A 118,076-nucleotide genomic window follows, 5' to 3' on the forward strand; every position below is an offset into this window, starting at 1 on the left:
CAAAACAGTGTGGCCAGCCAGGACCAGGGCAGCAATTGTCCCCCTGTGCTCAGCACTGGTGGGGCTGCACCTTGAATCCTGTGTCCCGTTTTGGGTGCCTCAGTACAAGAGGGAGCCCAGAGACGGGCAGCGGAGCTGGTGGAGGGGCTGGAGCACAAGTCAGCTTAGGAGGAGCAGTATCTTCTCCCAGATAATGGGACAAGAGGAAACTGCCTCAAGTTGCACCAGGGGAGGTTTAGATTGGACATGAGGAAAAATTCCTTTACTGAAAGGTTAGTCAAGCGCTGGGACAGGCTGCCCAGGGAGGTGGTGGAGTCACCGTCCCTGGAGGGATTTAAAAAACACTTGGATGTGATGCTTAGGGACATGGTTTAGTGACAGACCTGGCAGTCCTGGGGTAATGGTGGGACTTGATCATCTCAAAGGTCTTTTCCAACCTAAATGATTGTGTGACTGTACTTTGGTGGGGTGAGCAAGGCAGGGGGGAAACTCCATATGCTGATTGTGTGAAAGAACCCCCCTGCTAGGTTGTATATGGACCTGAGGCCAGAGGACTCTGTCCAGCTTTGCTTAAAAATGGGCATTTAGTGTATATTCTTGATCTTGGGGTCACCGGTGCATGGAGAGAGCCTCCCGTCCCTTTGGAGAAAGCCAAAGCCGCTGTCTCAGAGTAGCTGAACCATCCGACAGCTGCGGTTAAACGAGGTGACGGCAAGAGCTGGCTTAGCTAAAGCATCTTGTGTTCCCCGCGGGTGACAGCGTGCTCCTGAGTTATAAAAGCTGCTGTCATCCTTGTCCCCCCACTCTGAGCCCCGGGAGGGAAAGTGCTGGATTAGGTGCAGGTTCATTGCGCAGGTGGCTGGCTCGGCTGCTGGGAACCTGCTCTCCTGCCGGCCTTGCTGTCCAAGTCCGTGCTCCCAAAGCCGGGCAGACCCTCCACGCTGCACGCCTTGGTCCCCACGTTGCTCTCTCTGCCCTGGGTTTCTCCCAAGCCGTCTGCCATCCGCACCAGGCAGCCGGCACGTGTTCACTCAGGCGCTTTCCAGGAACTCTGCGGCGGCTGCCGTGGCTGCGAGTGGTGTCGCCTGATGTTTCCCGAGGGGTGGAGGGGAGGAAAAAAAGGTGTTTCGCTATCAGGGTGATGGTGCAGCGCTCACGAGGCACTTGGAGCTGGTTTGCCCAGCGCATCCAGGATCTGGGCCTGGGGGTGGGAGGGGGGAACCTGCCCTTCCAGGCAGCAGAGCCCCAGTTTAGCAGCACAATCTAGACTGGAGTCACTGGGCAGAGAAACCAAGCGGGGCCGAGGCATTTGGCACTTCCAGTGAGCCTTCAGCTGTGATAAGATAAGAGTTTGAGTAACTGTGAGCCTGCCTAGTGGATTGAGATCATTGTTGTTGAAGGATGTTATGGAGACAATCCACTTACAATCTTGGCTGCTGTGCTGGATTTAATTTTTTTCTTTTTTTTTTTTTTTTTCCCCCCTGCTCATCTCCCCATCAGCAAGCTGGGGAATACGTGTGGGAAACAAATCGGCAGACAGACAGTGGCATGTGAAGTGATTCTCCCCGCTGGCACAGATGCGATTGCAAAGCAATCGTACAAGTGGTGATTTTGAAGGCCAAAGATAACTTGCTGCTTGCTTGCCTGCAAGCCCTAAAATGGTTTGGAGGAAGGAGGCGAGAACTTCAGCCTGCTAGTTTGTGAGGGATGTTGGACGCTGCATAGCTGCTTTTTTTTTTTTTTTTTTTTTATATTATTCAAGTGCTTTCTTTGGAGCTCGTGAGTAGTGGGGACAGGCTGGTGCTACAGCATGTGATAGTGTGAACTGAAGCTTTACCGGTGGGCAGGCGCTTGTGTTGGTGTGAAAGGCTGTTGTTTCCCAGATAAGCCAAGCCCCCCTTCAGCTCTGCTTGGGCAGCACGCAGGCTCTCCATCCCCACCAGGTTTTCTGGGCGTCTGCCGGAGGAGAAGGAAGCGACGTCTCCCCTAAACCTCGCCACGCTCAGTTGCAGGAATGAGCAAAGAGCTGGTGTAACGATGTAAAGCAGGACGTGATCCAGCATGGTGGTGGTGCCGGCCTTTGTGAGCACGAAGGAGATGTGCTGCTGGAAGGGCCAGCCTGGAGCGAGTGCGGGAGCTGGGGAGCCGTGGTGGTGTGCCTTGACCCTGGGTCAGCCCCCTGGGGCCGGGGAGCTGGGGCTGGGAGGGGGGCAGGGGCGCAGATCGCAGCCTGGGCATGGGGTGCAGCTGCTGCGGCCATCGATGGTGGCATGGAGAGTGTTTCTTGGCAGCCTGCCCTCTGCGATGTGCCAGCCTGGGGCTCTGCAGGGTGCCTCCGAGCAAGGCTGAGCCTTAATGCCTTGTCTGAAGAAAGCTGCCATCTTTTAGGTGGAAAAAAATAGGAGCAAGTGCTTTGTGTGTCCTGGGTCTAATCCTTTTTGGCACCAAGAGGACTCTTTAAGCATCCCAAGACTGCTGTAGGTGTGAAACTGCCTGGAGTAGCACATGGCATCCCAAAGAAGAAGAGGTGGGAAGCGGGATGGTCCACGGAGCTCAGGGCGCAGAGGGAGACCCCTGGTCCGGTCACCTTGATGTGCACATCTGGGGGGGCAGCTGGGCTGCCCCAGCCAGGCTGTGCCAGAAGGCTTTCCAAGCAGTTGTGTGGGATGTTTTCCTTTGATTCATCAGCTGTAATTTCTCCCGAAGTCTTGGCATGCTTTCCCGGTGGCTTGCCTCCTGCAAGTCATCTGTTCCCATTTGGGACCGGCTGCTCGGGGTGCTGACCTGCAGGCAGCCTGGCCTGGGCTCGCTTCCAGGGGACGCAGCCTTTCCGCCCCTTGCCCCCCACAGCTATCCCGAGAGCTCCCAGCAGCGTGAAATCCTCTCGGCTCCCAGTTCCCTGACCCCGTTGTTTGCCTTGGCTTCTTGGGGTGAGAGGTTGCCCCCAACGATGGTGCTGGGTTCCCGGATCTCTTTACTTTTCTCACAGTTTCTAAGACGACCGGTGCAGCGAGACGCAAATGTCAGACCCTCTTGTATTTGGTGCGCCTGGGGCCGAGCCTGGCTCTGCTCAACCTCTGAGCTGCTGCTGGGTTATACAAACCCCTCGTAGTGCCACTTCTTGGCATGACTGTTCCTAGTTTCCCATCCCCAGTTTAGCACCGGTTCACCCCTACCAGCTCCGAGTACAAACTGGGGCTGGGTTTACGGTGCCTCAATCCCACAGTGTCGGGATGCGCCGCATCAGAAGGCGACGTGGGGTTTGGGACCCGACAACTGGTGTTATTTTGCAGTGAGACGAGTGGAGGACTGTTTGCTCTGGTGCCTCTTGAGTGCGGAGGGGCTTGGGAGCTGCTGGGGGACTGGGCGGTGGGGGGAAATAATGAAGTGGGCTGCTGGCCATGGGTCAACTCTTGGACTCGGACCTCTAACCTGAGGGATGGGACTTTCCAGGCTGATTCAGAGCTGCTTTTCCCCCACAGAACCACATTTAGGCACCTTGCAGGCAAGGCCAGCTGCATCCAGTGCTGCCTACGCTTGTTCCCCTTCCCTGCCTGCTCATTCTTTCTGGCTCCGCTTGGCTCCCTCCCCTCCGGCCTTGGGGCGAGGGGTCTGGGGCTTGCAGCCCTTGGCCCTTCCCTGGAGCTCCTTCCCGGTGATGATGCTTCAGGAGCCCTTGTGCCTTGGCCGAGAGAGACATCTAGTGGGGTCGGAGCTCAGCGACCTGGGATTTTTTATTTCTTGCATTTTTATTTATTTTTAATCCTTGGGAAGGACTGGTTTCTGTAGGAGCAGGAACCGAGGCTGCTGTATCCCTTGCCTGGGGGCACCCTGGCCCTGGGGTGGTGGGCCCATTCCTTGGGTGCTTCTCTCTCTCTCCTGGCACTGCTGGGGCTCTTGGTTCCGCTGACGCTCTCTGGAGGTGGCTCCTCCAACGAGGAGGTGTTTTCTGTCCTAATCTTGCGGGCTGGTCAGCACCTGGGTGCTGAAGGAGACCCCCCCCACCCCCCCCTTCGGAGGGGGGTGTCAGAGAGGAGCATGCCTGCGAAACGCTGGAGCCACAGCACAAGCACCGATCTGATGTGGATGGATCCAGAGCCGCCCCTGCCCCTCTTACATCTCCCAGCTTCCCCCAGGCAGGGCGAATCTTTCACTTAATGCTTTGCCTCTTGCTGAAGTCCTGTTCTTGGCACCCCTCCTCCTCCTCTCCTTGCGATAAGCCAGGAATAGCGGGGGGAGGGTGGCGCGGAGGGGAAAGCTTGCTGGGTTCTTGGGGAGACGCTGGGTCTGCCTCCCCGCCAGGGGCCACAGCCTGCGGGTCTCCGGTCCTACCCGCTGCTTCCCAGAAGGAAGCAGAGGGATCTCGTGGGTCTCTTTCCCTTCCTGGTATGATGGGGTAGGGATGTCACCGCTCCTGTGCCATGGAGCCCGAGCACGGAGGGAGAAACGTGGGATGAGCGAGAGGGCTTGTGCAGAGGGGAGCCCTGAGCAGGAGAGACTCGGGCAGAGCCCTCGCTGCTTTTATTTGTGCCTTGATTGCCGGAATATTTTTATCTGTGCCTGTTCTTGCTGCCTTTTCCCAAGAGCACAAGGAGCTGTGGAGTGAACCGGATTGTGCCTCTAACTTGGATGTAGCCAGTGCCGCTGTGTCCGTGGGAGCCCGAGCGCCTTCCCTGCCACGCGGAGGATGCTGAGGGTGGCTCGGGAAGACGGCCCCGCTTCAACACCGCAACCTCCAAATTACCGGAGCAAAGTAGGGCGCTCTGTTGCTTCATTGCTTCTCCCCGGGGTCCTGCACGAGCCAGCGGGTTTTAGATGCCCTCGGTGTTGGCTTGCTTTAGCTGAGAGAGAGTCGCAGCACCGTGGTGATGCCTGCCAGTCCCTGGGGGATGGTGAGCACAGAAGATGGGCAAGGAGGGAACCGAAGCTCCCCGCTTAGCTGTGCTGCAGGTTTCCCAGGTCCGCAACACTCATGCAGAAGGTCGTGAGGAACCACCCAGCCAGAGCGTTAGAAAACATCCCTGTTTATTAGAGCATCTCCACTCCACATAGTTTTACAAAACAATGTATTTACAGGCAAGGAAGGGGCTAACTATGCTCAAGTGGAGCGTGCTCTGCCAGGGGAAGGAACGGGAAAAAAGAAATAAAATCAGCACATTCACGAGTCACATTGTTGCATTTTTTTCCTCTACAAAAGTAAGGTGGGTCGTAGAGTCTGGTGGCTGGCACAGCTACCCCTGGTGTCGTTGCAGAGGAGCCCCCCAGACCATGTTTGGGGAAGCCCTGCTGCTCGTCGTGGAGCACAAGGGGAAGGGGCACAGTGTGGCACAACTCCTGAGCACAACTCCTGAGCAGCTGGAGCTCAGAAGAAGCGGTGCTGGCTGAACTGCGGCGTAGCATGGCAGTGCCAGGACCTGCGTGCCACTGCCTCCCTCGGGTTGAGTGCCACCAGGGCTGAGACAAACTCTGCTCTTTCAGCCCCCCAGCCCTGGGCTCGGCATGACCAGAAGCTGATGGGGACAGAGGACGGAAGGAGGAGACCAGGGCATGGGACACCACGAGGGGAGGGGGCCCCAAGGGGCTCCCCCCAAACCAGTGCGAGAACTCCCCTTTCCCACCCCCCCATGACTGAAGACCAGAGAAAGGGGTGCGGATGGCAGTTTGGAAGCAAACAAAGGAGATTTTCAGGATACAGACTGCTTCCTTCTGGAACCCGTCCCAATAAAGTTTGCCTCTAAACACATCGAGTGTTTGTTGGTTTTTTTCTTTTTTTTTAAAACGTTTCCTATACATCTTGAATGACTGGTCAGTCAAGTCGGTTGGGGGAGCTGCGCTAGCTGACCCCCCAGGGGCAATCTCTCCTACTCCAACCATGGATTTCTAAGTTGAGATGTGAGAACAGTACTAAGGGCTAAGCCAAACCATCAGCTCTGGCCACTCAGTACCCACACGGAGTCCCAGGCACTTGCAGCGAGGTAGGGGGAGGGTCGGTGTTCACAGTAGAGGCTGTGCGCTGCCGGGAGGACGGGGCAGCACCAAGTGGCTCCAGCCAGCGGCGTCCATGGCCCTAGAGCCCCGTCTGCTTTTTGATCCAGTCTCGCAGGCTGGTGAGCCGGCTGTAGACTCCAGGCTTGTTCCTCTGAGCACAGCCATCGCCCCAGCTCACTATGCCGGCCAGGAACATCCGAGTGCTGGGCTCCACGCTGACCAGTGGGCCCCCAGAGTCTCCCTGCACAAAAACAAACGGTAGCGTAAGCACCAACCCAGTAAACCAGCCTCACCACCCATTCCCTGAAGCAAGTATTTAAGTGTGGCAAGGAGAGCCACAGCACAGAGCTAAACAAGTGGCCTATCTTGCTAACGAAGTAATAAACTCGAGCGTGGCTGCGCTGTTCTCCCGAGAGACTAAGTCACGCGTTGACACAACGTGCTGCCTGTTGTATGTGGATCCTCCTCATTTGCTGCGTATCAAATGTGGAGGCGCCAGAATAAAAAGGGCTGAGCAAAGGGCCTGCCTTCCTAACCAAGGCTCCTCCTCAGCCCCGAACCCGAGTGCCACCGTGCCGCTGGCCTACCTGGCAGGCGTCCACGCCACCCGTCAGGATCCCCACGCACATCATGCGTGGCGTCAGCTGGTCCGTCAGCAGCTCGTTGCACACGGTCTGGTTGATGAGCCGGATTTCTGCTTTCTGCAAGACGGAGGCTCCGCTGCCTGCGAGGAAGGGGAGCAGCGTAAGTAAAAAAAGTGCACAGAATTTTGAGGTGGCGTTTCCCTCCTGTTGGGGCTCTGAATGACCAACTAATTGCCAGCCAATCCGCGTTGCAACAACCCCCTTTTCCAGCAGGACCCATGAGCTTTGTGTGCTCCCAAAGGAGTCCCATTCACTTCCAGTCACGAGACGAGCCAATGTATTTAAACTCTGTCCAGGCAGCCCCCCTTTTCCCTAAAGCCACAAGCAAAAATCCATCAAGGCGACGCCAGCACTCACCTCCTTCCATGGTCGCTCCCCATCCAGTCACCCACAGGTCCTTGCCCACGGGGAAGTTGTGGGTGGCATCGGGCAGGCAGATGGGCTGGACGACGGAGGAGAAGGTGACGGGGGTCTGCAGCTCCACCACGGCGATGTCGTAGTCGTAGGTGTAGTCGTTGAAGTAGGAGTGGGAGATGATGCGCTTGATCTTCCGCGTTTGCACGTTGGCACCGTTGCGGTTGCCCTGGTCGGTCAGGCCCAGGTACGCCGTCCACAGGCTGGGCTCCGAGTACCTGCACGGGGCACACAGCACAGGGCAGGGTGAGGCCCACAGACGCCACCTGAAACTGTTTCCCTGAGAAATGCCTGTACAAATTGTTGGTTTTTTTTCCTTCCCTGACCATACCTGATGCCCTGCAGCTGCAGGAAGCAATGCGCCGCCGACACCAGCCAGCTCTCGGAGATCAGCGAGGCGCCGCAGATGTGGCCCTGGCCCTTGACGTGGAGGCTGACCTGCCACGGCCATTCTCCCACGTCCGAGTTCTGCCCGCCGACGATCCGCGACTTCCTTATGTAGGAGCGGATCCCACAGTCTGGGGTGGGGAGGGAGGAGAGGTGCTTGGTTACTCCTGCTGCCATCCAGCACCTCCCCGTTGCCTCCTACAGTGCAAATGCCCCGTTCCCCAGGCCAGGGAGGGCCAATGCTATCAGCACAGGAACACAGATGCTAAATTTGCTAAAGTATTTACTTGCCCAGCCTGTCATGTGCAGCCAAACCCCCACATTATCTGTGTAAGCCCTCCTGAACAACAGCCGGGCTCAACGATCTTAAAGGTTCTGTCCAACATGAACGATTCGATGATCCTGTGACACTCCGCAAGCTGCTGAAGAACACAGCTTGGCTATTTTCAGACCAAGCTATCACACAGAACCACCCCGGGGCTCTCCCCACCCCACCGCAGTGCTTCTCTAAGTGAGATGCTTAAAGAAAGTGTTTCTGCGCCCAGACACCCAGGTGCCCCCTTCCCCAGGGTACTCACTGCAGTTGTGCTCATCAGAATTGTCTTCGCAGTCCTGCTCCCCGTCGCACTCCGGGTTCTGTTTGCTGAGGCAGTGCCCGTTGTGGCACTTGTACGTGTATTCCGTGCAGGGGACTGTCGCGGGGACCGCTGCGGGTAGGACAGAGGGAGAGGGGTCAGCCCCCATGCTGGGGAGGTTGCACTGTTCATGAGGCCTTTGTCTCTTCTGCCCATCCCCAGGAAATCGCCACCCAGTGAAAAGACGCCGGCGCCGGGATGCCCAGCCCCGAGGGCAGCCGTAGGAGGCTGCCTTTGAGGGGAGGTCCCCCCGCAGCCCACCCTCACCATTGCTGCAGCTGCCCTCGTCGCTCCCATCTTCACAGTCGTCCTTGCCGTCACACTTCTGTGCCTCGGGGATGCACTTCCCGTTGTTGCACTTGAAGCTGTCAGCTGCGCAGCCTGGGGAAGGAGCAGCTCCTGAGAGACGGCCGGGCCCCAATCCCACCGCACCGCCAACCCGTGGCTGTGTCCATCTCCCTTCTCCCCGGAGGAGGAAAGCCTCCGCAGCTACGACACACAAACGCCCGTTCCTGCATCCCTGATCCCCTCCTCTCCAAGCTGCACACCACCACCGCCCATTTATTCAGCCCTTTCTTTCCCCACACCTCTGCTCATCCTCATTTCTCTCCTTCCAGCTCTCGCAGCTCCCACGTGCGCTCGAGGAAGCCGCCCCAGGCGAGGCCCTGCAGCTGGCCGCTGCTCTGGGTTTCTTGCCTGCTTGTTCCCAGCACGGCACTCGCCTCCCTCCGCTCCATGAGCCTCCACCACCCCCTTCGCCTCGCTCAGGCCCTCAGCCCTTGTGGGGCGCGTTACTCACTGCACTGCAGCTCATCGCTGTTGTCGCCGCAGTCGTTCACATTGTCACAGACCCAGAACTTGGGCTTGCACCAGCCGTTCTGGCACCTGAACTGCTGGTCGGTACAGGCTGAAAAGGGAGAGCGAGGAATCAGGGGAGACACCTGGAAAGGCACCTGCGGGGTCACCAGTGATCCCTCCGCCATCGCATCCACCGCAGCGTGACGGGCAAACCTGGGCAGCTCTCCCAGCAGGCATGCAAGCGCGTGGGAGCAAGAAAACGGCTCAGGACAATGCACATGTACGCGTGCAGCACGCTTAGGCTACGGCACAGTATTTCCACTCTTCTGGGGAACAAAACTATCTGGAGATCTGCGATGCCTGGGGCAGTTAAGGCTAAGGCTGAAGTTACAGCAGGACAGCCAGGGGCAACCACTTCAGCAAAGCGATCGCTGCCACTGGTGGGATGCACCTGAGGAACCCGGATCCCGGTGCTGGCAGCCAGGCCTGCAGCACACTCTTCCCCAGAAAGGAGCCCCTACCCTGGGAACGAGATCCCGAACCAGGGGATCCCCTCCTCTCTAATTAACTGCAGACCCCGGACCATACCGTTACCTATGGGCTTGCTCTGCTAATCCAAGAGGAAAACTTGTTGCACAAGGAAACAACTCCTGTGGGTCAGACGGGTTTTCCAAAGCTGCTCACAATACCCGCCCCGTTCCGTAACACAACGCGCCCCTGCACAGCACCCAGCTCAGGCAAACCCACCGCGGTCCGGAGGATGGCATAGGAAAACACATTCCCATCTGGGAGGGACTGGAAAGGGAGGGAGATCCCACTGGGAGAGGGCTAGGCTAGCACGACTCCTACGCTGGGAAAGGATCCCAAACTGGCTCCCACACTGAGCGCCTCTCAGGGCAGCCCGGGGGAACAAGGCAGCGCCGGTGCCAGCGAGCGAGGCGGGCGGCAGGTGACTTGCAAAGCCTCAGCGCCACGGGACATCACCCAGAATGAGCCCAGAGCAAACCCCTCCCCCCCCAGGCACCCCAGGGCGGCGCGGCCCTTCCTGTCAGTCACCAGTCACCAGCCGCAAAGGAACGCAGGAGCCTCACCGCAGGATCTCTCGTCGCTGCCGTCTACGCAGTCCAGCCACCCGTCGCAGCGCATGCTTCTGTCAATGCAGCGGCCCGTGTTGCAGGCGAACTTGCCAGGGCAGGCTGGGAGCGGGGAAAGGGAGAAAACAACGCGTGAGCCTTCCAGCCGTCCCCTCTGCGTCCTTTCCCCAAAGCACACCACGCTCCCTGCGCCTGCTTACAGCACCCAGCATTAACAATGCTTTTCCCTCAGAACAGAGGAGGAATACAAGGAGGTTTGCATGGAAAATAAGGCATGCTCCTATCCCCCCGGGAAAGCACGCTTCCCAGTTTACATGGCAGCTTAAGCACAGAAGAGGGAGAGCCAGATCAGTTCTGCCCCCCAGCCTCAGCGTTTCAACTCACGATCGCTGGAGTCGTAGGACAGGTACTCAGCAGAGAAGCCAGTGTCTGTGTAGGACTGGTCTGAGTGGAACCGGACCTCTATTTTGTTGGTAGTACTGGCCACCACAAACTGGGAACGCTCCCCGCAGTACCTGCAGGGAGAGAGAGCAGAGGCGAATGAAGTGCTGCAGGTCAGCACCGAGCAAACCTTCCTCCACCCCCGAGCCCCCCATCGGCGCAAACGGAAGGTCCCTCGCACGCCCAGAGAGCGAAGGGGCAGGTGGCCAGGTGGCAGCTCTGCTTCCACCCCAACCCGCCGCCCCTCGAGGCCCGCGCGCAGGAGCTGAATGCTGCTGGCAGAAGGTTCAGGCTGGTCGCAAACCCCAAGTTGTGGCCTTGGAAGCGACTGGGAGCGAGATCGTCCAAATCCCTGCCTGACACAGCGACACCTCTGATCTCAGAGCCACCGTGTCTCGGGATTTGCCAGCCCAAGGCTGCAGGGCCCCATCCCACCGCAGGCTGGTGGGAATCCCCTAGGCAGGCACCACCGCAGGAACTAGCCAGAGCCACAGATGCAGGTGCCGGCTTTGAAACCTTCTCCCTTCGAGGAAGGGTCAGCTCCCTTGCCCAAAATATTGTGAAACAAGACGGATCACTTCCCCTACGCAGTACCAAGTTGTCTTTTCAGCCCAGCTTACAGCAGGTTGTGTAATAGCCAACCCTAAATTAAACAGTAGATGCATCACAGAATGCAACGCAATTACCCTAACGATGGAGATTTGCTCGTTCAAGCAAAACCACACCAGATGTTTCTGCCTTTCTGCATGCGAGGCATGCAGTGCCACACTCCACAGCGCTCGGGGTGGGGTGTTCAGCTGCAGCACGCCACAAACCCAGGGTCTAACCCCCACAACCAAGCGTGTGTCTCCCCTCTCACCACAGGGCACTGAGCAGGTCACTCCTGAGCACCCTCCTGCCTCCCCCCCATCCCAAAGAGCACCGGCACACTTGTTCCCGCAGCAAGTTTAAGGAAAGCACCAGGCGCTCTATAGCTACACGCAGCCCCAGCACCCCAAGGGCCAACGCGGCGCATCAGACAGCACCTGACACCTACCTCGTGCCGTTGATCTGCACGTAGTCCTTGGTGCAGGAGCTGACTGGGATCCCGGGCTCCAGCACAAAGAACATGTTGAAACGCACCTTCACGTTCTTTTTAGAAGGAACCTGCAAAAGGAAGCAAGAGTCAGTGCTGTGCAGCTTTCTGGAGAATGGAAAACAGGTCAGGGGAAAGGGTTGTGTCTTGGGGGAGGACAGAAAATTACTGATAAGGGAAAGAAGTTCATTTCCCAGAAGGAAGAGAAACACCTTCCCCAAAAGTCACCACGGCTCTCGCCAGCCCTGGGATCCCAGATCAAACAGGCGCAGAGAGTGGGGCTGAAGCCAGACCTCTGCTGACACTGCCTGTTCTCCCCGGGCAGGAGGGTTCCCCCAGCAGCAGTTTTGCCAGCAAGCGACTGGCCTGGCCCAAAGCCCACGTGCTCTCGTGCTTTCTGCATAATGCTCCAGCTACTGGGGGCTACAGCGAGCCTCACATACAGGGTTGAGGCCCCTCGCAGCCTCTTCTGCCTTCGGCACCAGCTCCTGAAGCCTCCCCACAGTCCCACCAGACTCTAAGCCTCTGGGCAGCATCTGCTGCGAGCGAGCAAGCTTCATGTCCTCACCTCTATGTTCCAGACGCAGTCCGTGACCGGGGGGTAGTGTGCTGGGTAATAGGGAGTCGTGAAGGTGCCGCTCTCTCCTTTCAGAGTCCCACCGCAGACTAGCAGGAAGGTAGGAACAGGTTAGAGATTCAAAGAGATCTGGTTTCCCCAAGCCTTAGCTGGCTATCACCCGAGGCAGGAAAGGAGGCCGAGGCAACGGTCTCTAACAAGGTTAAGTCAATCACTGGAGAGAGCAGCTCTGCTCCAAGGCTTGGAGAGAACCCAGGAGATCAGTTAGGTGCTCGCTGCGTACATCAATCTGCACGTCTAATCCACAGTTCTTCTTCTGGCCTCCTCGGGGGACATCATTACAGCAGCCAAGAGCACTGCGGGCAAGGCAAGCTCCAAGAGCTGAGATGTGACCTCCTTCCATGTATCCCAGCCCTGGAAGCACCCCGGGGAAGCTGCCCGCAGCCACAGCCACAGCTCCCTCTTCAGCTGCCCGCAGCAGGGAGAGGTGGGGGGAACCGGGCCAAGGCCTCTGCTCACCTTTCATCTTCGGGAGCTGGAAGAACTCAGCCTTAAAGCCAGGGAATCTCCCCTCCTTGTTGGTAATCAACGTGACGAGCATGACGTTCTGGGAGGACAGGAAGGTCAGGTTGTAGGAAGGGGCATAATTCCCACAGAGCCTAGGGAGTAAAGGACGAAATCCATTAGGCACAGCGAGCCTCAAGCAGGGTGGATCACCTCTGAGCAGGGGCAGGAGCTCAGTTACCAGCAGGAGCGCTTAGAACCACGCCAGGATTCGGTGCTGCACAGGAACCCAACGGGGACACTCACCTGACCAAAGCGTGGGGCTCCACGGGGCTCAGGGAGTTGTACACCTTAATGTAGTCACTGTCATCCGTGCACGGCTCCAGCTCCAGCGTCTTGAAGGTCAGGCTGATGACAGCGTTGGCGTCCGCCCTCAGCGTCCAGTAGCATAGCGCGTTGTTGGGGTACGGGCTGTTGGGGAAGCCCGGCGTGGTGAAAGTGGTGATCTCCCCTTCCTTGGCGTGGAGGGAAAACATGCAGCTCTCTGCCCGGGAGAGCAGCCAAGAGTTAACAAGGCAAAGCAGGAGGTTCTGCCCTGCCTCTCCCCGAGATGCTGAGCGCGGCACTGGTCAGCACTGGTCACGCAGCACTGGTCAGCACTGGTCACGGCTCCCCTGGCCGCAGGCTGTCCCTTGCGCATCAGCATCCCTCTGCAAAGTGACACACCGGGAAAGGGCAGCCAGAGCCAAGTGCCACTGCTGGACAACAGCAAGGGCTGTGCCGCAGCCTGGCCGAGCTCAAACCAGCCCCGAGCAGCACGCCGTGCTCTGCCTGCATGCACAGCACCCCTGCTCAGCCCCTGCCCCATCCCGCGGGGGAAACCACCACCGCAAAGGGGCCGTTACGAGAGTGAAGAACTGTACTTACTGTCCCGAGCGGAGTAAGCTATGCTGGGGTCGGCAGCTGCAGGAGAAAACAGAGGTGGTGTCACATCCTTTGGGTTGTGGAAAGTCCCTGGGCACAAAGCTGAAGTTGTCCCCAGGACCCACACTGATCTGGCCTTGCTCGTGGGCTCTGTCCCTGCGAGCCAGGGGGAGGCTGCTCCTGCCTGGGCTCTGGGGAGCTGAGCGATCAAGCTTCTCCTCTTCAGGAGGGAGGATTCATCCCTGTCCCTCTCCAGAAGGGCTCAGAGGGAAACACAGAGCGTTCCAGCGAGGGGCAGTGGGTCTGTGCAGCATCCCCTGGGCATGCTCAGCCCATCAAAGCAGTGCTGTGAAAGCCGGGTCCTTACACTCACCCTTCAGCGGTCCCCGCTGCCCCAGGCACCCCGGGGAGGGCTGCAAGCAGCAGCTTACCCCTCCAGCGACACGCGCCCCAGTGCCACACGGAGACCCAGGGACAGCAGAACCAGCACTCACGGAAAGCAACGACCGACTCCACCTTCAGCATGGGGTTGCGCAGGCGGGGGTTCCACCTCTGGATCAGGCTCTGTGTGTCTGCCATCGCCCTGTCCAGACTCTCCGCCCGGTACTTGGGGACGAGGAACTCTGACCAGTAGTAGGCAATGATGCTGCCTTCGCTGCAGGGGAGGGGCAGTTATGGGGTGAGAGCAAGGACAGACAGGAGGGATCAAGTAGCAGTAGAAGAAGGAGCCAGGCTACTTGATGAGCCGGTTTTGGAGGATGGCCACAGGGAAGGGGGTGTCCCAATGACAAGTTAAGCAAACTGTGCCCAGCAAAGGCCCCTGCCAGCCTGGGGACTCCCTTTCAAAGGTGCCAGGCACCACCCACTGCAGTTCACAGGGCTCTGATGCACCATACCAAGACATCTCCCTCAGCACACAGTGATGAGGGCTGGCAGAAAACAATGTGCATTTTCAGGTCGCTTTTCACTGCCCACCCCTCAGCAGTGTCACTCAGGGTGACTACTGAGGTGCCTCCATCCCCAGCAGCCCAGGTATGAGTGTATACGGCTGCACGACACCTCAGCATCACCCTCCTCCATTCCCAGACAGGGCTCAGACAGCGCCCGACACTCACCTGAAGGCAGTTATCACTGTCTCTTTGTGGTAAGGGCCAATATCTGCATGATTCCTGTAGATCTCCTCCACCTGAAAGGTTTAAAGAAGGGTGTTCGGCATGTCTAGAAGCAAGGAGGGGGGAAAGGCTAGCGACAGATAGAGCATCAAGCCTGCTATGGAAAATCAGCATCGCTGGCTGCAGGGGGCAAAGAGAGGAAAGGGAAAGCTGAGAGTCCCAGAAGCGCCCAGAGCTGCACGCCACAGCCTGCTCGACAGGACTCAGCTCGCCCCGCTCTTCCCTGGGGGAAGCACAACGAGTACCTGAGTCTGAGGGGAAAGGCAAGACCAGCCACAGCTTCAGCACAGAGGGCAGACACCCCCGTGCCTCAGCTCCCAGCCCTGACTCATCCACCGACCCTGGGATTTGCGCAGGCAGCCTCCGACGGCACACGCCGGGTTGCAGAGGCAGGGAGACGCCGCGGCACTGGGCTGGAGCTGTGGTGCCAAGACCCAGCTTCAAGGCAGGCTCCCTGCACCCAGCCCAGTGTGTCACGACAGGCAGGGAGAGCTGAGAGGAGCGACAAAGCTCCATGCAGTCTTACACACAAGATCCCCGTGACCACGAGGCAGGAGCAAAAAGTTCTGCTTGCAGGAGGAGGGATGCAAGAAACCTCTTACCGTGCTCTTCACCTTCCTGGCCAGCATGACGAACTCCGGCGAGCTGGAGTTCTCATAAGCATCGAGGAAGTCCCAGTTCAGAACCCGCAAGTGGCCATTGAAAACCTTCTGGACGGCCACATTCCTGTCTGGAAGGCAATGGTTTGGCATCAGGAAGAGCAGTGTGGGCTGGGCCCGTGACATAGCAGGTCCCCAGTGACAGCAGTTGGGGCAGGGGGGAGGAAAAGGTGTTGCCTTGCTTCCCAGAGCCTTCCCAGAGCTACAGAGGTCACGTGTGAGCAACACCAGATAACAAAGCTTTTCCACGTGGATATGGTCCCAGGATATCACCCTGCACACCACCACCCACCAGACATCATACTCACATTTGAAGTGCCAAACCAGGAGGCCGGTGATGAGAGAGATGAGCAGGAAAACAACGATCACGACGGTGACAACCACCCGCCGCTTCGGACCGCGCTTCTCCATCTTCTTGGAGTTCATGGCAGGGAGGAACTCCACACCTTCCTCCAGGTTGTTCATGTCCTAGGAGAGGAGAGAAGGCAGGACGGTGGAGAGGCTGTTCCCAAAGCCTGGTTTGGAGAGGTCCAAGCACAAAGCAGCCAGAGCAGAGCTACCTGCACGCAGCAGCTCCCCAACACGGAGAGCACACGGCACACCTCCGCGCCGGCGGCTCCGCAGCCACCCCACGGCAGGACAAACCCTGAAGGCTTTCACTTTGCTTTCCTGCACACACCTAATTCCTTTTTGGGTCTAACACAAGGTCAGCAGCTCCAGCAGGCTCAGGGGCAAGGCCACACACCCCTCCGTGAGGGTGGTACGTCAGACGCCCACAACCTCCAGGATCTCTGCCTGCCGGCAGATGAAATCACAGACAAAAGTCACCCCTGCCAAGCGCTCGCTATGCGGCAGGTGCGTCACCTGCAGCTCGTGGGGCACAGCTATTAACAGTGTTCCCGTAAAAGAAGAAACCGAGCCACTTCCTTTAGGTGTGCGCAACTCTCTGTACGTCTCCTGGGCCCACACAGCACTCCCCTATTTCTGCTTGGGATTCTCCGTTCAGCGCAAACACCCACCCAAAGAAATAAACCAAAACACTCAGATGGCCACAGACACCCCCCAGGCTCTCAGGACAGGACGTGTTGGCTAATGAAGAGCGAGCCCTAAAACAGCCGCCCAGGAATGAGGAATGACAACTGTTGGGCACAGCGCTCTGCCACCACCGCCCCACACGGGGCCGGGTGAGGAAGAGGAAGGTCTCTTGTCACAGCACAGAGCCCTGCATCGGCTGCAAAACCCTCGGTGCCTCGGGGTTTCACTTTCTCACACCTTCGGCTTGCCTGCCCTCCATCCCCTGCCCCGCTTGCCTACCTGTCCCTCCTTCCTACCTGTCCCTCGGGCCCAGGGCAGCTGCAGATCCAGATGTTTTCAGAGGACCCCACACAGCCCAGAGCATCCTCGGGGGCCCAGATCAGCACCCGCTCCCCTAGCACTTCCCCTCCTCGCCCCAGCTGGCTAATGCGTGCCGGGAGAGCAGACCACATCTTCTGCTTTCTTTTCGTGCCTCCTCCGGGCAGGAAGGGCGTTTTGCCTGCAGCAAACTGCCCAAACCATGGGGACGCCTCACCTTTCCAGCCACCACCTTCCCATTTTCCCCTCTCCTGAGTCTTACCGTGAACCCGGCAACTCGGGGGCTCCGTATCACTTGTAATCACTTGTAACTTGTATCACACACAGCAAGGATGCCACAAGGCAAAGTACCAGCCAGCACTGATTTGCTGCATTCACAGGCATCCCCGTGCTCCGGAAGGGGTACCGTCACCACAAACAGGACACTGGGTCAGATGCTGCCAGGGCTGACACAAACATATGCTAACAACTCGGGTTAATTGGATGCAAATCTCACAAGCTCTCAAGACAGGGAAAACAGGGAAAACAAAGTGGGATCCTGTCGACAGAGGGACCTCTGAGCCCTCCGCGGTCTCCTGCAGACGCCCTCGCTACACTTTCCTTCCCTTCGGTGCAATGTTCCACCGCATCGCCTTTCCCGAGCCTGCTTTGCAGGAAAGCCCGGCTCCCACTCACACCATTCCCTGGCTCCTTTTGCCCTTTTCTTCACCCGCTCCCTGACCTGTCCTCCCACCCTCCACACCGCACCAAAGCCTCTCCTCCCCGCAGCGTTTGCCAGAGGCCCTTTACAACAGAAAGAGAAGTGGTAGGCACCTTCCTCCTCTGCAAACACTTACTAGAAGGCCGCCAAGACCAGAACAACCTACCAGCTTTTGAACCATCTGCTCTCAGAATAATCTGAGTTTATCACTCGACAGCTGTCCCCTACAGCACGGGGAAGGAAGCCTTCGTTCATTTGGGAGATTTACTGCAGAAAGAAACCGACGTGAAGCACAGCATCTCCCAGGTGCCAGGCTGCTTCTACAACCAACATCCAGCCACCACCAGAAGAAAGAAAAGACTCGGCTGGACCACAGAGGACAATCCCACGGGGGATGCTCTGATTCCAGTTAGCCTTCTGTGATCATACAGGAAGAACTTGAAAATATAATCCAAGGAAACCTGAGAGCAGAACCCCCACAAAATAAAGCTTAAACACATACAGACTTTCTAAATGAAGAAACTCTGCGAGCCAAGTCAAGATTGCCTGGAGTTTGATGCACCATCTTCGAAACAGCCATCTGGCTCCCATCAGTTTCCAAACCATGCAAAATCCTCCTAAACCAGGTAAAGAAAAGAAACAGGCCACAAGTCCCACAAGCATCTCCTATCGCCCACCTGGCAGCACCAAGCCTTCCCAGGACTTCCCATACATTGCTGCTGTGAGCAGAAAGAAAAGTATTTCATTCTCTTCTAACATCTGCAGGAGCCTGCGGCAAGAAAAACAGTCCCAAGGGCCTTTTCATTTATCTATATATCTGTATGCACACACACTGATGTAGCTGTTCACGCCGCAGCAGCTTTGCCAGCCTTCCTGGGGTCAGCGAGGAAGACCTGCCTGCCTCCAGCTCACCGGGGAAGACAGCATCTCTGCGTGTTCTGAGTAACAATTTGTGGGCCCAAGCTGATAAATCTTGGCCTTAATAACACTCCCCTGGCAGGCTGAGTTCAGCTAGATGGCATTCCTCTCCTGAAAGACGGATCTCACGCTTCTTGTACGAGAGGTGTAGCATTACAAGGGGTAGCAGCAGCAGCACAAGGAAATGGGGTCTCCTCTGGCTACCGGGAGAGCAGAAAAAACCCTATTTTGAGACAGTATCCCCTTCGGCTGAGGGTACTGTCGGTCCTCTGCAAAATCCCCATGTTCAGTTTTCCCAAACTGCCAGAAGAAAACGGGGCTCAGCTGCCAGCAGGAGATACTGCTGCACAAAGCCAGACTGCACAACGCTGTGGCCGATGCGTTTTAACATCATCTTCAAGCTAAAGGTTATGTCTTTGCAGAGAGAAAACTCTTAGACAAGAGCAACTAATCAGCATGATTAAATCAGAGGTAATAGATAGCTCCCCTCCGCCTCCAACGCATACAAATGCACACACTGCTCCAGCAGCTGCAGTGAGACCAAAGGAAATTAGGCAAGAAAACTCACCATCTGATCTTTCTTTGGACAATTTCCCCGCTCTTCTTGGGAAAAAAGATCCTAAACCTGCTAGAGTTTACAGCACGCCTCTGTCAGTTTGTTCTGGCTCCAAAGCTGAGACAGCAGTGACAAGCACAGCACCAAGAGAAATGAAAGGAGTGTGGGGACTCCTAGGGAGGTTATTTTTCTTATTACTCCCGTACAAAATGCATAAGCAATCACTGACACTGTTACTTGCCAGAAGTTACCCGGTGACTAGAGGCAGATATGAGACTGGATCCCAAGAGGTTTCCCTCCCTGCCCTCAGTTCCCTATTGCAGACCCCCGCCTCCACCACCCTCATCCCTTACGTACGCCATTCTATTCCCCAGCCAACTCGGACACCTGCGTGCAGCTGCTTTGAAGAGCTGCTGTGTCTCGCAGCCTGGGTTAGTTAGCAACAGCGAGTCCTGCGAACTCTCTTCTCAACACAAGGCAAAGAATCTGGAGCATCCCACAAGCACTACCGGAATGCCGAATCAGGTTGGGAATCAGACAGGCCGTGTTCCAGCCTTGGAGTAAGAGGCTGAATCTTCCCTGCCCACACTCAGCACGAAAAGCCCCCATTTGACCTCAGCACCCGAGTCGGCTGCGCGCAAGCGGCTCAGTCTCTGCTCTGCGCCCTCACTGCGCTGCACGTCCCCTTCGCTGCCACCACTCCTGCCTGTCGGGAAAATACCTCCTCTGCGGGGCTGGTCACCAGCCTCTAAGTTAAGCAAAAATCAGATGGAATCAGAAGCAAGACAGGGTTGAAAGATCATAGTTCAGTCAAGCAAAAGACAGCTGCAACTTTAATCTCCTTCAGCTAACCGTCACTGCACATCTCCCTCGCGTGTACCGAACAGTCCGTCCCAACAGCAGATGTAAACCCGACAGGATCTGTCCGCACATCCTGCTCTCACCTTGCCCGTGATTCCCCGAGAAACCATCTCTAGCCCAAAGTGACTCAAGGTCTGACTCGCCCTTCTCAAGGAAACTACTCCAATAAACATTATTAACAGAAAACCTTCCTTGATATTCTCTCCGCCTTAGTCACAGGTTCGGTTACTTCCTCTTGCTCCTCCTCGCTCTGCCCTCCCCACCACCATCATGGCGGGGCTCCCCGTGGCACCGTCAGAGGTTTCTGGTCACAGCGTCAGCCTGGCTGGTGTGACTGCTGCAGCCACGTGGTGCCCTGGCAGGAAAGACACATGCCAATCAAGTGAAAGGGTCAGAAAGACATTTCTGCTGTGCCTCGGTTTCCCCGGGAGTACCAACTCCGTAAGGGAACTTGGAAAAGGAGCGCACACAGACAGATTTCTATCACATTTGCAGGTCTCCTGCACACAGACACCTCAGAAGTCCTATGCTTAAGCAAACCTTCCCCCTCCTCCTCCGTAAGTCAGCCACACGATGTATTTTTAGACGGCAACCATACTCTGCCAGACTGGACAAACCAGATGCAGAAGTGACTAATTCTGTCAGCAGGAAATTCAGCGGGCGCACGGGCATGGTGGGAAGTACCACAGCCAAGACTGGACCGCAGATGCTTTCTGGAAAGCAGAGATGCGCCCCCCCTGCAAAGGGGGATTGCAAAAAGGGTAGGATGTGCCACAGGGTACGGCTCTCCAGCAAGATTTCTGGGATGCGTACAAAGTGGGGGTCCATCTGGGATCAGCCCACGGAGGCTGATTTCTGGCTCGTTTGGCAGTTCCAGCAAGACAGTGTGATGTGTCCCAGGCACCGAAAGCCTTCACTGCTCCCCTCTCCTCCAAAACAGACGTGCTACCTCTCACTCAGTGTCTGCATCTGGGTTCTCGGGCTCCTGACCCACAGAAGGACTGGATAATTTGTTTGTCCAGCACCACGCAGCTGGGAGACTCAGCTGCTTCCCTTGACCTCTGCCATATTCCAGACTCTGCCCCGCCACAGGCCTGCTCGGGGCCAAAGCTGTACAGATCACAGAAGGTTAGGGGCAGGTGGGCAACCAAGGCAGCCTCACTGCAGAAGACCCACTGCCTGGCACTAACGTACACAGCCCAGAAAAGGAACCCATAAAATACCGAGTCGGAGGTGGCCCCGGGAGGTCTCAGATGAAGCAGAGTCATCCAACTACGTGGTTAGACTCTTGCTGGTAATTACACCCTGTAGATCCCAGCCTGTGTATCCAAGAGGCAATTCCCACCTCCCCTTTTCCAGCCACACCTGCCTCAGGTGGTGTTCAATAAAAACTAAAATAAATATTACATGAGAAATGTGAGGAATGAAACCTATCGACTCATCAACCAGCTCGGGATCAGAGCTTGGGACACCCCAGCCTTTGAGATCAACAGGGCAGAAAGAGCCAAGAAAGTTATCTTTCCAAACCCTGAGGTTTCCCAGATTGTACTGAAAGCCAATGCCAGCTTTGTGGTGCTGGCGTAAGGGGAAACAGCCTGCTTCCAATAAAAATAAAAAAATAAATCTAGAAGCTGCTGACACATGGTGTGCCCAGCGTGCAACTTGCTTCACCCAAGCAGCTCAAGCGCAGCTACCAGCTCTTGAGATCAACTCCTGCCCCGACTCTTGCTGCAAAACCCAACACTCCTCCAGGAAGAGATCTGGTAAGAGTAATTTTCTCTATTCCCTTCTTATTCTCGGTAAGAAATAACAGGGAAACAGCACACCAAGATCTAAGTTCTTGTAAGGCATATGTGTGCTGCGTTGCCCCAACATGGGAAGTAAAACACCGATTTCATAATTGTTTAATGTTAAAATACTTCACCAGCGTATTATTTTTCATCTTCAGTTCTGTATTAAGGGCAATGACACTATCAAATGGTGACGTCAGGACTAACAGGGGAATATGGAGCAGGAAACAAAGGATGCGGAGTCCTCCAGACTGTCTGCCTTCCAGGCACAGAGGGCAAGTGCACACGAGTCACACGCACCTGTTTTCACACACCAATTTCGAGCTCAATCCTCTACAGCACTCAATCGCCTTGTGACCATCCTGAGTCATACAAGAAACCAAATTCCTTTAGGTTTATTACGGAAGAAACTGAAGTTAATGTTTGCACAGGACAGCACGGGCTTGGCTTGCTGCCTTGCACCAGGCTCATCAGTGCAGCTCTCTCAGTGCAACGCAGCAGCTCCACAAAAGCGACCCCGCTTCTGATTTGTGTTTGTGTTGTAGCACCGATGTTTATGCTTAAGTCTTAGCAGTTCTTGAGAAGAAGTGGGAAATAAAGCTAGAAATAAAGCTAGAAATAAAACCACCTTACAGGCCTGATCCACGTAGCTATGAGCCATGAAATTCCTCCCTACAACACACATTCCCAGACCAGAAGAGAAACATGCCACAGATGCAAATAGCTTATTTAAAACACTCTCATATCTTTCCTGGCACAGAAAGCACCGTCCGCACAACAAAAACGCTCTCCAGCAGCTTAACAAAACCAGCTGCACCCCAGACCTCGATGAAACCCTCCACCTCATCACTACATTTCGCCCATGCTCCTCACCGACCTTTACAGCTTGGAGGCGGACCTGGCCCACGACATTTGAATGTTTGGAGGAACAGGAGGGAAAACACCTAGATCTCCAAGCCGGCGAAGCCTTTCCCTGGCAAACCCATCCCTGTTACCTGCTCCCTGCTCTGCCCCAGCCTATCGCCCGGATATCGCAGCAGGTTATTTGCAAGGCTAGCCCTGGTGGCCTTTGGATGGAAATGGCATATTCCACCCCAGGCAAGGCGAGAACCTTTGCTCAGATACCTTCTCCACAGCCGAGCCCTTAAGAGCCCTTAAAAAAACTCTCGTTGCTCCCTCAGTGGTTTTACAAAGTGATCTTTTGTTTGCTGAGCAAAGGTCTGGGGCGCCCTTGGTTGGCCTCAGCTTTTTTTCTCATTGCACCTTCCTTATCCCTGCTTGCTTTTGGCACCGACAGCAGTAAAACTGGCCCGAGCAGCTGCTCACCCACCCACTACTACCTGACACAAAAGCCCCGCATCTTTCCGAGGAAGAGAAGCAGCTTCTCCTCGCTGTGCCCAAGAACTGCCACAGCTCCTTCTCCACCTCAGGAGGAGACGCAGTCCTTGCAAAGTTCCTCCGCTGTTATATTTATAGGGAGCCAAGTCCAACAACAGTCGGTCCACAAGGGACAAATTCCTCAGGCTGCTTACTGTCAGGAGGGCAGGTGCCGTCTTCGGGGAAGTCCTGGATCAGCTCAGCTCCTCTCAAACCAATGCAGGGGGAAAACTGATCCAGAACCAGGCAAAGGACCTGGCGCGCCGCTGTCCCACCGTGAAGGGACTGACTCGAGCACACAGCCCTGCGTAACGTGCGAACCTGCCTTCTGTCAGAGGGAGAAGCCGGGCAGGGGGCAGCAGGCTGCATGCTACAGTGTCACCCCAAGCCAGCTGGGGAACAAGAAGCTCGAGCTGAATGGTATCGGCGAGAGCATCTCCTGGCAGTCACCGCAGCCCTGACACAGGCAAGACAGCGGGGGTGGAGGCAAGGGAAACCTTTTCTTGCTGTAGGCCAGCTTTCTGATGGGTGCCAATACTGCTGGCTCCTTTGCCACTACCAGATAACAACCGCTAAAGCTGGCTGCAGAGACGGACAGCAGACAGCCTGCAGCTGAGCTGGGAAGCACTGCTGTCGTGCTTTAACCTAAAAGCCCACTTTCGAAACAGCTCTGTGGCACAGAACAGGCCCTGGAGATGCAACCCAAAACCAACAGTCCCTGCCCGACCCTCAGCCAGAAAGACAAAAAGCCAAGACTACAGCTTAGGCTCGCTCAAGTTTCAAAGCACACTGGTAATGCATCGGTTAATTAACGAAGCCCCAGAGCCCTCGGTTAAAGTCAGACCTCCTGACGGCTTCAACAGGTTTAGTTAGATCTGTTGCTAAACAACCCGGCCCCACGCGCTGCAAACAGTTCACCTACACATAGTTTATCTTTACCCGCATGCCCAGCGCCTAGCTTAAGCCAAAATCAAAACCGTCAAGAGCCACGGCAACACCAGCATCGAGGCAGTCTTAACGCCGGCACAGACCGCTGCACTGCGACGGGCAGGGATCTCCACTTTCCCAGAGCTGGTCTTTCTTTTCCTGCTCCCTTGGGCTTGGCAGCATCCCCCAAACAGGTTCTCCTGACCTCACCCAACAGCAGAGGGGGAGTGGGAATCTCCTGCTTCCCAAGGGATCCCGAGCAGCCCTGCGAGGCTCAAAGGAACCAGAGCGAGCAGAGGACGAGGCAGCTCAGCAAAAGGCTGACCGCTTTTGGGAGAGCCCCGCCGAGCCCCCCCGGCACCGGGTGCCGCTCTCACCTGCAGCTGGGTGCTGTACCTCATGCCAGCAGCGGTGGGGCCCTGCTCCATGGCGAGGGCAGTGCCGTGCCGGCTCAGGCCGCCATGGCACGGTTGCTCCTTGCCTCGGCACAGCACGGCTCGGCACAGTGCCCAGCTCCTCCTTCTCCGCACTCCAGGCGGGTGCGGGAAGCCGGAAACACCCCACAGGTCCCCCAACGCTCCCGTGTCCGGCTGTGACCCCCCCTCTCCTGCTTCACCAGCATCCACAGGGAAATTAAGGAAAACGTCGCACCTGAAAAGCCCTGCCCAAAAGCCCCACGCAAGCTCTGCATCATCCGAGGAGACCCTTTTGCCACGTGCTTTGCTTTAGTAAATGAAACCACAAAAATATTTTCCCAACACAAGCCACCTCGCAGTCGGCAGGAGGGCTTGCCAGCAGTTGTGTACACAACAGTTTCCAGGGCTAAGCTTTATGTACCTAAGGTCTTACCCCATCTCAGGGGACAATCATTTTTTGAAACCCTGCTGCAAAGAGGGCACCTCTCCAGCATGCACGGGCACTTTTCAAGCCCATTGTTCCCCAAAACATTTGGTAGGCCGAGGCCACCAAAGCAAAATATTTCCTTTATCCCAGCCTGAAACCTGCTCTCAGCTAGGCTACAGCACTTTACGAATAAGCCATCTCTTAACCAAACAGAGGAGACCAGGTGCCAAATGACAAGCCACAAGGCAGTCCGGCACAAATTCAGCACTCGTGCTGGCATATCAGCCACAGCTCCCGTGGACGGTACGGTATAATATTAAACAGTGCCCCCAGAGAAGAAAGGGAGGGACCAGCAGCAAAGCCCTGGGTTCTGAGAACGCTCTAATGCAGGTCTGAAAGAGGACTTTTAACACTGAAATCTGCATTCCTGATGCTGTCTTACTCCATCATTCTCCCCTTCTTGGAAAGATGACTTCCTTCCTCCCTCCAATATTTAGGCTTCTCACATTCCAGAGTAAGTCAAGATTAAAACAGCTGGAGCAATATTATCTTTCTTAGAAGGGTTCTCGCCTTCTCTGTCCTACATGCGACAGTCTATACCAACACGCAAAGCCTGAACGGGCCATCCCACCGCTGATCTGAACCTCTTTACACCAACTGCATCCAGCACAAACTGATTTTTTCCACACCCAAACATGTGAATTGCCCAGAACTCTGGTGCGGGTGTGACAGGAGTTGCCCACCGATTCGCACGCCACAGGCAGGTAACACTGGCTGGGTTACCTTTGTTTCCCCTCGCTCTAAAATGTCTCCTGTGGAGCGCAAGTTCTGCGTCCCTTTTGCAGGTGTTGCTCTGGGGGGAAAAAAAGAGACGGTGTCAGGTCTCTGATCCTGCTGTTTTCTCTCTAGGTGAAAAATACAATGTCACATCAGTGCTCTTAAAGAAATACCTCCACCATCGCCTTCCCTGCTGCCTCAGCAGCTACCAGAATCCCGCCTGCTCGCTGAGCAGCACGCACAGCAGGAAGTATGTCTGGATTTAGGGTATTCCCTTCAAAAGGTGGCTTTGTTAGTCAGCCTGCTGAAACCACCCGGCTGGCTGATGTCAGGAGCTGCTCTCAGCTCCCCGGCTGATGCCCAGCCCTGCCCAGCACTCCAGTTGTACAGCCACTCCCTGCCCGGCTGCCTGCTGGTGCTACAGCCTGACTCCATACCCCCATGAAACAGCAGGTGGTAGGTACAAAGCAGCTAGTCCGAGCTGAACCCGCTGCTCTTTGTCTCTGCAAATTTCTCCTGTTCAATTCATCTCCAGGCAGGTGCCAGGCTCTGGGATGTGCCTGCTGAGGGCAAGACGCAGGCGCACTCTCCGAGGCCTACGGTGTCTCCTTCCAAGATCCACAGCTCCTGGTTTCACACGGTGCTGTGAACGCCCTGTGTTTCCTGTCATCAAGCCACTGACATTTTACAAAGTAATTCATGAGCCCAACCGGCTCTTTGAACAAGGGGATGCAATCACTGTGGGGGAAAAAAAAGAAAGCAATACACGTGCTAAACATAAAATACCGTATAGCTGGGAGGCAGCCAGTTTAGAGCCCTAAATGATAGATTCCTGTTTCTTTGCTGCCAGTTCCTTGCTGCAATGATTTACTTCGTGGCTGTGTTGCAGTGATGGCTGAAGCACCACGGGAGGTGCGGGTGCCCTGCTTCTGGGCACTGTCCAGTCCCAAAACACCAAAGCAGCAATTCCCAATAAGCAGCAATTCCCAATAAGCAGCAATTCCCAATAAGCAGTGTGCCATGTGTTTTTGCGGTAGGACACTTCCGTGTGTCTCTCTGGTCTGACTGAAGGATGCTGAGCCCAGCCAAGTCACTATGGAGAAAGATGAAACTGAAGCATAACGACCAAGCCACTTACCCACGTGCAATGGCAGCAGTCGGCAGGAAAGCCTCTGTTTCTTCCCACTTCTACCAGTTCACCCAAGAAATGCCGTCTCCTCCTCCTCTTCCTCCTCCTCCTCCTCCTCACGTTGCCTCTTCGTATCAGTTTGGCCCCGACAGCACTAGGAGAGCAGCAAGCGGAGGTTTAACACGCCTTTAGCAGGAAGGACAGCAGTGGCTTCAGGCACCGCTGAAATCTGGGAACCGAGTCCGTCTTGTCAGAACCGTATGCAAGTTCCAAGAGCTAAACCGCACTGAGCTCGACCCCCAGGAGAGTCCCAGAGGAGACAGGGATTAGTGGCAGAGAGGCAAACGTCGTCTGAACAGGTAGGATACTTCCGCATCAGCTCCCAGCCCTGGGAATGCCATCCACATCCACATGAAGGAAAGGAAAAGACAGCTGCTTACGTAAGGAATGAAGGCAGGCTGCCTACAGGGGAAAAGGCTTCTGGTGGAGGCAGTTCCTGAGAATTCTAGGCTGGAAAAGGAGCAGCAGCCATCCACACGGCCACACCGGTGAAGGGTCGGCTTCCGAGAGCGACAAAGGCTTTTCCTCCCTGCGGTGTGGCTGGAAGGATTCTGCTCCCAGCGAGGCTCGCACCTACAGTGCCCTCCCACCCAGATTCCTGCCAGACAGCCCCGAAACCACCCCGACCGTGTCTGCAGCTAAAACCTCCGATGCAATCCGGTCCGGCAACTTCCACAGCGATACAAAAGATGGGGAGAGAGATAAAACTCACAGGGTGTCCTGTTACTTTGCATTCCAAAGAGTAAATAAAAGGCTGATTCAGTGGGAGGAGAGGAAAACGTCATCTAAAAGCTCTTCGGTTTCTAGCTGAACCGGCAGCCCCCGGAGAGCAAAAGGTGAGCAGCGGGTACCACTCGCTGCCCATCTGCACAGGGCCAGCTCCTCCTGCTTTCGGGCCTGGGGCAAGCTGGCTGGTTGTGATTCAGCCTCTCCACCTGTAATGCAAGAATAATTACTGTCTTTGGAGAATGGGACCTGTAAAAGTGCAGTGAGTTGCCCTCAATGGGCCACCTGCTGCTTTGAGGCAGAGCCCAGAGGTGGTGCTCCTTTTCAGAAAGCTGTTGAAGGATTAACTGTGTCATTTGGATGGGAACTTTTCCTTTGATGTCAAATGCTTCTCTCAAGTGCTCTGGAGTCAGAGCCCTGCTTCCAAAACGTGACTTTGGCAGGGATCACAAGTAGCTCTGCCCTCCTGACATCACGAAAGCTGGCCAGAACAAAGGGCACTGGTGACCAGCTTCATCCTGCAGATGACACTGGACATGTGAGCAAGCGAAGGACGCGGACAGCATGCAACAAGCTTGAAATGAGAAAGTCCACCCTCAGCCCTCCAACACGTCCCAAGGAGCTCTAAGACTCGTTTTCAAAATTAAGGGGGATCCTTCCTTGTGCCTCTGTTGCTAACGGTGCCAGCCACCTGACGGTCATGGGGCTCCAACGGGAATCCAAAGCACTGGGAAGCACACCACAGGATGTAAGCTTGCTCCCGGGACTACTCTGTTAGCTGGGTCTCTTTCTTGAGCTCTTCCGTGGCTTGTGAAAGCAGAGAAACCCTTTTTGGTGAGCTCTGAATCAGCAACAGCAGTGTTTGCCAGCCAAGCTGTAAGTGCGACAGAGTGGACAGGCTTGATTGCCCGGTTTCTGGCCGTGGGTATTTTGAAACCTGGCTGCACACTGGGGCACGCCCGAGATTCAAAGCCAGTTAAGGTCCTGTCTGCCTAACGAGCTGCAAATGCCTAAGCGGAGGCCACGGCTCAGCTGGGGAAAGAGCTGCAGACAATGCCTTGGGATCACACATTTCTCTTCGGTTTATCACTAATGCGTAGAGCTCACCCATGCTCTCCTTATTTTCCACAGAGAAAAGAAGTTCAGACTTTGTGTTGGTGTTACCACAGCTGTTTACAACCGAAAAAAACAAGGACACAGCTTTGACTTTTCACTTACTCTTCTATTTCCCTCACTTTGTTGGTGCAGGGGGCAAGGGACAGGGCATGTAGCGGGGTTTTTTGCTGTTTTGTGGCCCAGCTCCTGCTGTCGTTCAGGCAACAGCTTGCCTGATGTTCTTCCAGCTGCCCCTAGCAGGGTATGGTGAGACCACCCGTGCTGCTGCTGTGCCCACCCCAAAGCAGGAAAACTGGCTGCGAACTCAGCCGCAGAGTTCAGTCTGTCAGAGGTGAAAAGCAAGACATATGCTCCCCCAGATGACGCTAGTGCCCTTCGGGGTGAGGCGGCAGGCTGGATGAAACACGCTGCTGGCTAGATCAGGCTTGCAGACCTGCTCTAGTGCATTCTCCACCCCAAAACCAGGATCACCACATATCATGTTTGTTTGGAAACTCCCCTCCTCTCAAGACATTCTGTTCTAGCACTAAGGTGTCCGTACTTTCTGTGCGTTTTCGCAACAGCCAACCTAGATCTCCCTCACTGCACGAAGAACTGGTCAGCTCTGACTTACTTTCCCATGGCTCTTCTACCAGTTCTCTGAAGCTCAGACATTTGTTGCTAACTCAGCCAGGGCTTGTGGGGTAAGGATGGTCCATGGGCTGGAGGAAAGCCCTGAGATTCCTTCCACCAGATGGCAGGGGGATGTGGGAAACCTGCTTCACCTTGCAACCCATCTCGAGTACTGAGGGAAGAGAGCACTCTGGAAATACCCATGAGCTGGGAACAGTAGTTCCCAGCCAGTTAGTTGTTGCTCTCTGTGATGCTTGACTTATATCATAAAAAAAAACACCAGGAAAAATACAAGGAAGGATTAAATGCAGCCCTAACCTAAACCCTGATACTTCTTGCCAAAATTGTTCAAATCCAGGCACATGGACACACTCAGTGAAACCTTTCTTCCTACGGAAGGAGCTCCTGGGTTTGCTAACTCTGAGCAGCAGCACCCTTCCAGCTTGCCCACGCCACTTGGACTCACCTCCACAACACAAGCCAAAAAAATAAAAATAGAATAAACCCTATCAACCACACCCCAGCTCAGCTTTCTAATGACAAAGGACTCCTCCCTCTGACTGGGGGCTCTCTCCCTTGGTCACAGCTATCTAAAAACCACACGCTAACCTTTCAGGTTGCACTTCAAAGGAACAGGGTGTTATCTATGTGACAATGAAGCGCTCTGGGCTTTTGGGGAAATCCTCAGCTTTGCACATTAACAACTTCCCACCTGCCCAGCTGTCCTAGTGCATGTTTGGAACAATCACCCAGTTAAGTCTATGATTTTTGGTAAGCAACCAGCTTCCTACAGAGGCTGCATGATGCTGCGACAACTGCAGAACTGACAGAGAAGGTAACAGCCCCGCTCTCTGCTCTGCACCAGCTTTGAGACCCCTTCAGCCATGGCAGGGGCCAGCTGAAGACAGAAGTGCGCTTTCAGTACAGGAACACTGTGAAAAGCAAACCTCACTACAACGGCTTGTTGCTTGTCATTAAGCTACTCAGGCCACCCCAGCTATGCAACAGAACTTGCCTTCCCTACAGGAGCAAAGCAGGGCAAATGGAGAGCAGGAATTCAGAAAGTTGCAGTGACTCAAGGGCTTTTGACTGTCTGCCCATACCCATCATTTCACCGTGTAACTGAGAACACAGGAACAATTCTCACCATAGGCTGACTTACAAGTCACCTGCTTAAGTGATTTAAAAGCCCTCAGTGCAAATACTTTTTTTTGAGTAATCAAGCATATTTTTCTAGGTATAGAAGCATGTTTCTGTAGGCATGTCTCATTAAATACCAAGCAGACATTGTTTCCCCAAGCATAAACTGAAAATTTTCCACGTTGTTGCCAAAAATTCACTCACAACGACACAAGAACACATTAAAGCCACTTACCAAGTTTCAAACAATGCCAGCATCTCTGCAGGTCCTCACTTCCAGGTCCTTATGAGCTCCTCAAGCCATGTCAGCACAACAGGTATAACAGCGTGACCTTTGGCACATTTGCTTTTCTATTTTCCAAGCCATGAAGGCCTTACTCTGGGTCAGCACATCCACTTACTGATGCTCCCTGCTGTATTTGGTCGGTGCCTTCTGCTCTTGAAGCGGTGTGAAACCACCTGATCCTGGAGCTCTGAAAGACCAACATGTTTCTGCCTTAAGGATCTTGGTGCTGGCAAGCGAGTTATTTTGCTCCAGGTCTTGTAAACTGTGGGAAAGTGAGAAAAAGTAACGTTAGAAGATAGGATGCAAGGCTTACCAAACTGGTCTGGTAAATACTTCTAGACGTAAGGAAACAAATCGGTTCTTAAAATATTTACCTCTGATTTAGCAGTTCGCAGGCTTCAACGCAGGATGCCACATACGAGATTGATCCATGCCCAAACGGATTAATTCACATTGAATGGGTCACTCGACGTGAGATGCGTCATCCCTAAATTAAATCATTAAAAACACAAATTTGAGCTACTCATCCAGAATTCTTTCATAGTCCACGGAAAGAAGTGGTTATATCCAGAGAGTGATTCATCCGACAAGACCAGCCAGAGGCAGGTCAAATGAATTGCCCTCCAGAGGTGTCAGCTGCAAATGCAGCCTAGGGCCAGAGAGTCACATTTAGCTGTCTAGAGGTTCACTGCACAAGAAAGATGTAGCTAGGCTACAATCTCTGGATGCCATAACTTCCCTTTTGTGAACGATAAGGTTATTGTACTCCCTTGTTAGCCTCAGCTGTCCCATCACTTACCGGTATGTAGCAGGGTTGGACAGCGAGAGGCAGGGTGGGAGAAACAGTATCCATGGTGTGCAAAAATGACTCCACGTTTCAATACACCTTCACAAAACTCCCACAAAATGGTCACGCTAAGCTGGTATTCAAAAAGCTTCATCAGCTCGAGCAATGCTACCCTGAAGCTTTTATCAAATGAGTGAACAATATATTAGGCTGCTGTTGAGGGATCCAGTGTAGCACTGAGGATCCACAACACATCCGATCGAGCCACATAAGCATGATTCAAGTAAATCTCAGACGGAGGCCAGTTGGTTGCTATGGGGCAACTACAGAATTAAATGTTTCTGTGGGAGCCAGCTTCCATCTAGGACACGGCAGCGCATCCTCCTTTCCCACGGCTCTGCCTAGTCCACACCAAGTCACCGTGTTTAAGGTTGTGGGGCCAAAGTCCAAATGTCAGACCGCCACCCCATAGTGCTATGTGAGCAGCGCTCAGCCAGAAGCATCCTGAGGTCAGGCACCACGTACCAACCTCGTGTCAGAGAGCTGAGTCTACTGCGACCTTGTTCTGGTTTCGATGGTTCAGGTTTGCCACATGAAAAACGAGTAACAGGGGGTTTGTACTTACCGAAAAACTACACTGGTGACTGCAAGGTATTTGGAAAACGAAGATCAGCTGCTAAAGATACACAGGTTGATGCCCCATTAACTATTGTTTTTGAAAAGGAACGCCTGAAGTAACCTCGAGGTGAGTTCATTGGGTTATGGGGGCATCTTACTGAGGTATATAAATACAATTTCCCCCATGATTTAAATAAAACAGAGCAGTTGTTAAAATAAAGGTTAGAAAGGTTTTCAATGGCCTGCGGCAGTTTGTGTAGCACGCTCAGTTCTTGTAAGCAATGATTACATGATAGTCGCTTGATGGAAATAAACATCGAATCCACAGGTTTTAAGAAATAATCAAGGCTCCTGGATAACTCTAGTGAGCGTCTCACTGTGACAGAGACAGGCTGTGCTCCCATTTTTTAATTAAAAAAAAGTAACGGCAAAGACACATTAGGCTGAAAGCCCCTTTAGTTTCAGGCAAGACAAACAGATGGAAAACGGGTAACGTCAGTATAATACTTTCTGTAGGCCTTCTTCCCCTACGTGCGTGCGCCCCTGCCAGCTTTTACAGCAGTACTCCTCCGGAACAGCTTTCAGCGTCCAGAGCACGAGGACGCAGGAGCAAACACCACCTGGACAGAGTCCAGCTTAAAGGTGTCCTCATCCAGGGCCAGCATATACCAAAAAATTACCTCGAGCCCCTCTCTGCCCTTCAGCCTACTGTGTAGAAGTTAAAGGTTACTTATTAAAACCACGGGCTCTTTACTTGCAGTAGCCCGAGGGTTATTTTTCAACTAGAGTGGAAGCAACTCACCAGACGGGTGGCAGCCGAACTACAGCGTGGGCTGTACTTTGTTCTCAGAAGTGGGGAGCGAGCATATACTACCTAATCGAGCATGCAGCCGCTGGAAGTCAGAAGCCCACACAGCGACTGATGCTTCTTCCCCAAAAATTAGACTTACAAGCAAGGAGAACGGGCCTAAGTGAAGCAGCAACAAATGCAAAAACTGCTCACGTGTTTGCGATCCGTTTAGCAAAGACAGGATGGCAATGACCTGAACAGCAAGACTCTTCAAAGCAGCATCAAGAACCTGAGACACACTAAACTTGTGGGATTAGATGCAGGTTTCTTGTTCTGTTAAACTTAACACTGCCAAAGCCTCCTGCGTCCAGTGACAAATTCACTGAGCTACCTGCAAGAAGATTCAAAGAAATTTAAGGGGCTTCACACTGTAACCAATTTTCAGCACTTGTCTGTAGGTGTTGACACCGAAGAACTTTATTAATTACGAACAGAACTAACATAACAGGATTTTGACCACTTGTTGAATTTAGAGGCTCTTTCACATAAGCAATACCAGGAAGTTGCTTGCTGTCTCTTTTAACTTCTTATTTTAACATCACAACTAAAAGGACTTAAGAATGTCTTTGCCTCCCTCCCAAACCAGAGCCCTTCTGCTGTCTCCTTAGTTGATCGTTAAATGTACAAAAAAGGTACAAAAATTGACAAAGACAGGTGCTCAGAAAACCTTTATCACTCCAAATTCTGTTCCCGAGGCATATAAACACATAATTCAAATGCTTGCTTTGAAATGGTGTATTGGCGTGCCTTGCTTATTCAACACTTGCAGCCAGCCACTTCTTTTGTCACTGACATACCTGATTTCCTCCAACCCACCCCGAAGTAAGCTAGCTATTGTCCAGAAACATCGACACACCCAGCCTGAAGCCCAACAAAACTGCCTGCTCTGCTCAGGTGCAGTGGTTCTGAACAGACACGCAGCTCAGCCAGCGTTGGAAGAGTGCTGAACTTGGTTCTTTAAATAGATTGTATTCAATAACGTGTAACTCGGAGCAAACCACGTTTAAACAAAACAAACCAAAAAACCAAACCCCAACAAAAAAAAATACACAAGAAACCAGGTTAAAAAGAACCATCTTACAAAGAAGATGGTCAATCTATTAGCCCTTGGCAAGCTAGACAATCACTGTACACAAAACAAGCTGTACAAAACTGAAAGGAGATGGCAGAGAGATTTGTCAGGCTTTCTGCACTTTTATTCTTCTCCTGGTCCAACACGCCTTCTGATCTTACTCCGATCAAGCTTCCAGGTCATGTCAGAACAGCCACGATTCATCTCCAGTATGTGCAAAATTTGAACAAAATGTACATAGATAAAACTGCAAAGGCAAAAACAAACCTAAAGGCCAGGATCAGGGGTTAAAATATCTCTTCCAAGTCCAAGAGACTACCGTTTGGGTATATTCGAAAGCATATTCCAAGCTTTTAAGACAAGCTATAGTCTTTTCTGATTGATAAAAAGGTTTATTTGTTGAGGAAAACAAAAGTAGGATCCTCCTGGTGAACGCTTTCCTTGCCACTATATTCCCATTTGCCAACAGACTTGTTCAGGCAATGACTTCTGTGTCTCCTCCACTTCTCGCTCTTCCCCACAGTTACTGGCTTTTCTACAGCAAAAGGCATCTTGACTCTCTCATTCTGCTTTTGACAGAAATCTGACATGGAAGTGGTATCTGTTCAAAAAAGTCTGAGCTCAGAGATAGGGGAGAGGTATTTAAAAAGTCTATAAATAGTACACCGAAGGTGTTAGGGGCCTACTTCCAGGCTATGTTACAAACTCTCCAGTGTCCACACCACCATCCTAAGCCACCTATGTAAAAGGAGTGATAGCTCGCCTCCAGCAAAAGGAGGCATCTGCTTCACGACTTGGAAAAGCCACTGAATTACCCCTTCCAAACGAGATTCCCTGGTTAAGGAAGACTCAAGATCAACTGCTTTGTCTACAACCCAAAATGAACAGAAACGGTATTTGCAAAAAGCCCTTCGGATGGGAAGAGAACAAAGAAAAGGAAGACATTTCTTAAACGATCAATGCCACAGAACTTGGCTTTACATTATCTGGACTGAAACATTTTGTTTTGTAGGTACAGCATCTTTTGCTGTGGAATTTCTACCTAGACATCACAATGCTGATTCCAGACAAGCAAGGTAACAGAATCCAGTCCGGTCCCTAGCCATGACTGTGGTTAGGTAGTCTTGGGTGGTTGGATGGAGGATGGCAACAGATGCAGGGAAGTTCTTAGAAAGCGATCCGTTTTCAAATCAGTGTTCACAGCTGATCTTGGGTCTGTTTTGGAGATGGAGCTGTTGTCACAACCACAGTGGAAACTGCTTTAGTAGAGCCAGACACTGTTCCCTGCTGGAGATGGGAGGCTGGTACTGTTTGAATTCGCACCTGTTTGAAACGGAAAGAAAAAAACTCAACCCATGCCATGAACAACCTGGTGTCACACTGCGCTCACATCGCACTTGGAAGTGCTGGCACATTATCTGCTTCTGCTGGCAACAAAAATTCAGTGACATGAACAAGACAAGCACCGAAACACATCAAGAACAGAATGTGGTCACAAGAAGATCGCTCCATCCACTCTGATCACGTGGGATGGTGGCAAGAGAGTTCAGGATTAGAGAGGAAGACCCTAAAAACCAGTTCGAATTAAAACCTACGTGTCAGCTGCTTTTTCAGAAGAAGGACTTGGATCCATTGGATACTTCACTTCTACAGACTTGTTACTAGCAGCTCTCAATGCAGATTAATTCTCTGGAATTACAGGACACTATGTTTCCAGACAAAGATGGATATGCAAAGAAGCGATGTCATTTCTTCAAGAAACAGTGACCCACAGGAGCCAAAAGTACAAAGCACTACAAAAAGAGCCAAGTGTATAGAAACAATCCTTCAAGCAGGTGGGGACCTTTCCTGACAGGATTTTCAAGTTTACTTTCATAATACTATCGGTGCTTCCAAAGCACTTCAAAACCATAACTGGATGGAGAGAAGGTAAAGGAGATCGTGCACTGCACGCGCTTAATGCAGACAATGCAGCTGCTGAGTACCTGTACCTTTTACAGAACCCCATGTATCGAGTGTAAAGTCCTCATGGAGACCTTAAGTCAAAAAAAATGCAAAAAAATATTAGTATTCTAAGCACCATTACCTGCGTGGCCTGGCCTTGCTGCTGCAGCTGCTGTAGTTGCTGTGCAGTCAGAAAACTCACTGGCTTGTTCCCAGCAATCAGTTTTGTCCCTGCTGGCATCGTCGTCAGGATGATATTTCTACCTAATCCACTGATGCTAAAGAAAGAGAATTGTTGAAAGGTTAGTAAGCAGCACAGCAGGCTAGGTCTTTCAGGCTCACAAATTCTTTTTCAGTTGCTAGGAGATTAAAGTTACCTATCTAATTTACTAATGATTTTAAGTAGTGCAGGTTTTTTCTCCCCAAAAAACTGGCAAACACACAGGTGACAAGTTTATGTTAACATTTATCACTAGGAGAGAGAATTATTTTACCACAGGAATTAAACCCCCTAATTCCGGACTGTGCACATCGCTGGGTCAGTCTGATCAGACCTGAATACTTCTCAAGGAATGCAGAAAATAGCCAAGCACACAGTGTTCTGCCTTGAAATATTAACTAAGGGAGACATTACCAGAATTCATGGAAGAATAAACAAAAAGACTTCAGTATCTGAACGCCAGAGGAATTTCCACCGAGGCAGTTAACGCTTCCCTAGTTTCTTTAGCAGAGTGATGGCTTCAGATTACATATATTTTTAGGTATGTCAGCAGGTTAATTCTTGCTCGAACACACAGAACTAATCTAATAGCTGGTTTCAAGGCAAGGAACATTTCTTCTTTGGTTTATTTGCTAGAACCTGCATCTCAGGGCAACTAAACAAAGACTGTATCCTCACTGCCAGACACCATATTCATTCAGTTTCTTGCAGCTAAAGGACCTGCAAGTCTATTCCACCCTCTCCTTGCCAGGTCCCCAGGAACCTACCGAACACAGACCTTCCTCAGCCTATTTCTAAAGCAAAACTACTAGATGCAAAGTACTCACTTAGCTCCGAGGTTGCCCTTGATGATGGGGGCAGTCACCACACTCTTGCCTTTCACTGGCTGGCTGATCACTGACAGAGGCACTGTTATTCGTGCTGGTAGTTTACCCTAGAGAAGTTGAAGAACACATGAGGAGCCGCAGGGAGTTCAGCAGAGAAACTGCTTGACAACATGCAATTACCACTCAGCTTGCCTTTAAGGAGTCCTGGGAGTAGAAACCAACAGCAACTTTGCTGATGAAATCTGTGCTCCGTTTCAGGCTCATTAAAATTCACCTCCATCGAGCTCACTTCACAGCTGCCTGAGCCCTGAAAACCCGCATCACCTTCGCACCACACTGTTTCTGTGGGAAGGGTCACTGTATCCATCCACCATTTTTCCCCTTAGAAAACTATTGTAATGTCAATTGGCTTGTGCAACTTTCACGATACAGCCTATGGTGCCTGCAGGTTTGGGCATTAAATTTGCATTAAATGGAGAATTGGTAAAAAAGTTAATACAAGCAATGAGCACTTCTAATTCCAACACCACTCCAAGGGAAATTATTTCAGAGGTGTGGGGCAAGACGCTGAGCTGCAAGAGGTAGGACTTTAGACAAGCAAAGTTTATTTTATTCACTCGCAAGGGGAGGTACGGGAAGACATAAGTAACTGTTTTCCAGTCCTTCAGCATTTCGCTACAATTCCAACACCATGATGAAATTAGTTGCAGACCCACATTCTATTCTACAGCACTTAATTTGAGCCTTTGTAGGTGTAAAGAGACGTTTTCAGTCATAAACCATCAGTGTATTTCAGTGTTCCCTTTTCTCACCCACCTCCAGAAAAAGCTTAGCATTACTTACTGCCTGGGATGTAGATACTACTGTGGTGCTGACGGGTACCTGCCGCACAGCAGTGGCTCCTGTGCCTATAGTTATGGGAGTCCCAGCAGCTCCCGAGGCCACAGCAACTGCTTTCGACACTGTGGCACTCATGGTTGGTAAAGAGACAGCTGAGGTATGGACTGTGCCGGGCACGCTCACTGCTGAGGAAGAGGGCACTTGCTTAGCATGAGTAGCTACAGTAATAGTCTGCCCAGCTTTGGGCGGCATCACCCCCAGCCCCTGCACGATTCTGATAGTAGCAGCCGGCTTGGCCTCAGTGGATGCCACCGTTGTTATGGCTTTGCTCTTCTGATCCGCCACAGTCATGCCCAGAGCAGGCATCAGTCGGAAAGCAGAGCTTGTCGGCTCTGCAGTCTTTAAGTCAGGAGTCACTTTAACCACCGTGCTTCCAGCTGGGCTAGAAGAAGCAGAAGTGGCTGTGCTGGTCTTGGCTGGAGAATCAGCAGTCTGGACTGGATTGGATGTCACGTGCAAAGTTGCAGAGATGCCTTTCCCACTAGCGCTGCTTCCCGCAGCTGCTGTGAAGAGGTCCTGAGTCAGTTTGACAGTAGTGACTTGAGATTTGGCTAGGGTGGCCATCATGTCCGGGGTGATACGCAGCACAGTCTGTCCCTTCGCATCTGTGGTGATAGAGGACGGGGGCAGGCGCAACACATCCTTTCCTTGGATCCGAAAATTGGTCGCTGTGAGTGGGATGCCGCTTCCGGGCTGGGTCTTCATGCCAAGTTGCCCTGTAATAGCCACCTGCAAGAGATCAGAGGAACAGCTGTATCAAACCAGGACACAGGCTGAGGCACAAAGCAGAAATTCCCTGCAGGATGATGTTTTCTCCCATTGGAATTGAAGCGGAATGACGCTAGCACTCAGTACGCTACTGAAAATGGTTCTCGTTGCGTATCAGATGGCATTCCCAAACCCACATAAAACACAAAATACTGTGGAGCTGGTTTCCTTCCCAAACAAGATGAACAAGATCAACATCTGAAGATGGTTAAAGAACCCGCACTAACACATATTTTACCTGTACAGGAAAGTAGGGCTCAAATGCACCAAACCAGCAACTGTCTGAATCTCCATGGTCTAACAATTCGTACAGCGTTACAGCTCACGACAGTTTTCACTGTCTTTTCACATCTGCCTATCACGTCTGTCACAACAAACAGGAAACGACTGGGTTGTGGAGCCCAGTTCCTCGTCTCTCCCTTTCTCTCACCTGCTTGATGATGTTCTGGCCAGCGACATTCTGGATGACAGTGGTAGAGGAGGTGCTTGTAGCAGAACTGCCCGGAGAGCTGGTTACTGGCTTTACAGCAGGACTGGGCGCTGCAGACAGCCCTGTCACAGTGATGCCTGTCTGTCCTGCCACGGAGCTTCCTGGTCTTTGCACCTGCACTGGGCTGGTCTGAGCTTTCACCGGCAGAGTCATCACAGCCTACAGCAAGACACGGAGGCAGCCCATGAGCAGGCTAACACAATACTAACAGTCCGCTAATTACTCTGTATTGTGCCTTAGCATGCAAGTTCTGTGGACTTTTTACTGTAATGCACAATTTAATGGCGCAACATAAAAATAGCCAACGGGGTGAAAAAAGAGGCACTGAACAGTATTGTTTATGCAGAACTGCTTCTGTGTTCTTGCTCGGCAGTTACTGCATGCTCCAAGCCAGCAAATGATCCCTGTGCACCATACCAAAACACTACAAGAAATCAGATTCTAAGTCAGAGCTACCCCCGCCATTTCCATGCAGCAAAACTCACCTGAGGAAGCACTTTGGTTTGCGTGGCTGTAGCAGGAACGCGGATTTGAGGCACTGACGTAGGTTGCTGCTGCTGGGTTACCACCGGGGCTTGCTGAGACACAGCGGGGAGGCTGGACTGGGCAGTGACCACCCGCACCTGTGGCAGTCCTGAGGAGGTGGTGTGACTTACCACCCGGGTGGGAGGTGGCTGTGGCCCAGGCTGTGTCTGCGAGCTCTGGGCTGTGGAAAGCAACGTCCCGAGCTGTGGCATGGTAGGGGATGATACCAGAAGAACGCTATGGAACAGATAATGCCGGCCGGTCAGCAAAGATGTAGGAAATGACCAAGAAAGAACCAGTAACATTCACAAGCGATGTACGAGACAGGAGTAGTACCTTTGGCTGGGTTTTGCTGGCTCTGACACAGCACTAGATACACTCTTGTTAACCACAGAGACTGGTGGGGGTGAAATAGGCGTTGCTGGTAATGCCGGTGCAGTTGGTGTCACAGGAGTCACGGGAGTTGGTGGCATGCTGGAGTCACTAAGGCTCAGCTGACTGGGCTCTGATGTGCTGCTGGGGAGTGCTTTCACAGAACTCTCCTTGCTACTAGACTTCTGCAAAGAAAACATGTCAAGCATAGAATCATAGACTCAAAGGTCTTCACAAAAACTGTGTCAGATTGCTGCGCTCTAGAGACTGGGCTGACCACTTCAAGGTGACTTCTGTAGGGTTATGAACATCATCCCGGTGCTAAATCCTGAAGTCACAGGTGACTGACCGTCTGCCTTCCTAACTGCAGCCACAAGTAGGCTGGTGTGTTTGGCTGCTCCTGTTCTCAGGGAAAACTGCATCTCAGCTGTGACAAACATTCATAACATGCAGATTTCCACCTTGGCTCATCTGCCAACAGCAACTACTTTAGAGATACTTGGTATCAATGACACCACCACAAAAAAGACATCCAAACCCTGACAGCTTCAGCACAGCAAGGGGGAGAGCAGAGGACGTGTTCCACACACTCCGGTACAGATCAACCTCAAAACTAGATCTGAAAGACCGTCCTGTGATAGAGGGCACAAATGAATTCCATTGACCTTTCTGCTGAGGTTGACAAGGGGTCACAGTGGAAGCTGGCAGGAGCAAAATTTCCCTCTTTCCTCTTCATTTGGTGCTAGGAGCGACACTGACATTCATATACATAACGAATCGATAACTCAAATACGTGGTAATTTTCATCAGCTACTATGGATGCAGAATCTATGGATTAAATTAACACCGTATCTCCTTCCCCATCCCAAAACATCCAGCGCAAACCTGTGCAAATAAATTTACCATTTTAGGTGGAGGTTTTGGCTTCTGCTGAAGAGCTTTCTTAGCCTTTGCTGCAGCAGCTTGAGCCTGGTGAATCCGTTCTGCAAATACAAATTAACGATTAGACCTCCTGAACGCAAGCAAACTAATTTAAGAAAGAGGCCAATTCAGAACTGTACGTTCATCTTCAGACAAGAAATCAAACACACGTAGTCATGTAATAGCGCAAAGAAAAATATCAGGTAAGATTAGCCAAAAAGGCTGAAAACAAGGCACGTAAGAAGCTGCATGGGATGCTGTTTTTCAAACAAATACTTCAAACTGACACACTACTCTGCAAGACTGGATTTAAGCGCTGATGGGCTAACATTAGCAAAGTGACTAGAAAAAAATCTAGACTGACAAATTAACGTTCACTATCCAGGTGGGCTGAAGCAGCTCAGGAGATGTATAAACATTTTTCAACTCTTAAGATATCAACAAGCCAGGCTTACCAAACTCTTCCTCAGTCCTGTCCCGGTGCAGGTAGATCCACAACTTGCGTCCAATATCGTATTTCACGCAGGGATCTTTCTCATAATGTAATCGATCCAGAGCACCACTAACAACAGTGTTAACCTGAAAGTTCAGGATTCACAAAATTACAAGGTGTCCCTGGCTGGGCTAGCCAGAAGTCACAAATAGAAAAATAATCCTATTTGGCATACAAGTGGAGTAAGCTGCTAGCAATCTTAATTTGAGAAAGGACTGACTGAGAGCAGATGCTGCCACGCAGGATGCCGTTTGCCACCTTGGATTAAACAAAGCTTCCGCCAAAGCTGAAAGCTCTGAAAATTGACTGTGCTTCTTAATCTCAAATGTGAGCAGCTATATGATACAGTGCTAATTCTGTAGCTTTTCTAGCTGTTTTCTCATCATCCAGAGTTCAGTGCCAGTTTGCTGCAGCTCACCAGAGCAGTACATAGCTCCCTTTTGCTAATCAAAGCGGCACAAGAATTACTGAGCCTTAGCCACATTGAATACTGGCCCTGGTCTGTGCGGTGTATTTTTAGGAGAATCTGTCTGTCTGAGGCCAGACATGACATCCAACTTACTTGAGCACTGGTGACATCCGGAGCTAGGAACTGGGAATCTTTAAGCAGCTCACAGATTTCAGCACGAGTTCCTTCTCCATTAGGAAGGCGAGCTGCAGCATCACGCACTGAAATAAAAAATCAGAGCTGTAGCTAAGCAGCTGCATTCAAGTACTTCAGCTGATACACTTTGGTATTGCTCTCTTATTCCCCCTTGCAGAGTCCCTACTTGCTCACCAAAACCTAGACCCCATGATCCCTCAGAGATGCGAGCAAAGATTATAAAGGACCATTTTAAAGCATAGCAACCACGCTGGCATTGTGCTAGGAGTGATGAACTCAGGGAACAGCACTGAACCCCAGAATGACTTTGCAACGCCCAACTTCACAACAGTGTACTGAAAACACCACTCTTTGTTTTCCAGTCATCTGAGCCTTGGCTTCAGCCAGCCCCACGGACTCTCCTCTCTATTTCCCATTTTCTCTCAGATCAACAGCAAGACACTGATGCTTTCTCTTCTCCTTATTCCTGCTCCCAGCACTTCATCAACTCTATTCCATACAGTTTATTTCTCCTTTGCTTATGTCATGCCCCAGTCTGCCCACCTTTTCCCTTTATGATGTAGATTCCTAAAGCCATTGTTCAGGGAGTCAGAGGAGTCTTTTTCTTTTTTACCAAAATTTTTTTGGCCATCACCTTACCAAGGGACAAGATGGTGACATATGCTGGCCTGTCTGAGCGCAGGAGAGAATGCTCTCGGGCTTTGTTTAATGAAGTTTCCTTGTCAAACACCCCCTTCACAGGACCAACAACTGACTCAAAGCCATGCATACGGAAAGTGAAAGCTTTGTGGGGCTGGCTGTAACGGTAACGTTCCTGTATTTGGAAACAAGAGGACTGAATTTAGCAGGAAACACATACAGCGAAGTCTTAAAAGTTACAATTATACTCTTAATATAAGTTATTATCATTCTCTCAAAAAGAAAGTTTTTTTAAATTAAAGGCTCAAATACTGCTGTATGAACTTAATTTTAACAAACTACTTCAAGCAGAACATAAAGCACCACCTAACCAAAGTGTGCAGGTGCAATACATTAGGCTCATTGTCAAGCAGCTGCACAGACCAGAGAGGTGCCAGACACAGGTCTTCTGCCCCACACACACCCCTGCCCCCAGCAACAAGGTCTTTCTTCCTCCTCTCATCTGGCAAGAGAGAAATTTCCAAAACTAAATATTCCACCATGCACACAGCACACGTAGCCAGGGAGAACCGTCATCACCTGTTAACACACATACTTAGATCTACTACACACAAGATAACTATGTCTATGGGTGCACTCACTGCCCCTTATCTTCTGCTTGTACTCATACATGCCCGAAAAATATAGACAATTCATCCTCATATGCTGGAGGATGGCACATGAGACAGAAAGGTTGGCACTACCAATTTCAATTAATTTTGCCCAATACTGATTGGAAATACAGGTGTTTTTGAAGTAAGCAGCGAGGCTATATCATTAGCAAGTTTTATGGAAGGCCAAGATACTGACCTCAAGGCAGAAGAAGCACTAATTCCTCACATTAACTAAGTTTGTGTAGAGTATAAAACTGCCATCTCATACAAATTCTCTTGGTTTAGCAGCCAGCTGTTTCAACACGTGCATTTAAAATTCTCTTCTTACCTGTTCCTGAAACACGCGTTTCTCCTCTCCAGTGCTAGGTCGGACTACGTAGTCAGTCCTTCTGAAACAAAGGTCACCATCAGTTCTGAGCAACAGCAAGCCCACAACAGTCCCAAAGAACATCCCAAAGGATTAGTCACCTCATCATTTCTGCAAACTCTTCTGAACAAATTCTGAAAGCATTTATGATAATATAACGAAGTCTTGCAGAGATCTTAAAATATGCTCTATGCACTACCTGAAGGTAAGCAAGGACTGTAAATAATCTTGTCATCAGGACATGTTAGATTACAGGTTTGCTCTGATAAATACATGCAAATTTGGAGAGTATCAGTTGACTTTGTGAAGTCTAGTTACTGCATTTATAAAATCAGACTATCACGTTGCCTCTTGTCCCACAATGTAAAATCTTTTTAAGCAACAAGCCGTTCAGATGCAGAGGCACAAAGGCCAGACCTTCGCAGCTTTAGCGCACACTGTAAAACCTTTCAAGCAGTATTACACACTTACACTCTAGGAACTGGTGTTGTGGCATCCAAGCTGTCTTCATTTTCCTACCAAAAAACAGAGAAATGTCAGTGTTGGATATAACTCAGTCAGGTTTTGTTCTGCTGGAAGGTGATTTTTTTCTGACTCACTTTGAAGAAAGTCTGGTCTTTGGTCTCCAACCAGAGCTGAAACAGTGCTGCCAATTCCTTCTCATGATCTTGATAAGTACCTAGTCAAAGAAATCAGGAAAAATATGAAATAGAAGTCCTTTATTTGTCATGAAGCCAGTTGCCTGTACTTCCCATCCACCTCCTATTCCCTTCCCCCCTCTATGAATCACCAGTCACAAGGCATCTTCCACACTTCACAGATGCACAGATTTCAATACTTTAACACATCCAGGCTTAGGAAAGTGCTAAAACCTATAGTTATCCTCCTCTGTTGTACAAAGAAGGGTGCAAGATACTGTCTGAGACACAGCCACCTGATACTCGCAGATGGTTCTCAAAGTAATCCCAGTCACCAAGTCCATGAGCAAACACGTGCCTACATAACCTCCACCAAAAACTGTGAAAGGCACCAGAGGAATAGCTTCCTGACTCCAAATCTCTGCCAGTTTAAGCCTGCAAATACGATCACTAGAATCACTACAGTTAAGAACGCAAAGTTCTGCCTAGTAGCTAAATACATAAACACAAGATATATGTAACTTAGGCAGTATGAGTGTGGGCACATAGATTATCAGCTTGCCTTTTGGTTCCCGCTTTTAAAAATAAGAATAGCATCAGTTTGTTCCACAGAGAAGCTTAATTCATTTATAACTGTAATAATTAATAATTATTCTGTGTAATTTGAAGGTATGCTCTACAGAAGGGACAGATCTGGAGGGTGACATAGACACAGTCAGGTCAGCAAAGTAAACAAATACAGCCCAGTGCCTTCGCTCACTTCTGCTGCTGCTCAGTCTTCTGCTGCTGTTACTAATGTCTTGTGAAAACCTCAAATCCAGAACACATCTTTGTTCAGACAAAAGAAAAGAGAAGGCCTAACCAATGAATTAACAGCTCTGTCTGTCCTTCCCTCTGGGCTGCAGCAAGCTGAAAAGCAAAGTCCTGGAGAAAACAATGAACCTTTGCTGTAGTAGACATCGTAGAAGAGCACAAGATACTCACCCAGCAATTTCCACTGCTGAGTTTTTTCCTTGAATTCAACAAAAGGTGAGAAGCCAGAAGGAACATCTACAACAAAAAAAGGGCATGTCAGAGACATCATACAGCCATCCAACACCCCAAATCCTACTGTCGTAATGCAAGCTGTTGCGTTAAGACTCATAATGACAGATAAAGCGTTTTAAGTAATTATGCAAGTGCCTCTCTAAATTTGTATTTGCCCAAAGGGAAGGTAAGCACCTCAGAGTAACGGTGCAAGCACAAGAAAAGAACAGAACAGGATAATGAGTCCATTGTCCACAGATGAGATCCTGTTCATGCTGTGAGGCACCAGCAACTGTTCCCAGGCTCACAGGAAGCAAACTCAGGATTTAGAGTATTCACCGGCATTACGGAGAATAGGAAGTACGATGCTGCAAAGGCCAGTACAACCTACACTGTCTCACCCTTTAACACCTCCCACTAAGCAAAAGAGAACCACAGAATAATTTACTTTGAAAGGAACGTCTGACGCTTAGCTGGTCCAAGCCCCAGGTCAAAGCTGGACCAACTTCATGCCTCCGGTTGATTGCTCAGGGCATCGTCTTGGGTTTATTTACTCATTATCTCCAAAGACATCCACAATGTCTTTACACCAGGAAGAGACCAATTTCTCCCTGCTTCAAACACCCTGCCTGAAGCGCATGATCTGAACAGGAGAAACTGTCTGTCCAGAGGCTGCTTCACACGTATTTTGACATATTCAGGTATCAAGCTGTGTCTTATCTACTATCCACATGCAAAACAAGTCTACCACAATCAAGAAATATAAGCCATAAAGCCTATCATAGAAACGTTGTCAACAATACAATGACTTATTGTAGTGATGAATTAAAAGTTGATTTGAGCTATAATGTAAAGCAGCACTGATTAGAACTGAGGTACAAGCATCACGAGTATTTTTAACAGCTGTTCTCACCTCTGCTGTCACCTGTCAAGTACTGCAAGGCGGGTAAAACCAGTTCAGACCAGTTAGGGGAAAAGGAGAACCAGTTATTTAGTGCGCTGGCAGGAGAAGATTGCCAATCTAGAACTTTATCTTCAAGCTGAAGAGGAAAAATAAATATTCTGTTAAAGAGCTCACACTTTAAACTACGGCTGTTTTTACAGAAAACAAAATGGATAAACATATCCAGGGGACAAAAAGTTTTTTATATATGTAAAAAATCCACCTGACTTTTTCAAGTAACCATAACATGGTATTTCAGGCAACAGATGCCAGAATGGGGAATAAACTTCCCCACCATCTCTGCCCTTAATATACAGAATATATCTAACCAGGATCTAAAGAATGGGTATGGAAAGACTTACAGATTCAACTGACTAAAATTTATGAAACATGTTAAAAACAGATTGTGGTATGCAGTCCCAAAGGGCTTAATTTCTTTAACACGTAACCTCGTATTAATACAATTTACAGCAGGACAACACTATCACATAGCTGTAAAACCCTCTAACCCCCTATTTTTGTTTAGTGTCAAGATTCCTAGGTAAGCAGGTGATTCCTTACCACAGAGAGAGTAGCAGGTCCTTCCAGAAACAGGATCTCCAGAAGAAGGAAAAAGAAGCTAGAAGATATTTCATTTATTCCAAGGCATGGCTTCATCTCTTCAAGAGGTCTTCAAATGAAAGAGAACACAAGCAGAATAAATACCCCGAGTACATATTTGCCTTCATATAGAGAGACGAACACCACATAATTCACAAATCCCAAGCTGCACAAAACCAAGCATGCAAAAAGTCCCACAAAAACCTGAGGTGCAACATCTGTTGCTCTCTCCATCTGTGCAAGGTGTTCGGGGCCCTCTGAAGCACTTACTCCTCTTTGACAGATGACAGAGGGATGGGGGAAGGATCCTGAGACATTGGTGGGATTCCATCTGCATTGCTAAGAGAGTCAGCCAAATCTTCCACCTCAGACTTAATAATCTTCAGCTTTTTTTTCTTCTTATCTTCCTTTTCCTTCACCTTTTTCTTGAGGGTCGCAAGGTCAAATAAGGCTTTAGATATGACAAAAGGGAAGAAGAATAATTAGAAAGCTTCTAATCGTATTTCAGTAAGAGTCATGAACTAACTATATATTTAAACATGTACTCAGAAGCATACGTGGTACGCACTCATTCACACATCATCCGTTCCATCTTCCCAGTCATTTCCACAAATCTTTTTATTTTCATATATGAAATCAGAAAGGCAAAGGTAACTGCTCAGAGCAGAGATATCAATTAACTTTCAGCAATTAGTTGGAAGCACCTTCAGCAGAAACTGAAGCAACTGAAATGGAACAACTCACAACCCCAGAGCAGTCAGCCACCTATGTGAAGAGCAAAAGGACATGACAATCTATGGAGACCCCCTCCCTTCTTAGCTCTTCACACACACGCAGAGGATACCCTATATTCATGCGGCACCACCTCCAAGCCACTGACCTGCTAAGGAGCCTTTCCTGCCAGCATTTACTCGAGTCATAATGTCCTCAAGAGTCAGGTCTGTTGTAACTAGATCAGGGTGGTCCTACGCAGGGCAGCGGGATAGGAATTAAAATTGGAAAAGGACAAAGTGTTAAGATAGCAACAAGGGTACAGGAGACCACCCAAGTAGTGAAATGCCTCAAACTTATCAGGGATCAGCCGATAAAGTTATTTACTGCAGTAACAGTTGGGAAGTATTCTAACTCTGTAATCCAAAATTTTGTCTCTCATCAAAATCACTCTAATTACAATATCCTTCTAAACAGGTAAGAATAAACAGGAGTGGCATATATACGGTGACAATCAAATACAGTTACGATAAAGGGCTGAAGGGTGGCTGCACACAAAAAAAGTAGCAATCACTTTGTCACCCAGAGGTAGCTTGAACATTAAGGCTAACAGATAAAAGACTAATACACAAGATGTAGTCCCACCCGCCTAGACTTCTTGGTATCTTACAGGTTGACGTTTTCGTTTCTCATGGTGCTTCTTCAACATCATCTTCAAATCATTTTCCCCAAGTTCTATCTTGTCTGCAATGAAAAAACATTCAGAGGTTACTGGCACAGTTTTCCACTATTGTCACCCTCCAAACTTCTTGGAATGCCATTTTCCACCCACTCCGACTTTCAACAATCCCCAAATTTCAATAATCAAATTTCCCTTATTTGAATTTAATTTTTTTCATCAACCAATTTATTTCAGTACTTTCTGCCTTGGGTCATCAGATTTCACTGCTGATGAAAGTATGGAAGTGAAAAGAAGTGAGAACCAGCTGTGCTGCACAAAGGGTTTGCAGATGTGATTACAGTACCCTTAGGAGGGATTCCCTCAGCACGTACCCCACAATATTTCAAACTGGACTATGGTAATGCTTCAACCATTAAAGGCAAAATATAACAGAGAAATCAGTAGTATTACACAAACTGTAGACCCTTGTGTTAAAATGCTAGCTTTCCAAGAGAAAAAAAATTAAATAAACCAGGAGAAGAGCCAACCATTCTGGAGACTGCAAAATCGAAGTGTTACAAGAGCTCCCATCCAACAACAGATTTTCAAACCGATTTCTTGCAGGTTCTCAAAGTACTTCTCACCTCTAAATCCCTATCGACCCCTAGTTTGGTTCTCACCTGCTGTTTTCATGTCCAAGGTTGACAACGTGGGGATCACTCTCAAGGGAACTGGTGGACTTGGGCAACGTGCCGGAGAACTTGGAGGCCAGGAGCTTAGATCTGAAAGCAACACACACATTTATTTCTGCAAGACCTAGCACCAGTCTACGTAATTATATTACCCCGTGTTCATTTGATCACAGCCAATAAAACTGGAGTCCAGTTTCCATTCGTTTGTCAAAGACACTGTCCTTCTCCATTCACGTCTCAAGTCTTTCATCCAGCCTAGGGCATTACCTTCTTCATCAGATGACAAGGTAGTATCTCCACACTCCTCTTTCACTTCCCTCAGAATTTTCAAGTAGCGCCGATGTGCCCGTCTGTCTCGCTCTTCTGTGTCATATGTTGGTGAGACGTGCTTTCTCCTCAGGTTCATATCAGGGCCTCCTTTCCTAGCTAAATCCAGCAAGTACTGGAAGATGAGATACATGTGACATTAGCTGTCTCAGCTACAGCACTATAAGCTAGAACAGATAGGCTCAACTCATGTATTTTCAGCAAGTTTAATACGTGGAGGTGGTGCTGTAAGCACCTTGGTTCTTTGTAAGGCAAGCCCTTAAAAGTACTGGTATCTGCCACGGACAAGATGTCAAAAGCAGTATTTCAGACCACCATTTAAAGGAGGCAAAAAAGCAAGGTGAGATTTCTGTGGCTTCATGTGCACACATAGTAATACCTCACTGTTATTTTATGTGGACTGTTCAGAAGAACCTAACCACTGGTCTGAGATGCACTTGTGCAGTTTCCATGCTAAATACATACCGCAGACATAAAATGCTGTCTCATTTGAAGAAAATGTTTTACCCCCTAGGGCTATGGAGGAAATAACTTCCATATTTGTCTTCCCTTATCACCATATGTGGGGCGTTTTATAAAGACAGACTTTCATCTTCATCCATACATCCCATATGTTTCAACATCTAAGCTCAATGGCACGATAAGTGAGTATTTACAACGAACACATTTCAGTTGGCAGCAATTAGCTGACAACAGTATCCACAGAGAAAGACTTCATGAGGGATTTACAGGCATCAGAAGCAGAGTTTTGTATCTATGCCATATCAGTCCCCAGTGAAGCCGGGGAATTCACACAGCTATGTATTTAGCAACCTTACTTGGTTCAGAATGGCAGAAACAGTACAAAATGAAGGCAGAATGACTTGTTAACAGGACAGTAAGGTGTAAAGGGGCAAATGCAGGAAACAGGGGACAAGGTGGGCATGGAAAACAGACACTTTACACAAGTGAGAGCTATGAGTCTCAAAACCTGAAATTTGCAAACAGTGTTTCTAGTGTTCTCGTACTATAAGGGCTGCTACAAAACCAGAAACACAGCACTCATTAAAGGAAAGACCTCCAAGAACTGCAAACGCACAAATACCAAGACACTCTGTTGTAAAGACAACCTATTCACTAGAGAACACAAGAAAGTGATGGCTGCGCCCCGAAGACACTCACATTGCGGGAAGCGAGGATCTGCTTGAGCAGACGGTAGAAGTACTGCTGCTGAGAGCTCAGGTAGCGTTTGTACTGGGACTTAAGACAGAGCTGCCGGTATTTCACAACTTCAGGATTAAAGTGTCCGTCTGTAAGAGAGAGGCATAAACCACTCGAGTCTTCATCAAGTCCTAACTGAGAACTTAACCCTGAAAAAAGACCGAAGTTTATTACACTCACTGACCCCGGAAGAGCTTCTGGGCGATGTGCAGTGGATTTCCAAAACGGAAGTTTTCGCCGCTGAACAATGCAGAGATGAGTTTGTTCTGATGCTCTCGGTTGTTTTCGGGAAATTGAGGCAGGAATTTTTTTAGGTGGTCTTGCTGCGCATCTGTCAGGACCTCCTGCCACGTAGACAAGCTGACAACTTCAAAGAAGATCTCAGGCTAAAGAAAGCAAAAAACAATAGCGAAGAAAATGCATCCATGTCCCTGACAATTTTCTAGCCCTTAAGGCTTTCTGTGGTTAAACAACACGAGTCACAAAATAACACAAGTCACTAAACAGTGTCTCACCAAATGCAGAAAACAACAGAGTGTAGCAAATGTGAGGAAATTAACAATACTGCTAGCAACAAGAAAATAGATTCAAAACTGGTAACAAGCAAACCCTTCTTAGGCAGTTTTAAAACAAGAGACACTGTTATCTAAAAAAGAACCTAACAGGATGGTTTTAAAAGGTGTTTCCCCGAGATTAATCAAAGCCCTTTATGAGGCCTTCCCCAGGACAGTCAGAAACATTTCCCCACTTTTCAGTCTGCTCTGCGAGCCCCGCAAAGGGAGTTAAATGCACTGTTTATCGAAACTCTGAAAACATAAAAGTATCTTAGCGTGACTCACGTCCTCCAGAAGGTCCTCAGGCAGACTGACCCTGGTGGTCCCCAGCATGCAGTCCTCCATGATGCGGGTACCATTTCCTTCCCCGCAAGGTCCCAGCTCCAGGGGGTCCGTGAGCATGTGATCCAGAGAATCCATCCTTCACCCTCTCCCGCTCCTCAATCACAGCAGTAAACCCCTCAACAACTGAAAACCATAGAATGGCTTGGGTTGGAAGGGACCTTAAAGCTCACCTAGCTGCAAGCCCCCTGCCATGGGCAGGGACACCTTCCACTACAGCAGGTTGCTCAAAAAAAAAAAAAAAAAAAAATCCCAAACCCAAGTACATCCCCAGCTGCAGAATAACTGAGCTGGTGCGTCTGAAGAAGCGCTTCTTTCAATGCCAGCTTCAGAATCAGGCTATGAGATATGGAAGTTATCACAGCGTTAATTTACAATTGCAACAGGAATTGTGCCAACGGAGGAATGCTTTTCCAGACAGGGTGCACCATGCCCCGGCACAAACTGGGAAAAACTGGGAAGCACAGGTGACCCACGCTGCTTCCCACCCACAGGACACGATGTCAGGAGAGCTACAGACCGTGGGAAAACTACACGGGAAGCCTGGAAGATGTTTTAACCTGCCAAACCGAGTGGCAGGTGCAGGCCAGGGCTCCTCAGAGGCTGAAGTTCAGGGCCGAGGGCCTCGCTCCCCTGGGGCAGCACCCTCAGCAGCTGTGCGGGGCTAGGCTGGCAGGAAAACGCACATTTCACACGGAATAGATTAACGGGGGGGGGTGGGGGGGTGGGTGTCGGGATAAATAATAACCAACCCAAAAAAATAAAAGCCGGGCCGGACAGTAGGAAACCAGAGAAAAATCCCCTCAGGTCATACCCGCTCCGCTGTCGCGCCGAGGAGACGGCCCCCCGCGACCCTGCGGAGCGCTGGAGGCCCAGTGACGGCTGGGCGGGCGGGCAGCCCCCCCCAGAGACACGGGGAGCCCCCGGGCCGCTCCCCACAGCCCCAGCAGCGACGCTCGGGCCGGGGGGCGCCGGCCCCACACGCGGGCCGCACCGGAAGGCGGAAGGAGGCGGCTGGGCCGCGCCTGCGCGCTGCGTCCCCCCGCCGCTTTACCCCCCCGCCGCGCTGCCTCCGTCTGCCGCGCCTGCGCACTGCACCGCCCCCCGCCGCCAGCCCTCCGGGTCGCGACACGGCCCGTCGCGACAGCGTTTGTTATCCGAACCGCTCATCACGTATGGACCGAAAGGCCGATTTCACTCACCAACCCCCGTGGCCCCAACTGAACAGACGGGTCAGCGTTTGTTTTGTTTTTGTTGGTTTGTTTTTTTTTTTTAAAAAAAGATTTATTAATTTCGGAGTGGTTCGGGGTTTTTTGTGGCCTTTTTTTTTTTTTTTTTTTTTAAACACCTGCCAGGCTGCACGAGACTATGGACACGATAACAGTCACCAAATGTACAATAAACATACACAGTTAAATAAGAGAAGGGGCAGAGCAAAACAGCCCAAGCAGTCAGAGGTGCAAATTCCAAGTGTAGCTGATAGTTGTTTTGTTTTGATTTCCCCCCGCCTTTTTTTTGTCTAGGAAAACAGAGAATCTGATCCAAAACACTGCCAAGGAACAGCATTAGGCTGCCAAGGAGCCTGTAGCGGTGCCAGTCTTCCAGCACAATCCAGCCCTTGCAGGTGGCAACTCCAGAGTTAAGCTCCTGTGGGACGTCACTCGAGATAGATCTTTGCTTTGCTCCAGTTTAAAAAAAAAAAAATAAATCCTATACCTCCTGCACTGCAGAAACTGGAAGAAAAATTCATGCAAACTGTTGTCCGTTTTCTTTTTTGTCACCTTGCTAAAACCAGGCCCCTGCCATCCGTGCAATCACCGTCGCTCCTTTGGAAGGAAAAGTCAAGCTACTTCCATTTCCAGGGATGATGCTTTCCCAGCCGTCAAACCCTTAACGCAGGTGCCAGGCCGATGGCCCGAGCATACTGCTGTTGCTGTGGAACAGAGTAGAAACGTTGATAAAAAAAGATTTGAATGCAAAGGGGCTGTTTTAAAATTTTCTGGAACACCTTGTAGTTTTCAGGTTTAAATAACTGGCATGGTTACCCTCATTCTATGATCCTTTCCAAAGGTGAACGGAGCAAAATTTTTTTTTAAACCCCACATCTGCAATATTGTTAAGGGGAACAAGCGTTACGTTCATCTGTGAGGATTATAGACCTTTTAAGACTTTAAAATTGCTCCTGCAGGGCAGCATCTGCCTGGATTACCTCATTTCCAGGTCTATTTTCCTACTACTACTACCATTTTCGACTCATCAATAAATCATTTAGCAGCCTGAAGCCAGCCAAAACAAAAATCTCCCTTCTCCCACACCAACAAGATTGCGACGTCCAACATCCTAATTCAAAACTCCTCAGCAACACTACTTCCAATGGATGAGTGGGAACTGCAGTCGCTCACCCCTGCCGCTGAAGCCAACAGGCTCCCAAATCCACTGAATTTAAAGACACTCATCACTGCACTTGGCTAAATGGGAGTTCTGGTCCTCATTAACTTCACCAACCTCATTAATGCCCCACACACAGTGGTACAGCCAGAGAAGCAAAATCCCAGGAACAAATGAACCCATATTTTGGCAAGTCACTTCAAAGCTACCTCAAAACAGTTCTGAGCTGGCCAGTATTTTCCATCTGATTTATCTCATCATGCACAGGCACTACTTCCACACCGTATTAGCAGATATGTTAATTACCCAAGCAGTACCAGCTACAAGGCTTTGCCTGCAAGGAACCAGACCTCATCTTGTCCCATCTGAGTGTGAAGTTCCCTCATGACTAAGAGGTTTAACTCCGTAAGGCCTGATACCACAACCTCTAAACACCTGTAGTGCTTACTCACAGGGGTAATCTGCTCCTAAATCTGCGGGAGTACTTGTGCCGGAGTCCCGCGTTCACACTCTGTGCAGCACAAGAGAAAAAGAATAAAGAAAACACCCCAAACCTCTCTCTGTCTCAAGGGTCATTAAGAGAAAACATCCTTCTTTGCCTTTGTTTTATAAATAAACGTGTTCTATTACGCACAGACATTCTGGGGTGACTTCTCCGGCAGCAAGTGGGGGTTTAGATGTACACAGGATATCCCAGCAGGAGTCAGTAGAGTTGTGGTCATATTCTTGCAGATACCAAAACATGTTAAATAACCAACCAACCAGACCTGTTAAGGAGGATTATGTAAGAAAAACCCAAATTACACTGCCTTAAAAGATAAAACCCCCTCTTTCCCTTTCTCCTGGTCCCTAAACCTAACGTGAATTCTGTACACAGACCAGGTCTACCAAAGCAGGCAGCCCTCACAGATGGCTGTGTCCCATGAACAGTGGTCCACTAGCATGTTTCTTGTATGTTTCCTGAATCCAGGGCTGGTCACTTTACGGAACTGTCCGAGGGAGTTACAATGCATTGTTAACAAGGTTATTTGGAAAAAATCAAAAGTAATCAACTCTCCATCATCCAGTCTTTGAGGGGAAAAATACATCCACTATGAGGTGGCAATGGAGATAACTACCCTGCCTCTTCAGAGGTGTGCTCCTGTGCCTTCATTTTCTCCCAGCACAACTACCTCTAGGTCACAGCAGAATCTGCGATGCAGGCTAAGCCGAGCCTTTTCCATCTACAGGCAAAAAGGCAATTTTCCCTGCAAATACTGGAGGAGAAAAAGAGATAATAGTGGCTCCATACTACCCTTATGTGCTGCTATGATTTCAATCTGTTTGTTCCAAACAACACGTGTTTAAGACTGCACTTTTTCTTTTTCTTTCTGGAATTGCTTGCTAAAGTAGGGCAGGGCAGACAGCATGTAAACAGTTCTCGAGGGCTGGAAAAATAATAATTTAATGGACTGCTTCGGCACATCTTCACAGCTTCATCGTTATATCCATCCTCACACATGTACGCAAGGAGCCACCGCTTTGCTGCTGCTGCTCTTGTTCTCCAGGCAGTCTGCTCGCACTGAGCTGGTATATTCCCTTTCACCTTGGCTGCTGAAACAAAGACACAGGAAGCAGTTCTGCCGTATTCCGGCAATTTACATGATTTCCTCCTGTTTAACGGCTCCTATTAAAAATATACATACACCATAACCTGCCAGTTAGCCTTCAGTTAGGCAAGCTTTTTCCCATAAAATTGAAATAAGTAGTTGTTTACTGGAGACACTTCCAAAAAGGAAAAATAAGGGTCAGCAGACATGCCAAAAATAAAGTCCAGAGCAAGCAGAGGTTTCACTTCTCCTCTTGTCTTTTTTGTTACAAGCTGCAAAAAATAGCATCCCAGAAGGATTCTGAGGGTACTCCTTCACGGTCGCTGGGGACTTAAACCCTCTTTAAAGCATTAACAAGAGCTCCAAGATTTTAGTTGAAGTTAAGTGAGCGTATACTTCAAAACATATTGAGCCCCAGGACACCCATATATCTGGGCTTTCAGGGGAGGTGACAAGTACAAGCAAGTGACACCGCAAGGCTTCTTCATTCATGTTCTGCGGAGAAAGTTCTTGGTTTAGTGATGTGCACTTCGCTGCTGCCGTTCCCGTTGGTGGTTGTAGTGATGATGTACTGGGTGGTTTGCTGCTGACCGCTTGTTTGCGGCTCCAGGCTATCCGTGTGGGCCGGTGGCTGGGAAACACCGACCTGTACCTCGCTGGAGAGCGAAGAGTTCTGTTTGACATCCAGATCAGGCTGACCTTCAGATATCACATAGTGAGTCTGCGCAGGGAATATAAAAAAAAAGGTAATAATAGTTGCATCTTCTGTAACTTTTCTGCTCTAATATTCTGTTGCTGTGCTGGAAGACATTCTGGTAGGAACAAGGAACTTTGAAATCAAGTTGTATTTCACTTAAATGTATTTGAGAGCAACATGACCCTTGTCCTTTGTTTCCAAGTATGCTGGACTACTTTGCATTTGGTTAATTTATGAATGGTTAGAAATAGTTACATAAGTAAGCCATCACTACAAATTAAAATAGCAATTTTTAATACAACTATTCGCAAAGTTTTTTCTATTTTCCATGTGTTCTAGCAGAAGCTGCGTTTCCAGTGTCCAATACCAACACAGTACAGTGGCCTGCCTTCTCGTGCCAGCTTGCTTACAAAGTCAAATAGCAGTAACTCTTCCTATTTAGTAATCCTACAGATAAAAGCAAGCTATCAAAATGTTTCCAGAAGCTGTTCTGAAATTTGGTGTAATGGGCACAGCTTAGTCATAAGTATTTTTGAGACTAATCGGTACCACTACATCATACTTTGTCCTACAAATGTGATTAAGCAAACGCTTTTAAACTTCAAGGATTCATACATACGAGGGCCAGACAGCGTGGGCCTTGTAAATAGCTAGATGCAGAAAACTATTTACTGTCACCACCTAACAGAATATCATGCTCTTTCAGAAAAAATACTAAACAAAACCATCTTTTCCTTGAAGCTCTAGAGATTATTTCTTGCCTTTTGTAACCTGAAGTTTACGACATGACTAGGTTTGACTAGTAGCACTTTTCTCCTTAGCTTATGACTCAACACATCATGTAATTTCTTCGCTGTTCTGCCTACAGATTCTGCCCAGCACGGGACTCACTACCACTGTTACGGAAAGCCAGTGCCCTTTCGGACTATACAGTCTGGAGCTCTTTAGGTACACTGTTATTCTTTAACTCTGTGCCCCAGCCATTATTTCGGCATTCCTTTAACCTCCAAACTGAAAACTTTAAACCCAATACATTATTCTGGATGAAAAAAAACCCCCAAACAAACCCTAAAGGCAATGATTGTTTTCCTTACCTGAGTAACTGCTTTCACTTGTCCTGTGTTGACAGTGGTGACTGGTGTACCTACAGCGGTCTCTGTGATCACGTACTGGCCTTGGGGAATGGTCATCATCTGAATCTCAGATGCTAAAAAAAAAAAGAAAATTGCATAATCAAGGTCTTCAGTCAATCTCAAAGGCCACCTTGAAAGACAGTCTTCTATCAGTATTTCAAGCCTGAAACTGTGGCTGTTGAATAGGAATTCCGGTATTGTAAAGCCTCCTAAAATTCAGGCCTCAACAGAGTTATGCCAGCTAACATCAGATGCATATGTGGCAATTCATGCCTAGACAACATATCCTGTTCTCACCCAAGAAATCACAGAACTATCATCCAGAGCCACACAGACATGAGAAGTCATTTCACGTCACCCTCATCTGTACACTTCTTTCAAGCATCCACCCAAATTTGAACAAGCTGCATCAAACACATGGATTCTTGCTGAATGCAAGTTCCTTGGAATAAAGGAGCCCAGTCTACCTGCCCAAACCACGTATCAGATCATTATGGCCCTACAGCAGAAAACCTAGTGCAACTATTTTCTTTGTCTGAAACTATATTCTTAGATCTCTATGGATGTTAATCACAAAGTTTAATGAGCTCTGACAACACTACCCCATTCGGTAGCTGGAGAAACGGAGCACATACTAGTCCCACACACCAGTCAGACTACTAGTGAGAGCTCCAGTGACACTTACAGTAGCTCCGAAATGAGTTCCATGTGCTGGGAAGATAAGTGTGCTGGACCGAAGATCCTTGCTGCTGCTGGAGGGCTTGGTTTGGTGTCGATGTGGTTGTCTGTATCTGTGAGGGGCTGAGTTCCTGCTGAGATTGTTGTGAGGAGGGACTCAAAGGCTGACCCCCAACCTAGGCAAAAAAAAAAAAAAAAAAAAAAAAAAAAAAAGAAGAAGAAGAGAAAGGTATAACCATTCTCAGCGTACTAAGCATGTCTGTACTGCTACAGACATATACTTCTTATTATGGGAAAACACAAGGGTGGGTTCTACAGCATATCTAGCACAAGAACTGCAAAGCTCTCCTCCTTTTTCCCCAATTGGCTTCAGAGCAGAAATCAGGAAACTGAAATAGAGACATCGCTTGCCAAAGGTTACATAGCGAGTCTGTGGCAGAGAGCTGAGATGAGAGGCTAAATGCTCACAACAGCATGAAGAGCTGAACTCAAATATTGAAAGATATAAATGGAAGCTGGCATTCCTTAAACTGGCTAATTTTATTTAAGCTGCAGATTTTTCTGTTCCCAGCCATTTACCTTGTATACGCTGTTAGGAAAAAACAAAACAAAAAAACCACACAAAAAACCCAGACAAAAACACAGCAAAAGACTCCTAAACATCCTAGGAACCTCTAGGACCTACACAATGATCTCAGATATGTTCATGTGAGAGTCATTTCATGTATGGTCCTTTAAATGACATAGACTATTGCACCACTACATTTGCACCAGCAAATGTAATAGGCAAGCTGAGCAGCCTGGTAGGGAAAACGTTTCCTGTGAGAGGAGAGTGAAATACCTGCGTTGATGACTGAGCCGCTGGCGATTGCTCTGTGACCTGGATGTGCTGCACCTGGATAGCATGTTGGGTGTATGTCTGGGGGTCATGAAGCTGCCCAACATCCACTGTGGAGTGCTGGGACTGGTGAGGTGAGGTAGCCTGGAAAAGTCAAGAAAAATTAAAATAAATCAAAGCAGAGATTTATACTTCAAATTCTTTGCAGAAGCAGTCACGTAAACCTTTTCTGCAATGCAAGGTCTGGAACAGTGAGGTATCAGCCTAAGTGAGACCATGGAACACTCCTGTTCAAGCCTGCATTTAACTTCTGCGCTCCTCGAAGACAAAGAAGTACACTTAATAAACGTAACGGCCCCAAGATGGTTACATCTCAGTGATACCAAGTGGAAAGGACTTGCTGAAGGTCATACAAGGTGTCTGTGGCAGCAGCTGGACTCAAATCAAAGGGTCTGAAAACCAGGAGTAGCGTCAGCCACTGGACTATCCTTGTTTGTAAGTATCTTTCTATAAAATGTATACATACTTGAGAGCTGCCTATCCAGTCCTGTAGTATGGCATTGCTCAAAAAAGCCTTTAATCTGTAAAACTGAGCACTTGATCTGACGCAGAGCTTTTTGAGCCACCTGCTAATGGTTCCAATTGGAGTAATCTAATTGCAAGTCTCAGATCTTGATAAAATTCGTTTTAGCTGCAGGAACTGGTACTCATGCTCTTGTATCACTAGAACAGCCACATTTGATATTAACTGGGGCCGCTGTTCAGCCCTTTATTAGCCACGTTCATAACCTGATTTGTAATGACGGGCCAAAGAGAACACGGAATTTCTGATTCAAATACAGACACATGGTAGTTTCAGTCTCACCCAGTGGATAATAGATTTGAAGGCTATGGCAGTTTCTTACAGCTGCCTGAGTTATTTTCCTCAGCTCAGTTACTCTAGTTACACTCTATTTTTAGGAGGCTGTTGAGCATCATAGAGAATGACTATTCTAATAGATGATATGAAAGGAAAAAGCAAGTGTTTACATACTTCCAAATTTTGGCTCTGGCTCACTGAGAACAAGGAAGTACAAATTAGTCTTCCATTGCAAAAGCAGATCACCCACTGACCCACTTTTTCAGTTGCTGGAAAACCTTCCTAGAGCAGACTCGGGCAAGGGTGCCTAGATGGGTAGAACTAAGTTAAGACTGCATCAGTATGTCTCCAGCAAGCTGACCAAGACTGGCAGGACTATTTAGGCCCAGTACACAATGCTTACAATGGTAACCTTTTGCATTATCAATCAGTTTATCTGCAAAAAGTCTGCACCGCTTCTTATAACTGCTCCTTAAGAAACTTCCGTGCGCTACTGCCCCAGGGAAGCAGAGGCTTGATATGGAGGTGGTCAAAAGCACATCCCATCCCCCCAGCAGGCTACTCACCTGGGCCACTTGAACAACCTGCAGCTGTATGTGCTGAGGCTGCTGCAAGCCTGTGGCGGACTGAGACACAGGGATGTACTGGATTCGCTGGTAGTCTCCCTGGGGAGTTCGATAGTCTGTTGTGAGGGTCTGGGATATCTCTGTCATTGCCTGTGTCAGTAAATCTGTTGTCTGAGCAGGTAGAGAGAGAGAGATACAGAACCATCATCACATATTGTCTACTGGATTGAATACTTTTGCAGGGCTGTCGTTCTTTCATCACACTGAATCTACGCTTACACCATTGGGCCTAGTCATTATTTACAAGAGCTTAATGTGTACAGAAAATGGGGACATAAGCAATCACCCAGGATCATCCACTAGAATCGCTCTCTTCGGTCTAAACGCTAATCAGAACCATTAAGGGCTAACTTAACATACCATAATAAAAAAAATTATTTTAGTCTTCTGACCTAACAGTATTCTGTTAGGGAGCAAAGATCCTGCATTTGTAGAGCTGACTTTGTTTCCAAGTCAGCAGGTGCTTCTCTGACGTATTCTGCCTTTCCTCCTCACCTGCCAGGATGATACTTTTTTGACAACTGTATTTCTAAAGTCTGTGAAGACATTTAGCACCTAACTAATAAGGTTTATGAAGCCAACAGCATCCTGGTTGAACCTGCCCATTTTCGAGCAAAACAGTCTTTTACCCAGTTACAGTCTTGAAATAGGAAGGTTTAAACTGTGGTCAACAGGATTTTTAAAACTGTGCAGCATTCATTCCAGCACTGCTAAAGGACACAAAACTGATTTTCTTGTCTCAGCTTTTGCTTCTGTAGCGGCTGATGTACTAACAGTGGAGAGATCATCCACTGGAGGTTCATATCACTTGCTACTGAACTGTCCGAAGGTTAGTTTGACCCAGTCCCCAGCCACTGTTAAAACACGTCCTTCTTGATCCCAAGAACTGCAAGGCACCTCAGAACACTCCCAAAAATCCAGGAGATGTTTATTCCTGAGATAATTAGGCACGTGTGAAAGGCACATGTGGAGTCAGTAGCATACGGGTCTGAATGAAGGGAATGGAGTACAGAAAAAGAGACTTATCCTTAGAGCTCCAGAAATAAATACATAATTCCTGGCAGAGCAAAACTAATACACAGACTCAATAATGGAAGTGATCTCAAATAATGTTCTAACACACGCTTTAAAACTACATCTGCCAAATAAACACTAAGGCTACTATACCAAAGGGCTTCTGTTCTGTTTGGTTCCCTCAGGTGGCCTGACCTACCGTGTCCCCAGTCCTTACCACAACAGTCTCTCCGGTAGTGCTGTCGGTGGTGAGAACGGCAGGAGTGGAACTGATGACAGCTGTTGCCAGCGGAGCGTGTATTGTGTTAGGGAGCTGAGCAAACTCCGGGTGCTTCTTGCGAATGTGTTGTACCATCTTCGTCTACAGAGAGATGCAGAAAGGCGTTAGATGGTCAGTAACTCCGCTCTGGGCCAACTGAAATCAAACAGCCCTGGGGACTGCAGCTTTTCGGTTTCCCTCAGTAAGGCAGCATTAAGATTCACACTATGGGATGCTCTGTCAACAAGAGGAAAACAAGAATCATGAAGTTGCTGCTGACTAGAGCTCTCCAACACCAAAATGTTGCCCCGAACAGCACAGCCCATAAGCTTTTCTTCCCAGCACAACCAAATATTTTGGGGACCTTTTCCAGAGATCACCTTTTCTGCATTTTGTTTCCCTACTCCTCTCCCTCACAACTGTTAATGAGCAGTTCCCAAGCCTTTCTGTTTGTGACTGCACTCTGATAATGTTTTAATTTCTTCTTTCAAACTCATGCTCTCTATCTGGGGAATCTTTTTGCCATAAAAAAAGCAGGCTGCACCTCTATTGTCAGCATGCAGCAAGAAACCAGCACTCTGACTCAGAATAAAAGAGCTCTGCTTGCAGACCAACAGATGACAGACCGCAGTGGAAGAGCATCACCAGGGAGAGGCTGCCTTTTGCGGTTATGAAACAAGCCCTGTACCTTACTGCTGTACTGCTTGGAACAGTGAGGACAGCAGACCGGAGGGGTGGCTATGGTGCCTGTCAGCTGGGTGTGGGTGCTCAGCATGGGATCTGGCTCTCCCGGGCCTGCAGGGCGCAGCTTCCGGATACTTGGAGGTAGCTCAGCACCAGGATGGTTCTTCAGGATGTGTGCTTTGCGTTTACTGGCACTCTTGTACACCTGCAGGGTAAAGACTTTCAATGAAAACTGTGTAATCCTGATGTCTGCACAGAAAACAGCTACCAGTTATCTTTACCTGGAAGGTCTGCACTTTGCTTTAGACAATACACTTAGTTAAATCCCCACACAATTACAGTGTAACGCATGAATATACATACAGCTTCCAGTGTTTAATCAGCCTGTAAAAGCAACTCCTCGTGTAGCATACAGAAGCCATTTGAGAACATGTTGTATGCCACAACAAAATATCAAAGCAGGATAGGAAGGTAAGAGGAAAAGCCTTTTTGCCTGATACTTGAAGGTCAAATGTCAGAGAAGCCACTGATCATCATGTCATAAGGGTTGGTGCCTCCACTCTCACACAAAGCAAACCATTTTAACAGCCTTCAGTGGTCAACATATTTTAAAATTCTTTTTAGGCACATTAAAAAATTAATATTCTGTAACACAAATTAAAACCACCGATTTTTTTTCCCCTTTAAACAAAAGGAAGGGGGCATCATAGAGGGATGTACTGAGGATAAGGACAGTCAAAATACACTCCCTGGTAAATAAAGGCCCACATGCATAAACAGCAAAGGCCAGGGAATAAGAACAGGAACCCAGAAGCAATGCAGAGGAAGCTTCAGGCTCCACTGAACACTGGGAATTACTGGCATGCGACTAAGTAAGCAGCTTAAAATAAAAGGGGATAGAGACTCTAACTTTTAGACGTGACACAAACCAGAAGAAATTAGTGTTGAGGAATTACAGGCAGCTAGGATACTGAGGCCTGGGTTGCAAAAAGCAATACAGGACTAAGGGTGAGTGACTGCTTGCTGGACCACAGTGTTTAAGTTTTCCAACTCCAATGACAGCAGAAAAGGAGAACCGCAGTTTTCAATTAGTGTTCAGCTGCCTTATGTGCATTTCATCTTCGATTTTTTTGGACAGTATTGCAGGAACATTGCTGGCAAGCACCTCAAAAAAAAAAAAAAAAGAGCTACAAACCCTGCCAGATGTTTCTATGCAGAGACAAATTAGCTGCACACAGGTCTAGGACTGAGCTACCCTCCAAGCGGTGACTTTCTTCCATACCTTATCACAGTACTGACAGAAGTAATCTCTGTTGGGTTTGATGATGGGCAATGTGAGCTCTGGCACCTCTTCTATTTTCATGTCTGGATGTCTCTTTGATAAATGATTCACCTTAGGAGAAAAAAAAAAAAAAACACCAAAGAACAAGACAGCATATTATAGCTGGAAGCCAAAGCAATTGCTGCTTCTCCTAGTCATGGATAACAGCCAAACCAAAACTGTAATGATGCTAGCCAGCAGCACCGGAAGCATTTGCTGCTGCAAGGGTTATTGTGCATTCGCAGCCTGCTGCTGAAGGTAAACACGATCTTGTTATATCTCATTTACAGTTTCTCTAATCCAAACAAGGTGGGAAAGGGTAAAATAGCTTTCCAGAATTCTCTTACAGCTGAGAGCAAGGTAACATAAAGGGCTTCTGCTTGGGGAGGCCTTTGTGAGCTGAGATCACAACCTTCACAAATTATTTGCAAATAAGATCTCTTGCCGCCCAACACCCTTTTATACAGCAGCACTTACAGGACATGGCCAGGAGAGGCCCCTCAAGAAGGGGAAGAAACAAATTAGGAAAATCGGGAACACTGAGGCTGTAAGGCTGAACCAGGCAATACATTAATCTCATGTTCTGTTAAATGCATTACACATCAATCAGCATTACTTAATGTTGAAATATGGTAGGGACAACCAGACATACAGAGGCGATTAAACATGCCAAGGTGCATGTTTGCTGAAGAGGTAAGACACCCAGTTTGTTTTTTTTTTTTTAAAAAAAAAAAGAAAAGAAAAAAATGTACCATCTCAACTCAGCTATAAACCCACTCAGTTCCACAGCATCCTTGTGTTCTGACCATTGGAATTCCATCTTCACTCCTTAACTATTTACCAAAATTGAGTACAGAAGTTGTAAGAGAAGCTGGAGCACAGACACTCACCAACATCCCCCTGCGGCGGAAACCCATCATACAGAGTCGGCACTTGAACATGAAGCTTTCATAGTCAGTGGAAGCTATCCGAGGCTTGAACGTTTTTGAGCGGCTGATTCTATCAGCTTTCTTGGCCTCCCTCTCTGGATTGTGCATCCTCTGCATGTGCTCTCGCAGTTTGTCTTTCCTCTAGGGAAGGAGCAATCGGGGAGAAAAATATCAGCACCACTTAACTGCCATACTACCTGTTACAAGGGAGAGCCACAGCGCAAGTTGTTCAGATCTCTCGACAGCTTTTCCTCTCCAGTGCTGCCGTGAGATACAGTTGCATGCTCAGGGTTAGATGGTTCAGCAGGAACCCTTCAGGCTTAGGTCTATCCTTCAAACCAAGCTGAGGTTGCTCAGCCACAAAAGCAGGAGCCAGACTAATGCTAATTCAGCAGCATCCGTAAGAACAAACCCCTCTGCTCTGGCTTTTCTTTGATTTTATCTAAAATATTAGTGCTCAGCTCTGTATGGCTGGAAACTTGCATCAAATCACACTCTTGACCAAGGACCACTTCATGTCCTACAACAGTACAGAACCTACTGCCCGCATGCAATCCAGCCTCTCTGGACACACGCTGTCTTTGAATGTGCTTCTTCACCCAAAAGTACCCAGTCCCTCAGTATCCGTGACAAGGAGCAGCCTGCTGCCACCATGGTTTACCTGGCTCACAATCTGCTCCATCTGTTCTGGTGGGATCTGGAAAGGCATCTGGATGTCATGTGCTGACAAGATGGATGCCATGGACACAGTGGCATTAATCAGTATTAATCAGTGGATTAATAATATTCACCCAGGAATATTATTAATCCACTGATACCAACAGGAAGTTTTCTTAACTAAACTGATAGAGGCAATGCAACCCAAGCACCTGGCAACTGAGCCGTATAACGACCCAGTTCTAATGAGCAGACAGAAACTCTCTTTGCTATTAAATTATTAGAAGTAAGATCTGACAGATGAGACACCCTGTTACAACAGAGCATGCTGGAGTGGATCTCGCCCCCTGTTCACCAGAAATGAATGTTGTTACACACAACACAGCACACGTACACATGCTAGACTTGCCTGCAAAGCTGCGCATTAGTTTCTTCCACCGTTGAGAACTTGAGCCTATCTACTTGAAGGAGGGTAAAGAATGGTGTTCTCCACCTGTATCAGGAACAATCTGGCCAAGAGTCTTCTTACCTTGAACTGCTTGCCACACGTGGAGCACAGGAAGTCTTTGCGGTCCGAGTGTCGCAACATATGGAGTCGTAGCTTGTCAGGACGACAGAAAGCCTTGTCACATTCTGTACACTGGTAAATCTTCTCTGAATGGAAACTGCGTACGTGTTTCTTGACCTAGAATTGCAGATCATAGAAAAATGGAATTTATTCAAAAGAGGAGTGTGTGGCAGAACACTCTAGGAAACTCTTAGCAAAAAGGAAAGAGAAAGAATGGAAAAAGGTTCTAGGAGTTCTTTAATCTGCTTTGGTTTACAAAGTATTTTACCAGAACAGTTGATATCTTGGCAATAGTTTCTGTACAACTATAACATCTTTATTATGCATCTGGATGGACGATTTCATTTCCTCAGGACTGACTCTTGAAGGCGTCAGCTATTGCACAGTTGGGCACTTAACGGGCAGCAAAAGTCCACGATGTACCAGTTTTACTGAATCATCCTTGAGTTCACACGTTCATCAGAGGTTCATTATCTTTAAATCGTTTGTAAGAAATCTAAAATGCATGGACTAATTCTTTTCAATCAGAAAGAATGAGCTTGCAATTACAATTGGCAGGAAAAAAAAAAGTCTAAGACAGAAAAGCATTTGCATGCCATTACTGCATGGCAATTACTTTTGCATACTTTGGGACTATCCTTGACCTCTGCAAAGTTCTAGTGAGGGTTCCGCTCCCCCCATCCCCCCCACCCCCCCACCAATAAAATAACTAATGAGGTTTGACAGTTGAAATCTAAGCACTACTGAAGAAATGGATCTCTAATTAAATCTTTACCTTTATCTTCTAGTACTGATCATACACAGAAGAACGTGCTACCTTAATCTGTTCCACATAAAAGTATTTAAACAGGCAGCAATCTATGGTGACTAGACTTAATTATTCACATAGCACCAAATGAAAAAAGTCATCTTTGAATTACAAAATAGAGCTGAATAGCTGGAAAAAAGCCATGGGATCATCTTCTGACTTTATCAGTTTCACAGGAAATTTCTGAATCCTCAACATTCTTCCTTGTTCAACACTTACAGAAGATAAAGGTTTGTTGCCAGGATTTATATTAGTAAATCACTTTTCCCCATCCTTTCCTCTTTAGCCTATTGGATAGTCTATCAGTTCCTATTACTTGACTTTTCAATTTAGGTCAGGCAGCTCAGCAAGATGTATCAACCTCTTTGGCCCTATGAAGGACACAGAATTTCTGCACGGTATGTCTCAGGTTTTTCTTACTGAACATCAAAATACAATGCTTAAGTTCTATTAATCTTCTCCAACGGCTCTGCATGCTGCACAAAGTAGTTACATTACTCTCTACTCTGGTGCAACCTCTCCTTAGCAATGTGCAGGGAGAAGGAGAATGAAGTACCCAGCTGAAGCCCAGGGGGAAAGTCAAGCAACAGAGCATCCTGATCTGTTCTGGCATTTCTACAAGGTGTTCAAATGAATTATCCTGACAAAAACAGTCAAGGGACTAAAGATGTAAACCCAATTTTTTTTCTTATTCAGAGTTTTAGTGACAAAGGACAAGGTGTATTCAAGTACAAATTGCACACAGCAAAAGACAATTCCTTTTTGTGCCATGGATCTGTACCAACCCAAAGCAGTTGGAATCTCTGTTTTAGGCATTTTTGGGGGAGTGAGGGACCACCCTCCCACAGTACAGTACTTAAGGCCAGACTGAAGTAACACATCTGATGATTTAAGTGGAAAGAGCACTTCAGTGGCATAAGACAACATCTAGCAGTGCTTGGTCACTCTTCCTTTTTAATTTGACTGACATTGGACCCCTTTATCTTGTGAGAATGAACTGACATGCAGCATTACACAAGGGCAGTACTGAAAAATTTGTAAACAGAGTGCTTGCGAGAGACCCAAAAGGCAGTGCTTCAAATCAGTACAGCATCTCACCTGGATAAAATCTGGAAAGCGTTTTTTGCAGGTAGGGCAGGTGAAATAGCCATCACTGACATGGATGGCCACATGGTCTTTAAGCAGATCCAAGCGGTCAAAAGACTCGGGACAGAAAATGCAGGAGTAAGTTTTCTGGTCCATGTGGAACTTCATGTGGGTCTCAAGGGCGCTGCTGTTGATGAAGCCCTTGTTGCAGATGTCACAAGTCAAAGGGCAGTTCCCTTCCCGTCCATGAAACCGCAAGTGCTGATCCAGTTTGTCCTTTTCACGGAAGGCCTTCCCACACTGGAGGCATTTGAATGGACGAAAGGATTTCCTTATGAACAGGTGCTGAAGAGCTGCATTCTGAAAAAGAATTGAAAAAAACATTAGCTTATATTATTAAGTACAGACTGCACACCCAAATATTTTCAAGATTAAATATACCAGATGATTGGTGAACTTAAACTTCAAAAAATGCTCGTGCATTATAGATGCTGCCTCCATATTACAGAAGGGGAGGCAGAAGTTAAGGGACGTACCTGCAGTTACAGACTGAGTTAGGAGAACGCAGTAGAGGAGTTTCCTCTCCAGTCCCTGCTTTCTGCCAATTTAGCTAACTTTTGTCTTTGGTATGGCATTTTTCTGTAAAATAAAACTAAGTCCTCTCTGAAGTACAGCCCTGGGCCTGAGAAAAGCTGCAATTCCAGCTGATTGTTGGGGATCAGGTCACAAGTTCAGCCACCTTACAAAGGAATGGCGAGCTAGCACCCTGTCTTTCACTCAGGAGCAGGGCTTTATGAAATTCCACAGCCCTTTACAAAATCAGCCTCTGCACCAAAAATCACCACAGAGATGTGCAGCAGTGGTTTAGCATTTTGCCTGCAAACTTCTGGTAGAACATACATTCAAGAGATGCTGGCTTAAGCCTTTTCGTTATTATCAAAAAGAAGAATAGTTTCGAAACATTACAGCAGGGGCAGAATGGCAGGTTTAGAAGCAACAGGTAAGAACTTGTGAGCAATTTGCCTCTCTTTGCCATGTAGCATATATCATGTGCAAGAGCCTGAAAATAAAGATGACAGACACACACTGGTGCTAAATCAGGAGGAACTCTGATAGATTCTGTTGTCCACTCAGAGGGCAGTTGATTATACACAGTCAAACTTCCAATTGCTTTTCCTGGTATTGCAAGAAACTTTAAGAATATTGTGAGTTGAGCATAACACATGTTGTGCAAATATTAATTTTAAAATTTAACATACTGGGCTGCTCTTCCCTGTTTTCCTTCGCTCCTACTGCGCACAATTGTGCTCAGCCCCTAGCTCTTGTTACATAAAAGGTAGACTGAGGGGAAAGCACACACCAAAACATTTCACAATTATTGCCTCTTCCCTTTCCCGCCTTCAGATAAACGATGTAGAGCCCTCCGAGTCCTGATACCAGCACTGTCTGCTGGAGGAACAAATGCTGTTGGACACGATGCCTGTAGAAACAGGTAACAAGCCCTGCACCTGCATTTCAATACTGGATGAGAACTTCGATGTAGTATAGCTGCAAAGCTGGAAGTCAGTCATGTCCCTGCATGTGTGAACTCCCACTACACACATCACTCATACTGTACTCAAAGTACACTGCAATATTGCTATTTCTCTGCAAGAAGTCTAAGGAGTGTTTACTCTCCTCCAAAATAAGACCTGTACACTGTCGTTTATTGTGGTCTTCTCTTTTCAGATGTTACAGACAGGATCTACATCATAGTAGTGAGAGAAATAGCACTAGAACACTGCTGGCACCTACGCTTACACACGTTCAATATTACATACTTCTCCACAAGATGCGTTCAAGGCTTCTGAAAACGTATTTCCCTGGTTTCCTCTCTCCTTTTCTTGTGGGAATGTCTGGGCTGACATTTGCTGTGTCCCTTAAGTGTGTGCCAACAGCTGACACTGAGAAAATGAAGTTAAGAGCTCTTCTGCTAGAATGAGGGAACAGCTTGGGAATACTGCAAAATGCTGCACTAGAGATTAAGTTAGCAAACCTGAACGATCTTTTTCACTGTCTGAACTGCAGAGGGAAACCTATACTTTCCTTCCAAGAAAGGGAACGTGAGAGCAACCGTTTTGCTCTTTAAAAAATGCTAACAGTTTAATACAGGAGCCCCAAAGGAGCCCTCCCATGAATTATCATCATCTCCATTCTCCATTTTACAAGCGGAGACAATGGGAAATACACAGATCTGCTGTAAGTCACACCGTGAGCTGGAAAGATAGATGTGTGCTCTGTAAAGATTAATGTGTTTCTTCGAGTCAGAAATACATAATTTTCCCTTTACCTACAGGGATATGCTAATAAACCAAAGAGTTGACGAGATGCACTTCAAGTTCTTAATTCCACTATTCCTGTACTTTGCTATCGGATCACGGGTGCCTTACCAGTGACCTGACTGGTAAGATAGCAGGCCAGACCTCTACACCATGTAAATCAACACAGCTCCATTGCTATCTCAAAGGCTGCAGAAGGGTGAAATGTTTTATGGCTCTTGGGTTAGATATCAACCATAAACACAGAAAAAGAGAACTAAGTGTTGTCTCATTAACTGATAACATTGACACAGTGCAAAGAATTGCGCAAACAAATCCTCCAAAATTTTAAGATGGATATTATAGTATTTAAACTATAGCAGTACAGTTTACTCCTATAATATTCACCTTAAATTTGCAGTCAGTATGAAAAGAACTAGAAGAATGCAAACTGTTATCATATAACACTTAGTTCTGGGCATCGGTCACTTGAAGAAGAACAAATGTGACAAGTTACGATGCAGGCTCAATCAGGAAACACTAAACAGAAGTTGGACAAAACAACATGGAAGGCAATGTCGTACGTACGTACCATTTGATTAGATACAGCAAAAACCCAACGAAACAAAAAAAGCAAACCAAACCTACCTGCAGCTCCAGCTGAGCAGGCAGCATTGAGGGAAAGAAAAATACTTAGGTTATGCAATGGACTTTAAAACAGAAGCCTTGACTTCTGCAATAGTCACGCTTCTGCCGATCACTACGAGGGCCAGCTCTTCCAGCTAAGAGTTTACTCTTTACTTAGGCAAAACTCCTGAGATTTTTGCCTCAGGAAACACTAAGCAGATCTTCAAGGTTTACCCTGTAGTTAATAACTGCCCAAGGGGAGTTAAAGGGCAAAGATAAAAACCACAGATAATGTTGAAGGTGTTTTGTGACCTTTCATGTTTTCTTAGAGTTGATTAATAATGATGTAATGCATACTGCAGAGCCACAGTGAGAACGAAATGCTTTTAGCAGAAGGGAATAATTAGGGCAGGATGACAACAGGGCAAGGATTAGAAGAGTTAAAAAGTTCAGGAGTAGGGATTTTTTTTAACCTCATCTTACTGTTTGTACTCTTTGTTATACAACCAGCTGCATTTCTTTCAGCACGAAGGAAGTGACTGTGCTTTCCAAATCATACTCCTATCCCTGCCAGTTTCTGGGATCAGCGCATCAACACTCTGGACACTGCCCAGAACCGACTTAAAAACAAATATTCATTTTGGCTGTGGACCACAACATTCCTCTAGTTTGTTACACGAGAATCTTGAAGGGTGAGTGTCACTTTTCAACTCTGGGGACATAACTGCCCTATTTAAGGTCTGATCTCCAAAGAAAACCCCACAGGCTCTGAAGCAGAGGCTGAAAAATGAACTGATCCTATCAGGACTTGAACCCTGGGGCACCCGAGATCAGTGCTTCCAGACAGAGTGAAAGCACTCAGAGCATCACTGCTTTAGACCTCAGAAAAGTTGAAGCAATTTGCAAAGAATTGCTGTTGTTGAAAATCAAACCCTATATGAGTAATAAGGAAGAACTAGAGCTACACAGGTCTCCAGATCACAATCAGGAGTCAAGACTTTCTACCTGTTCTTTGGAAGTGAATGATGTACTTATGCATCTTAAAACCAAATGCTTGCCTGCTTACGATATTAAGCGCATGTCATTATAAAAAAGTGTGAATAGTCGAGTTGAATGAGCACTCACAGGGTGCTATAGAGCTTGCCGTGATTTTTCAGTGCTTAAAAAATAATGCCTGCTAGTTTAACTCTTATCTCAAGTTCTCATTGCTCACAGTCTGATGCAATACGGAAAGGTGCTACACAACCATCCATCTGCCATTCTGCCAGTGCTCCATCTGGAAACATCTCCAGGACTCTGCCTGAATGCGAGCTGCCAGATGTATGGGAAGTTAGGGAGACTTGAAGGTACAAACACATCACCAAGGACTAAATCACTACTGCAGTCCTCTTAGTTGTCATCCATTTGTAATGACTTTTCAGGGAACAGAGGCAAAATCACATGACAAAAAGTAACTTCAGAATTTCTGTCCCCTTCTTCCCACATTTACTGTTTAAGATAACCCTGAGTTGGCATCTTGCCTTCAAAAGTTCAGGGAAACAGGCAACATTTTCTCTTCCCGTCGTACCCAGGCCTCAACTTTCCACCAAGGAAGTTGCGGCATACTGTAAGCAGTGAACACCTGTGTTCTCCACTACAAAAACTCAGCATCTGCCTTTGCACTTTCTTACCCATCCTTCAATACATTCAGTAAAAATCCTCCTAGATTTTAACATATGAAAAATCAAATTACTGGTAGAAACTCGTCATTCAGAGGGCACAAGCATTTTATATGGTTAATTCTGCAGCCTTAATGTGCCTGAGCCAAACTCTTCCTTCAAGATATGCCACTGCATTTATGAGGTAACACTGGTCTCGCATATATATTGCTATAAACTGTGAGCAAAATTTGGCTCAACGCCTTCCTATACGGAACAGTTACTCAACTCTTTCCTAATCCTTTCTCATCCCCTATAAATGAAGTCTTACCCCAATTGCAGCTGTTCCTTTCTGTAATCAAAATTTTACACATGGAAGAAAGAGAAAAAGATTTTAAGCTAAACAAACCAATCTCACAGTTACACGGCTTGAAGGATTATTTGCTTGAATCATTTCCCTCCCACACACAGAGAAAAAAACAGCTCACCCAATTGACACAAAGCTCAGGCTCAAAGTGTTTGCTGTTGGTACACAAAGCTCTTAGCACAGGTTTTAATCTCACAAAGGCAGGTTTTTCTACCCCAAGAAAGGACTTTATCACTAAATATCATCATCATCATCATAGTGGATCTAAACAGAGGTCGTGGTTCCTCTTTGGCAACTATTTGCAAGAAAAGAGTTCTGGGAGACACAGATGGTGCTGTGAACAAGTCATTAGTCTGTGCCACAGTACCATGATTCAGCCGGCTGTTTGAAGCACTCCTGCTTGCCAGCTTGGTTGGACTGTGTTTCTATTAAAGAATTACTGTGCTGGAACTGAAACAGCTCCAGTTGGTGACCAGTTCTCACTAGCATCTCATGAGATACTAGTTCTTTACATAAGATTTGTCTTCCTCTCACTGCAAAGAAAATTGCTAGGAATGAGACACTTTACACAGGATTTGGAAATGGATACGACGGCGAGAGAAAGAGACCAGCTGGTCCTGGCAGGCAGGTCCGGCATTCTCTCGATTACAGCAAATGGAGAGGGTGAGAGAAGACATGATCCGCTGTCCTCTTTGCTTACCCTGATACGCTTTGCTCGCCTCATGTCATCTGCTGTCATGGTGCTCTGCGTAGGCACCGTGCTCTCATCGTGCTGCGGCTGGATTTGTAGCGGGTGGTTTTCTGACTGCTGCTCCAGTGCCGACTGCGTCTCTGATGGCACTGGAGTCTGTTCCTGCTGCTCCAACCCATTCAGTGCGGTTTGTCCGGCCTCATCAAACTGCCCCTTGCTGGAAAAATGCAGCAAGTCCTGAAATCGCAAATCATACAACCAGTGATTATTCCCCCCACCCACTGAAAAATGCTTTGATAATACTCAGCAGACAACAAGATTTCTACATTTTTTAATCACAAGCTATATAAACAAGACGTGTCTACACTAACGCTTTCCTACTGCATTCTGTTGATGCTCTAAGCAGATCACCTGCACCTACAGCAACAACATTCAGACTGCCAGGGAGGAAGTGCTGCAGGTAGGGAACTCTCCTGGCCATTATTATTGTCTGATCAGACACAAGACAATCAAAACGACCCTGATGGGAACAGCCAAGCAAGTTCTTCTGCACTCATGACTGTTACTGCTTTAACCAAAGATGATGTAGGCTGACCTGTGAGAAATAGTACAACCAAATAGACTAGCACAGACCAGGGAAAGCAGAGAATTTCTGTCTCATTGAAACTGTTGTCACTTTGAAACATTATCATGTATTGTTATGCAGTGTCTCCCCCTCTCCGACAAACTAGCTGGAGTGCTGAACTGGAGAGTGACAAACGAGATGATTATGCCGTGCACTGTGCATTTTGCTACCCAGCTTCCAAGCTCTGCATACTCTCATCTACCCAGCTGCATACATCACTTATATTTATCACAGAGAGCTGTTTTCCTCCTTTTTTGCATTAGCATAAAAGAAAAAGGGAGGGTGCTGGGAGCAGGAAGCACATGCCAAACATCTACATTCTTTCCATATAAGTTCCAATAACTCCTCTGGGATGGAAACCTCTCTTACTACAAGCAAAAAAACCACAAACCCACAGATCTTTACTTGACATCACTTAATGCAACTCATGAAACTTAAAAGCACAAGCTAGGAAACAGAGCACCAAAAGTATATCAGCTCAAGGCTGGTACTGTCAAAGCACAAAAGCAGGTGTGGGAGAAGAAAACCAGGGAGGTGCCAGAAGGAGCGCAGCTGTTATAAACACTGAATGCTCACCAGAGAGAGACACTTAGTAGAGCAATATACCAGCCAAATGTCCAGTCCCGGCCTAGGTGGCAAGTTTCCATGCTTGCTGACGTTAAACAGTGCTCACAGCATCCCAAGTCTCATGTTCTCAGGCAGATGAACTCATGCCTAGTCATTAGCGAGGCGGGCAGACCTCCAAAGGCTCGGGACAGAACCACAGCCCTGCTCAACTGTATGGATGCACGCGAACCAGCCCTGGGCCTCGGTCCAAGCTGGCAAGATGGGCACCACCTCCAGTCCAGAGGCCATTTAGCCACATTAGCACAGGACTGCGCCCAGTAAGCCCTGTTCCCAAACTCTTAACTCCAGAGAGACAGTGTTATGCTTACTCGTCTAAATGGAGCTGGCTCATATCACATCAGCTTGCAAAGAGGGCGATCTCGCAACTGTCTGCACTTAACGTCACATTTAGGGCAATCCCGCAGGCCCAGAAAACAAGCATTCATAGGCAACATATACATTCCTCCTCTCAGTCTGAACCACGACCCAGTGAGATGCCAGACGAAAATTACCACTCCAGATATCAGCTTTCAGCTAAGCCATAAAATAGAGCCACTGATCCCTTCTGACACCTTTCCTAAAAGGACTTGGTGGTAACCTATGTGTCGTCAGCATCAGAGGGAATTTAGCATTCTACTTAAGCGCATCATAGTAGAATACAAGCAAAACAACATTCTGCAGTAAGTATGCCTACAGGAGGCCCTTTTGTTAATATTAAAATATCATAAAGAATCATAGCGCAAACTGATTTAATTCCACCAGCAACAGTTATAAGAGCAGGCTCTGACCTCACGCTCCAGAAAGGACAAATACGAACCTAAATTCCCATTACAGTTTTACTGTCTAAATTACTTTTGTGATGCTGCTTAACTGCCGCAATAACCTATCTCCCTGCTAAGTGCTTTGGGATGAAAGTTGCTGTAGAAATGCAAGTGATTTTACAGTTTTTATAAAAGGAGAGTACTGTGCTCCCCCGGCCGAGAATTGTCCCCAGTAATTAACCAATAATTACTTGGGTGTAAGTCCAAAGCACACACTTGATCTGCACCAATGCCCCAAATTCTTTTAGTCAAGAGTTTATATCGCACGTGATTTTTTTTTCATCCTCTCCATCTGCAAAAATATACCTGTGTCCCTTCTTCACACTTCTCCCCATTTTCACTGGTTACTTCCATACGCATGAATTTGGGAGGGCGCCCCGGGCGTCTGCCTGGTCCAAACCTTCTCTTTCCTCGCCCACGACCTCGGCCTCTGGCTCTGCAGAATACATATTGCTCCAGGTTAGAGACAAAAAAAAGATGGCTTTGGAATCTCCACTGATGTTACGTGTTCTTTCTTAGCATCACTATTCACCTATTCAACTCAGTAACAATGACCTGCAGTAAATAATAAAACCTGAAGAAATTCTGAGCGCAAAAAAATAGCATACTGGCTGGTATTTATGTTGTGCTCTACCAGAAATCGAAGACCAGAAAACATTAAAATCTAATTCTGTAATTGTGGGACTGAGGACTACTGGCTTCTAGCAAGTCCTCTGCCATGGCAACTCTCCTACTTCCAACACCCCAGTGTACGGTGTGCTGGAAAATGTTTTCAGCTAGATCGAACAACTGCACAAGGGAACCAATTTAAAACCTGAAGCCATAACATCCCTCTCTAAAAACGCACTTAGCCATTGATGCCAGGCAGTAAGCTGGAGGAAAGAATTTCTCGTGTCAAAAAAACCCCAAACCAAAACACAGCCACTTGCTAAGTTAGAGGAGAAAGGTGGCACCAATGTCTTCTGCTCTCTGATGGATGTTTGTAGATTCAGCTTTTAACAGGTCAGGATAAACTATCTTGCCAGCCCAACGAGAAACCAAACCACTAGAACTCTTGTGCTCCAAGCTCTGTATCTGCATACATCTGAGACAAGTCAGTATTTCAAAACTGTGGTACTGAAATATTGCACTTCAAGTCATCGGCAAAAAACTAAAAGCAAGCCAAAGCAACCTCACCAGTTTCAACGGGGTATTTATTTCCCTCAAGCTACTTCTTTCACAAAGTCTCTTACACCTGTCAGCTTCCTCCTGTCATATTCTTACTTCCTAGCGCTGACCCATTCTCTCACAGGTACCCAAAGTGGTCAGTAAGATCTGCAGGGCAAAGACCCTCCTCTCTGCAAGTCTGGGGAAACACCAGTGACACACAGGCAAAGCTAAAGCTTTCGGTACCGGCTGAAGAAGTCCAGCTTCTCATCGTGGGAGTTGAGGTGCTGCTGGAGTTGCTCTGAGCTCATGAAACGACGATTGCACTCGTAACACGGCCAGTTCTTCTCTTGCTCTCTGAGAACTATGTTCGATAGGAAACATCAACGACCACATTTCAGTCATCACCAGCTAAACACCCCTTCCCCACCCCAAGCCTTTCTGTCCTCCACAGACCACATTTCACCCCTGAAGGTTAGACAGACCACAGAATACCCAGCACTGCTTCATTTAGCTTTGCTTTTCATTCCCTCTGCACTGTGGCATGACTACAGCTCATCACAGAAGGACGAAAAGGTCACTGGGGACAAGTCACATGGAATATAAACACTGTTTAAAATTCAGGGAGATCCTGAAATTTACCCTTGTATGGAAGAGCACCTGCAGGATTCTCTCTGGCGTAAGTTAGGGGAAGTCAAGAGAAATTTCTCAGTCTGAAGCAGTAGCTCATTGGTTTATGACACAGACTCGACATTAGACATCAAGTTCAGAAACATACCTCTTTCCAGCAGCAGCCTATTGCTTCCCAGAAACTGAGGCAGAAGCTTAAATTATTGTAATATTAACATGAGAAGAGTTAGTAGAAGTCCCAATAATAAAATCTAGATCTGGTTTAAACATTCCTTAACCTAGCAGAATTTTGGGAGCACTACACAGGCCATATACTTGAAACTAAGTAGTACAACACCCAGCCACCAGCACACCGCAAAAGCAGAGAGCAGAAGAGCCCAAGTTACCCTTCCTTTCCTCCTCAGATATGTCATGGATCTTCTGGTTCACAAACTCTGCATAAGAGGCAGCGTACCACACCTGCAGCAGGAATACAAGACAACAGAACACGTAGATGGAACCAGAACTAAAGGGAAATAATTTGAAAATGGTTTTTATTGCTTGCCTCAACCACTATCTCTTATTATTGAGGGTGAAGGCAGCAATAACACCTGTTGAGATCAATATGCCCCTACTGCGGAATAAAAGAGCTTTGCTCAGAAAGCATATCCATTTAATTTTAAGATATAACCTCCTAATATGAATGTTCATCTCACACACGGCTACCAGTAGCTCTAAAGGAAGCAAGATTAATCTCTTTAGACCCAACCGTATGAGTGTAAAGGATGGATGTCAGCGGAGTGCTGTTGCTTTGTTGTACCAAGGGGAATGGAAAAGTTTTTAACTCGGGGGATTTCCCCATTTCCTTCCTGCTCTTTAAACAGACAATAGGCAGCACCATCCGCAGAGACTCATTTAAAATGTTCCTGAGCTTGTGAAGGATTCCAGCAATACAGTCCTGCTTTCCAGAACAAAGACCTGCCAGGCTGCAGCACAATGGCCCCAATTTCATTATACAAGGGATTTAGGAAGCCTTCAGCAGAGAGAACGATGGGAAGCAGAAAGACAAAGTTTATTAGAGCCTAAAATCAGATGCTCACATGTAGCTGAGAATTCCTGCATCACTTCTCATTTCACCTTACTGTTTGATTAAAAAGGTTCCATTTTCAAAGGGATTTCTTAAAGGCGGCACAAACAGATTTTCAACATGAAAAATCTGGCCAAGTTTAAAATTGCAGTGGGCCACAGGCATTTTCATAGCAGTGGTGAGCAGCATTTCTAATTCCTTCAGAGACTCACTCACAGGCACGCGTTACTTCGTGGGATTCTCACTAGCTGGACAAAGAAGAAAGCTTGGAGCTCCTAGACTACTCACCTGTCGCACACTACAGAAGTTCTCAACTTTTAACTGACTGGTCCCCCCAGTTCAGTCTTTGGACAAAATTTATACAAATACCCTACACCCATGTGGGAAGGAAAACACATTGCAGAGCCTAGGTAATTTGCTTTCAATTATCAAACCAATTTTACCCCAAAAGACACTACTAACACATAAAGCAAGAAAAATGGTGCTTCTGCAGACAGCTCTATACAGATTTAATTAAAGTCTGATTTCAAATTGATTTAAAAAAAAAACTGTTGAGAAAATGATGTTTGGAAACACTTAAAATGGATTAACGAGGTTTCTAGCGATTCAGCCTAAATTAAGGACTGATTTCAGAGAAACCAAAAAGAGCTCGACTCTTAAAACTCAGCAACAAGCGTATAAAGCAGGCTTATGCCCTGGTTTAGCAAAGTGTGTTTAAAACCTTTGTGAAATTGTTGAAATTTACACGCAAGAAAAGATTTGAAGAACCATTTCCTCACATCAAAGTTTTTTGGTTTCCCCCTGTTCCCCAAAAGATGTTGAAAACAAAGGCCATCTCAGCCAGCCACGCTGTTTTGAGCTCAAAGTAAACAATACATTTTTAGAGGGAACAAAAAGTAACTCACAGGGAAGTCACAATATCCTTTATCATTTTCCACATGCAAAGTTTCAAAAGTTCCAGGAAAGCCAGGTAAAGTGAGAGACCATATTCACTTAAGGCACCAGAAAACAAGTCAGGGACACACAGGACTAACTGGAAAGGGCATCCAGAACTAAAAAGAATAAGACTGCTGCAATAAAAATTAGATTGCATCAGCAAAATACATGCAGTGTAAAGCATGACAGTGACAGACAAATCATTTACATACTCTTATTTTACACTTCCTCATTATATACCTGAGCCAAAGCTCATTTGAAGTCCCTAAGTCAGTGACTAGCTACTTGCTGACTTCAGAGACATTGGATTCAGGCCATCATGTGCTTTATCAGAGAAAAAAAGCCCTAAAACTTTTTACAGCAATCATTTCCAGCACTTGTAGATGCACTTATTAGGTAGCAACTCGGAAGATTTGATTTCATCAGTAGAAAAAAAGTGAGTCACGAAACACGAGCAGTGCCATACCTTGAGTTCCTGCTTGGGCTCCACGTTTTTAATGGTTGTGTAATAAATGTGATGGCCGTACTGATATGCTACCAGGTTCTGCTCCAAATGGTTTTGAGCTGGACGCACAAACATCATCCAGTTACAAAGAGCCTCGCTAGAAAGTTCAAACCATAGGTCCTCTTGCAAATCTCTGTCTTTTCTGTCACCCTTATCAAGGGAAACCTGTAGCAAAATCCAATTACATGTGACTGTAACTGCCTGGCAGCAGGTTCAAAAGAATTTGAGTTTCTAATAAAAAACCCCCACAAATCACTACTGTGCCCATGCAGCTTTTACATTAGGAAAGCAATGAAGGCATAGCTGATTTTCTCTTTGCTAGCAGGGATCCAGAACGAGGCAGCACTTAAAAAAGCACTTAAAAAACAGGTAGAGATTGAACTAGGGAGACACAATGGACCCTTCCGTGGCTTTTAAAAGCAAGAAGCATTCATTAAAAGGGTCAGGCACGGTACTTGGCATGGGGCTATCAATGAGGCACAAGAAGCTGTAGCTTTAGTAGGCTACAGAGCATCAGTTGTCAGATGTTTCTAAGTGGCAGACCCACTTCTCCTTTCATTTCCTGACTCATGACGCTGCCTCAAGCTGGAAGCAGCACTCTGTAGCTGAACTTCTGTTGGGCTGCTGAATCTGCCTGTGGTGACAGGCACTGACATCGGAGACCAGCGCTCCTAACACAAGGGAGCTAACCTCCAGCAAATAAAAGACCAATTCCTCTATCAAAACCAGTAAATACACGGATAAAAGTCAAATCTATTACTCCTCACGCCAATGCCTTGGCACGAGGAAAGGGAGAAAAATCTCTCCTCTCCCCTACATCTCATGGGGGAGAGGAGGGAAAGGGAAAGAAAAATATTTTTAACTTAAGTTACAGTATGACACAAGATAACGGCTGCAAAACATCCTCAGATGGGGCTGCTATTTTTATGTCCAGATGCTGCTTCAGCCCACGTGAGAGTGACTCACAGCATTCCTCGTTATGTGCCCTATATACTGTAACACCGTAATGCCAGAATATTCACCACAATTATTGTGTCTCCCTGAATAACAGCGTAGATTTCAAGCCAAAGCAATCTGGGTATTTCTGAGTCACATTCAAAGACGAAAGCAACAAAAGAACATCTCTAGTGAAGCAACATGGGCGCAGACCGACACATTCATGAAAAGATCAAAGCTCAAGCACAAATCGATCCCTCTTCTTCTCTCGCGCACATCCCCCCTTACCTTCAAATGGATATAGCAGTCTTTGAGTTCAGTTTGTCTAACCAGGGGTCCTTCCACAGGTCCAAACTGCGTGCGTTTTGGGATACGCCTTTTGGAGAACACACCTCCCAAAAACCTGTCTATATAGAGCACCAAGGGGAGGCTGGCTCTCGCCCTGGTCAGCACAGGCCGGTTTGGGATTGGATGCAAAGGTCCGTGTTTGGGACACACAGAGGGATGTGCATTATTACACTCTTCACACCCTACAACACAAAGTCAGAGAGGACATAACTGCCAGGCAGACGCTCACACACCAGCTCAGAAGAGACAGCCTTATCTCTCTCTAAACATCTTTGGCTCAGCTGTGGGAACATTTATTCCAATAGTCTAACTACATTTTAAAACGTTAGTGAGGGCAACCTCCTGCAAAACGAAGAACAAAGCGGCTCAGACGCCACCTGAGACAGAATCTTGTCTTTTCAAGTAAAGCAGCCAAATATGAGCCTATGTTTCCGAGTATAAAGGGGTTTGCTTATTACTGCTAAAATCTGAATGGATTTTGGCTGTATCTACTAGAGGGCTGATGGAGGGGAAAGAAAAAACAGGAGGGCAGCTGGTACACTACATATGACTTCATATGCTTACACAAATCATTGGGATCAAAGGGTCGAGGTGGATCTGGATCCCATTCATCCATGTCAGTGTCTTCCCCATCTTCATCCTCATCTTCATCCTCCTCATCTTCCTCTTTTGTTTCCATCCTTCCCATTTGATTCTGCAGAGGTGCTAAAGGGTCAGAACCATCCACTGCCTCCATAGGAGGTAACACCTGGTTATGCACCGGTAATGATGCCTGAGGAGAGAATTCACAAACAAACAATCAAAATCGATTTGTGAAGAAAAACACTTTTACAAAAGACGAACAATGAAGGCTGTTGCTAGTCTACCCTTTGTGCTTCCTTTGGGAACGGAAAGGAGGATGAGGGAAAGTGGAACGACATGATAAACGCTTGCCAAGGGCTGTTTCACATCGCTGCTGCTGACAGCCTCACTCAGGACAGCTCTGTCACTGTCTCGCTCTACCCTGTCAAAGACTGACTTCTCAGGAGAAGAAACTGATACCAGAGAAATTCTGGACCCTCACAGAAGGTCTGAAACAGTCCAGGCTCTGTGGAAATTATCTGGAGCTTAAAGCTGTGGTTTAACTTCTTTTGTACAAGTGAGAGAATCCTGAACTTTGGCACGTGATCTTTTCTCACCTATCTTACAGTCAAGCAAATACAATTCCAAAGCATTCATGTAGATCAATAAGGGACGAGGTAACATGGGGACTAGATATAAACTATGGGGCATGGAGGACAGTTGAGGGCACTGTATTCTTCCACTAACTTTAAAGTTTATCCTTTGCCTTCCCTACAAAAAAAAAAATATATATACAAAATATAAGTGCACTGCACAGAATATTCCTTCACCCATGCAGGTTTCTCAGGTGGAGAACAAGAAACATGACACACAGTAAACTGTCTTAGAAGACTGGCAAAGAGACTCGGTGGCTGTTGGCCCTACATGACAGTCAGTCTTACACCTTCCGTTAACTTTGCTTGTCAAAGCCGAGAAGAGTATTTTAAGGTGGCTGCTCAAGACAGAACAATCTGTAGAACAGGTTTCTCCGTGTATTAAATACATAATCTCTCCTACAATAAAACACCACACACTCCATGGTGAGACTATGAAAGACGGTACAAATCTGTGCTGCAGCTTCCTCGCATCGCCTCCTCTATCACTCAGACACGTTTCATCACCTGAGACAATGGAGCAATGAAATCAGTGCACTCGTACATTTAAGAGAAAAGGGTGCCTGGCAACTTACTCTATCTGCTTGCGGACCCTGCTCCAGAGCCATTTGCTGGGGGGATTCGGCAACGTTGCCGAGCACGGACAGGTTGGTGGGATTCATGCTCTGAGCAGCAGCAGGCAAGAGCACAGTTACCTAAAATTATAGGCACTCATTTTAGCACTGCGTCATTTCCATCAGTCACATATGGGCAGTGCCCTGCATGCAAAGTTCCAGTCCTACACTAGGTCAAAACCTGCAGCATTTTTTTTTTTTCTATATTTGTTTCTTTTAAAATCCTGCAGATCCAGGAACAAAGGAAAAGGCTTCAAAAATCAGTCTGTATTTTGCAGTTTTGAATTTCCTAGCTCCCGCTCTTGGCTTTAAGTTAAGGTCCTATCTAGCCTGGGTTCAAACCGCACTAAAAACAGATCTGAGGAGCTCTTTAGCTTTTGCTAAAACTGGTGATGTGGAGTCTTTTTTCTTTTGTGTGTCCAAATTTACTTTCTTAAAAGGAAAAGACAAAGAAGGAAAAAGAAGTCTCATCTTTTTGCTTATTTTTCTTTTTCTCAAGCAAACCAAGATCCATTATGAAAACAAGATGGTATATTGACCTCGTTGGAAGATCCAGCACTCAAACAAAAGGAATCCAACAGTCATTTTTTCTTTATGTTATTTGGTCGCACTATAGATTTCTGGTTCTTCTCATCTTTTTTTGGTGTGGTAACAAGAAAATTAATGCATATTACCACACTGCTCCCATCCATTCAGCAATAAAACAAAACAGAATTAAGATCCTAGGAATCACCTTTCCTGTCTCATTTCCTGCTTATCTATACAGGAATTTGCACCATTATCCCGCATGATTTTTCATCCTTCTCTACAGCAGACACCATGTGGCTTCTAGTTTGTGCCTCTGACTGTTAAGCAGCTTTTATGCTAAAACTTTTATGCTAAGCCCCAGCCCCTCTACAGAGTACTTAAAAATATCAGATAAAACAGAGAACAGCAAATTGTGCCAACAGTGAAGGAGCAGACAAGAAAATCCATAATATAAGCAGATAGCCGTAGAACTTAATCTAGTTATTTTGTTTAAAGAGGTATAAAAGTAATTTATGAAACTGCTTTAAAAGTACAGCAAAAAGACTACAGGGAACCATGTGACAGCAAGGAGGAAACTACCAAGACAACAGCTGAACCAAACTGTCTGGTATTGACATTTCTGATGCCAAGTGGCAACAGAAAAGGCATCATTATTCAGTGGCACACCTCCAGGTCTGCCAGCAATTGGAGGTTCACACAAGCTTGCATCTATTTCTACCTCATATTAGCATTTCCTACTACTAATGGCACTCCAAACATATCCTTTCACTTCCACGTCAGAGACTGCAAGGAACACAGGCATTATTTTTATCTTAAAAAAGAAAATGAAAGGTTTTTAAAGTTTCTTTTGAAAGACAAGAGGAGCTTTAATTATTATTTTAACATTTGTTGTCAGTTCAGGCATGTCCCACATGAAATGCTGATGTAAAAAACACCTGCAGAGGCAGGAGCTGCCACAGGGAGGGACTAACCATTCACAAGCAAACACCTCTGTTGGGGCTGCCATCAGTGTTGGAAGGGAGGACACACAGACAAGTGCTCATGCCCTCGATACTCAACATGGGTCAGCAACTGCACAGTGCTGTAAAGAGTGTCACTTTGCATTGCACATATAAGTAATCCCTACTTGAAATTAGATTTAATTATTAAATGAGCTTTAAGACAACCCAATGGGATTTTCTGGCTTCTTAACGCAAGGAAATTGACGCAGCAAAAAATTCCAAACACCTCCGGAGAACTGGAAGAAATCAGTTAACACTTATACTGTGCCAGTCTTATTGTTTCCTGCCTGCACCTCAACAGTTTAGAAGGTCTTCTTTTAGAAAGAAGAAAATGTATTTTCAGTGCACATTCAACCCCAAAACTGTTAATAAAGATGCATTTTAATGATGGCATTAGTAATGATTCCAATCTAACACATCCACTCACACATGCCATTAAAGACTCACCAAGCAGTAACAGGTTTAAGTCTCTGACAAGTGGAGAACTTGAACTAAAGATCTCGATCTGAGAGCACCTATACCAAATCACCACAATGCAGTCCCCAAAGATACCAGTAAAAGTTAACGAGACCTTCCCATCTATGGCAGACAAAAAAAACCCCAACCCCAAATCATCAAAGCTTTATAAACACAGGCTCAAATTTTACTCTGTTGCTAGCTCACTTCACAACGGCAAGCACATCAGACCTGGCGTGCCATGGTAAGGTAAGGGAGCCAGTAAGTGAACTTCTCCAGGTCTTACAATTAATTTCCTGTGAAGTTTCTAGCAAACCTAGAATTTGATCCAGAGTTTCTATCCCTTGAGAGCCTTTTATGGACTTAAAGGAAATTGGATCAGAGGTTATATGAGGACAGCTGCAAACCCAGGTTTTCCAGAACGACACGTTAAAATCAAGTCAGCCACATCAGTTCGCAGACTTATTAAAAGGGACACTGTTGGAAGGCTTTTCACCTGGGGCAGTAAATAAATACTTTTGTTGAACAAGAATTAAAAAGAATTAACTCAAACTCTCTTAACTTGCCTTGCCATTCATGCACAAGCTAGCCAAGATCATAGTGGCATGCTATCGTACACTTTTTGCCCTTGATCCCTGGGATGACAGCACATGACTGAGGACTGCCATTTGTCAAACTCTGAGAGGGCCTATTATGCTCTAGCACCACAACAATGTCCCTTTACCTTCAGCAACAGTTCCCTTACAGTTTCAGGCCCAAGGAAAATAATGTCTCCTTCTTACCTGCTGGGTGGTGGCATCCTGTTGGACGTAAGCCACTTGGGACGGATCTGTAAACAGAGTCTAGACAAAGTGAAAAAGGCTTATCAAACCGGCCTTAGGGTTGTTTACTCCCAACTCACACAAAAATTACTCTGCCACCAAGAAACGATCCACATTTGATCCTTTGCTACCTTCTAATGTGCCTACTGTCACAGCAGATTAGTTCAACTTACCCAAGTGGACATACAGGCATAGAAATTAAACTAAAATTAGGTAGTGCTCCACAAACATATAGTACCATATTTGTGTGGCACTTTTCATGCATGTATCTAAAAGGGGATATTTATTATTTTTTTAATACCGAAATTACTTTGTCAATTGTTGACTTTATAATCTGCATCTACAGGATGTAATTCAGTAGCTGTATGAAAACCATGTAACACTTGAGGGCAGAATAGAAGAGAACCGTTAGCTTTATCTTTCTGCAAAGACTTCTGCATGCTTTCTTTTAAGGAACTATGTGGCATATCTGGCTGTGATATGCCAGATATGTGAATCTGATATGGCCAGGATGTTGTTTTTTAATTTCACAGGAGACATGCCAACTCCAACATTCTTACAGTAGCCTGCAAGAACAGCCCTGATAGGAGGGCTTCCCCCTAGGAAAAGCAAGACTCAGATGAAAACTAAGTACTGGCTGAGGTCAGCCTTGCTTATTTTGCCAAAACTGGAAATATCTGAGCTTGTGGCAGTCTGGCTCCAACAAAATAAAGCATGGCATAATACAAACTCCATTCGCGCTTTGATAACTGCATCTCAGTTGCATGATAGCGTCTTAGTACTATGTCTCTTTGGACAAAATGATAGTATTCAGAGTTTTGGAGTTAACTTGGTCAGTAACTTCCTGGGAGATATCCTCTCAGAACATGCCACCACGTAGGAATTGTTTTTACATAACAGCTAAGAACTGCACAAGAGAGAGACCGTGCCACACAAGGCTACGCCAGCATTGCTGCGGGTGTCAAGTACGTGCACTTTGCAGCATTGCTAATCTGTTCTGTCAGCAAAGACGTTATAAAACATTCTCGACAAAGCATGCCTGTTCCTCTTCTTTTAGCTGTCCACACAGAGGTACAGATGTGTACTATATTAACCCCACATAAACAGATGCTGTCAGAGACTAAAAGCTATTTGAGACAGTTATGAAAAAGAACCTCGGTCTATAAAATCAACAACTCTGAAGAGAGACTACAAAATTACATCGAATACACCAAGATCCTCTGCAAAAAGACATGACTTATTGTAACTATCAGTTACAATACTACGCAAAACAAGGACTCTTCCAGAAGACACATAGATTGTTCTTAGCTTTACTGAATACAACAGAGGCAGAATTCCTGGAGAGATTATCCGTGTTTTGGAAAACACCTTTGAGTTAATTATAATCTCATCCACCTTCAGTAAAATAATCAGCATTTCATCATTCATAGCCTCGACATCCTTTAATTACCACATTTGCACATCAGACAAATGAACAGCACGAAGTCCCTGTTCAGCAATGGGCAGATAAAAGCATTAAGAGCAACTGCCTGCTATTTTCCAGTCATATCACTTGGCTGGTAACTGGCTTTCCATCTCAGACAAAATTGTTTTGTTTTCTAGGCGCCAAAACAGGGTGGGCTCGGAACCACACATGCCTGCGTAGCTTCCACGGGATGGATGTAAACAAGCGTGTGCTCCGAGGTGTCCACGGAGGTGTAGGAGGTGCCATCTGCTGTGTAGACCACCTGCTGCGAGGGACGGTCCTGCTCATCACTGTACACGATCTGTGCCACCGTCCCCCCCTCAGGAACAAAGTGCACCTGGAAGAAAAGAGCCTGTGTCAAAGCGGAAACATGTGCCAGTGGGGAAACAACACAAGACACACAGGTTGCAAGGTGCTTTGAAAAGTAGAGTACCTTGCATCCCAACTACCTAGCCAGTTGTTTTGAAAACAACAAAACCCCTGCTGTATAATACACATTCAAAATCTTATTGAATTATGCTAGCAATATAGAAACCTGGACACAAACCACCATTGGTTTCTGGTTTTACTCTACATTTTAACTCAAAACCTAACTGGCTATAAAGGGCACCTACACATGCTTTGTGCTTGCGTGACACTTTGAAAATTCATTAGAAAAGAAAGTTCAGATTTGAACTGGTGCATCTATGGAATTTATTGGAATATTGTTTCCCTTTATTCTCATAATCCTTTCTGAATTTATGACGATTACTTCGTTCAGCTAGTTCTGTAGTTGGAGGTGATTTTTTCTGTTGATGAATGGCTAACAGAACCTATTAACTTTGATACTGTTTCAAGTAACAGTATTGCACCTATCATGAGGTGGCAATAGTGTATGTTAGATTGCTTCTCTGCAGCACGTACACGCAGTATCAGTAGAAAATTCAGCTATTTAAACAGAGAAACATAACTGAAAGCATTAAGCAGTGTTTCCAAGGACTACTGGAACAAGTTAAGTTTAGGGCAGCAGTTTAAATCTAAAGAATCTATAGAACATCAGGATCACAAGTGATTATCAGTGACCAAACTTAAAGAAGCTAGAAAAATTAATTCCAGTGGCAAGAGGAACTTGTTTATTTTTCTACATGCTTTACAGGCCAAAAAACATTTCCAGCACATGGGAAAAATGGGATAGCAAGCAGGAAACCTAGTTCTGGTATCCACATTCATATTCACATAAAGTGTTTTCACATAAAGCGATGCCACAGTCACATATTTTATTTACTTTGTTTCACCTTGTAGCTTATGCTTCAAAAGATGCCTGGTACTCCCCCACCGATGCTAAGTGCTGATGCTGTACAATAAATCCTCATGCAAAGACTACAGTAAGAATGCATGCAGCGTTTCAGATTTGGAGAGCCCTCTGCAAATACTAATTAAGCCTTGTAACTGCCATGTGCAAACAACAGTATAGTTATCCCATTGTATAGGTAACAGAACACAGGCCATTGAAAACTGCCTTTCTTTGCAAATTTCAAAGCTGGAAATTACCAGGACAGTCAAAATTTCTCAGCTCGTGGGTCAAATGACATGCAGCACCCTCTTCCAATACGCTTAAAAGAAGAAATCAATTTACAGCCTTCTAGAAATTCTCAGCTGCATTGTCTCAGAGACAGAGGGACTAGCTGCATACATCAGAATCTGACTTTATTAGTCACTAACAATTAACATTTCTCCCTTCCCCACTACCCAGATGTCTGACTGGAAAAAATTATTCATATTACTTTCCCCGAGGTCCACCCACAGTTCCAACTGATTTGACTGATGCCATCAAAATGGGATGCCACAGACCACAGAATTTGCTAATATTCATTAGTCTGAATACCCTTTCACTTTCCCACATGGTTATACATACACTTGGACACCGAAACTTCTATAGCCACTGGCTGGTTTTGTTTAGATCATTTCAGATGTCTGTGTATTCACTGCTGCGGTTTGCACAGCTCGCTTTCTGAAGCTTTAATTGGAAATCACCACAGACATGTTTGTATTTCTCCTCAAAAGAAAGATGAGTTTCCAGGCACTGAACAAGGTTTGAATGGGAACATCTGCTTGCTAAGTCACCACATCAAGCCCAGTTCAGTCCGAGCAGGAACCAAGAGCTCTGGAAGGTACTAGTCACCTGAGCAGTATTCTGCTCCTGCTCAGCAGAGTCAGCCCACACCTGAGGACTTTCCTCTTTTGAGTCCATCTCCTCCCTGCCGTGGTGCTCCATGGGGAGAGACATCTACTGGAGGAATGTCTGGCTGAATAGAGTCATCTGTTCACTGTGCTTCTACTGCCAGAAGACAAGGTGATCTTCAGTAACATGGCTATTAAAAAAAGAAAAAAAAAAAAGACAGATATTAAACCAAGTATGACACATGGAACAGAGGTGTAAGGTATTATCATCAGCTACTGCACTACGGTTACACGCTGCCAGAGTAAAAGAAGGCTTGGCTTTACAAACACACACATTCTCATTTACCACGCTCAAGTTCTGCTGCATAGTACTTCCCAAGTCCTATTAAGGAGAAAACAAGGCAACCATTGCTACAGTTGCACTGAAGGATTATACTGAATGCCTCCTGCACTTAAAGATTATAACGAATTCCTCCTGCATGTCCTTCCTTGGCCAGAGGCAGTCCACAAAATATTCTTCACATTGTCCTTCTGGCACCTACAGGCCTAGAAATCAATAAATGATGTAAAAATTTGGCCTTAACCTTCCAACAAGAAAACCCTACCTTCAGAGACACATTACCAGTTTCTCAGTGCATCTGAAAGAGGTTTTGTTCAAGAATCAAATGGCTTTACATGTGCAGGCAGCTTTCACCTTGTACAAAACCGCAGTCCCAGTTGGTATTCAGGCAGTGTTACAATAGGCAACTTTTAGAAAAAGAACAATGAAACTTCAACTCAATTCACACAAGCCCGAAGATCCTGACAAATTGCTTCCAAGCTAGGTTTTATTCACCTCTCGCAATTTTATTGGGGCCTCTCAATCTGCCATTGGGAATCTCAGAAGTGTAATTTACAGGTCTGGTGATTGGTTTAATCAGTGGTTCAGCACCTTCCCAGTCCGTTGTCTCTAATGTCATGTTAAATCACGGGCCCAGGAATTAGCATAAAGCTGAGCCCATTTCATTTTTCAGCTAGTCCAATTAACTTTATTTTATACCAAGTGCCTCGCTGGGCTGATCCAATGCCAGTACCCCGTCTGTGCACCAGGAAGAAAGCAGAAGGCTCCTTGCTGATGCTTTCATTCATTTGCATTTTAAATGCAAATTATTTTAGTCATAATTTATTCCTATAAATGCTAGCATTTGGCTTTTCATTGACAACTAAAAAAAGATGGGGGGGGGGGGGCAGGAGGGTAGCAGGCACTTACTGCTAATTTTGCCAGCAACGAGTAAGCTTTGCAGACCTGAGCACTAACTGTACCACTGGTCCTGGCCAGAACATATAAATCAATAGTGCAGAAATGTCTCAGGCTAACGTCACTGAACGATGTGGGGGAAAAAAAGACGTATTACTTCCACATATATAAAGAAAAGCTGTAGGAAAGATATTTCTGGGCATCGCCAGACACTTAAGTCATGCCATTATTGGTGACTAGAGCCTAACATTTGCTGTCTCATGGCAAGTAACACAGCACATGTGCCACGCAGTCCCCCACGCAAGCAGAGACTGAGGAGCAGTTCTGACTTCCTATTAGACCCATACACCATTATGTTATGGGAATAATGAAGCAGAAATTCCACTGCATTAATATTACTTGATACAAAACATCCAGGAAAAAAAAAAAAAAAGGAATACATACTTTAGTTAAGGGATCTCATTAGTATGGGGAAAAAAATAATGAACTGCAGCAAACAATTAGGACTGTCAAACACCAGCATTACTCTCCAAGTGTTGAAAGCCAGGGTCATTTACAAATAAATATTGTTTATTTACATATTACACCACACAAGCTCTGCTCTATAAATACATATCCTCCATCCCTACACAGCACCTTTCACCCAGCTATCTCAAAGCTACTTGTTATTAAGGATTAATTCAGGGATTTTCTCATACCTAATCCTACCATTTTCACTCAACTCCATCACTTATTTTATCAGATATACCATCACCAAGGGGTCTAGAACTGCCTGTGTGAAATGTGACAGCATTTATGTCACTAACAGGATCTGAAATCCTTCTACATAAAATTAAATGCCTATCCTGTTGACATTCTTTGGCTGGTTTATCCCAAACAGCTCTTTTTCTTAACTGTCCTTATTAATCAAGAGCCAGTTCAGGTAACTGCACTAACAATAGCCAGTAGTGTAATCAACTACCTAATCACTTAGAAAAATAAAATCTAGAGGTTTCAATGTGGAGGATATGGGTGTTTTTTTTTAAAAATATAATTATCCTGTTAATAAGAATGTAATTAAATTAACCAGTGATTGAATTAAGAGACAGGCACAGTTCTGGCTAATTCCACATGGTGCAACAAGTAGCAGAGTTTCTGGCTGACCTTCCACACAAGCAGATATTGAAGGTCTCAAGGAAGATGCTGACTCACGCCTGCTGACTCACTTTGGCACAAATAATTTACAACAGAAGTGAAAAGGAGACCCAAGGGTTCAGACAGGTCTTCAATAGACAAAAGTGGGCATTAAGATTCATATCTGCAAGAAAAAATAGTACCAAAAAGTTGAAAGCAGAAGACTATCATTTTGAGTTTTGCCATGGTTCTAGAAGCTAGCATTAATGTCAAATCTCAGGGCAAAAAAGCAAGGCTGAGCCAAATTCAGTGGCTTGGTGGTGCAGTTTCTATAAATGGTACTGTTATTGCTGTTCTCCACAGAAATAAAAAAAAAACAACTGCTCAGCCCAGCCAATTGTGTAGCAATAACAATCAGACAATATTAGGAGCTGGAGGATTTGCTGATGCTTTCAACTTCAGTACTTCAAAACACATCGTAGGATCTGCCTCTGGTATGCATTCCTACCAAAGCCTGGGTCTCCGAGAATCCTCATCATTTCCATCATGACCAAAATACACAGAAAAGCATGTTTCCCTGGAAACGTGGCTACACCGAGTGAGAAGTTTGTGCGGGAGCAGACAGGCCATGCCCCTGAGAGATCCCAAGGCCAGGCAATAAGGAGGGCACGAGGCACGAGCAAGCTTTGAAATTTAGCTGGTACAAAAGCCAACAGTGAAAAAACAAGACCTGCAGTTAAGGTTGGGAGCTGGGAACATGATCTGGTCCAAAGTCACTGACAACAAAATTGTCGGGAAATACAAACACCCAAGTAATTTTTCCAACTGTGATGGCAGCAAAAGACCAAAATAACTTTGCTCACTAGTACTCTATAGGATGCTCTCGCTCATTTATCCTTCGTGATCTTATTTTCTTCTTTAAATCCCTCTCTCAATATCCATTACAGCTGTGACACCGACAGCCACAGTGCCTTGAGATTTTAACAATTTCCCTATGGTATTCTCTCAGCAGAGATGTCTCACTGCACAAGGAAGCAGCAGATGCCCAGCTCACCACATAGCCACAGTATTTTTTCAAATTAGTTGCAGAAGACTCATGACGAGTGCATTAGGGTACGTGGCCTCCACACTAAGCCTGTTAGCAATTCCAGTTTGGGAGATTGTGCTAAAGAAAACACTCTCTCAAAGGTCTAGCCAGAAGCTTTACTAGTCCTTTTGCAGAAATAAACATGGAACTTGAGGCAAAAGCATTGCCAAAGAGCTAGCATGCAAGGGAACACTCTCCACTGGTCTCCACTTGCTCTCCGCATCATTTGTCCACAGATTATCCTTTGTAATTGTTGATTTTTCTCCCTGTATCTCACAGGCATCAGACATTTTCAGACAAACTAAATAAAGAGGCAAGCACCTCACTGGGAAGTGCTGCCGTGTCTAAGGGACACACACGCATGCTATGAGACCCATCACCAACACCAACCACAATTCTATCACCACCCCAATGTTTACATACAACCTGAGGAGCATCATGCACATGAGCAAGAAGCAACACCAACATCTGAGATTCTAAACCATTTACAGTTACTATGAAGACAGCATTTTCCTCCCCAAAATAGCAGGCATGCCTCACCCAGTCCACGCTGAGTGATGGCACAAGCTGAAACAGTAGTGTATAAACATAACCCAGTAACACTCCAGTACATCAGAGTGGCAAGGCAGTGACAGGAAAACAGCGCGTCACTATTTATATACCATGGATCACAATATAAGATACAATGTAAATCAAGAACCCACACAGCTCCCATCACTTTAAAATATCTACTCCAGTAGAAGATAAACTCATTCCAACCTGTGTTTGCTGGAGCTCTATCTGCAACAGCACCCATAGGTGCTGCCCTTGAGCTCCCTGCAACATGGCCATGTTTTTCACAGGCAGAAGAGCACGGTCAGAGTTAGGAAGTGACACCGGCGCTTATCTCGGTGAGGCTTATCAGTGCAGGAACAACCTGATGCTAACCATGACTAGAAAGCATCCGATTCAGAGCTCAAGCAGGGCAAGATGAGTATTTTCCTACGTGTCCGCACACCCATCATATCCAGCCATCTGCCTCATCTGAGATTTACAAGTAAATCAACACCCTCTTCAAGACAAATCAGGTTTGTTTCACAAACATTCACATTATGCCATTCACATTTACTTTCCCTTCATTTACCTTCCCTTCCTCGGCACCCCCTGGGGATCTGCTGGTGTCTGAAACCTATGGCCTTCCTCTTTAGTTTTTGCCTTTTACATCCAATCTGAAAAATCTCATTAATGGTGAAGCTTGTCCTCTGCAGCTGCTGACACCTTTTGTGTCACTGTCTGAACAGTTGTTCCTTTTGGAAAACTCACTTGAAAACTCCTTTTGACCACCGTGACATGCTCTAACCCCTCTCTCATGTTCCTGCAGCATGCTTTCTCTGAAGGTTTGTTATTAAATCAGCAGCTTCCCCCATTCACTGCATTCACCTCCAGAGAATGAGAAAGCACTGCTCAGGGGCAAAGCGCTTCATCCACTGCCCAACAGCAACGTCCTCATTAGCCTCACTGTCCTCAGCAGAAGCCCCCCTCTCGCCCTCAGCCATCACAGCACCCATGCCATGTCACCTCATAGGTGCACCTGTGACCCCTAACACCTAGGGAATGGGAGTGAGCAGTGCTTTAAGAAAAAAAACCTCCAATAACAGCAAAGTCACTTTCGTATTATTTTGTATTTGGCATGTAAGAGTTTTTGACACAAGTTGAATATCGTGAACTCACGCAGTGCTTCAAAGGAAAGCTCAGCTCTGAAATTCAAAGAAAACCACCACCAAAAAAAAAAAGCCATCAGTAATCACATTTTCTTGGCATACCTACTATTAAGGAATGACAATTTCTTTCAATGCTGGGACTACACAAGAAGATACACAGACAAAAGCTCTGGGGACTTCATCTGCAGCAACTACTCCAAGTCTAATTAAGGGCATTCTGCTGAGGAAGCACCCGAACCAGTGCCTGCCAAACATTCGCTTTTGTCCCTTCTCTGGGATGAGAAGAATGGGGGAATATTACAGCCGGGCAAGGGGAGAAGTCCACCTCCCTGCTCAGGGAGCCATAAAGCCACTGCAGTATCTCAAATGAGAATCCACTCTACTATAATGGTGCATAAAACAGCTAATGTGATTTACTCCCCAGTGTAAAAAGAGGCTTGTATATAGATTGGGGTTCCCTGCAGCAATAATGGCAGGGGCTATTAGCTTAATCCTTTAAGTACTGAGCTCACTGACCACTCTTTTTCACCATGTGCAAGGACAGCAAGATTGTTACGAAAGGGGGTTTTACGACTACAGGTCTTCCTCCAGCCTTTAATATGAAAATGATTTATTATGCTCAAAAGGAACATCACATGTGTCTGCAAAAAGCTATATCCCACACTTAAGTTAATTACCCCAGCCTGCCTAGAAGGCAGTGTCGGTGCATTTCCTGAGATCCCTTGGCAAGAACACGTTTTCATTGCAGCAAGAAGGTTTCTAACCTCATTGAGGACTGAGTCACGACTACCGTCTCCTCCTCTGCATTGCCATCCATCAAAAGCACATATTGTTTCAAGGAACTCTGGCTCTGGTGCATTTTGGCTGAATGTTAATAATCAGGTAATATATAACCCCAATATTTATGTTTTACTGGTGAGTTAGAAATGGAAATCATACATAGGGCTGGGACAGCAAGGATTATTTATTTCCACAAAAGGAGAAATGGCTTCAATTTATTTAGTCGTATAACAAATAGAAGAGCTCAGCCAAACACAAACTCACCCTTTACTCAAATTGTGCATAAGGAATCTATCTACCTATATCCCTATGGCACATCCATCATCAAAGCAATAATGAGCTCCAAGAGATCTCTTAGATCTTCAAGGCCAGTCCTCCACTACTGCGTCCAACGTGCATCACAGTCCTTTGCCTAAAAGGACAGTCCCCAAGCATTAAAGGTGAGAGCATGTGTGGTGGGCTGACCCTGGCTGGATGCCGGGTGCCCACCACAGCCGCTCTGTCACCCCCTCCTCAACCAGACAGGGGAGAGAAAAATAGAGCAAAAGGCTCGTGGGTCGAGACCAGGACAGGGAAATCACTCAGCAATTACTGTCACCGGCAAAGCAGACTTGACTTGAGGAAACTGGTTTAATTTATTACCAATCAAATCAGAGCAAGATAATGAGAAATAAAACCAAATCCTAAAACCCCTCCCCCCTCCCCCTCGCTTCTTCCCAGGCTTAGCGGAGAATGGGGGCTGCGGTCAGTTCATCACACCCTGTCCCTGCCGCCCCCTCCTCACACTCTGCTCTGCCCCAGCGTGGGTCCCTCCCACGGGGTGCAGCCCCCCAGGCACCAGCCCTGCCCCAGCCTGGGCTCCTCTCCCCACGGGGCCACAGGTCCTGCCAGGAGCTGCTCCAGCACGGGCTGCCCACAGGTCACAGGCTTTGGGCATCCCCCTGCCCCGGCGCGGGGTCCTCCTCGGGCTGCGGGTGGGGGGCTGCTCCCCCATGGGCCTCCATGGGCTGCCGGGGAATCTGCTGCGATGCCTGGAGCACCTCCTGCACTGACCTGGGTGTCTGCAGGGCTGCTGCTCTCACATTCTCACTCCTCTCTCCAGCTGCAGCTGCACAGGGGTTTTTTTCCCTTTCTTAAATCTGTTATCCCAGAGGTGCTGCCACCATTCCTGATGGGCTCAGCCTCGGCCAGCGGTGGGTCTGTCTTGGAGCTGGCTGGCATTGGTCTATCAGACACAGGGGAAGCTTCCAGCAGCTTCTCACAGAAGCCACCCCTGTATCCCCCCCCCCAGCTACCAAAACCTTGTTACGCAAACTCAATACAACCGGACAGTCTGTTGCAACTGCTCTCAAAGTATCAGAAAGCCTGTTTCTACCACAAAATATGTGAGATAAGCAAGCACTCCAGGTGAGTCCCAAGAAGAGAGATTAGCATCCAGGAGGATGGTTGGGCTAGAGACCTGCTTTAGTCCCAATTCTTACACAACAAGGCATTTTCTCACTGCATCCGTCCTTCACCCTCTGAGAGGGCAAAGAGACAAGTTAATTACATTTCCATATATGCACATGACATTCTTAAGTCGCTTGTCTTCCCATTCGCTCAACATCTACATATTCACTCCAGCAACTAGATTCTTCCTCCCATCCTCGGCTTCCTGAATGTGTGACCACATTCTTTACTTTGCCTTCTTCCAAACGCTTCATACTCTGAACTCCCCATGATATCATCATCTGTTACTATCATACACTGCAATTCTCAGGCTCCAGCTGCTCGAGGCAGCGACCCTGTCTACTTCATTGATTTGATTTGTTTTATACATGATAGAGGGAGAAGTCCAACAAAGCAAGAAAACAGGGAAAACATGTATCTGAAGTACAACATAACAAACAAGGAAAATAAAAGGTCTGTATCAAAACCTGTGCTATGGTGCTGCATATGCAACCTTCAAGGTTTTATGCGCTCTTAGGTTTTACTGAAAGAAAGCAAAACTGTACCAAACCCACCACATTGCTCAGTTCCCCTGCGGCTTCCACTTGCCATCTTTTTTGTCTCCTATCCCTTCTCCTGCTCAGGAAACTCTTCTCCAAGCTACTGTCAGAAGAGGAGGTTGTTCCCTTTCCTACAAGTTGATGGTGCTGCTTCTTCCCTCCCTCCCTCTCTTTCTAACCTCCCTGCATCTCTTCTCCTCTGAATTAAATCACCCCTCCACTTTAAGCTCTTTGAAAGACAAAACTACCTTGTTTCTGCACATAAAAAAACCCAGCCACCAAACTTGTCTTTTTCAGAACAGCTGTTTCTCTGAAGTAGAGAACACAAATCAGGCTATCCGTGCATTAAAACAGGTGGGGACTTAACACACACTGCCAGTTAAGGGCTAAAACACACCTTCTCTTTCTCTGTGTTCTACTAGCATGAAATAAAAGTGATAAATAGACCCAATCTCATGTTTAAGTCAAAACAAAACTCACAATACTAAAACAGCCCCCGTAATTAGCTACACTTATAAGTCAATTAAAATTCAGTTTACACAGCTGACAGCAGCTGCAGGTGGTCAGAAACACACTCGAAGTAGCTGCTGACTGCTGAGCAAATTACCATAAGAGAGTTCATCCAGGGATTTTCTTTGCAGGTTAGTAGCAGAGCAGAGAAAGCAACACCACATACCCATTTCTCTCTAATAACAAGTTGTCAATTATTCCATCAGATAAAAATAATAACAATTACACCAATATCTCATCCTATAATCAAGGTAGTAAAGCTGTCTTTGTTTTAAGTACCGAACACACAAGAGAAGAGTGCATATAGCAAAGTGCCAAAAAGCATCGCAACTCAGGAGGCAAGTTCTCCATTTAAGGACTGACTAGAGAAATACACCCTCTTGTGTGGTTAGGTTCCCCCCCCCCCCCCCCCGAAATGAAGGCATTAGAAGGCTTAAAACTGCCTATTATTTTGTTTCCACAGAAGATGCAAAGAACCCTCTTGCAAAATCAGTTGATGATTCATTAGCAATTCAGCTTCTAACTTAACCAATTAAAGGGGGGGATGAATTATTAAAGATAGAAAGCAGTTCAGTATAGCCTCTATTCCCATTGAAATTCTGAGGGAGAAACACTGATAGGCACCTCACAGACACCCAGCTTCGTGCTTGCTCATCCTTTAAAGGCCTGTAAGGACCACAAATAGATCAGTAACACGCTGGACGGGCTAGTGTGCAGACACCAAGAAGCACATTGCAAACACTGTCCCTTCACTCTCAGGACTTTGAAGCTCAGGCACCTAAACCAGGTTTTTAACTCTCACCTACAGAACCCCACAGGACCCCTTCTGAGGGTCTGCAGCAAATAGCTGAAGTAACAGGTGACTGTGCATAGCTTGAAACGCCTTGAGCAAGGTAACCCTATAAAGGGAGAGTTGTCCCTTTAGGATCAGTAGTTTTGAAAGACAAAGTCACAGGATTTTATGTTTCCGTTCCAGCATAACAAGCTCCCTTAACAACCCTTTAATGCCACCGTAGCACAGGAGGAGGGACATGGCAACTCAACACCAACACCTAGGCAACAAGAGATCCCCAAGATCAAACTGCCACATGCCATAACCATATTCCAGACGACAAGAACGGGTGCATTTAGCAGATGCAACCGCTGCCCAAAGGCCCCACACTAGCAGAGCAGTGGCAAACACCACAACTCCCACTCACAGAAGGCTGGGCCTCGCCCCTTCCTTCAGACCCATGATGGATCGATCCACCTCAGGTGGTGGGAGCCAACACAAGGCCCGCACCCACCAGCCTGGCCCCTGGATGAGCCCAGCCACGCAAGCCCCATACTGGCACCTCAGGGTGGTGGCAAAAGGGCTGCCTTCCCTCCACACCGGAGCCTTTCCCTGCTGGGACCACCGAAAATGCCCCCAGGTACCACCCTCCACCAAGGAGGGACCCCTCAACAACTACCACCCCACAGCTCCCCCCAGGCCAGCCGGCCGCCGCTACCCCCTTCCCCTTATATACCCCCGCTCCCCATAGCTGCCACCACCACCAGCCAATCCGAGGAGGGGGTGCAACGCCCCCTCCCCTAACTAGACCAATGGGAGGCAGGGGCGCGAGGCACGCGGCCAATCAGGAGGCGCAGGTGCCCCCCACCCGCCCGCTGCCCGCCAGCGCTCCCCGGTGTGAGGCAGCACGGCGGCCCCCCCCGGCCCCGGGAAGGCGGCATCAGCCCCCCATGAGGGCGCCCGGCCGTCAGTCCGCCCCAACCACTCCGGCCCTGGGGGGGACGGGGATGGCGGCGAGAGGTCGCGCCGGGCGGGCAGAGGAGAGGGGACGGCCCGGCAGCCGAGGGTAGGGGCGCTGGTCTAACCATAGGGGAGGGGAGCGAACGGCCCAGAGTAGTGGTGGGGGGCGAGGGCCCCCCCCTCAGTGCTGGGGACGGGGGACGGGACGGGGACAAGATGGCTCCAGCACCCCCCCGCCACTGAGGTGCTGGGGTCCGGACTGTACCATCCAGGGAGGGGGGGAACAGGGGTGGGGGCAGCCCTTCTCCCTCTGTCCGGGGCGGGTGGGGGATCCCGGCTGGGGCGGGGAGGGGGGGGAAGCGGACTGTACCTCTCCCGCGGGGGGGTGAGGGGAATGACTGCGCCCTACTGCCCCCCCCCCACTCGCGGGAGCGAACGGTTTATCCCGGCCTCAGCGCCAAGGAGCCGCCAGCTCCGGGCGCCATCTTGGGTGCGACTAAAACAACAAGTCCAAAACCCCCGGCGGGTCCCCGCGGCGCCCCCGGATCGGGCTTCCCTCCCGGACCGTCCCATCGCGTTACCTGAGGGGGTCCCGTGCGGGTGCCGCGTCCCGGCCGCTGCCGCCGGCCCCGCTGCGGCCCCAAACCCCCCCACCTGTCCTCACCTCACAATGGTAGCTGCAGAGCGGGAGGGGGGGCGGCCGCCCGACCTCATTACCATAATCTGCCTGGCAACAGGCCGCGGCGACGCACGCTGATTGGCTGAAACGCCTCCGCCTGCGAAGATGGGGCCCAAAAGTCCTCCAGAAAAGACTCGGAGGCGGCCAGGTCAGGGCCCGGGGAGCAAGGGGGGGGACCCCGATCCACGGGGAGGGGAGGGGGGGGGGACCCCTGCCCGGGCCTTTACTCCCCCCCCCTGGTGCCTTCGACCAATCAGAGCGCCTCTCTCATCCCTGCTCCGCTCCGCCGGGGGCCTTGCCACCAATCAGAGCTCGCCTCTTATCGCGGCGCTCCGCCCCCTGCTGGGGGAGGAGGTGTGGGGGACGCTAGCAGCGCCCCCTGCTGGGAGGGCGGGGGAGGGCGGGGCGGGGCGCCCCCTGCTGGCGGGGAGGAGCGCGGGGGCGGGCGCCGGGTGATGGGCACTGATTTATCGGGGCGGGAGGGCGGCCGGGCGGGACCCCCCTTTTACACGGCAGGGAGGGCAGGGTCCATCTCCCCCTCCCTGCTGGAGACGGAGCTGAGCCTGAGATCTCTCATGGGCTTCCAGCCGTGATGCTCTGCAGCCCTCCCTGCCCACCGCTTGGAGCATAATTATCTGAAATTGTGTCAAAAATAATAATCCAGCGGGTTTCACTGTAATTTTACTTATATTCTTATAAATTAAAAGCTGAAGTGAGAGCTATTAACATCTGTAGAGGGGCAGCCCACGAGGAAATGCCCCCAAAAAGGCTCCTGCTGCCAAAAGGGACCCAGGCTGCCGCTGGCATTCCTTTTTTTTTTCCCATGGTATATGTGTCCAAGTCCTAAATGTCAGTTCAGGGATGGATAATAATTACTATTGTTCAGAAATGTAACTAATTGGCCATTCCAGCGGGGTTATTGCCGTACTTCTGTTGCTGCTCATCGTAAAGAGGTGTTTGTATTATGGTGGCACGGAAAAACACTGCTTTTCTTATGCCTTGCTTGACATTAGCATACGCTCAGAAAGCCATTTGGTCTAGTAGTTCAGTAGCTATTTTTTAAATAAGACAATCTCTGTGTTTAGAACCGGTGAAGTTTATTCCAGATGGCTTCACGCACCACCTGCGTGCACGTACGGAATACACGGGCAGCTGCGGATCCTGCAGTGGGCTGCTGCGGCCAAGGGACCCAAACCCCAGCAACAGAGGAAGGGTAAATTTTGGTCAAAAAATGAATCATTGCTTTTACAAAAATCACTTCTGCACATTCTCTGCCCTAGGAGAACAGTGAGAGGGTCAGACCTCGATGCAGTTAAACGTACTTGTCCCCCAGGTCTGCCTTTAAAGCCCTATCTAGTCCTTTAAATTTAAGGGGTGCAGGTCTATATTGAAATCATCCCATTGTACTGACCCATCCCTTCCGTGAGCAATCAAGATTTGAAAAGAAAAACAAACCACAACACAACAAACCAACAAAACCACCAGAGATGCAAATTTTATAACTTGCACGTAGAACTTGAGCTTAAAATGTTCCATAAGAAAGGATTCTAAAACTGAAGTGAGCGCAATTAGTTACCAGTTAGAAAAGTCTGTTAATTTGGGGTTTCCCCCCACCCCCTCCACAACATTCTTGTTACTCCTTTGGGCAGTTCTCTAATTTGAATTGTGAGAGCTATAAAGTCAATTTATTGCTCTAGCCTATAAACACAGTGTCAATTTCTTTATAGCACACTGAAACATAACGATGATGAATAGCACAAGGAAATACATAGGATCAAAACTGCTTTATTTCTTCTAAGTCTGAACAGCTATATGTATTACTGTAAAAAAAAAAATTAAACTTTTCAGTGTTGTATTTTTATTTGGGATTTCTGAGAGTCTCCTTAACATTTTGAAGGCTTACTGGCTGCGACACAAACACGCTGTTGTGCCGTCGTTTCATACAGCTATGTTACATATAGCTCTACAACTGGGCACAAAACAGCAGGGGACCTCAGGGCTGTGCTTTCGTGGTACGTGGGTCATATTCTGAAAGTTTTTCCACAGGTTTGGGAGGGTTTTCCCCCCTCTTTTAGCTTGGAAAGACCAATTCAGTGGATGCAACAAGCTGCCAGATGCAGAAAAAGCATGCTGGTCTGATTCATCATCTGCAGTATCTGGAATGTGATGTAATGCCCATTGTATTTCTCACATTTAATGTGTTGTTTCTGATGCTCCAGCACAAGCTTTGTTGTTCCAATAGCCTCAGGCTGTCAGAGAGAGAAGCTTTCTCGTTAGGTTAATTTATTTCTAATTTTCATCGTTCAAATAAACCACATAAAATAATTTCCCCATTCACTTAGATTGTCTGGAACAGCGCTGTAACCCTTCATCAAATGCTCCTTTTCCTCCCCTCAGCTCCTGGATCATCAGATCCATATCTCCATCTCTTCATCACCTCATTTGTATACTGCTGTTTCAGCACTGCTTCTGCTGCATCTGTCCTGTCTTGCCTCTTCCCTGTGGCCACGACAAGGCTCATTTTTCCAGGCTGCCGCGCCATCTCCCACATCAACGTGTACTGGCATCCTCCTGGCAAGAACCCTTTTCTCCCCCATTCCAGATGGAAAACCATACCCCATTTAACTTCTTGAGTATCTTCTTGACCTAACTCCTTCACCTGAACCTCTTTGTCCCTCTTCTTCACCTAGTAAAACCACTGTCTCAGGTCTTTGCCTTAAAAACAAGCCTCCCCACACCTGGACCGCAGTCCCTGAAAGCTGCTCACCAACCCTCTTTCAGACATCCTAGGAAGCTGTTCTGTCCTTTTTCCCATCTATACTTCTTTGTTTCTGCTTTTGTTGGGGTTACTTGATTTTTCTTCGTGACATGATCCCATTTTGAGAAGCATGTAGATTAAAGCATGACAAAGAAAAATGCTCCAGTGCCATAAACTCATTTGAGTTATAGGAGCAGACTATGCCTCGCTGGCCCTGTTGACCTCCTGGACTACATTTGTGCATGATAAATAGGTACTTGCGCCTAGATTTCCAAATTAAACTGTGCACAGAATTGGGCTATGCATTGTGGTACCCATCAAGCTTCCCTTGTGCAAGTCAGCAGCTGGCCGTGATTTAACACACCAATCTAGAAGATGGAAAAACTTCAGCTGTCTTTGTGTTTCTGTTAGAACCTGCTAAATAATAATGCAACTGAAATGTAATTACTTTGCATCCTGCATGGAGAATACAAAACATGGTGAAGGTATTGATAGAGTTTACTGGTTTAGAGCAAGCCACAATACATTTAATTAAAGTGGCCTCACATAAAACACATTGCAAATACAACAAAGTTAGCCTGTTTTGGTTCACAAGGTCATTCCCCACCCCACCACCACCCCACCACCCCCCCCCCCAAAAAAAAAAGAATAGTTGTTTGAGGATTTTTCCCCCCTAAGCAAGCTGAATTAATCCCTGTATACTGCAAGGAAAGGTTTGACTAAAAGAAGTTTGGTGGTTAGTGTGTTTTAATAGCATCTATCTAATCATCTCAAAAATTTTAAAGTGATTTTACTTCAAACTAAATGAAAAACATACTATTAGGGGAAGTATTTCATCACATGCATTCACTATTGGCTACCCTTTTGCCTGATCTGTACCCACCCAAATAGCGTTTTCCCCCCTGATATTTCCCTAAGAAACACAGGCAGCAGGCACAGTAATAAGTAAGGAAACAATTCACATCACACACACACAAACACACCAGTCTTTACTGGGTGCATCCAGTCTTAGGAAGAGGGAGCTTTTCAGTTCACTAGGAAAACCCATTTAGCAAAGCCATGCTGTGGTATAGGGATGGGAAATGCAAGTTCTGGCTGCAAAAATGCCTGCAGGGAAAATACTTTGCCACTCACACACCGGTATCTCCCTGACTCCATTATAACAGTATTTATTAAGGCTGCTACTGCTGCTTCTGGTGGTGTCTCGAGATCTTTGGGTTTAGGGGGAAGATAGAAATCAACCGAGAGAGTTTAGCATTTCACAAGTTTTGATGTAACCTGCCTGTTTGCAAGCTTTTCCAGGGCGAGAAAAATATTTTTCATTCTTCTTGTGCACAGCTGCTACTGTGGCGCCCTGACCCTTAAGCAAAGCAGCTGGGTGGCAGTGGTACCAGTAAATGCCCTGGCTCACAGGCTATGGCAAGCACAGGAACACCAGTGCAGCAGAGTTGCTCTTCGCATTGCAAGACTTCTTAACTCTTGGAACATCTCCCAGAAATCCACACTGGACAGGTGTAGTTCAACTTCAAATCCAGGTCAACCGCTTCTTCATCTGGGATTACTTTTTATTCAGTACGTGCGGCTCTTCCCAGGGAAAGATATTTACAATTAGCCTTACAATACTTAACTGAAAGTACCAAATTTGTTTTGGTCAATGTTTCACCCGAGTTCAGGTGGCACCACTACCCACTTCTGGTTATGTAGAAGCATTGTTATTAGTAGGAAATAATTTGTGCATCAACTGCAGGGTAAACACAGAGGCTGTTTGGGTTTCCTCTGCTTTAGGCAAGCTGGAGGGACTCAGAATACTATTAACAACGCGTTGTGAGATTTCCGAGTTTGCTAGAAAGTTGAATATTCTCTATTAAAATTAGTCCTGCATCTAGACATTATAATGAAGTCTTTTAAAAAGTCATCAAAAACATTTACAGGATTTAAAGGCCTTTTCCTTTTGCTAGAAAATTTCCATGTCTGCAGCCCTGGGAAAGGACTTGTTAATACACATCCCTTTGATTGCTGTTTTCAAAAAAGCGATGATGAGATGGTAGAGTCAGTCTTACCAGCCTCTGTTGGGAAAGAGGGGATCTTCACAGATAGGCCTCCTGCTTCTGGGTACACTCAGTAGATAGAGAAAAGCAACATGGAAAAAAGTTTGGTGATAACTTACAATAGATGTTTAGAGAGCAGGCACATGTTTAAAAATAAATCATAGTATAGGATCTACTTTATTTCATATGAAAGCCATACACTGTTTATCCAGGCTTTTAATAAATCAGCAAAAAATAAGTCCCCTAGCTGCAAAAACTATTATTTTTCTATATTTCTCAATCAGCTGGTCAGTCTTCCTCCCTTGCCAGACTTTAGAGATGTAAGAAATCCGACCTTCTTGGGGACGTAGAAGCTGGCAGGGGGCTTTCCAAGACACAGAGCCCTCTCCGTCACAGGCACTGCTATTAACTTAAGCAGGTTTTCACTTAAGAGAGAGACTTTTGTTCTGTAGCCTTGAACAAGAGACTAAAAACATCACTGAAGATCAGGTTTTTCCAAGGCCCATCTCTACTTATTTGTTCCTGTGCCAACGTTTTTATGCAGTTTAAATACGGGACTTTTTTCTCTCCCCAGTGTTTACTCTCCTGATGTATTTATAGACAGCAATCATATCCTCTCCAGAAGTTTATTTTGTTAGACTATGCAAGCCACATTTCTTTCACCTTCTCCTGTATAACACATTCCTTATTCCCCCATCTGTCTTACTAGTCCTTCTGCTGTAGTGGAGCAACAAGACTTTTAAAAAAAAATTTTCATCTTAAACAATACATTTTCTAAAACAGCTTTAGAAGCCCTAATCAAGTTTGTAAGGGTAAGAAAACTTGTCCTAGGAAGTCCCCTATCCATGCATCTGGATCTCCCAGTTTGTGAGAGTACTCACCACCTACACTCTCATTATTTAGCCGAGAGAAGATGAGTAAGAGTTATCTGGAGATAGCAGACAGGGTCACGTAAAAATCCAGGTCATCAAACAGGTCTGAGGTCTAGACGGGAATTAAACCTGCAGGTCATGATGCAGTCTAGCAAAGACAATCAGGATTAGGCAAAAGCCAGTAATTGCTTACTAAGTCCATGACAGTAAGGTTCAAGATCAAGCTGCAAAGTGGTGTTAGAAGCCCATGGCCAGGTACAACCGCCCTCCAGCTGAAGCCCCACGCTCCTCTAGGATCACTCAAGCAACACATGAGGTCCCAGGGCTCCGCTGGAATAGAGCATCTGGGCAGGTGAGCAGAGGTCCCAGGTGAAGCTTTTCGGGATCAGTCAGATTTATTAGTGGCCACAGCAGGGTGCTGTGTTGCTGCCTGGGTACTGCAGATACAGCTTGGTTCCTACAGTTACCTGCTTTAGACAAAATTTTGTTGTCACCTTTTTTCTTGAAGTTTTTCTTTGACTTGTGTCTTAAATATAATGTTTGCAATTTTCCCCTGTTTGTTAAGAGCCTCTGGGTCTGGTTCAAAACCAAATAACTTAAAATTTTGGTGGAGATTATGTGCTTTTTTTCCTGAGGTTTGAGTCCTTGTTTACCATATTTCGAAGCTCTTCCTCAGTCTTCTTTCATAGCAACTAGAAGGTTAGACTTTTGTGAAGGAAACTGCGGAAATCTCATGGGGTTCTGGCATTTTATATTTCAGTGGAAAAAAAGACCCCATGTTTTTAACAGTGGTGGTGGTGGTGTCCTGCTGCTAACACGCTTGGCACGGGAGGCTGCGGTGCCCTGGTTGGGTACCTGACCCCAGCAGTGAGCAGGGCTGTATTGATTGAGGTGTCATTCTGGATTGCATTCCAAATATTTTTGCAGAGCAGATCTTTGCAGTTGAATACGTCCTTCAAGAAGATAGTTGTCTCAGTCGAAGTGTTTACTTTAGTGACTGATTAGTTTAAAGGAGGGGATGTTTTGAAGCTAAATTGAGTTTGAAAGGTAAGTATATTCCACCCACGCTATAAGCAGATACCTGAATGCCTTTGAAAACTGGTGTCTTAGGAGAACAGTAGGCATCAGATGGAGTAAATGTATAATAGCAAGTGCCAAGATTTGTCAGTGAGTGTAATGCTGCCTTACCTCTAAAGCTGACAAAAAGAAAATGGTATCATTTGAGACAGCCATTAAGGTTGAAACTGCAGCCTCTGCCCTGGTGCAGGTGGCTACAAATGAAAAAAATCCTGCTGCCCGCCAGACGGGAAAAACATGAACATTTGTTGCTCAGAGGAGGAAAGCAGAGCTGCCCAGAGCAGGGAATTCTGGCAGATCCTCTGCTGTGCTTCAGACAGATGACACTGGAGGAAGGACGTAGATACTGTAGGCTAGGAAGACATAGCACATCAGTCTGCTTCCCCAAAATATTTTAGTAAACAGGATGTAACCCAATTATTTTAAGCCAGTCTCATTATTGCTACCCACCCTTTTTTTAATTTTTCTTTCTTTTTTTGCAGGAGATAATCTTCATTGGCAAAGCTCATGTGATGTTATTCAGGTGCACCCAAACATTCTGTGTTCCAGGTGTGCCCAGGCACCTGGCCAACCTGACCCAAAACTGAGGCATTTTCTTCAAAGCAGTGGATTTACACAGTAAGGTGAGAGCATTCTTTCCAACACAGTTAGGGCAGTACTTAGCATTTCTCTGTTATTACAGAATTGTTCAGCTGTTGCTTTAAACTCTTGTAACCTCGGCCTGCATACAGTGGAAATATTCAGGATTTGCTTGCCTGAGCGTGAGGCTGCAGTTCACAGTAAAATATTTGCTGTAGTTCCAGCTGAGAGCGCTTGTGTGTCCTGCATCATGTTAGGTTCGCTCTGCCTTAATTTTGCAGGCACCCTTCTGGAGATCTGTTGCAAGAGTTTTGCTGTCAGAGTAGAATTGATATTTTCCAGTGCTCTAAAATCCATTTGCCTGGGAAGACTGTCTTTAAAGCTAATACGCTAACTACAGCGGGAGCTCAGGTGGGATCTGGGCTATGAGATTTATCAAATGATCCCAGAATTTGACCACTGATTTTCAAAATGCTCTGAAATTTGCTGCTTAGTGAGTTTGCCTGAATAACAGAAGACAGCAGTAATAGCAAAGGCATTTCTTAAAGCAAGTTTGGAGTAATTTTGAGACTTGCCAGATGCACGCCCATCCGGTATATAGCCACTTCCTACAGTCATGCCACCATGGTAAGATTGTCTTGAAAGTTGTCATTTTAATTGCTGAGGTGTTTGGGAAGGCAAAGGATAGGAACACACTTAAGTCATTTTACACTGCTTGGATCAGTCTGATAAAGTGGAATTAATCTCCCTGGTGAGTTGTGTTTCATCCAACAATACCCTAACAAGTTGGATGAGCCACTTCCCATCCTTGTGGTCCTCCTCAAATGCAGAAAGTTGTAATGAGGCATCTCCTTCTGTGATAATATTTGTAATGAATTCCAGAGCCTGGCTCCCCTCCTCTGCCCTCTCCTCACTAATTCCCTGCAAAACTTCTAAGAAACCTGCCTGTTTCCATTTTTTCTTTCCCACATTTGGCCCTTACCTAGTCTTGATTTGACCCATTCACTTCCTCTTAAGAGTGGTTGCAGAAACTGCAGGGAAAATATTTTATGATATGCTATTTCCTTTAATATTGAGCAACTGCAACACAACAAAAACATATTCAAGGTGTAGTTAAGACTAAAAGGCAATTTGGTATTTCTGTAATGCCTGCGGGGGCGGGGGGGGGGGTTATCCCCTTTCAGTCTTCCACCAGGTTTTCTTTAACAGCTGACATATTGGTCCATAACATAAATACAAAATAAAAATGAATGAGAGAGCCCTCTACCATAGAGAATGCAGGCTTCTTTCACGATGGAATACTCAATAGTGAATCACGCAATTGTTGAAAAGCTATTGGCAAGCCTTTGAGTCAAAGGCGTAAAAGAGACTTAACATGTGCAGTATTTTTCCTTGCCTTACTTTAAAGAAACGTTTTTACAATGCAGGAACCTTTAACGAAGAGAACGACTTATATAGCTGCAAACTCATTTGATTCTTATTTTTTATTGCTGTGCTGCTTGGATGCTTTTTTGGTAAATTATTTCCTGCCCCGTGCCAGATGCTGTTTTCATTCACAATGAAGTAATGGTCCTTTGTGAGTGATATCACAGTATTCTACCACAGCCCTTATTGTGACTTCTCAAATTTAACGTACTGAAATACATTCTTTGTTGGTTGTTTGGGGACTTTTAGATCTAGGGTTTGATTGAAGTCGGTCTGTAACAAAAAAAGAACAGAGCCTGGAGAACTTGGACGGTATGCAAGTTGGACAAAACCACGCAAACAAAAGAAGGGCAAAAAGGAAAAGTTTGCCAATTTGATATATTCTATCCTTTCTTGTATAGGCAGAGGGAAAACTCGAAATCAGACTCGCGTAATTTGTCGTTTTTCAGGTTTGAGATGTTGTAGGTATTGAATCGCTGACCTTGCCAAGCCACCTATCCATGTGCCCATGCCGGGTGCTGCAGCTGATGCAGGATCAGCAGGGAACGTTGGTGGGGGGGGACCCGGGTTGGGGTCTGCTCCGATTTCACACCGCTGGCTGCCGGTGCTCCCTGGCGCAGCTCCCACGCTGTGCCCACACGCTAAAGCAAGCGTACCCGAAGGCACACATGTTCTCATTCTTCAACTAGATCACAGGGTTAGGCTGTTCTCAACACAGGCTAGAAACCTTGCCCTTTGCTTGTAGACGTGTGGTCTGTGGGTTTCGAATCACAATGACATGGTCCCATCCTTTGCTGGTAAAAGGTTTATTAAAACTGGTCTTGTTTGTGCCGGTGTCCGTGTGCACAGAGCTGAATTCTTTTGAAGGGTTCGGTAAAGGTACATTTTCCAGGAGACAGAACAAGTACAAGGAATCCAGTTGAGTTTCTGAAGGCCTGATCGTGCAAGGAGTGGAGCCCTCTGAATTTTAAACGCAGGTTAGAGCGCTTTGCACCCCCCAGCCCCTGTAAGGTTGTAGGGCTGTGTCTGTGTGTGCATATGTATGAGTTGAAGCATAAACTGATCTAAGGACATAATTACTTATGCTCCCCCCCCCCCTTAGAAGTAAACCAGTAATTATGAAAAAGAAAGTGAGAAGGAAGACATTCCTTTTGAAAGTGGTAAGTGAATATTGATTTCACATCTCTGCTAAGTAGACGCCTTTTTGCACAGCTTTTTAGCCTTTCCAGTCAACAAAGGAGCTGGCAAACAGGTCTGTCAGCAGCTATATTTTCAGGAAGTATGGAGGAGGTCTTGTTAGACTTTTTAACAGAAGAGGGAGATATTTATAATACATGATAGAATATTGATATATTTGAATGTGCTGATAGATGAGATTTTTAAAAAACCAGAAAACGTGGTCAAATTTTGCCCTCGTTGTAGTCCACTGAGACTGCACCAGGTAATATGTTGAGGAAAAAATTCGCCAAAAGCAGTTTTGAGGGAAACTATTAAAATGCAGATAAATGAAGATGTCTGGCTGACCAGAAGAATCTGTATTCATGTGGCGAATGTTTCATTACTCATGCTGCAATGCTTTCTGAAGTATATTTTTGTATCATCATTTCCCATTTTAAATTCAGCACTTAAATCCCAAAAGGGAATTAACTATCAGCCATTTGCATTTTAAAGGGAAAATTCAAACCTCAATAGAGTGCTCTACTTAAGACTCCTTTTATATAACTTAACCAATGAGCTACATCTTGGTGGAGACCTTAGGGAGTCGACCAAATGACTGAGACAAGGCAGGCAAACCTAGACTTGGAAGAAGCCTTGTGATTTGCTTCATAAAATGCAGAATACGCTGGTACTGCTGTGACACTTCCCTGAGAACCGGTGTGTTCATTACTGTGGGGCAAAATGCCTTTGTTATTGCAGGGGGGGAAATGTTTGCCAGCTTCAGTAAACTGGGGTGGCTAGAGCACAGGCTACTCTCTTTTCCTGCGTGTGAGGGGAAACATAGTAAAAAGAAGTTGTAAAATTTAAAAGAGCAACTTTTAATTCAGCCCTTTGCAAGAAATGGGAAAAGACAATTGGAAAGTTACAGGAGAAGTGACACAGTGTTTTTTGTTAAAACAAAGCTGACTCATCTTCTGAGAAAATGCGATTCAGGAGAGGAATGGAGGGGGCTGTTCTCCCCCTCGGGCCATGAGTTTGCGGGTGGAAGTTGTAGGCGGTCCACTCCTTCCCTTGGAGACATGGGGATTCATCTTCTAATCGGATGTCCTAGTTCCCTTCAGCTTGTCTTGCTGTATGCCTTTATTCAACTGAAAGAGACTTCAAATGCATGTATTTCTTCATTTCTTATCACCAAGAGAACCTACATTTTAACTTCTTGCTGCCTTAGGAGCTTGAAAGATGCGGACATACTGCTACTTCTCATTTTCTTGTGGCCCACCAAAGAACTGTATGTTTTGAAGGTTATAAAAAAAAAACAGTACAGAAGATGAAGCCGCTATATGAGTTTAAATAGTACTGGAGAGCACTGTATTTGGGGCATTTAAAAAAAAAAAAAAATTGTAGGGTGAGGTCTGCACATACAAATTCCTGTGTCTGGGAATTTCAAAATCCCTCTGACTTTTTTTTTTTTTCCCCCCTCTTGACTCATTAAAGATGAAGTTGCTAATCAGCACAGGACCATTCTGCTCTTTCCTAAAGTGTGGTCTGGTGATCGGCACCGGAGGGCAATGCTGCAGCTCCTTGCGGTAACTGTTACACAACTCCCTTGTCTCCAGGATGCGCATTTCAAGAAACTAAAATAAATATTCCTGTGTTGACTTAAGAAGAATGGGTGGTTGGGAGCTGTGAGGCTTCTAATGGCGATTATCACAGGAAATGTATCTTAATATTTGTTTGAACAGAATGATGCAAACTGCAGCTGTCTATGCTGATATCAAATTAAAGTGAGCAAGGAGGGGACTTCTGGTGGAGTTACTTTGCTTTCAAGTGCACCAAAGAAATAAGGACTTCAAAGTATCATGCAGTTGATGGATGATATCAGACATGACATATCTCCTAGACGCTTTAGAATCCCTTCTTGTCTGTTCCTGTGTCATAAGTTACTTGCTAACACACCCTGTTGCTTGCAGACTGAGTAACTGCACAAACAAGCGAGGGGGGGGAATAAAAGGTGACTGCAGTGTGCCACAAAAGGGCTTGTTAGCACTGGTTATTCCATGATGCCTGATGTAACAGGCACTGAATCAGACCTGATTGCAGAGGGAGGGGTAGATTTTTTGTTGTTGAATTGCAGCTATCTTCAAAGCCGCTGTAAATGACTCTACATTTATCCAGCAGGACAAGTCCTGAGGTTTTTACATTTGATGCTGTTCATTGCCGTGCCACTTGTTAAGACTATTTGGCTTTTAATCCACCAATGAATACTGAATGAAGAATTTGGTCATGAATCAGATCTCTTCTTCTGCTTGCTAGTAACACAAGCCATTTTTATTTTCAATTTCAGGTTTCTTTTACAGTAGAGGACAAAAATAAATTATGAGTGGAAAGAAGTTAAAATTGTTCCTCTTGAGCAACTCTCCTGCATCAATGCTTAATCCTTTCATTATGCATGCTATCATTAATCATTCTGCTGTAATATTTGAGACACATTTGCGGGACAAATTCAGATCTAATGTAAAAGCTGCAATAATACTGACTTATGTGGAACTGCAGCTAATTATAACATATTGGAGTTTTCATCTTTCATGAAAGGCCTCTCTAAAATGAACAACCGTTCAGACTGTTGAAATGAGACTGTCCGACTGAGACAGGCCAGCAGGTGAGGGGAGAGGAAAGAAATGTTGTCCGAGGGCAACAGGAGAAATCTCAGCATCATAATGAGCCAGTATCTGTGGAAAATATGCTCAGTTGTTGGTGGATTGTTTTTAATTGTGTGAGGTTTTTCCCCTCTACAAGCTCTCATATGTCTTCTCTACCACAAAGTTCACTGCTCAGCTTATTAAAGTTGGAGTGGTTTGGTAGCCTTGACACATGAGTGACTGATCTTGCCGTCTTCAGAGAGTAAATGATGCTTCTGTCTTTACAGGTGGACTAGAAGAGATAAAGATGAGAGGACGCCTTCAGCCCGCTGTAGGAAGATATTACGATGCAAGAGGGTGAGAGTTTACTAAAGGTCTTCTGCAATGCAGCCCTCTTTCCTCTCTCCTTGCAGTGTCCTGACCGTGCTTTTATTTGTAGACCTCTAGACCCCCTGCCTTTTGAGTTCCCTGTGTCAGGTGGTTTGCTACAGCTCTTTGAAGAAGCATCAGGCATTATTCTGCCTTGAGACCCTGCCAGCGCCCAAAGCCTCAGATCCATCTGGACAGAGAAAATGAGCAGCATAAACATCCAATTTGTATATGCTGAAAACTGATCGTTAGCTAAAAAAGGTGGTTAGGCTGTCTTCTGTCCTTGCATTTGGGATCCTAAATCTGAGTGTGGGCTCATTATTATATTGAATTATGTATCAGAGGTAATGTCCTCTCCTGGATAGTGAATCCTACAGATGCACAAATCTATTTCAAAATGGAATGTGTCTTTCAGATGCTGCCTGCTTTTGTCTTGGGTAGTCTTCCTCTTCAGAAAAACAAATTGTCCGGTTCATTTCACTGTGATCACTGGTTTTACCCTCCATCTCGAAAATGCGATGTGATCATAGACTTAGCACATTTTCTAGATGCTAAGATTCACATGCAGAGTACTGAAGGAGCAGTGGCTTCCTTTAGCAGCTGCGCTTTTGTTGTGCTAGCCTTAAGCATCCTTGATTGATGTATTTTTCATTATCCAATGCATTGCTACCTTTTCTGTGCTGATGCGCTTCACCAGAGCAGTAACATTTCTAAACCTGAAAGACGGGGTTGTTTGCAAACTTGCAGTTATGGGAGAGTAAGTATTAACGTTACGATTGCTTCCTTAACGGTTCGTCCTATGCTGTAGGTGAGGATCGTGCTGTTGAAGATTAACATAGCACAAATTGCTATTTAAATTCCACACACACCCCCCCCCGCCCCCGAAAAATCTCAGAATATCTGTATGAAAACCAGGTTAATGGCACCTTAAGGCACAGACCAGAGCAGTGGGAAAATCGCCATCAAGAGTTAAGGCTTCACTGGTACAATGAAGGGTAGACTTTTCCCCCCTTCCCTGCCAAGCCCTTTTAAAGATGTCTTTGAGCAGAAACAGAAAGGCTTGTTGTCCACCGCTATCTACTGTGTCACTTCCTTGTCACAGATTTCCCGTGCTGTTTTTCCTCAGGCCTCCAACTACTCCTTTTATCCCTTTTTTTAATGGTGTGACTCCACTTGAAATGCATCTGTTCATATTTATTCTCCATCCTTTCACTTTTTCTGAACTTCGTTGTATTCCCATAGAAAATTACCTTTTGTTTTTTAAACTCCTGCTGCCCTTGCATTATCTTGCAAGGTGTAGAAGGACTCTGCATTTTTTTGTTACCTTCTTTCTATAGAACATCTTCATCCTCTGCATATACCTTAAGCCCGTTTCTTCATCCTCTGCATATACCTTAAGCCCCTTCTGAAGGTTTCTTCAGCCGTTTCCTTAATCTCGCTGCTGCTGCACCTTCTCTGTAATGTGTTGTCCTTTTGAGCTACAGATGGAAGACTGAGTTGCAAAACTGCAGGAACCCTAGGCTTCCACAAAGAAATTCTGCAGCCAAATATAGATGTCCATTTCCAGAGCGGGTTGGCAACTTCCTGATGTTATTAATGTGTTTTGGAGAAATATTATTTCCCAAAGGCACTTACATAGCTGGATGTGGGATCAAGTTTTAGTTGGCCAATGAAAGTTCTGTGTTGCTGTGTGCCCCTCGTACAGCCTTTTTAACAGATAGAGGTCTTGTCCTAAGTGCAGTATGGCTTGTGATGAGTTGTGGTAGCTAACTGTGTATCATTCCTGTAAGTTGGGTCGTATATTGTTTTTTTTCTGGAAGCACTGTTCAATATTTCTGATACTGCTGAATTGTGCTGGAATAAGTTCTCTTTACTCGAGCCCGCCACGTGCTGTAGCCATTTTCTAAATTCAGTTTGCATTCTACCTCCTGAAACCAAGGCTGATTCAGCTCTGCCTCTGCCACCTCTAACGTGCACGCATTTCTCACCTAGCGCTAGTATGAACGATGTGATCTGCCATTTAAATTTTCAATCAGGTTTTTTAATTAAAGGAGCTGCATAACATTACTATTCACAGGCTAGATCAATTTTATGCTTTAATTTGTGGGTTTAAGAGAATGGGGAGAATATTCAAAGAATTTCTCACTTCTCTGAACTCATATTCCAGGTACTGGCAGGATCTCAACACATCAGCTTGCTAAAGTCGCTGCTCCCAGTGACTTTAATGGTACCAGACACATTCCTCAACGACTTCTGTTTGCCCTCTTTATCAAGCGTTTAACATTGCCCTTTCAGGGCACACTTTTCCTATGATAAATATGCTCTTACTGTTGACACAGTTGTGGTCTTGCAAGTGGTAATCGGCAGAGATGCTCACTTGTGACATTTCTTACAGAATAAACAGTAGCAGCCAAAGGTGAAAATGAGATTCTCAGTGCTTCGTTAGCATAGATGTACTGGGAAAAGGGCACTGAAAGCCCTGGAACCAAGCATATAAAATGGGATTCTTGGAAGGAAATGTAAGCTGCCACCTACTTTAACAGGGTTAACAACAGGAAAGGTGTTCTAGGCAATGCTGCAGCCTTGCAGCGTTCATTCAGATCGGTACTGTTGTCACAGGCAACGGATAAGTACCAGTTCTCATCTGGAATATATCTACATGCTGAACTAACCGTGACCATTGCGAGTGTCAGCATACCTGCAGCAGCGTGACCTGCTGCTCCGGTGTTGACTAGCACTTGCCTCTAAAGCCTTTCTCCGCTGAAAGCGTCGGGGTGTTTTTAACTGCCAGAATCACGTTTTCATTTTGCTGGAGACTGTCTCAATCTCCCTTCCTCCCTGCCACCCAGCAATCATACATACGAAGTTAGTTGCCTATAGAGCCCTTGATGACCACCAAGGAAAGGACAAGACTTTGTTTGTTTGTTTTTTGTTTTCCTGGGGACTTTTCTTTCTAGAGAGGACTGATCTCTCTGTGAAGGAGAGTCTGTTACTCTTCAAACTTGGACTTGTTGCTTGTGTTTTAGGTAGTGAACTGAGCACTGATGGTTTCGCTTTTGAAGTGGAACGCCTGTGTTGCACCCTTGCAGCAGGACTTCGGCTCTTCCGCGCTGGTGTGCCTGCAGTGTAGTGCTAGGAGCAGGCCATGTCACTGGAGGTGAGAATGCAGCTGAGGTCGTACTTATCTGTGAGACTTCCCCAAGAGTCACCAGATTGAAACCGCTTTTTGGAAGAACAAGGATAATGCTGTTGTAATCAAGGCGCTCTCAGTAAAAATACTCCGAAGCAAATCAAGTATCTGGTATGTCATGCCGGCACATGGGGATGCCACTTTCTTTTGTGTTAGCCAGTGTTGTACCACGAAGCACTGTATCAAAACAGGTCGACTGGGTGCATTCTGGTTGTACTGTTGCTTTGATGCTGGCACCACATGGCTGCGGAAATTCAGGCTCTCGTAAGGGCCCTCGAACTTGGCTTGACTCTCTGCTCAAGGCATTTGTGACTCGATTGCAAGAGGTGCATGGTAACCTGCAGCCAGTTACTTTGGTTTCTGCTGTGCCCCCAAAATCAAACCTTCGCATACACCAAATTAACAAGCCCTTTTTTTCTATTTGCAGCTGTTTTGCCATCCTCAAAATGTGTTGACTCACAGAGGGGCTGTGAATGTTAATTAATACTCACCAAGCACTATGTAAATATAAAAGTATATTAATCTGTATAACGCTTTAAATGCTATATTAATTCAACCTCGAATGAAAGCCCCTATCCAAAGATTTATAAAGAGCTTGTGCATTTTGGCCTGGTGAGAAAGAAAAATAGCTTTTTTTTTATTTTAAGAAAAGGGAAAAGTTTAACTTGAAATGTCCTGTTATTTACTCATATATTCATGTTACACAATAAAATATTTACATTGAAATGTATCAATTTTCAATAAGAACTTGTTAATTCCATTTTCTAACTGAATTTGGCCAAGTTGAAGAGAAAATTATATATGCCAGAGGACTGCAGTAAAAGAGATTTAAGGGTTTTCGAATACTATAAAAAAGAGACTGTAATAAGTAACTAGTGGACCAGTCAACTGTTTTAATTAAAACCGGGCTGCTTATTGATCTATCGTACAGATTTACCCCCATCTGCAGCATTTCAGCAATATTACTTTCAACATTTTGGAAAATAGCTCTTGTAAGAGACACTAAAGAGTATGGAAGTTGAGAATGGAGATGCTTTTTAAGTATGCGACATTCTGTACAATGTTCTTTTTTTCCATCCCATGTAAGCACCTTAGGTATTTTTGTACAAAAGTGCGTAAATAGTGGAAGTGAATATAGAGAATCTGTAGGATACTAATGCTCTGACAATTCTAATGCGTTCACTGATACTGCTTAAAAAAATATCACAGAAGTCTAAGATATATTGGTTTATATTGGATTTTTAAAGGTGTTAGTTTTTGCCACTGAAACCAGTGGGCTCTTTAGTGGTTGCATCTTCAAGGCTGGGCATTTGTCATCCCTGAATTGAATGAAGTATGTTCTTACCGTGAAAGAAAATACTAAAAGAGGTGCTAATAAATGTTTTGCATGGGTAAGGAAGGGCTACTGTATCAACAGCTGTGCATGGCAGCCCTGCTTTGGAGGGCTTGATTACCTTACATTTCTTTTTATAAGCAACATGGTGGAACCAAAATAGCATCAATGCAAATTTGGCACAATTGGTTTCCAAGCTAGAAATGTGTCCTCAAACGGTGGCCCCGGCTGCAGTAGAACATCTGCACTGAAAGAAACCAATGCCATGCTCCAGGTGTTGAAAGGAAGGAAACCTGAGGCATGGCTGCGTCAGGCTGACTGGCACACAGCCTGGCAGTGATGACGGTGGCGGTGATGTGTCACGGGGGATACGCGCCCGTTAATTAAAGCTTATGGAGAGCTTCGCTGTGTTTACAGAGGTTGGCAGCACCCGTGACCTCTTCTGTTCCAGGTGGTGCCCAGTGAGCACGCGCCCTTGGCACTGGTGGCAGGATGAAGCAACCTGTGGTTCTTAATCAATAGCTGTCATTAGAAGAAAAAAAAAAATAGTAACAACTGCGTTGTTGGTTTTTACCACAGAATAAGGAGGGCTCAGAGCCTGCTGCTGGTTTCATGGGTCAAGGCTTTTAAGAAATCAGGGATAATGATAGTATTCTATCAGGGAATTATTTTTTCTTTTTCCTTTTAGATGAGGAAACCACCTCATTTTCCCTTCATGACCCCAGGCAGCCTGCTCCACAGCGCAGCGGCGGGGAGAAGCAGCAAGGCCGGAGGGCTTTTAGCCCACAGCCATACTGCCTTTCAGGCTTCGCCATGTAAAGTATTTCTAACGGGCCCTTAATTTCTATAGTAGCCTAAAAATAAGCGGGATGGAGAACTACCCCCGCCCGGGGCCGTGTTTCTCTCAGCGCCGCCGCCATTTTTCTCCGGGGCAGGGGGAGAGT

The 118,076-nt window shown here is 46.9% G+C and overlaps 3 protein-coding genes and 1 long non-coding RNA gene across 21 annotated transcripts; 1 reads left to right on the forward strand and 3 right to left on the reverse strand.

The window, feature by feature from the left end:
• Nucleotides 1-5,008: 5,008 nt before the first annotated feature.
• ST14 (ST14 transmembrane serine protease matriptase) lies at nucleotides 5,009-27,537 on the reverse strand. Of its 5 annotated transcripts, none has more exons than XM_027803172.2 (19): nucleotides 26,553-27,537; nucleotides 15,621-15,780; nucleotides 15,256-15,383; nucleotides 14,597-14,667; nucleotides 13,976-14,136; nucleotides 13,485-13,520; nucleotides 12,864-13,101; nucleotides 12,573-12,712; nucleotides 12,045-12,142; nucleotides 11,438-11,547; nucleotides 10,345-10,475; nucleotides 9,958-10,062; nucleotides 8,868-8,975; nucleotides 8,336-8,449; nucleotides 8,012-8,140; nucleotides 7,378-7,564; nucleotides 6,990-7,264; nucleotides 6,576-6,712; nucleotides 5,009-6,229 (listed from the first exon to the last, which is right to left on the reverse strand). In XM_027803172.2, the coding sequence occupies exons 2-19, from the start codon at nucleotides 15,775-15,777 to the stop codon at nucleotides 6,068-6,070; spliced, it is 2,487 nt and encodes an 828-aa protein (XP_027658973.1). In that variant the 5' UTR covers nucleotides 15,778-15,780; nucleotides 26,553-27,537; the 3' UTR covers nucleotides 5,009-6,067. The 5 variants fall into 5 exon arrangements, with proteins under 5 accessions (XP_027658973.1, XP_027658972.1, XP_055584497.1 ...); XM_027803171.2 differs by lacking the exon at nucleotides 26,553-27,537 and adding an exon at nucleotides 24,172-24,275; XM_055728522.1 differs by lacking the exon at nucleotides 26,553-27,537 and adding an exon at nucleotides 19,784-20,010.
• Nucleotides 27,538-33,800: 6,263 nt separating this feature from the next.
• Nucleotides 33,801-52,242, reverse strand: NFRKB (nuclear factor related to kappaB binding protein). Of its 3 annotated transcripts, none has more exons than XM_055728540.1 (26): nucleotides 52,042-52,242; nucleotides 51,171-51,353; nucleotides 50,516-50,717; nucleotides 50,293-50,420; nucleotides 49,072-49,246; nucleotides 48,793-48,894; nucleotides 48,122-48,195; nucleotides 47,621-47,705; nucleotides 47,011-47,191; nucleotides 46,702-46,810; nucleotides 46,111-46,237; nucleotides 45,156-45,221; nucleotides 44,133-44,212; nucleotides 44,005-44,048; nucleotides 43,495-43,552; nucleotides 42,514-42,688; nucleotides 41,833-41,939; nucleotides 41,233-41,356; nucleotides 40,760-40,839; nucleotides 39,821-40,041; nucleotides 39,445-39,721; nucleotides 38,900-39,118; nucleotides 37,645-38,430; nucleotides 36,802-36,908; nucleotides 35,897-36,032; nucleotides 33,801-35,133 (listed from the first exon to the last, which is right to left on the reverse strand). In XM_055728540.1, the coding sequence occupies exons 2-26, from the start codon at nucleotides 51,303-51,305 to the stop codon at nucleotides 35,008-35,010; spliced, it is 3,924 nt and encodes a 1,307-aa protein (XP_055584515.1). In that variant the 5' UTR covers nucleotides 51,306-51,353; nucleotides 52,042-52,242; the 3' UTR covers nucleotides 33,801-35,007. The 3 variants fall into 3 exon arrangements, with proteins under 3 accessions (XP_055584515.1, XP_055584513.1, XP_055584514.1); XM_055728538.1 differs by having other exon boundaries at nucleotides 43,495-43,555; XM_055728539.1 differs by having other exon boundaries at nucleotides 43,495-43,555; nucleotides 51,171-51,566.
• A 243-nt stretch (nucleotides 52,243-52,485) lies between these two features.
• On the reverse strand, nucleotides 52,486-99,815 carry PRDM10 (PR/SET domain 10). 11 transcript variants are annotated; one of them, XM_055728459.1, is made up of 23 exons: nucleotides 99,670-99,815; nucleotides 88,902-89,049; nucleotides 86,871-87,035; nucleotides 85,195-85,254; nucleotides 82,389-82,508; nucleotides 81,164-81,371; nucleotides 80,540-80,781; nucleotides 79,277-79,480; nucleotides 77,195-77,267; nucleotides 76,425-76,542; nucleotides 75,339-75,468; nucleotides 72,990-73,217; nucleotides 67,374-67,721; nucleotides 65,429-65,584; nucleotides 64,204-64,383; nucleotides 63,275-63,385; nucleotides 61,997-62,197; nucleotides 61,267-61,410; nucleotides 59,976-60,146; nucleotides 58,554-58,694; nucleotides 57,720-57,888; nucleotides 56,996-57,108; nucleotides 52,486-55,925 (listed from the first exon to the last, which is right to left on the reverse strand). In XM_055728459.1, the coding sequence occupies exons 2-23, from the start codon at nucleotides 88,962-88,964 to the stop codon at nucleotides 55,689-55,691; spliced, it is 3,582 nt and encodes a 1,193-aa protein (XP_055584434.1). In that variant the 5' UTR covers nucleotides 88,965-89,049; nucleotides 99,670-99,815; the 3' UTR covers nucleotides 52,486-55,688. The 11 variants fall into 11 exon arrangements, with proteins under 11 accessions (XP_055584434.1, XP_055584428.1, XP_055584427.1 ...); XM_055728453.1 differs by having other exon boundaries at nucleotides 88,860-89,049; nucleotides 99,670-99,801; XM_055728452.1 differs by having other exon boundaries at nucleotides 88,860-89,049; nucleotides 99,587-99,701.
• LOC129737525 (uncharacterized) lies at nucleotides 98,779-116,529 on the forward strand. Of its 2 annotated transcripts, XR_008735421.1 has the most exons (6): nucleotides 98,779-99,111; nucleotides 99,743-99,832; nucleotides 100,770-105,714; nucleotides 106,922-107,062; nucleotides 112,528-112,597; nucleotides 115,636-116,529. It is a non-coding gene; the product is annotated as an uncharacterized LOC129737525 (long non-coding RNA). The 2 variants fall into 2 exon arrangements; XR_008735420.1 differs by lacking the exons at nucleotides 99,743-99,832; nucleotides 100,770-105,714 and having other exon boundaries at nucleotides 98,795-99,111.
• Nucleotides 116,530-118,076: the final 1,547 nt, after the last annotated feature.

This window comes from Falco cherrug, chromosome 17, assembly GCF_023634085.1.
Source record: "Falco cherrug isolate bFalChe1 chromosome 17, bFalChe1.pri, whole genome shotgun sequence".
Classification (NCBI taxonomy): domain Eukaryota; kingdom Metazoa; phylum Chordata; class Aves; order Falconiformes; family Falconidae; genus Falco; species Falco cherrug.

What these genes read in the sequence shown, in the direction of transcription:
- NFRKB (XM_055728538.1), bottom strand. Translation starts at nt 51,305, where the DNA reads ATGGATTCTCTGGATCACATGCTCACGGACCCCCTGGAGCTGGGACCT. An exon ending in CGCCCAGAAGCTCTTCCGGG is followed by an intron (nt 50,421 to 50,515) that starts GTCAGTGAGTGT and finishes TCTCTCTTACAG; the next exon opens with ACGGACACTTTAATCCTGAA. An exon ending in AGCAAGGCCAGGCCACGCAG is followed by an intron (nt 35,134 to 35,896) that starts GTAATGGTGCTT and finishes CGTTTCAAACAG; the next exon opens with GTGCGAATTCAAACAGTACC.
- ST14 (XM_055728521.1), bottom strand. Translation starts at nt 16,799, where the DNA reads ATGTGGTCTGCTCTCCCGGCACGCATTAGCCAGCTGGGGCGAGGAGGG. An exon ending in ACAGTGATAACTGCCTTCAG is followed by an intron (nt 14,137 to 14,596) that starts GTGAGTGTCGGG and finishes CCTCCCCTGCAG; the next exon opens with CGAAGGCAGCATCATTGCCT. An exon ending in GGGAGCGACCATGGAAGGAG is followed by an intron (nt 6,713 to 6,989) that starts GTGAGTGCTGGC and finishes CCTTCCTCGCAG; the next exon opens with GCAGCGGAGCCTCCGTCTTG.
- PRDM10 (XM_055728453.1), bottom strand. Translation starts at nt 88,964, where the DNA reads ATGTCTCTCCCCATGGAGCACCACGGCAGGGAGGAGATGGACTCAAAA. An exon ending in AGCCCAAGCAGGAACTCAAG is followed by an intron (nt 77,268 to 79,276) that starts GTATGGCACTGC and finishes TTCCTGCTGCAG; the next exon opens with GTGTGGTACGCTGCCTCTTA. An exon ending in AAGTGAAAGCAGTTACTCAG is followed by an intron (nt 55,926 to 56,995) that starts GTAAGGAAAACA and finishes TTCCCTGCGCAG; the next exon opens with ACTCACTATGTGATATCTGA.